A 138,295-nucleotide genomic window follows, 5' to 3' on the forward strand; every position below is an offset into this window, starting at 1 on the left:
GTAGCTGCTCTGAAGCACAATGTTATGCTCAGCTCCAGCATCAGGCTGTGGAACTGACTCAGTTTCCAATCTTGGAAATTGCAAGGAGTTTTAAAGGTGACAGAGGCATAGAAGGTAGGTCACTTGAACATATAGCCATTTCTCAAGATAGCCTCCCTGCTAGCCCGGGTTGCTCCTTGAGCCCGAGGGCCACGGAGGGAGGAAGAGGGAACCGTGAGGTAACCACTGAGGCAACTGCTGAGGCGGCAGCACCGCGACTGGTGATAATGTTTTTGATACCTTTACAGAGTTTTGTGTAAGTATGAGGTATAGAAATGTTGGCTGGTTGTTGTTAGATACACTGGCTACATTAAGGAGTGAAAGGGATGGGCTTAAGGCTTCAAACAAGAAGCTTAAACACCTTCTGACAGATGTAGAAGTTTCTATGAGTACACTGAAGGAAAATTTTATTTCCTGTAGCCATAGACTTGAGATCTCTGAAAATCAGACTCAGAATCTTTTTGTTAGAGTGGCAACTTTACAACATAAACTGAAATATCAATGTTGCATGGTGTCTGCCATTAAAGTGAGGGCACTGATTGGAAAGGTGTGGGACCCTGAAAAATGTGATGGTGACATATGGATTGATAATGATGCCAGGGGTGAAGTTGAAACTCTAGGTCATGCTGAGTCTTCTTTAGATAACCCTGTTATAGTCTCTAGTGCTGACTTTAGCATCTCTTGAAGAGCTGGTCTCTTGGTCACAAATTCTTTCGGTATTTTTTTTGTTTGAAAATGTTTTAATTCTTCTCTCATTTTTGAAGGACAATTTTACTGGATATAGAATTCTTCGTTGGCAGGTTTTCTCTTTTAGTAATTTAAATATATCATCCCACTGTCTTCTAACCTCCATGGTTTCTGCTGAGAAATCTAAAACATAGTCTTATTGGGCTTCCCTTGTAGGTGATGGATTGATTTTCTCTTGCTGCTTTCAAGATTCTCTTTCTCTTTGACCTCTGACATTCTGATTAGTGTCTTGGAATGAGTCTATTTGGATCTATTCTCTTTGGGGTACGCTGCACATCTTGGATCTATAATCTTAAGTCTTTCATAAGAGTTGGGAAATTTTCAGTGATAATTTCCTCCATTAGTTTTTCTTCTCCTTTTCACTTCTCTTCTCCTTCTGGGTCACCCACAACATGTATATTCATGCGCTTCATATTGTCATTCAATTCCCTGAGTCCCTGCTCATATTTTTCCTTTTTCCCCTATATTTTCTCTTGCTTTTCAGATTTCAGATGTTTCATCCTCCAGTTCATGAATCCTATCTTCTGCCTCTCAAAATCTACCATTGTAGGTTTCCATTGTTTTTTTCATCTCTTCTACTGTGCCTTTTGTTCCCATAAGTTCTGTGTTTTGTTTTTTCAGACTTTCAATTTCTTCTTTTTGTTCATTCCTTGCCTTCTTTATTTCCTCCCTCAATTTGCTGATTTGGTTTTTATGAGGTTTTCCATGCCTGCTCTTCTATTCTGAATTAATTGTTTCAACTCCTGTATCTCATTTGAATTGTTGGTTTTTTCCTTTGACTGGGCCATATCTTCAATTTTCCTAGTGTGATTTGTTATTTTTTTGCTGGCATCTAGGCATTTAATATCCTTAATTAGTTTATTCTGGAGATTGCTTTCACTTCTTTTACCTAGGGTTTTCTTGCTGGGTGAATTTGTTGTCTGTCTGTTCTTTGACATTCAGTTCAGCTTTTTCTGGACCTCTAGCTTAGGTTTTGTTTAACAGAGGAGAACTTTTCAGTTCTTGTTTGCTTGTTTCTTTCTCTGCCTCTGTGGTGCCTTCCCCCCCCCCGCCCACCTTTAGGAGGTATTATAGACCCAAGCTGGATTTTCCCAGACAAAACTGGCCTCCTATCAGGAGGAAAGAGTCACTTGCATTGGTTTTCCCTGAGGATGAGAGCCAGCAGGTTGAAAGACTTTACTGTGAAGTCCCTGGACTCTGTTTTTCTTATCCTTCCCAGTATGTGGTGCTTTTCTGCCTGCAGGTCCCTCCAGTATAAGATGATATGGTACCTTTAACTTTGGAAGACTCTCCCTGCTGGGGATGTGGTAGAGACAGAGGAGAGGTTGTAGGCTGGTTTTAATGGATTCAGATTACCAAGATCCAATTCAAATTTGGCTGGATACAGAATTCTTGTCTGGAAGTCTTTCTCTTTCAAGATCTTAAATTTCACATACCACTTATGTGACTTCCCTTGTATGTTGTGCATTGGTTTTCTCTTGGCACTTTCAGGATTTTCTGCTTCTCTTTATTTTTTGAAAGACTGATTAGTATGTATTTGGGAAAGGTCTATTTGTATTTATTCTATTTGGAGTTCATTGGGCTTCTTTGATTTGCATATCCATGTCCTTTATAATGCTTAGTAAGTTTTCCCCCATTGTACTCTCAACTGATCTTCCCAGCCCTCTACTCTTCTCTTTTCCTTCTGGGACACCAATGGTTCATATATTTCTGGGCTTTGTTTTGTCCATCATTTCCTTGAGATCTAATTCAAATTTTTCTTCTTTTTTGTCATTTACTGTTTTGAGAGTTCAAAATCAGTTTTATTGTCCTCTAGTTCATTTATTTTTTCTTCTGCCTCTTCAAATCTACTGTTTTTTGTCTACAGTGTATTTTTTACTTGGTTTACAGTATCCTTAATCTCTGTGATATCTGCTATTTTTCTATTTATTCTTTCAAATTCCTCTTTATACTCTTCTAGTGTCTTCCTGATCTCCTTTATATCATTATCCATCCCACTGATGTTACTTAGTAGAAGTGCCAGATGTGGGAAGAGGGTGCTTGTGCCAAGGGTTTGGGACAAATTTGCACATTTGTGATGCAGGGGGTTGGGGTACAGGAGTCAAGAAGTCTGTGTAGAAATGTGTGGGCATCCAGTGGCAGGAAGGATGTGATTGTGTGGGTGTGCACGTCTTTGGCACATGGCCTTGGCTTGTGTTGGTGTATGGGGAGGGTTCCTCATGTGCACATGTGTAGAGTTCAGGTCAGTGGCCGGTTTTTCACGTAAGTGGGCTTGGGGCAGTTATGGTCGTGCTGCACAAGTCAGCACTTGTCAAGAGCCGGAGGCATGGCTGTGGGCCATGCACATCATGTGCATTTGGGAGGGCTGTAAATTGAGTACACATGAGAAAAGCTCAGGAGGTCAAGGTGAGGTTGTGTAACTGTGTGGGCTAGGGGTGGGTGTAGCCTCGGTAAGCACTCACAGCCTTTACATGCTGGTGACAACCTCCAGGGGTCAGGGAGGGAGAAGTGGGTCTTGGGAGGGGTGGGGTGGTATTGTTCTTACAGAGGAGAGATGGGTTGGGCTTAGCCACGTGTGCATGCACTTGGGATAGTGTGGAATGCATATGCATAGGAGTGGGTGGTAGAACAGGATTTTGGAACTTGTGGAGTCAGATGATGGGGTTCAAGTGCATGGGTATGGGGTAAGTCCTGGGTCATGGGGCTGTGCCAGTGAAGATAGCTTGTTCAAGGAATACAGATTGACTCTCTTCCTATTCCACGTCTCCCTGTCTTTGCAATTCTCAGGACTTTGGGCTTCTGTTGGAATGGGACATCTTAGCCTGTCCCAGCCAGGGTGGTCTCTATTTCTCTGCATCTCAGTTTTTCAGCTTTTGCAACCATGGTTTCCCTTTGTGGTATAGAAGACACTCTCATAACGCTTACATCCTAGAATCACCATCTTAGTCACTTTCTTGTCCCTTCTCTAGCTGTTGCTTGAAGCAATTGTGAACTTAACCTATTCCATTCCATCATCTTCCCAAAATTCTCCATCACCATACTTTTAAGTTCAACCTCATTAAGTGATGGTTTAACCATCTCTAGCTTCTGTATATGCTCTTCTAGGTTCTCTATATTCTGAGATTACATTTATTGGCTTATATTAGCAAAATCATACAGAATCTATCTTTTTGTGTCTAGCTTATTTCACTCAGCATTATGTCCCCAAGTTTTATCCATATTGGCATATGCTTCAGGACCTTATTTCATCTTACTGCTCCCTAATATTCTATTGTGTCTATATATAAAATTTCATTCATCCATTCTTCTGTTGATGGGCACTTGGACTGTTTCCGTCTTTTGGTAATTGTAAATAGTACCACTATGAACATTAGTGTGCAAATGTCTGTTCATGTCACTGCTTTCTGTTCTTCTCAGTATACACCAAGTTGTGGTCTTACCGGTTCTCAGGGCAAATTGATATTTAGTTTTTTGAGGAATTGCCAAACTGTCTTTCACAGTTGCTATGCCATTATATATCCAAGTGAAGTATTCCAAATTCTCCATATCCTCCCCCAAATTTATAGTTTCCTGTTTGTTTAATAGCAGTCATTTTTATAGGTTTGAGATGATATCACAAGTGTAGCTTGATTTGCTTTTCCCTTACGTTAATAAAGATGAACAACTCTTTTTGTGGTTTTTTGGCCATTGGTATTTGCTCTTCAGGATATTTTCTATGAATATTTTTTGCCTATTTTATAATTGAGTTGCTTGCTCTTTTGTTGTTGAATTTTATGATTTTTAAAATATATACTGGACTTCAAACCTGATTTGATATGTTGTCTCTAAATATTTTCTCCCATTGGTTTGGCTGCCTCTTCACTTTTGTGATAAATCCTTTGAGGTACAGAACATTTGACTTTAAAGAACTCACATTTATCTTTTCTTTCTTTCATTGCTTGTGCATTTGGTTTAAAATTTAAGAAACTACCTCCTATAATTAAGTCTTGAAGATGTTTCTTTATATTTCCTTCTAGGATTTTTATGGCACTGCTCTTATACTTAGGTGTCTGATCCACTTTGAACTAATTTTTGTATAGGGAGTAAGGTGGATGTCCTCTTTCATTCTTTTTGCTTTTGATATTCAGTTCCTTCACACCCATTTATTGAAAAGACTATTCTGTCCAAGTACAGTGGACGAAGGTCTTGGAATATCAATTGAGCATAGATTTGGTGGTCTATATCTGCACTCTTAATTCAAGTCCATTCATCATATATCTATCTTTGTGCCAGTATCATGTTGTTTTGAGTACTATGGCTTTATAGTAAACTTTAAAGTCATGAAGTGTTAGTCCATCCATTTCATTCTTCTTTAGGACATTTTTGGCTCTTCAAAGTCACTTTACCTTCCAAATATATTTGATCACTAGCATTTCTGAGTCTTCAAACTAGGTTCTTGGAATTCTGTTTCCTACTGCATTGAATCCATAGATCAATTTGGGTAGAATTGACATCCTGATGACATTCAACCTTGCTATCTGTACTGATTCAACAGGCTTATATATCATAGAAAAGCCATGTTATAATCTTGATTCCATCTCATGGAGGCCACTGTTTCTTTTAATCCTTACTCAGTACTGTATGTTGGAAAATTTATTAGGTTTTCCCCAGAGATGTGGCTCACACAATTGTGGGTATTCATTTTTAATAAGAAGGTGATGTGACTCTACCTATTCCAGGTGGGTCTTGATTAGTTTACTGGAATCTTTTAAAAGAAGAAGCATTTTGGAGAAAGCTTCAGAACAATGACAAATAACATGAGAACCAGCAGAATTCATGTAGCCATAGACCTTTGGAGATGAAGAAGGAGCATGCCCCTTGGGGATGCTAATGAAAGAAGCCTTGAGAGAAAGCTAGCAGATGTCACCATGTTCACCATGTGCATCCCAGTTGAGAGAGAAAACCTGAACTTCATCAGCCTTTCCTGAGTGAGGGTAACCTCTTGGTGCCTTAATTTGGATATTTTTATAAACTTGCTTTAATTGGGACATTTTCATGTCCTTAAAACTGTAAACTAGCAAATTAATAAATTCCTCTCTTTCCAAAGCCATTCCAGTTCTGGCATTTAGTAGCTGTGCTAGAGGACAAACTAAATCATGCTCCTCACTATGATGCCATCTTGCTGTGCATCTCTAGTATATTTTTAAGCTCTAGTATTGTGACTTTCATCTCTATAATTTATGTTTCTCTTTATACCTTCATATTTTACTTTTTTGCACATGCGTTATATTCTTAATATCCTTTATCTCTTTATGCATATTTTCCATAGATGTCTTGCCAGCCTATTATTTTGGTGTAAATCTTAAAGTCAGTTTCTCTCTCTTCTCTAGTTTCTGCTCTTGATAGGCTTTATGCTTTGGCTCTATTTTGATGCTTCATCCAGCTTATTCTGGAGCTATAGAATATCATGTGTTATATTGTTCAGATTTTCTAAACTCCTCTAAATTTGATTCTTGCCCTGGATTCTTGGTAAAATTTTTAAGGTTGTACTCTATGCACAGTTATCTATGTCCAAGAGAAAGCTTGTTTTCCTCTGTTACTTCTCCAGGAATAATGATTTATTCCATTTGTTACCTGCAGAATTTTCTTTCCAGCTATTATTATTTGTTTAAATTCTCTCACTCACTCAGCGCTCTTTTTTCCTTACACTTTTCAGTTCTGTGCACCATCCTGCCTTATGTTTTTTTTTTTTGTTTGTTTGAGGCTTTTCTCCTTCTGGATTATTCCCATTAGAGTTTCCCACCCCAGAGACCCAGATGGTGTCCCTCCACATAGTTGGGTCACTGCAGAAGTGTCAGTTGTGTATTTCTATGGTCCAGCTTCCAGAGGCTGACTTGCATATATACACCTCTTGCCAACAGTTCCACTGCAGTCTCTCTTTTTCTGTACTCATTGGTCCTTTTGTAGGCAGCATTACTCAGTGGTTTACATTCCACCCTACATCTCTGAGGACTTGTGTGACTGTGCCTGTATGTAGTGGGGTTCTAACTCGACACTATAAGAAGCTCTATATTGTGTATCTGCAGCAGGAAGGACCCGGGTCATGCTACATCTATGCATCTCCCAAGCTGTGTTTGGACTGAGAGGTCAGATATAGAAATATCCTACCTCATCTTAGAGATTTTTTTAAATTCAGTATTTATGGAGACTTTATCCAGTCTCTGTTGTCCTGCAAAGTTCTAAGAATTGGGAATTTTTCCTCTCATTGATTCTGACAGGTGAAATTATAGAAGATGTCTCATGTTACCATGTTGAAGATGTCACTCTACACTACTATATAATTTTATCATTATAAAATTATACCTACATAGGTTTGCATCCTTGGCCAGTTTGTCAACAATATCCTGTAAGTATGATGTGTCCTGAATGCAACATATCAGAAGGCACAGGATTGCAATTTTTCCCATCAGGGGTGACATTAGCTTGATATCATGTGCTTTCTGATATGTTGCACTCATAAGGATGCATCATTACTTTGTTCACTTGGTTAAATACTCTTTACCAGATATCATATCTATAAAGTTAATATATTATTCTCATAATTAACAAGTATCTTGTGAGGATTTATTGAGAGATGTACATAGTCATCGCATTTAATATGAAAATTCTTTTGCTTCCTTTGACTATCTGCACTTGTATTTTGCTTTAGGAAATGAAAACTGTCACTTTCGCTTACTGGAAATAATGATTTTTGCAAGTGGAGGTTCTGAGATAGTTAATTTCAGAACCTCCACCATTACTATAACTATCAATTGAATAGTTAATATTTAATTACAGTACTAAGAATCACCATCTCCTATTTTAGGTTACATTTCCATGCATGCTTATCTGTTTATTGTCTTTAAAAAAGCAAAATAGTGATCTAAAATTTTTACAAAATTGGAAATATGCTTCAAACAACTTCAATATTAATGAAAATTTTCTGCTCAGTCAGAAAATTTAGTTCGCATATTTTGAATGTTTTTATGCATAAAATCACAATGTTATTCTACCAATACAAAAATGTTGTTGCCTTTAAGTGATTTACATTAATCTTCTAGTATGCAAAAACTGCCAAGAATATCCTTTAAGGATTACATCTGTGTATTGTCCTGTGTGTTCTCTTTAAATAAATTCTCAGTCAGATAAACTGGGGTAGAACACAGGTTTTATTTCTGTTGGGCATTTGACAAACTATGCTCATAGAATAGGAGGAATGTCGCTATTGATCTCATAGATTATTTTGTGATTCTGTGCACTATTATAAAACACAAATCACATGATATCTAGAATATTACAAATGTATTTAAATTATTGTTTTTTCTGGTCTTTTTATATTTGAACCTACCATTTCTGTCAAAATTCATCAGAACAAAGTAATCGTACACTTGTTTTCTCTGTGTTCTAGATCTTTGCTTTTCAAAAGGGTGGCCTGCCATGACTGGGAAGATTGTCAGAATGCAGAAACTCAGGCACCAATCAAGAAATTCTGAACCTGAATCCACATTTTAACAAGTTCTTCAGTTCATTTTTGTATACACTAAAATTTTAGAAGTACACTTTAATTCAACATGACCTCTCCCATCTGAGAAATAATAATGTGTGAGTTTGAAGGGATTCAGGTACCCTAGAAAAGCCATGTTTTTATCCTAATAAATCTTGAGGAAGAAACCATTTCTTTTAATTCTTATCCAATAATGTAGGTTGGAAACTTGATTAGGTTATCTTCACAGAGATGTGACTTACCCAACTGTAGGTATTAATTTTTGAATAGAGGGAGATGTGTCTCCGCCCATTCTTTGTGGGTATTGGTTAGTTTACTGGAAGCTTATTAAAGAGGAAAGATTTGCAAAGAGTTCCTTTTGAGAATGAGGAGAGAGGTGAAAAACCTCAGCCAATCCATGAGACTAAAAGTCCACCAGCCAAAGCCCTTTGGAGATGAAGAAGGAATACTTACCCTGGGAGATCTTCATGAAACAAGAAGCCAGGAGAGAAAGCTAACAGATGCCACCAAGTTCACCATATGCCTTCTCAGTTGGGAGAGAAACCTGGAATTTCATTGGTCTTTCTTGAGTGAAGATAACTTCTTGTTGGTGCTTTAATTTGGATATTTTTATAGACTTACTTTAATTGGGACATTTTTCACAGCCTTAGAACTGTAAACTAGCAACTTATTAAGTTCCCCTTTTTAAAAATGATTCTATCTCTGGTATATTGCATTCTGGAAGCTAGAAAACTAGAACAAATGCCAACTAGCTTTTATGATATAAATATAGCATTATATGTATATATATATGTATATATATACATATGTGTGTAAGGTCTTAGTTATATATTTTATCTTCCACAAAAGTATAGTATCTATGATTGATTTGTTGATCATATGTCATCCTCTTTCTTTAGAGACAGAGGGACACATTAAGAATATCACTCTCTCAAAAATTACCTTATTGGATAAACCACTTCCCTCACCTTACTCAGAACCAGTTCTTTTAGCTGTCTCCTTTTATCTTGGGTCAAATTACAAACTATTCGGATGCCTCTTGGTGAAATGTGTTTAATTTCAAGGACTGTTGATATTTAGAGACAGGGCCATAGACTTCTCCAGGATGAGTGTGAATGCTTGGATCCTAGTCAGAGGAATTTTTACAGGGATGTGATAGTGGAGAACTATAGGAGCCTTGTCTCCCTAGGGATGCATCACATCTCTCCTGAATTCTTAATCTGACCTCGGGGACATATTTCTTTCCTCTGTTGTAAATCACTGCAGAGCTCCAGTTTTCCTTGACTGTGTCTCAGACCCTGAGTTCAAGGAAAAGATAAGGTTATTATTGATGTAGAATTAAGCATTTTCTTGTTTCATCTGGACTGTAACCTTTCCCTTTCTTCAGATGATTTTCATCTTCCTTTCTAGATTCTTATAATCCTGGAAATTTGTTTCATAAAACCTTGTGACCTACAAGTTAAAACTCCAATTTTGAAGATCTTGGACATTTTTTTCAGTAATTCTTGAAAGTGAAGCTCAGGAGCTGTGAATTTAAAGTGCTTCCTAATTAGTTTAAAGGCATTGTCAGGGAACAGGCTTAGAAACAATGCCCTAGAAACAATGGACATATTCTGTCTTTGTGGAGCACAATTTGGGTTGGAAAGTGGAAAATCCCCAGCTGAATCATGTTTGTTTTTCTAGTAAGCATATCTTTCTATCTCTAAGCTGGTTGTGGTCACATTTCTCAAGCAGAGAAAGAGCCCTGATGACTTTGCTCCTCCAATGCTTTGGGACATCTGGGAAATTTTGTGCATGTTTCTAAGGATTTTTCTGTCAGTTAGGCCATTTCTACAATTTTGCTTTAGTCTCATGGCAGAACTATGCAAGGGTGGTGTTCTAGTTTACTAGCTGCTGGAATGAAAGATATTAGAAATAGAACGGTTTTTAAGAAGGGAAATTTTTTAAGTTACTAGTCTACAGTTCTAAGCCTGTGAGAAATGTCCCAGTAAAAACAATGAGATAGAAATATCCAATCTAAGGCATCAGGGGAAGATACATTGATTCAAGAAGGCCAATGAAGTTCAGGGTTTCTCTCTCCACTGGAAAGTCACATGGCAAAAATGGGAACATTTTCTAGTTTTCTCCAAAGGCTCCTTTTTTTCATGAAACTCCTTGGGAGCATTATCCTTCTTCATTTACAAAAATCTCTGGCAGTGTGGGCTCTTTAAGTTTCCAGCCTACAGTGACTGATGATAGAGATAATAGAATTATATACCATGGTTGCAGAACTACATCAAAAATCTAAATTTTGAATGCTGCAAAGAGCAAAGGTGAAGGTCTAATCAACAGAGTGTTGGCCAAGAACTCATACTGAAGCAAAAACAAGGACAAAATACTCTTGTTGACCCTTCCCATCCCCCCAGTTATTATAAAATTAATAATGTTAGGGTGGGCAAGCCAATGTCAGGGTTTTCTGTACACCAATTAAAAAAGATAAATTTACAGATTGAATGCATCATGAGTCTAATGATTTTAATACTGGACTGATTTAAAAGAGATAATTAACATTCTACAGTTATACTTATGAATACAGTATTTCTGATGATGATTTTGTATGTGTTTAGTATTTCATTGTCAATATAAGTTCCAGGAATTGGGGATTTTATCTCTTTTATTCACCATTGTGTCCAAATACTATGAATCTTGCTGGCATGGAACAGTTGTTCAGTAAATATTTGTTCAATGAATGAATACCATATACGACATACTCAATGAATGCTATTCTCAACAATTTTCCAAGTGTTAAATGCCACCATCTGAAAAATATAAACATGCATTGATAGATTGTATTATTTTCAAAATATTGGCAGCACTTCCTGTTCTGGATGTATCTCTGAAGGGAGATCAGACTCTTCACCTTACTGACCTCAGGCTGAGCCATGTGACTGACTAGAAGGAACATGTTCAACCTATGAACAGAAGCTCTAGGAATCATCATGTGTATCCCATTTCTTTTCTCCCCTTTGCTGTGAGACCAGCATTTCCAACATTTCTTCCTTCTGTCTTAATTCCAAAGTGAAGATGGTATAAAAAGAGCCACAGGCTACCTACCAAGGAAAGAAATGTAAGTGAGAATTAAAACTTTGTTAATGTAAGTCGCTAAGATTTGGGAGCTTTTATTCCTCCAGTATAATCTGGCAAAGGCCCAGCGATACAGCACATAGTACATAAAAATATAGAATATCACACACAAAATAAGAATGTAAAAAATGAATTCAATAAGCATTGACTAAATACAGCTGTACACTTTTCATCCCTTAACAGAAAGAAAGAAATTCTAGTTCAAGATCTGCCTCAAATATCACTTGACTTGAGCAAGATTCTCTGACCACCCCTGTAGTAGTCAGGACTTTCTTGATTGCACAAAGCAGAAACACAACTCTAACTAGTTTTCCACCACACCTCAACCTACCCCTCTTCAGTTTTCCTTGTCTAAGTACATGGTAACTCCATCTTTCTAGTTGATCAGGTCAAAAATGTTTGAGACATCTTTGTTTGTTCTCTCTTTTATGCCATATCCATTCTGAAAACAAATTGGGTCATCTGAAAATATTTCCAAAATTTGATCATTTCTCAATACTTGCAGGTCCTTCAGTGGTTCAAGCAGTTTGTCATTTCTCAATAGCTTTCTGATAGTCTCCCCATTTCTACCCTTTCCACCTAGAGTCAATTCACTGCAAAGCAGCCAGTTGATGCTTTCAAACATAAAACATGAGTCAGTTCATGTCACTCCTCTGCTATCCTTCTCACTCAGAGTAAAAGATAAAGTCTTAAAAATGGTCAATAAGGCCTTAATGTGATCTGGTCACATTTTCTTACTGATTTCATATCCCAGCTCTTTATAAATTTCTCACTCTGTTTTAACCACATCACTAGTCTCCTTGAAATGTACAAGGAACATTCCTGACTAAAAGCCTTTTACTTGCTGTTCTTGCTGCCTGGAATGCTCTTTTCCTGATATCCATGGCTTGCTCCCTCACTACCTTTTTGTGCAATCTCCTTATCATATGTAAAATTGTAATAACCCCTCTCCATTCTCTTTTTTCCCTTTCTCAACTTCAGTTTTCTCCATACACTCAAGTCATCTCTATACTATATTTTTGTCTGCACTATAATTAGTTTATTCTCTCTTTTCTCCCACTAAAATTTAAGCTCCATTGGGGCAAGGGTTTATATCTATTTTTGTCACTGGCATATTGTATTAAATTATTGTCATGGTTAGGGACAGGTGTCAACTTGGCCAAGTTGTGGTACCTGTTCATCTGATTGGGCAAGTGCTGGCCTGTCTGTTGCAATGAGGACATTTCATAGGATTAGGTCATGATCACGTTAGCTACATCCACAGCTGATTCCATTTGTAATCAGCCAAAGGGGAGTGTCTTCTGCAATTAGTGACGCTAAATCCAATCATGGGAAGCCTTTTAAGGAGGACTCAGAGGAGACAGGTTGCATTCCTGCTTTGGCTGGTGAGCCTCTCCTGTGGAGTTCATCCAGGCCATCCATTGGAGTCATCGGCTTCGCAGCCTGCCCTGTGGATTTTGGACTCTGCGTTCCTACGGTCACGTGAGACACTTTCATAAATTATATATTTGCAAGTGTTCCCTGTTGATTCTGTTTCTCTAGAGAACCCTAACTAATACAATTATCTACTATTGCTATTATCTATTGCTATTGTGGCAAAAAATCACCATGAAATTTAATCTTAAAATGACAATAAGGTCATACTATCTTTAATAATTTCTGCATGACAAGAATCTAAGAGCAACTTGATGACTGGTTCTGGCTTGGGGATTCTCGTGTGAGGGCCTGACCAGAAGTGAAGGATTTGCTTCCAAGAGGGCTGTTTCACATAAAAGTCAAGTTGGTATTGGTTGTTGATGGAGGGCCTTATATTTTTTCTTCATAAGGCTGTTCACATGTGGTTCTGGCTTCTCCTAAAATGTCCAGTCTAAGAGAACAAGACAAAAGCTGCAATGTCATAAAGACTTAGCCTTAGAGGTTATACCCTGTCACTTTTGTTATATCTTATGGCACACAAGCCAGCTCTTATTCGGTGTGGGGGGACTATTCAAGGACATGAACACTGAGTGGCAAAGATCATTGGGAATCAATTTGGAGGATGGCTAACATACCTATTTGTCCACAGAGCCCAGAACAATCCCTGGTATAATGTCTATTCAAAAAATATTTGATGAGTGAATGAGTCACTTGATGGTAATTGATGAAATAATAGAAATAAAGAAAGATTAGAAGAACAAAGTCTTAGAATAGGCAGGATTTACCGGAAATGGAAATTCTAATAAACTCAGAATGCTCTCCATCTCTTCTCTGTCTCTTAGGATATTGCCAGGATCTCTGCATTTATATACTTAGAGCTGTATAATAAGAGAGGAAAAGATCTATACTTTTCCAGTTCTAATTTGAAAAACCCCAGAGTAAGACTCTGGCAGGTCTACCCCCTATAACCAATTGGTATGGCCAGGAGGTTAAGGCAATGTGATTAGATTAGCTGTAGTAAACACCTATACCTGTTAATAGAAGAAGAATATGGAAGGGCATATAGACAAACAAAAATAATCCAACTTGTTCAGTCAAGTTAAATACTGTCTTTTTTGTATATTCCCTAATATAATAGAACATATCATGTGCTTATTTGTTCATATGTCTGTTTTCTATACCATACCTTAAGTTCCTACAATGAAATCTGAATGCAAGACCATGCTTTTATACACTAAACAACATGAGATTTGTAGTCAAAAGTCATTGATGCTTGCATTTTTGCTTTTTCTTTTATTATCTCTGTGGCTCTGGACCAAACTTAACTTCTTTATTTTTTAAATGGTCCTAATAATGGCCTGTTATTGCCGACACAATATACAAGCTAAAAATATTAGTTAATGTCCTTCCTCTTAGGCAAGTCCTGGACATAATTGTATGCCTTAAAAATGTTTGTGAATGAAAAAAAGAAAGAAAAGACTGCCTCTACAAGATGGATCATGATTAACACATAGCTTTCCTAAGATACATAACCCTTTCAAACTAACATATTACACCTTCTGGACCATAAAAAAGTCATGTTTTCTTTCCGTATAGAAAATATTTTCACTCAATCACAATATCAGAGATCCTTAAACCATTTAAGTAACAAAACAAATAGAACACAAAGTTAAGAGCAGTACAAAGTCTCATCAAAGTCTATTACAGGCATGGTATGTTCTAAGGCAAAATTTTCCTTTGGCTCTGGCCCTGTAAAAATCAGAACAAGTTATTTGCTACCAACACACAAAGGAGGGAAAATCATAGGAGAAATATTCCCATTTCCATGTGGAGAAATCAGAAGGAACACATGGATCGCTGGACTGAAGCAGTTTTGAAAATCTACAAGGCAAACTCTTTCAGATTTCAAGGTCTGAGAGTTATTTACCCTCAGGGCTTTAGAAAGCAGCAGTCCCAACCTTTCCAAGTGCCTATGTAACAGCCTGCCTCTCTCTGAGTGCAACCTTGGGGGGACATTCCGGAGACCACATTTTTCTCAGCCACAGTCTTTTCAAGCATTGAGCACCTGGGCTGTCTGTCATATGTGGGACACACCCTCAACCCCTCCATGTGGTGGCAGCCAGGATTTCCCCAATCTTTGAGAAATGTGGCCTACCCTCTCCAAGGTCTAAGGTGGCACAATTTTCCCACTGTAATGAGGTGGAAGGCGCACGATGTGCTCTCAGGGAAACTCACCCTCTCCAAATGATTGGGTGGGTCCACTCTCCTGGGCTGAGTTCTCTTGACTGTAGATTTTGGTTCCATAGTTCTGCTTCTCAAAAGCTCCATTTCCAATCCTGCTTTTTTTTTCTGAAATGACTGAATGCTTCTACATTTGGCCACATATTCACATAAGGTACTATTCTCTGGGATGTCCTTTCCTGGAAGCCTAGAATTTTCCAAAACATCAATTTCTGGTTTCTTTGTACCCAAAAGTTCAATTCTTAGCTTATCTCTTTCCTGTCACATTTTGCTAGAAGTTGAAAGGATAAACCAGACTACACTTTTCTCATTTAATTTGAAAATCTCTTCTGGTGAATATCTGCATTCATGACTTTTAAAATCTGCCTTCCAGCCAAAGCCACTAGTCAACTTTACCAGATTATCTGCTATTTTAAAACATGAATTATCTTCCTTCCAATTTGCAATAACATGTGCCTCATTTCTGTCTAAGCCTTATCAGAAGTATCTTTAAAGTCCCCATTTCAACCTACAGTCTTTTCAAAGAATTCTAGGCCTTCTCTATCAGGTTCCACACAACTCCTCTGAAATCTTTCCCTGATCCATTTAAAAACCTTTTCCAACATGTTCAATATTTGCAAACTGAAGCACCCCACTTCTCTTGTACCAAAATCTGTTCTTGTTTTCTAGCTGCCAGAATGTGATATACCAGAGGCAGAATTGTTTTTAAGAAGGGGAAATTATTAAGTTGTAAGTTTACAACTCTAAGGACAGAAACTGTCCAAATTAATGCAAGTATATTGAAAAGCCCAATCTAAGGCATCCAGGGAAAGGTGCCTTAGTTCAAGAAGGTTGATGATGTTCAGAGGTTCTCCCTCAACTAGAAAGGCATATGGCAAACATGGTGATGTCTGCTACCTTTCTCTCCAGGCTTCTCGCTTCATGAAACTCCCCCAGAGGTGCTCTCCTTTATTTCCAAAAGTCACTGGCTAGTGGACTCTCTTCGTTCTCATGGTTCTCATGGTACTATTGCTCCTTTCAAAAGGATTTTAAAGGATTCTGGTAAACTAATCAAGACCTTTTTTGGAATTGGCAGAGTCACATCTGCCTCAAATCAAAGGATAATACCTACATTGGGTGTGTGGTATCTCTGTGCAGATAATTTAATCAAGTTTTCAATCTACAGTGCTGAATAGGGGTTGTAAGAAATGATGCCTCCACAAGATGAATGAGGATTAAAACATGGCTTTTCTGGGGTACATAATCCTTTCAATCCAGCATAGGTGATGAAGAGTTAGGAATTTTCTTCAACAATCCCAAGGAAACCATGCATATATGTCCTCAGCTTTATAGTTTCCTATCTTATGTAGGTTTCAGATATGGTCCCTCAGAAATTCAGACTCAGTAATTTCATCAGAGCATAAAACACCTTCTTATACACTGAAAAAATATAATCTTCAAATTTTACTTTTTCTTACTGCTAACTAAGACTATAAATATCAACTCTGTATGTCCCATTTTCTCAACTGTAAAATAGTTTGGTGTGTTGATTAACCTCATAAAATTCTTACATATTCCAATGCCTCTGGGGATTTTAGAACATTGTTCAGCACATCACAAGCTCACACATGATATCTATTTCTGAATAAATATAATTTTATCTTTTTCATGTTTAGTATAAAGCTTACTGAAAATCTCTCTTGTGTGTTTTCATTTGTTCTTAGTGGTAAATTGAAAATTTCTGAAATAGCATGTCCAAATTTACAATGCTTTGTAATGCAGTAAGTTAAGTGATTAATACACCCTCTATATTTATTAAACTGTTTTGTTTTTGGTTAAGTTACTACAGGCAAATATATTCATTGGGATTGCCACACATTTCCCTCAAACCATATCTCAAAGATTGTGTAATTGAATCCTAACTGTTTATTACATATATCACTGAGTCTTACCAAATTTTCACCTTTCATGTTTTTCACCCTCCTTTGATTCTTAAGATAGATTACAGCATTTACATTTTGTATAGTAATAACATATTAAGTAACTAATACAAAGACTCCTAAATGTCATTTAAATGTTTATTCATTAAAAAGTTCTCATTATCACTTGTTTCTGACTGTTATGAATTTCCTGTAAAATTTTACTGTCATATGCCACACTTCAATGGTTCAAAATTTAAGTGATTATGGTAGCAAAATAATAGTTGAAAATGTCATTATCTAGAACATTCATTTTTTGAAAGTACATCTTTATTGTGTTCAAGATTTTATGGTATGCAGTTTCTTTCATTCTTGCCTTGCAATCCATATTACTGAGTTTCTCTCATTAGATAGGCTCTCTGTTTAGGATTGAATAATATCCCCTACAAATGTTTTGCCCAGGTTTCAACACCTCATTCTGTGGTATTTAAATGATTTATAAATAGGATTCTGAAGGTGTGCCAAAGCTGAGTGAGACTCGGCCTTTTCCCTATATGACTGAAGTTGTTATAAACAAAGGAATTGGACAGAGAAGGAGAGACCACAGACAGTCAATAGAATCTATAACAGAAAGCAGAAGCTGTCTCCATGCACATTACCATATTCTGTAAAAGCCCCAAGGAACCCTATAGATTGCAAGTCTTCCAGAAGATAGTGAACCTAAGATAACACAGGATTTCTAGACCATAAGTCAGATTTCTGTTATTAAGCTAACCCATTTTTTAGTACTTATTTTAACACTCCCCAACATCAATTCTCTATATTATATTTTGCATGACAATATTCACTTCAGTGAATTTTAAGATACTGTGGGTTTTAAGTCATATATGATCAACCATACAATTATTGTCAATAAATATATGCATGTGCTTATTTATCTCTACTATTATCAAGTCTTACCTTGTGTATTAAATTTGCTGTGTTCACAAATCAGTAGTAGTTTTATCTTGTCTAGGTGTGTAGCTATTTAGAAAGGTTTTTTTTTTGTTTTTTATTGTTTTGCATGGGAAATGAACCCAGGTCTCTGGCATGTCAGGTGAGAGCTGTGCTTGCTGAGCTACCATGGCCTTCCCAAGAAAGTTTTAATTTCACTATCTATTTGTTGAAGAATATTTATTTTCTTTGAAAGAGAAAAACATTTTGGATTTGAGGGATATTTTTGTAGTGTTTGAAACATTTTTTCTCTATCAGTTAATTTTTAATGTTTTTATATTTTGTTGCACTTCAGCTATATCTTCTTAGGACATCCAAGACTTGCTTCCTTGCAATGAATCTACTTGCAGAATGGTAGATTCATTCCAAAAAGTTATATTGGGAAAATTTTCCAGCTGTAGTAGCCTTGAGTATTTACACTTCATTTAAGATTCTGGAAGTAAGGGTAGTTGTAAAGGGAATAAATCATATTATGAGGATGCAAACAAACTGTGACAACTGCTAGTAACTAAAACCTCAGTATGAAAAGATATCAAGGACATAAAATGTCTCAGTTCAATCTTATTTTAAATGAGTTACTTTTTTTACAATAAGCAGACAGAAAATTTATTGAGAAAGCATGTAAGAGAATATGCAGGCACTCTCACAAAGACAGTGGTGAAAGAAGTGAGAGGCAATAGACAATGTGGAGACATTAGATTTTATATATTAGCTTTACTTACTTCTTTTACCCTTTCCTTGTTCAGAGCTCTTTCTTCTACCCTCCTTGCTCTTCAGGGCAGTGCTGTAGTAGATAGTGCATTTGGCCCCACTCCTATCTATAGAGGACTAACTCAGAAATGGGTCATTTGGCTCCAGATGGGTTGGTTGCCACAGGATGTTTCCCCTAAGTCAACAGCTCCCAGACATGTTGCCTTTCCAGGACACAGGCTTTCCTGACCTTGATTAACAATCCTTGCTTAAGGGTCCCTTCACACTTTTTTTCCCTTCCACTCTCTCTTATTCTAGTCTTCCTCAATGTCCCTCTCAGAGAGTTCTTGCCCCTTAATCTTAAGGGGTGATGGGAGACTGGCATTTGTCTTCTCCTTGTCAGAGGTGCAAATCCTGCCTGATGGGGTACAGAGCCTTCTGGTTATCTGTTTTAAGTTGAGAAGGGAAGGGGTCAAAGAGAAATTGGAAAAACTGAAAATCCTTACATCAGCATTGGTTTAGTGTAAAAGATTTCTAGTCTGGAAGAAATAAATTTGATGAGGAACCTAAAAATGCAAAGACAAATTAATAGCAAGAGGAGGATAGAAGTGAGCAGACTTAGGAGATGCATCAGTCAAGTGAGATTGGGAAACAGGGAAGGAAATTATCATCTTTCAGGTCAAAGAGAAAACCTTGTGCCTTCTCTCTAAGCCATCTCAGCGGGTAAACTTACAACCTTCCCTCCTACATGGGAAATGACTCCCAGATGTGTAAATATTTCTGACAACATTGGACAGTACTCCTGAGGATGAGCCTGGAACTAACATCAGAGTATTGAGAAAGCTTCTTGACAAAAAGGGGGAAGAGAAATATGAGACAAAATAAAGTTTCCATTGCTGAGAGATTTCAAACAGAGTTAAGAGGTTATCCTGGAGGTTGTTATGCATTATGTAAATATCTCTTTTTGGTTTATGGTGTATTGGAGTAGCCAGAGGGAGGTACCTGAAACTATTTAACTGTGTCCCAATAACCTTCATTCTTGAAGATGATTGCATAAATATATAGTTTTTACAATGTAACCATGTTATTGTGAAAATCTTCTGCCTGATACTTCTTTTATAAGGGTATGAACAGATGACTAAAAAGATAAGGATTAAAAAATAAATAAATAATAGGGGGTTAAGGGGTAAAAAACTTGAGTACATTGAAATACCAGTGGTCAATGAGAGGAAGTGGTATAAGGTATGGGATGTATGAGTCTTTTTCTATTATAATTATTTTTCTGGAGTGATACAAATGTTCTAAAAATAATCATGGTGAAGAATAGTCAACTATATGATGATATTAAGAGACATTGACTGTATACTATTGATCAACAGTATGTGGGTGATTTCCCAATAAAAATATATATTTTTAAAAACTGAAATATAAACTGCATTAAAGATAGCTATTTGGGACTTATAGATGCCAGCATTATTGTATTATATTGTTTTGTATGTAACTGAACTTTTTACTTTCCACAGGTGGTGAAATGCAAATGCATAAAATGTAATGAGAAAGCTACATTTTGGACATATAATGGACAAAGATATAACTGGTGGGGGAACATAAAGTTATAGGAAAACTATATATGCAGGCTATTGAAATTAATTTATCAACCATATATAATTGTTATGTATTTAGAAGGTTAAATTTTAACCCTATGGGAACCACAAGGGAAACTATTGGAAAATATATCCAGATAGAATTGAAAAGGCATGCAAAATGATACAACACAAGAAAGCAAATAAACTAAAAAGTAGGCTTTAAAGGAAGAGAAAGATAAAAAGTTATAACTTCCAAGGGCTAAATAGCAAAATGTCAAGATAAAAACCTACATTATCAGCAGTGACTTTAAATTTAAATGGAGTAATCGCTCCAATAAAAAAGCAGAGATTTGTAGAATCAATTAAGAAAGACTGGCCCAACTCTATGCTTTTATGAGACTCACTTTAAAGTCAAAGTTACATGGTAGAAAGAATGTAAAACCTATAGCAAGTTATTGGAAACAAAAGGCATTGGGGGCAACAATACTAGTACTGGATAAAATAGATATTAAGTTAAAAACAGTTTCAAGGAACACAGATAGTCATTACATACTGACAAACAGGAAGATGTAACAATTATAAACATATATGCACCTAACAGGAATACCCTAAAATATATGAGGCAAATGCTGACAGATTTGAAGGGAGAAATTGATTGTATACAAATAGTAGTATTTTTTTAACACAATATATTCAATAATGATAGCACATCTAGTCATAAGATCAATAATGAAATACAAGATTTGAATGATGCACATATAGAACATTGCACCCAATAAAAACAGAATGCACATCTTTCTTGAATGCACATGGATCACTCTCCAGGAAGACCATACAGTCTTGTTTAGACCAAACAAGTATAAATAAATTTTAAAATTTTGAAAGCATACAATATATGTTCTCTGACCAAAATGGAATGAAGCTAGAGGGAGAAAAAGAAAATTCCCCAATACAGGGACATTAAACAATATACTCTTACACAACCAATGGGTTAAAGAAGAAATCAGAAGCAAAATTAGGAAATGTTCTGAGGTGAATGAAAATGAAAATACAACATACCAAAAATCATGGATGTGGATGCAAGGGTAGGGTAGTGGTAGAATTCTTGTCTGCCATGTGGGAAACCCAAGTTCAATTCCCAGCCCAGGCACTTCCTCAAAACAAACAGACACAAATTCAACAAATGGTGCTGCCATAATGGGATACTCACATGGAAAAATAATGAAATGTGACCCCACAACACAGCATACAAAAAAGCTTATGGAAAGCAGTTAAGGCAGAACTAAGAGAGAAATTTACAGCTTAAGTCCTCCATTAAGAAAGAAAAAAAGACTTCCACTCATATATCTAATCTCAAAACTGGAAGAACTAGAAAAAAAAGAGCAAACTAGACACAAAGAAAGCAGAAAGATGGAAATAACAAAGATTAGAGGGATGATAAATGAAATATAAACACAACAATCAAACAAAAACAATACAGAATCAACAAAACCAAAAGTTCATTATTTGAAAAGATCTACAATATTGACAAACCTTTAGCTAGTCTGACAAGGATAAAAAGAGAAAGGATACAAGTAAATAAAATTAAAATTGAAAAGTACGGAATTATTACAACCTTCGAAAATAAAAGGGATTATAAGTGGATAGTATAAAAAAATGGTATGTCCACAAATGAGCCTACTTTGAAGAAATGGATAAATTCTTTGAAACACACAAATTACCTATATTTACTCAAGATGAAATAGAACAGATCAACAAAAAAACTACTAGAATAGCTCAACAAACAATAATCAAAAACTTCCCACAAATAAATCCAAGGATCAGGTGGTTTCATGGGGGAATCCTACCAAACATAACAACAACAACAAAATAACTCCAATCTGTTCAAACACTTCCAAAAAATTGAAAAGGAAGAAGCACCCACTTATTCATTCTATTAGGCTCAAATCTCTCTCATACCAAGTCCAGTTAAAGATGGTTCAAGAAATAAAAACTACAGACCAAAATTTCTTATGAATATAGATGCAATATTCCTCCACCAAATACTGTGGCTGCTCAAAAGTGAGTCCCTGCAAATGTGCACCAGAGTCAATTAAATGACACCCACATTTTGAGGAATGCAAAAGTTCATTTAGCAAATGCTAGCCTCATGAGGACAGTAGAATGTTTCCTCAAATCTGTCTCTCTGAGCTGGAGAAACATTCAGTGTTTTATAGCATTCAAACAAAATCAGATAGATTTAGATTATGAGGTTGGAGATAGTCTAATCTCTGAGTATGCACAGGTTGATTACTGGCTTTGCTCACTTGAAGTTTAAGGTTTCAACTATTGAATATATCAGTTGCAGGCCAACTCTGATTAGCACTGACTTGGTCAGTTCTGGGCTGACTCATGTTACTTTGTTAATAAACACTGAGAGTATCAAATTTGAGGGTTACAAAAACAAGATAAGGAGACACATACTTGACCATTCATGAGTTAACACGTTATTGTCCAGTTACAGAGTAAAGATGATTACAATTATATTGTAAAACATAGCATCATCATCAAAGAAACAAGTCATCTGGATTACAGTTTAGTGAGTTATAAACAGTGTCAGATAATTGCTGCTGGGTACATCAGAGTATATCAGAAAGTAAGAGAGCATTTAGATAACGATTCTGTAACTATAACTATATTTGCTAGCACATGTCACAATACTAGCAAACCAAAAACAACAGCATTTTATATGATATATAAACAGAATTATATACCATGATTATTCTAATTTGCTAAAGCTGCTAAATGCAAATACCATAAAAGAGTTGGCTTTTACAATGGGAACTTACTGGTTTACAAGTTTACAGTTCTGAGGCTGTGAAAATGCCCAAATCAAGGCAATGCATTCTTCCTGAAGGCCAGTTGCTGGCTATCCTGGACTCCTTTATTAAATGGCAAGGTGCATGGTGATGTGGCCAGTCTCTCCCCTGTGCTCTGTGTTCTGCTGCTCTCAGTTTCCTGCTTGCATGTCTTTTTTTAAATCATTTTTGTCTTAATTTCCTTCTATTATAAATAATTTCTGTGAAAAGATTAAGATCCACCCTGAATGAGTTGTGCCACATATAAATTTATGATCCTACCCACCAATACATCTTATTTATAATAGGCCCAAATCTATGGTTGGACTCCCTTTAAGTTTGGAAAGAAACCTTATGCATCTAGACAAATGTTTCTGAGAAATTTTCTGGAAACAATGTCTCTTCAACAAATGGTTCTGGGGAAATTGGGAAGCCACTTGGAAAAGAGTGTAAATGGACCCCTACTTAACACCATATACCTAAAGTAACTGTGCATGCATTAAATCTTGCCCATAAGAACCTAAACCATGAAAACCTTAGGTGAAAATATATTGATAAAATGTATAACCTTGGATTTGGTAGTGATTTCTAAGATATGACAACAAAGCATGATTAAAAAGGAAAAAAGTGGTAAGTGGACCATATCAAAATTTACAACTTTTTTACATCATATGACACTTTCAAGACAGTGAAAGACAAATTAAAGAATGAGAGAAAATAAATGCTATGTATATGATAAGGTTTTAACATCCATATTATAAAGAACGAAAGAAAAAGACATAACTCAATTTAATGATTGAGTAAAGGATTCAAATAGACATTATTCCAAGAATATATACAATGGACCAATAAGTACAGGAAGAAGATGCTCATCATTATTGGTTATCATGAAGATGAAATAAAAACCACAATGAGATAACCACTTCACACCCACTATAATGCCTATTTCTTTCAAAGGGAGTAAATATTTCTGTGAGGATTCAGAGAAATTGTAACTTTGCACATTGGTGGTGGTATTGTAAAATGTTGTAGTTGATGTGGAAACTTCCTTGGTAGTTCCTCTGAATTTTGAAAATTAGAATGCTATACCATATAATCTGGCAATCTTATGCTTGGTACATACCAAAAATAATTGAGAAAAGGGATTGGAACTACATTTATATACCATGTTTAGTACCTGTGCTTGTTTGAAAGAATGTATGTACCCTAGAAAGCCACGTTTTAATCCTAATCCCATTTTGTAAAGGCAGTAATTTCTTCTAATCCCTATTCAGTACTGTAAATTCAAAACCATAATTAAATCATCTCCCTGGAGATGTGATTCAATCAAGAGTGGTTGTTAAACTGGATTAGGTGGAGATGTGTCTCCACCCATTTGGGTGGGTCTTGATTAGTTTATTGGAATCCTATAAAAAGGGAAACATTTTGAAGAAAGCTGAGAGATTCAGAGAGGGCAGAGAAGAATGACATAGTCATGAGAAGCAGAGAGTACACCAGCCAATGACCTTTGGAGATGAAGAAGTTAAACACTTTCCAGGGAGCTGGAAAAAAGCTAGCAGATGATGCCATGTTTGCCATGTGTCCTTCCAGGTGAGAGAGGAACCCTGACTGTGTTTGCCATGTACCTTCTTACTTGTGAGAGAAACCCTGAATTTCATCAGCCTTCTTAAACCAAGGTATCTTTCCCTGGATGCCTTTGATTGGACAATACTATAGACGTGTTTTAGTTGGGACATTTTCTCAGCTTTAGAACTATAAGCTAGCAATTTATTAAATTCCCCTCTTAAAAGGCCATTCTGTTCCTGGTGTATTGCATTCCAGAAGCTAGCAAACTAACTTTAATGTTCATCAACAGATGATGGGTAGGGAAGATGTTGTATATAAATTCAATATTCTGTAGCTGCTCATTGAAGTGTGCTTTCAAAATTATTGATTTTTCTTTCTTTATTTCATTTATATATGTTATATTTTACAACAAAAATGGTTAAAAATCTATAAGCAGTAATATCAGGTAAAATAAATTCTTGAAATAAAAAATTTGAAAATACTTAGTAACATAGGTCACTACTATAGAAAAGTTGATATTTATAATAACTTTTTACTTGGTATTTTGAGAATGCACACAGTTTTGATACTTAATCAAACATATTAAGATAGTTTAATAATTATAATTTAAGAAACTCTGGTGTCTGTATCTACAGATTTTTTCCCTCCTTCCTTGCTTCAATTTTAAATTTGTTTATGGAACATTGTACAAACAGGCTTTACAATGATTACTTGGATTTTTTTAAATATGCCTAAAGATAAGCAAATAAAGATATACATTTTAGGTGGTTAAGATTTCCATATGTTAACTATGAAAATATTTGTATCTTCATATTTTCTTGAAGTTAAGAAAATGTTTAGTAACACAGGTCATTACTACAGCACTGCAGTTATTTGTAAGAACTTTCTACTTGATATTTTAAGAACACTCACAGTTTTGACAGCTAATCAAATGATATCTAAGTTTTTGTTTAATACTTAGAATTTAAGAACATTGCTATCTGAATTTGTAGGTATTTTGCTTGTTGCCTTAATTTTAAAAGGTTTATGAATCTTACAATGCAAACACAGGTGCTGCAATTATTATATGGACACTTTACTTAAATGTGCCTATGGTTAAGCCAACTAAGATATCCATTTTTGGTGTTTCTAGGTGTATTGTTTCTTTTTTCTTAAAAAACTGGAAATGAAAATGAACGACTCAAAATTTATAGATACAGGACAGAGTTAATCTATCTAATTATTAATTCATCTGATTATTGCTGACTATCAGTACTTAAAATTGTTCAGCAAAGTTCTTTTCATAAATCTGAGAAGTAAGTGTGAGAGAATTTCAGATGTAGATGTGAATTAATGAACAATATAAGACTTTCAGTGTTATAAGAGACCTTGAATGCACCTTAGTCAACCACTAAACTGATGAGTATAAATTGGTGAACAGGAAATGGATGAGAGAACAAATCAAAACAGAGAACATCCAGTCCAAAGGATGAGAAGAGTTCAAATAAAGTCTGCTAAGCACCCATTTTCTATGTGCCCAACAAATATTATTTACAAAATCTTCGCTGTGGGTATGTGTGTGTTATAAAATCTATTTTTTTTAAGATGAGGAAACTGGGGATTAATGTAAAACTTCTAAAGGGCAAAGCTAGGACTGTATGGCCCCATACTTACATTCTTAACCAGTTGTACAATGTAGTAGTAGCTTCTCTATGAGGCATCTTAGCTGGCATGCAAAACAAACTAATGGGATAAGAATAAAATATTCAAACTCCTATTTGGTTTATTTTTTTTCTTTTTTTTTTTTTTTAGTTCAGATGCAGCTTCATTCAGTATTTTAACATGATTACTTTACAATTAGGTATTATTGTGCTGTCCATTTTTGAGTTTTTGTATCTAGTCCTGTTGCACAGTCTGTATCCCTTCAGCTTCAATTACCCATTGTCTTACCCTGTTTCTAACTCCTGCTGAACTCTGTTACCAATGACATATTTTAAGTTTATTCTCGAATGTCCGTTCACATCAGTGGGACCATACAGTATTTGTCCTTTAGTTTTTGGCTGGATTCACTCAGCATAATATTCTCTAGGTCCATCCATGTTATTACATGGTTCATAAGTTTATCTTGTCTTAAAGCTGCATAATATTCCATCGTATGTATATACCACAGTTTGTTTAGCCACTCTTCTGTTGATGGAGATTTTGGCTGTTTCCATCTCTTTGCAATTGTAAATAACGCTGCTATAAACATTGGTGTGCAAATGTCCATTTGTGTCTTTGCCCTTAAGTCCTTTGAGTAGATACCTAGCAATGGTATTGCTGGGTCGTATGGCAATTCTATATTCAGCTTTTTGAGGAACCGCCAAACTGCCTTCCACAGTGGTTGCACCCTTTGACATTCCCACCAACAGTGGATAAGTGTGCCTCTTTCTCCGCATCCTCTCCAGCACTTGTCATTTTCTGTTTTGTTGATAATGGCCATTCTGGTGGGTGTGAGATGATATCTCATTGTGGTTTTGATTTGCATTTCTCTAATGGCCAGGGACATTGAGCATCTCTTCATGTGCCTCTTGGCCATCCGTATTTCTTCTTCTGGTAGGTGTCTGTTTAAGTCTTTTTCCCATTTTGTAATTGGGTTGGCTGTCTTTTTGTTGTTGAGTTGAATAATCTCTTTATAAATTCTGGATACTAGACCTTTATCTGATATGTCGTTTCCAAATATTGTCTCCCATTGTGTAGGCTGTCTTTCTACTTTCTTGATGAAGTTCTCTGATGCACAAAAGTGTTTAATTTTGAGGAGCTCCCATTTATTTATTTCCTTCTTCAGTGTTCTTGCTTTAGGTTTAAGGTCCATAAAACCACCTCCAGTTGTAAGATCCATAAGATATCTCCCAACATTTTCCTCTATCTGTTTTATGGTCTTAGACCTAATGTTTAGATCTTTGATCCATTTTGAGTTAACTTTTGTATAGGGTGTGAGAGATGGGTCTTTTTTCATTCTTTTGCATATGGATATCCAGTTCTCTAGGCACCATTTATTGAAGAGACTGCTCTGTCCCAGGTGAGTTGGCTTGACTGCCTTATCAAAGATCAAATGTCCATAGATGAGAGGGTCTATATCTGAGCACTCTATTCGATTCCATTGGTCGATATATCTATCTTTATGCCAATACCATGCTGTTTTGACCACTGTGGCTTCATAGTATGCCTTAAAGTCAGGCAGCGCGAGACCTCCAGCTTCGTTTTTTTTCCTCAAGATGTTTTTAGCAATTCGGGGCACCCTGCCCTTCCAGATAAATTTGCTTATTGGTTTTTCTATTTCTGAAAAATAAGTTGTTGGGATTTTGATTGGTATTGCGTTGAATCTGTAAATCAATTTAGGTAGGATTGACATCTTAACTATATTTAGTCTTCCAATCCATGAACATGGTATGCCCTTCCATCTATTTAGGTCTTCTGTGATTTCTTTTAACAGTTTTTTGTAGTTTTCTTTATATAGGTTTTTTGTCTCTTTGGTTAAATTTATTCCTAGGTATTTTATTCTTTTAGTTGCGATTGTAAATGGGATTCGTTTCTTGATTTCCGCCTCAGCTTGTTCATTACTAGTGTATAGAAAAGCTACAGATTTTTGAATGTTGATCTTGTAGCCTGCTACTTTGCTGTACTCATTTATTAGTTCTATTAATTTTGTTGTGGATTTTTCTGGGTTTTCTACATATAGTATCATATCGTCTGCAAACAGTGATAGTTTTACTTCTTCCTTTCCTATTTTGATGCCTTGTATTTCTTTTTCTTGCCTAATTGCTCTGGCTAGAACTTCCAACACAATGTTGAATAATAGTGGTGATAGTGGACATCCTTGTCTTGTTCCTGATCTTAGGGGGAAAGTTTTCAATTTTTCCCCATTGAGGATGATATTAGCTGTGGGTTTTTCATATATTCCCTCTATCATTTTAAGGAAGTTCCCTTGTATTCCTATCTTTTGAAGTGTTTTCAGCAGGAAAGGATGTTGAATCTTGTCAAATGCCTTCTCTGCATCAATTGAGATGATCATGTGATTTTTCTGCTTTGATTTGTTGATATGGTGTATTACATTAATTGATTTTCTTATGTTGAACCATCCTTGCATACCTGGGATGAATCCTACTTGGTCATGATGTATAATTCTTTTAATGTGTTGTTGGATACGATTTGCTAGAATTTTATTGAGGATTTTTGCATCTGTATTCATTAGAGAGATTGGTCTGTAGTTTTCTTTTTTTGTAATATCTTTGCCTGGTTTTGGTATGAGGGTGATGTTGGCTTCATAGAATGAATTAGGTAGTTTTCCCTCCACTTCGATTATGTTGAAGAGTTTGAGGAGAGTAGGTACTAATTCTTTCTGGAATGTTTGATAGAATTCACATGTGAGGCCGTCTGGTCCTGGACTTTTCTTTTTAGGGAGCTTTTGAATAACTAATTCAATCTCTTTACTTGTGATTGGTTTGTTGAGGTCGTCTATTTCTTCTTGAGTCAAAGTTGGTTGTTCATGTCTTTCCAGGAACCTGTCCATTTCTTCTAAATTGTTGTATTTATTAGCGTAAAGTTGTTCATAGTATCCTGTTATTACCTCCTTTATTTCTGTGAGGTCAGTAGTTATGTCTCCTCTTTCATTTCTAATCTTATTTATTTGCATCCTCTCTCTTCTTCTTTTTGTCAATCTTGCTAAGGGCCCATCAATCTTGTTGATTTTCTCATAGAACTAACTTCTGGTCTTATTGATTTTCTCTATTGTTTTCATGTTTTCAATTTCATTTATTTCTGCTCTAACCTTTGTTATTTCTTTCCTTTTGCTTGCTTTGGGATTAGTTTGCTGTTCTTTCTCCAGTTCTTCCAAGTGGACAGTTAATTCCTGCATTTTTGCCTTTTCTTCTTTTCTGATAAAGGCATTTAGGGCAATAAATTTCCCTCTTAGCACTGCCTTTGCTGCGTCCCATAAGTTTTGATATGTTGTATCTTCATTTTAATTTGCCTCTAGGTATTTACTAATTTCTCTTGCAATATCTTCTTTGACCCACTTGTTGTTTAAGAGTGTGTTGTTGAGCCTCCATGTATTTATGAATTTTCTGGCCCTCCGCCTATTATTGATTTCCAACTTCATTCCTTTATGATCCGAGAAAGTGTTGTGTATGATTTCAATATTTTTAAATTTGTTAAGACTTGCTTTGTGACCCAGCATATGGTCTATCTTTGAGAATGATCCATGAGCACTTGAAAAAAAGGTGTATCCTGCTGTTGTGGGATGTAATGTCCTATAAATGTCTGTTAAGTCAAGTTCATTTATAGTAATATTCAGGTTCTCTATTTCTTTATTGATCCTCTGTGTAGATGTTATGTCCATTGATGAGAGTGGTGAATTGAAGTCTCCAACTATTATGGTATATGTGTCTATTTCCCTCTTCAGTGTTTGCAGTGTATTCCTCACGTATTTTGGGGCATTCTGGTTCGGTGCGTAAATATTTATGATTGTTATGTCTTCTTGCTTAATTGTTCCTTTTAATAGTATATAGTGTCCTTCTTTGTCTCTTTTAACTGTTTTACATTTGAAGTCTAATTTGTTGGATATTAGTATAGCCACTCCTGCTCTTTTCTGGTTGTTGTTTGCATGAAATATCTTTTCCCAACCTTTCACTTTCAACCTATATTTATCTTTGGGTCTAAGATGTGTTTCCTGTAGACAGCATATAGAAGGATCCTGTTTTTTAATCCATTCTGCCAGTCTATGTCTTTTAATTGGGGAATTCAGTCCATTGACATTTAGAGTTATTACTGTTTGGATAATATTTTCCTCTACCATTTTGCCTTTTGTATTATATATATCATATCTGACTTTCCTTCTTTCTTCACTTTTCTCCATGTCTCTCTCTTCTGTCTTTTTGTATCTGACTCTAGTGCTTCCTTTAGTATTTCTTGCAGAGCTGGTCTCTTGGTCACAAATTCTCTTAGTGACTTTTTGTCTGAGAATGTTTTAATTTCTCCCTCATTTTTGAAGGACAATTTTGCTGGATATAGGAGTCTTGGCTGGCAGTTTTTCTCTTTTAGTAACTTAAATATATCATCCCACTGTCTTCTAGCTTCCATGGTTTCTGCTGAGAAATCTACACATAGTCTTATTGGGTTTCCCTTGTATGTGACGGATTGTTTTTCTCTCGCTGCCTTCAAGATCCTCTCTTTCTCTTTGACCTCTGACATTCTAACTAGTAAGTGTCTTGGGGAACGCCTATTTGTGTCTAATCTCTTTGGGGTGCGCTGCACTTCTTGGATCTGTAATTTTAGGTCTTTCATAAGAGTTGGGAAATTTTCAGTGATAATTTCTTCCATTAGTTTTTCTCCTCCTTTTCCCTTCTCTTCTCCTTCTGGGATACCCACTACACGTATATTTGTACGGTTCACATTGTCCTTGAGTTCCCTGATACCTTGTTCAAATTTTTCCATTCTTTTCTGGATATTTTCTGTTTCTTTTTGGAATTCAGATGTTTCATCCTCCAAATCACTAATTCTATCTTCTGTTTCTTTAAATCTGTCATTGTAGGTATCCATTGTTTTTTCCATCTTTTCTACTTTATCTTTCACTTCCATAAGTTCTGTGATTTGTTTTTTCAGTTTTTCTATTTCTTCTTTATGTTCAGCCCATGTCTTCTTCATGTCCTCCCTCAATTTATCGATTTCGTTTTTGAAGAGGTTTTCCATTTCTGTTCGTATATTCAGCATTAGTTGTTTCAGCTCCTGTATCTCATTTGAACTATTGGTTTCTTCGTTTGACTGGGCCATATGTTCAATTTTCTGAGCGTGATCCGTTATCTTCTGCTGGCGTCTGGGCATTTAGTCAGATTTCCCCGGGTGTTCGACCCCACAGCTTGAAAGATTTTTCTGCGCAATCTCTGGGTTCTGTTCTTCCTATCCTGCCCAGTAGGTGGCGCTCGTGGCACACGCCTGTCTGTGGGTTCCACCAGCGAAAGTTGCTGTGGATCCCTCAACTCTGGAAAACTCTCGCCGTAGGGGAGGTTCGGCAACCTAAGCGTCTTGGAAGAATGCCAGCCGGCCCGGGGTTCCAAACGTGGGGAGGGTCGCCAGCCGTCGCAGCACAGGAGAGCGTCCGGCCAAATTAGCCAGTCGGCGCGGGGCACCAAGCGTGGCGGGAGGGCGCCAGCTGTCGCAGCCCGGGAGAGTACACTGTTCCCAGTCGACGGGGGAGTCACGTGTTTGGAAGGGATCCCCCGGTCACTGTTCTCCGCAGTCTGGGGGTTTCCGACCCAACTATCTCAGTTGTTCCGGGGGGCCTCGTGTGGTGGGGGCACCAGCCGCCGCGGCCTAAGGGGACCGCCTGTCCAATTCTATCAGCTGGCCCAGGAAGGTGGAAGGGAGGGACTCCGGTCGCTTGTCGTCCCACCCAGGAAAGCCCGTGCCCCTTGGTGATCTCACCGGAGCTGGTTCTCCCAGATAGTCAGCCGTTCCAGGATGGGGTCCGCTGTTCCTTTGATCTCCGTCGTGGCTCCGGGAGCTGCTCTGTATTATCTCCACTCCCCCAGTAGCTGTTCTGGAGGAGGAAAGGTGAGGGCGGCAAGGCTGTCGAGGCTGGTGGCGGAGGAGCACGGTGAAGGCGGGGGAAGAGGGCACCGTGGTGGTTGGAGAGCAGCCAGAGCAGGAGGGGGAAGAGAGGGGACGGGGCTTGGGCGCCGCGCGGCGGGCCGGCGGAGAAAGAGAGGGGAGAAGGGGGTCGGGCGGCTCGGCTGCTGCGGGGCTTGGGCGCCGCGCGGCGGGCTGGCGGAGAAAGAGAGGGGAGAAGGGGGTCGGGCGGCTCGGCTGCTGCGGGGCTTGGGCGCCGCGCGGCGGGCCGGCGGAGAAAGAGAGGGGAGATGGGGTCGGGCGGCTCGGCTGCTGCGGGCCGGCGGAGAAAGAGAGGGGAGAAGGGGGTGGGGCGGCTCGGCTGCTGCGGGGCTTGGGCGCCGCGCGGCGGGCCGGCGGAGAAAGAGAGGGGAGAAGGGGGTCGGGCGGCTCGGCTGCTGCGGGGCTTGGGCGCCGCGCGGCTGGCCGGCGGAGAAAGAGAGGGGAGAAGGGGGTCGGGCGGCTCGGCTGCTGCGGGGCTTGGGCGCCGCGCGGCGGGCCGGCGGAGAAAGAGAGGGGAGAAGGGGGTCGGGCGGCTCGGCTGCTGCGGGGCTTGGGCGCCGCGCGGCGGGCCGGCGGAGAAAGAGAGCTATTTGGTTTATTTATTATCTAAAAATAAGAAATATACTAAGCTTTTATAGCATTTAATACACTGATGACAGTGAGGTGTACATTCAGTCCTTTTGTCACATGTATGATGTACCCTGGAGGAAAGATAAGAGACCATAAAAGCAAAGGCACTGCCAGGCATGCACTCAACATTAAGTTTTGCAGCTTGTGTGTTCTTAATTAAATAAAGAACTCTTTGAAATACTTTTGGATGAGCTGTGCAGTGAACTTGAAAATATTTTTTCACCATGGTAAAGTACCCAAAAGAATTATGAGTCCTAAAAATAACTTAAGTACAAATTTGCTGACCATTTTTTCTAATAGCAAGCAGCTGTCAATAGTATGCTATCAAGAATGTATTTTTAAAAATTTATTACTCAAACATCTGTCTCAGGCAAAGGCAGTGTTCAACAATGAGTAAGGAAAGTACTGTTACTCTAAAGAAATTATTGGTTTAGAGTAAATATTTAGAAAATTTAACATTTGGAATTATTCCTATCAGTATATAATTTTATTGCCAAAAGAAAGTGCCTAGGCGGGCCGCGGTGGCTCAGCGGGCAAGAGTGCTTGCCTGCTATGCCGGAGGACCTCGGTTCGATTCCCGGCCCCAGCCCATGTAAAAAACAAACAAACAAAATATAATAAAACAAGAAAATGTTTAAAGATGTTTCCCTTTCTTCCTCCTTTCCTTCCTTCTATCCTTCCTTCCTTCTCTGTCTTTCTTTAAAAAAAAAAAAAAAAAAAAAAAAAAAAAGAAAGTGCCTATAATAATTTTCAGTTTTCTAAATGGATTAAAAATCTTCCACATATGAAAAAAGGGAATGATGTTCTGCTACATGCATAAGCCTTGGAGATATCTGTTTTTTAACAATCCAGACTCAAAAAGGCAAATAGTATATGATATCTCTTTTATTAAATACCTAGAGTGAGCAGATTTCATAGAGACAAATAAAGATTGCAGGACAGCATAACCTGGGAGAAGAGAAAGCAAAGGGGGCATTATTGCTTAATGACTTCGGAGTTCTTTTTTGAAATATCTTGAAAATATTTTGGAACTGGACATTGGTGATTGTAACATGTTATGTTTATAACATTTTCTCAAAGGACTAACTTTTGGTTTTATTTTTTTTCTGTTGTTCTCCCATTAATTTAACTCTGGTTTAAGCTTCGTTATTTCTCTTCTATTTGCTTTGGGGTTTTGTTGTTCTTTCTCGCGTTCCTACAGGTGAGCAATTAAGTCCTCAAATTTTGCTCATTCTTGTTTTTTTAATGTAGGTGCTTAGCACAATAAATTTCCCACTCAACACAGTCTTTACCAATCACATAAGTTCTGATATGTTGTTTCTTCATTTTATTTTATCTCCAGATGGTTACTGATTTCTCTAGCAGTTTCTTCTTTGACCAATTGATTAAAACTGCGCTATTTATATTTGTGAACATTTTCATTTGTTGGTGGTTAATATCCAGCTTCATTCCATTGTGATCAGAGAAAGTGCTTTGAATAATTTCATTGTTTTTAAGTTTATAAAGATCTGTTTTGTGCCCTCACATATAGTCTAACCAGAGAATGCTCCATGAGCACTACAGAAGAATGTATATCCTGGTGTTTTGGAGTATAATGGCCTGTATATGTCTTTTAGGCCTAATTTATTTGTTAAGTTATTTAACTTCTCTATTTCCTTATTGATCATCTGTCACATTATTTTGTCTATAGAAGAAAGTGGTTTATTGAAATCTCACGCAACCTCTACTCAATGTCATGCCACCTGATGAAACCAAGGTTCAAACCCTGAATACTGCACTCTCCCCACCATAGCTCAGCTCCTTCTCTTCTTGGCAAATGATCCCACATTCCAAGATCATCCATAATAACACACTGTCATTAAGCAGCTTCTCCTTGGCCCTCCCACCTTCTCCTCTAGCCATCCCCCTTTTGCAGTCCTCATTCTCTCCAATCCAGCTCCTCTTACCTTAACGGTCTTAGATGTCTGCACCATTTCTCCCTAAGCATATATGGCTGTAGCCCTCCTACCCAACTCATATATGTATGAAAACATGAATCTAAATTGGAAACCTAGAGCCTCAGATCATTTCCCATTGGACAATGGAGGCACTAGCCTTAAAGAGGTAGTTATCACACCTCTCTTCCAGAAGTGTCATGAGGGGTAAAAGTGGTAACTCATAGACAGAGCTGAGCACAGTGGTGGGCACAGAGAAAGCACTTGATGCATATGAATTTGAAACAGTTGTTCTCAATCAGTAATTATGCAACAGGGGTAATTTTGCCACCTATGTATGGTTGCAAGAGTTAGTAAAAAAAAAGTAAGCAACAAATAATAAATAAATAAAGTCTATTTTGTCTAATATTAGTATAGCTATTCCTGCTTTCTTTTGGTTACAGCTTGCATGGAACATCCTTTTCCATCCTTTCACTTTCAGTCTCTTTGTATCCTTGTTTCTTGTAAGTAGTAAATATCTGGGTTATATTTCTTAATCCATTCTGCCAATCTGTATCTTTTATCTGGTTAGTTGAGTCCATTAACATTAAAAGTTATTACTGAAAAAGCATTTCTTGAACCCATGATCTTATCCTTTGGATTTTGTTTGTCAGATCTATATATTCTTTTCCCTCTATCTTTTTGTCCTTTAAGTTACTCTTAATAGTACTCTTCAATTCTGTGCCCTTCACCAGACCTCCCTCTCCTTTTTTTCCAACTGGCAGAACTCCTTTTAATGTTTCTTGTAGGGCTGTTCTCTTGACAAATTCTTTCAAGATTCACTTGTCTGTGAAAATCTTAATCTCTCCCTCAGCTTTGAAGGAAAATTTGGCTGGGTAAAGAATTATTGGCTGGAAGCCTTTCTCTTTCAGGTTATTAAATATATCATACTGCTGAGTTGTTGCCTCCATAGTGCCAGTAGAGTAGTCCGAATTCAGTCTTATTTGATTTCCCTTGTATGTATTAGATTGTTTTTCTCTTGCTGCTTTCAGGATTTTCTGCTTCTCTTCAATGTTTGACAGATTGTTTAGTATGGATCTTGGGGAAGGCCTATTTGAATGTATTCTATTTGGAGTTTATTGGCCTTCTTTGATTTGCATGCTTATGTCCTTTATTATGATTGGGAAGTTTTCCTGTTATATCCTCAACTAATGTTCCTAGCCTTTTACTCTTCTCTTCTCCTTCAGAGATGTCAGTGATTCTTATATTTGTGTGCTTTGTTTTGTCTGTCATTTCCCTGACATCCAATACAAATTCTTCCATCTTTTTTGCCATTTGCTGTTTTGAATGTTCAAAATCAGTTGTACAGTCATCTAGTTCACTTACTCTTTCTTCTCCCTCTTTAAGTCTGCTGCTTTCTTCTCCCTCTACAAGTCAAGCCCCATTTGGAATGGGGCTGCTATCTCTTTAAGGCCAGTACCTTCCCTCTCCAATGGGAAATGATCTGAGAAACTAGGTTCCTATTTAGATTCACATTTTCATACATATATGAGTTGGGTGAGGGTTACAGCCATATATGCTCAGGGAGAAATGGTGCAGACATCTAAGACCATTAAGGTAAGAAGAGCTGGATTGGAGAGAATGAGGACTGCAAAAGGGGGATGGCTAGAGGAGAAGGTGAGGGGGCCTAGGAGAAGCTGTTTAATGACAGTGTGTTATTATGGATGATCTTGGAATGTGGGATCATTTGCCAAGAAGAGAAGGAGCTGAGCTATGGTGGGGAGAGTCCAGTATTCAATATACAAAAGTATATTTGTGTTTCTAATACACTTTTTTTTGCATGGGCAGGCACTGGGAATTGAACACAGGTCTCTGGAATAGTAGGCAAGAACTCTGCCTGCTGAACCACCATGGCCTGCCTTTAATATACTTTTGATTTGGTCTACAGTATCTTTAATCTCTGTGATATCTGCTATTTTTCTATTTACTCTTTCAAATTCTTCTTTATGCTCTTCTAGTCTCTTCTTGATATCCTTTAGTCATTAGTCATCCTACTGATTTTATTTAGTAGTATTTTATGAATATCTTTGATTAGTTATCCCAAAGTCTGTGTCTCTTCTGATATTTAAATTTTGTCATTAGGCCAGACTATATCTGCCTGCATCATGATATGCTTAGTGATCTTCTGTTGTCTTCACAGCATGCAAATATCTGGATTGGTCTACTTTGTAATTTGATTTCTTCCAGTAGTCTAAAGCTTTGTATTTGCAGGATGGATGTAGAGCAAGATGTAGTGGACTGGGTAGGGCACAACAGTGGTGATATTTTGAGGTCACGAAGTCAGTTCACAAGTGCATGGGCACATGGCAGTGAGGAGAATGTGGCTCTTTGGGTGTATGGTTTTCAGAGCAGGACACTGGTGTGTGCTGGTCTAAGGGGGTCCTTTTAGATTTCAAGGGCAGAAGACCAGGGTTGCATCTGTGTGGTCTCAGGGCAGGTGTGAATTGACAGAGCAGGTCAGCACTTGCCCAGAGCTGGGGAGTGTGACTGAGGACCAAGCACTTGTATGGTTTTGAGAACTATAAATTGATGTACACATGTGCAGAGCTCAGGGGTTTGGGTTGGGTTTGTATGACTGTATGGGTTATTGGTGGGTGTAGCCTGGGTATGAAGGTGAGTGCCTGTGGCCTTTATGAGCTGTAACCACCTGCAGGGTGCAGTGAGGAACATGTGGGCCTTTGGAGGGGCATGGTGAGACTATGCTCATGCAGGAGAGATGGGTTGGGCTGGAAGCCATATATGCACTTGGGGTGAGGGTGGGGGATGGGTACAGGTGGGAGGGCACTTGGAGTGGGGGGAGAGGCTTATAGCATTTAGGTGTGTGGGGTGCTGGTAAGTTATGAGTCATGGGGCTACATCAGTAAATGTAGTGCATTGGAGGAATTTTGCTTGGCTTACTTCTTAGTCTTATCTTCCCATCTGTGCACTCCTGAGGAGTTTCAGAATTCCATTTGGAATGGGGCACATTATGCTGTTTGCACTAGCTGGATGATCTCTGGTTCTCTTTGCCTTAATTCTTCAGCTTTTGCAATGATAGCCTTCATATGTGGTGTAGAAGACCCTCCCTGGCCACTTACACACTGGTATCACCATCTCAGTCGCCTTCCCATTCTTTCACTAGCTGTTCCTTTGAGCAGGAGCAAACTCAATATTTCCTATTCTGCCTTCTTCACAGAATCTGTCCCTGTGGTTTTATTTAATACCACAGAATTATACACTTGGAAGCAGTTAAAACTGGATATATTGAAAGTTTCATATATAAGTACTATTAATATATAGCAAATGTAATGAGTAAAGGGTCTGAATAGTTATTTTCACAGGAAGATAAACAAATGAACATTTTATATATGAAAAATGTCTTAACAGTATTACTCATATTACACATTAAGGAAATGCAAACAAAAACTGCAATGAGATACCTCTTCACAGCCACTAGAATTGCTGGAATAAAAAAGTTATACAATGGCAATTGTCACCATGGATTTTGAGAAATGAGACCCCTTACACATTTCAGTATAGAAAGTAAAATGGTGTGGCTGCTTTGGAAAACACTGGCCATTCCTCAAATAGTAAAACAGAGGTATAATATGACCCTACAATTCCATACCATGATATATACACAAGAGAAGTTAAAACACGTTTCCATGCAAAATCTTGAACATAAATGTGAAAAATGTAGAAGCATAATTTATAATTGTTACCACTCATCATCTGGTGAGTGGATAAACAAAATGTGATATAGGTATACATTGAAATATTTATCAACCATAAAAATGAGCAAAGTATTGATAATTTTGCAACATGAAGAGCCTTGAATACATTATACCATGTGATAGAAACCAGTTACACAAGATCACATATTATAGTTTTCCATTCATAAGAATATAGACAGGGAATCCGGAGAGATGGAAATTATATTAGTGGTTGTTTTGGGTCACACAAGAATGGAGTGGAAAGTGGAAGAGATTGAGGTTTCAATTATATAATTAATAGATTTTATTTTTAGAACAGTTTTAGGTTTACAGAAAAAATAGCATGAAGTGCTGATGATTTGCATATACCTCTTCTTCTCTCACACAATTTCCCTATAATTCTCATCTTGCATTACTTTGGTACATTTGTATAAGGGGTGGACTGATATTAATACATTATTATTAATTAAAGTCCATAGATTACATTGTTTCACTCTTGGTGTTGTAGAGTTTTATGGTTTTTGATAATTGTTTAATGGCATAAATCCACTACTAAATTATCTTCAGAAAAGCTTCATTGCCATAATTTGCAATCCATCTATACATAATTCACTGCCCCAGAGTCCTGGCAACCACTCATCTTTTGTTCTCTTTGTATATTTGCCTTTCACAAAATTTCATATACTTGGAATCATACAGTATGTAGCTTATTTGTACTAGATTTTTTCACTCCACAATATGTATTTAAGATTCCTCCATAACTTTATGTGGCTCAAAAGGTCATTTATTTTCATTGATCAATAATACTGCACTACCATTGTATGGATGTATCAGAGTCTCTGTAAACACTCACCCATTGAAAGACATAATTGTTGCTTCCAATTTCTAAAAATTGGTGATTCAGTTATAAAAATCCATTGTTTAGGCTTCTATATGGTCATAAGTTTTCAGCTTTGGAATATCCCAGGAACAAGATTCCTGAATTGCATGTTGTTGAGTTTTTTTTTTTTTTTTAAAGAGAGAGGGAGGAAGGGAAGGAAAGACAGAGAGAAGGAAGGAAGGATGGAAGGAAGGAAGAAAGGGAAACATCTTTAAACATTTTCTTGTTTTATTGTATTTTGTTTGTTTGTTTGTTTTTTACATGGGCTGGGGCCGGGAATCGAACCGAGGTCCTCCGGCATGGCAGGCAAGCACTTTGCCCGCTGAGCCACCGCGGCCCGCCAGCATGTTGTTGAGTTTTGTAAGAAACTGCCAAACTCTTCCAAAGTTCCTGGAACATAGATTTTCCCACTGGCAATAAATGAGCATTCCTGTTTCTTCAGTTTATTCCCCATAGTTAGTGCTGTCAGTGTCGGGGTTTTAGCCATGCACAGAGATATGTACTTGCATCTGGGTTTTGTTATGAGGAGACAGAATGTTTCAAAATAGACTATGGTGATGATTTCAACTATCGGACAGTATTCCAAAGTCATTGAATAGTTCCTTTTTAAAGTGTGGATCCATCATATCTGAATTATAACTCAATAAATCTCTATAATAAAATAATACAATTTTAAGATAATGTGATGCAGAGCAAAATTTTTATAAGAGGAAAATCATTGTTAGGGATTATGTGGAGAAATTGGAGCCCTCATATTTGCTGATTGGAATGTAAAATGATAAAACCACTTTAGATAACCTTGGTGGTAGCTTTTACTTAGCTTTATAATTACTATGTTACTCAGAAATTTTAATCTTGTGTATATACTCCCAAATTATTGAAAACTGATATTCAATAATTTCTTATATATTTGTATTCATGGAAGAATTATTCATAATAGCAAAAAAGCATAAACAACCTTAATATCCATTAATGGATGAACAGATAAATGTTTATAACCATGCAATGGAATATTATTCAAACAGCTAAAACCAAAGAAGTAAGATGAGGGTAAGAAGGCACCTTAGTGAAGTATGGAATTAGTTCATCTTCCAGTTCACCCTCCAGAGCATACAGTAAATAGCCAGGTGCAGTACAGAACAACTCATGGGGCTACATCAGGCCAGACACACAGTGTACACCAATCTGGACAAGCTGGAGAGCCTGAGACCCCACAAAGAACTGTAAGTCCCCAAGCTGTGGAGGCCAGCAACCCCACCACCACTAGCTTGGCACCCTGGTGCTCTGAAGGTAAAGGAAACAGACTTTACTAGCAAAAAGGGCTTAGCTCAACTAAGCTCCACTTGCAGAAATAATTAACGAATTCTGCCTATGAAAATATAGACCCCCAGCCCAGAGAAAACTGTAATAAGTGTTTAAGGTTCTAGGAGATTTTGTCCTGGAAGAGAAGTGGTTAGTTTGATGGGTAAAATAAACAAAGCTTTTTGAGTTGGATAGCACAAAGTTCTGCCAAAGGGCTAGACCCAGGTTTCTAGGAAGATGGTGGAAGAGAGGGTTCTGTGAAGAAGGTGGGCTATGATAGATCAAGTTCACCCCTGCTCCAAGGAACAGCTGGAGAAGGGATGGGAAGGCAACTGAGACAGTGATCCCATGGTGTACATGACCCAAGAGGTTCTTCTACACAACATACAAAGGCCCTGGTTTAAAAAATTGAAGAATTGAGAAGCAGAGAACTGGAGATCATTGAGCTGATGCAAAGAGCCCCAAAGCTCTCAGGAGCATGGATGGGAGATTGGGATTAGATAAGCTCTACTTCTGCGTTCCACATGCTTCACCCTGCTCCTACACTCCAAGATCTGCCTGAGCAGCACCACATGCACACATCCCCTGCACTGCACATTTACAACTCCACAACATGCACCCCATACTCAAAAGCACCAATATAGTATCATCAAACTGTGTCTATGCATGCACTGCAACACATCACCAAACAGATATGCACCACCCAGCATCCCACATTCTGCTCCACATACAACCCACAAATATAAAGTTTTAGACTACTGAAGGAAATCAACTTACAAAGCAAACCAATCAAGATATTTACATGACAGTAAACAAAAGAAGATCACTAAGCATATCATGATGCAGAGAGATATAGCTGAGCATAATGATGAAATTAAAACAAAGGAGGAGACACAGGCTTTGGAATAACTAATCAAAGATGATCATATAATTCTACTAAATAATATCAATGGGCTGGCTAATGACATAAAGGAGATCAAGAAGACCCCAGAAGAGCATAAAGGAAAATGTGAAAGAATAAATAGAAAAATAGCATTTATCACAGAGATTAAAGATACTGAAGACCAAGAAAAAAGTATATTCCAGATGCACAACAGAAGATTTGAAGAAGCAGAAGGAATAAGTGAACTAGATGACAGGACAACTGATTTCAAACACTCAAAACAGCAAGTAACAAAAAGGATGGAAAATTTTGAACTAGATTTCAAGGAAATGATGAACAAAACAAAGTGCACAAATATAAGAATCATTGGTATCTCAGAAGGAGAAAAGAAGTGTAAAGGGCCAGGAAGATTAACTGAGGACCCAACAGGGGGAAACATCTCAACCCTTATAAAGGACAAAATTGTATAAATCAAAGGAACCCAATGAACTCCAAGTATAATAAATCCAGATAAGAATGCTGTTATTAAACAAACAGGAAAGTACAAATGTTGGGAAGGATGTGAAGAAATTGGGACACCTATCCACTGCTGGTGGGAGTGTATAATGATACAGCCACTATGGAATTCAGTTTTGTGGTTCTGTAGGAAACTAAATACCAAATTTCCCTATGACCCAGCAATAGCATTACTGAGTATATACCTAGAAGAGCTGAAAGCAGTGACACAAAGAGACATTTGCATGTGATGTTCATAGCCACATCATTCACAGTCACCCAAAGACAGAAACAATCCAAGTACCCATCAACAGATGAATCGACAAATAAAATGTGGCATATATATGATGGAATATTATGAAGCAGTAAGAAGAAATGATATCCTGAAGCATATGTGAAGATGGATGAGCCTTGGGGACATAATGTTAGTGACATAAGTCAGACACAAAAGTATAGATACTGTATGACTCCACTTTTATGACCACAGTAAAGATAAAATCAGAGGCTTATAGTATAAATTATAGGTGATTTAGATATACATAGAAGCTAGAAATGGGTGAACAGTTAGCTAATGAGGCAGAACTCGAATGTAAGGGAATAAATAGAAGTGAATGTGGTTCACTAATATGTCTACAAGTAATAGTATCATATTGAAGGCAAACATGATTGAAAAAGAATGTATAGACTTATGGGTCCCATTGATTATCACTACAAATATAAAGAAGTTCTTATGTGAACTACTTCAAAGGTATGATTCTCGCATAAAGAGTGTTTATGTTCAGAGTATATGGGGAAAACTGTTATTGCATGCTATGGGTTATGTTTAATAGGGAGACACCAGTAGTACCAACAGCAACACCAGCTGTAAATAATGGTGGGAGGGACAAGAGCTAAGGGGAGGTTTAGATTTCTTATTTGGTGAGGGTGTGTTTGTTGGTTATCCTTCTCTTGGGAAAATGAAATTATCTCAAATTAAGAATGGTGATGGACTGTGGACTTTGGACATTACCCATGAGGCCTAATAAATGCAGGTGGTTGAATGGTGCACTGACTGAGAAGTAGATTGGTGAGTGATGATGTATACACATAATTGAATATTGTGCCACCAAAAAAGTGAGGCATGCAGCCTTGTAAGAGAATCTGTGGGACAGATGGTGATGCAAAATAATCCAGAAACAAAAGAGCAATCATTGCCCTTAGAAAATGTTTATAAGAAAATAAGCACCTGGATTGTAAGCTTTTGTAGTAGTCATATTTAGTCCAGAATGGTAACTATAATTTCTTGATTTTGAGAGGCTGTTTTATACATTTATAACCTGGTTTTCAGAGATAAGAACAAAGGTGATCATGTCAGCATTAAAGTAATTCTGAACACAGGGGTATGGAAGACATTGTCTATATTTTAGAAACTCACCTACTCTTTGAGACCAAAGGAAGAAACTTTTATTTTGTTGAGAACCTAAATTTTCTGTGGAACATAATCTAAGTCAACCTGTCTAGATAGCTGACTTAAACAATTGAAACATATAGAGTGCAGAATAAAAATGAGGGCCTTTAATCCTGTATAGCTTAATATAGTTTCTGTATATATCCCAGAATATATTAAACAGATAATCAAAAAGTATTGGCAAAGTTCCTTGAGGGATGAGAGAAAATATATAGAACTATTGAACTTTACCACCAGAGAAACCACTGATACTGTGTCAAATATTAGGGACACCCAAATCAATAGGCCAAGTTCTTGATCTTGAGTCTTGCTCTTGTAAATCTTATATATGTAGCAGAAGAGCTTAGCTTACCTATATGTGTGCCTAAGAGTCACCTTCAGAGAACCTCTTTTGCTGCTCAGATGTCACCTTCTCTGAGCCCAAATTTACAAGTGAAATCATTGCCATCCTCCCTGTGTGGGACATGACATCCAGGGTGAAAGTCTCCCTGGCAGCATGGGAGATGACTTCCAGGGATGAGTCTGGCCCTGGTACCATGGGACCATTAATGTTACACTGCCCAAAAGTGGAAAAAGAAGAGTAAGAAATAAGGTATCAGTGGCTGAGAGAGTTTAAATATAGTTGAGAGGCTTCTCTGGAAGTTGCTCTAATGCAATCTTCAAATAGATACTGTTACCTATCATAACTTGCCAAACCAAAACCAAAACCATTCCAATCAATCCTGAAGAACATCTAGGGCAAAATACAAAATTCTACAAAGGTTCTGTGCACTTTACAGAAACTTACAGTCTCCAGATGGGTCCCTGGACCAGATAAGTCCTGAAATGCAGAGGTCAAAGCCTCTCCAGAATATCAACTAGTTCCATCCCCATATTCCATATTATTGACAGCCCCTTCCAACATGAAAAACTTAGAATTGCCATAGCTCAAATACCCTTGGAGTGGGAGAAAGTTCAAAGGTGATGGTGGAGTTATACAGAGAATGTAGGGTTTAACAAGTGAATACCATTGCTGAAACTCTATATGGATATTTCTTTCAGTTTCCAGTATCTTAGCACAGCTAGGAGTAAAAACCTAAAATTGTGGAACTGTAAACCATACCAAACTCTGAAATCTGTTCTATAACTAATTATTGTGCTGTGCTTTGAAATTTATTGATTTTTTTTGGATATATGTTATTTTTCACAATAAAGAAAATGAATGATGATAAAAATATATATTCCTTCTATCCTCTAATATTCTGAAGCAGCTAGAAGGAATTATGTGAGATGATGACATGGTAGCCCACAACAAACTCTGGGACTTTTCCTATAACTACTTGTGGTAGAGTGCTTTGAATACTATTCCTTTTATCTTTCTTCGCTTTGCATATATGTTAATCATACACTGAAAATGTTTAAAAAAACAGTGAAGTACTGATTCATGTTAAACAGATTAACTTTAAAAAATGATAAATGAAAGGACACTGACTGAAAAGATCACATATTGTGTGGCTCCATTTTTATCAAATATGTCTGAGATAAATATATAAATATTTGTATAAACAATAAATATGTATATTGAAATATAAATAAATTATGAATAAATCCACAACATAGAAAGCAGATGAGTAGCTGGAATGAGAATTAGGGAATGGCTGCTTAATTGGTACATGGTTACCTTTGACACAATGAAAATATTTTGGAAATATATACAGGTGATAAATTGTGACTATACTAAATGCCACTGAATTGCATGATATATAAAATTATACTGTAATATAGTTTAACATATATTGTGTGTGTCAGTTTACTAGCTACCAGAATGAGATATAAAAGAACAGGAATGGCTTTTTAAAAGGAGAATTTTAAAAGTTACAAATTACAGTTCTAAGGAAATGAAAGTGTCCAAATAGAGGCAGCAAGAAGAGGTTACTTACCTTAATTCAAGGGAAGTCCACAAGTTAGGAACATTTTTGTCAGCTGTGTAGTCACATGGCTGGCATCTGCCTCTACAAGTTCTGGCTTGCTTAAAATCTCATGACAACATCTGCTGAGTTCCAAGCCTCCACAACTGTCTGTGACTCTGTACTCCATTTGTTGTCATCTGTGTCAGCTCTTCTGTGATGATTCTATTGGCTGTGAGGCTTCTGTCAGTTCTGTCATTTCTGTAGGCTCTGTCTTCTGTGAGATTTCTCCAAAACTTTGTGCTCTTCTAAAGGATTTCAGTAAGCTAATCAAGACCCATCTGAAATGGCTGGAGTCACATCTCCAGATAATCAAAGTTAATACCCAAAATTGGGTGTGTCACATCTCTCTGGAGAAAATCTTATCAAAAGATTCCAACCTACAGTACTGAATAGGGATTAAAAGAAATGATTGCTTCCACAAGATTGGATCAGGATTAAAATATTTTTAAAGCCAATTTTTCATAACAGTATATTTTCTTCAACAACTATGTAAAAGTGACCTAAAGCAGAGAACTGTGAAATAACATATATTTAAAAATTATTTTGAGGGCTACCTCATGTTTTCTTATTTTATAAATCACCATTTGTAACACCTAGAATTCGTTATGGTACAGTTCTGCAGTCCATAATTCCAAATTGGATTGGTCTGAGACCAATGTGTCTGCATGTTCCCTCTGGAGACTCTAAGGAAGAATCCATATCCTTACTTTTTCTGGCCTCTAAAGCTTCATTTCTTCCCTTTTTAAGTTCTGGTAGCTGCTAGCATTCCTTGTCTATTGGTCTCTTTCATCATCAAATCCTACAGCATGACATGCTGAAATGTCTCCATCAGCCTTTGTTGCCATATCATGTTCTCTCTTCTGTGTTGTAAGAAAATTTGTATTTTACTGGTATCATCCAGAATAACATCATGTTCTCCACACCTTTATCTTAATCACATGCGAAGAGACACCTTTCTTATTTTAGATAACATTCAAGGCTGCAAGGATTAAGACTTGGATATCTTTGGGGGTTATAGGACCATTATTCAGTCTATTACATTACAAGTATCATTTTAACCCTGAAAACTGTAACTCAGTTTTCTAAGATAAGTTGATAAAATGAAAACAACCTGGCTTTAGGCCTGTAACCTTATTTACTTTTAATATTTAAATTAATATATAAATAATTAATATTGATAATTCCTATTTAAATTAATTTAAATTCCATTTAACTCATAGCAATAATGACATTTTAAATGGAAATGTATACACCATCACACTTTATCAAGTTATCTATTTATTTATCTGTTCCATTAGTCACATCTATACATATACATTTCAACCATATGTAATAGATATAGCACATCATTTTGTACTGTCCACATTTCAGTTTCATTCAATGTTACTTTCTGATACACCCCAGTAATTATAACTTCAATCAGTGTTGAAGAAAATATAAGAACTGGACCATTTAATAGAAATTTCAGAAGCAACATTTACTTCCCATAATTTTGCAGGTACTAATCTATTTGGGGAAAAATTTAATTTTCTGTCCTACTAGTTGTTATAAAATTCTGCATTCAACATTGCCATATATCTTTTCTTCAAAATCATACTTATGCCATATTCTGGGTTCATGATTGGATTATGTGGTGGAGGATTCTTGTTATAGATCTATTCCCCATCTGGTGATTCTGATGTGAACACTAACTGAATAATTTTCAATTGATTTTGCATTGGAATTTTTTTCTGCATGAAAGCCTTCATGCTGATGGGGGAATTTTAAATCACTAAGTACTTCCTTCATTCATTAAACTGAGGTTTAATAATTTTTCATGTTCATTTCATTAAAAATTTCTCCAGATATCTTCTCCAACATTAATTATTTGTTGTTCCTCTAGTGTCTTTTCCTCCTGTTAAGTACTTTTCTGTTATATTTTCAGTTTTAGGAATTATTATTACTCTATATTTTTCTTATCTGCACCTAGGCTGATGTTCAGCTGACATGACCTCCAGGTCATTACAGACAGAGTTCTTCCAACTGCAGTTCACTCATGTTTTTAAAGGATAAATGACAAATGAAGGCATTATCACATTGATTACATTGGCACAGAATTATATTCCTGTGTAGGTTCTCTCATTTATTTGAACATTAGAGCTGTGGCTGAAGCTCCTCTGTATTCATTACATTCATAGGTGAGTTCTCTCATGTTGTCTAAATTTGGAATATTAACTGACGGCTTTCCCACATATTTGTCACCCATATTTGTTTGTTTCTAAAGAGTGACCTTTCATGTCTTCTAAAGTTAGAACCTTTCCTGAATGGTTTCCACATAAATGACATTCTTATGGCTTCTCTCCAGTGTGAGTTTTTCATGTTGTCTAAAAGGAAGAATTTTGACTGAAGGCTTTCCCACATATTTAACACCCATACTGTTCATTTCTAATGGGAGTTCTCTCACATATTCTAAAGTTAAAACTTTTTCTGAATGCTTTCCCACATAAATGACAGTTATACTGCTACTCTATAGTGTGAATTTTCTCATGTCATCTATAGTTATATATTCAACTTAAGACTTTTCCACATAGATAAAATTCATATGGTTTTTCTCCAGTGTGGCATTTTTCATGTTGTCTAAGGGCATAATTAAATTGAAGGCATTTCCACACAGATAACACTCAAATGGTTTCTCTCTAATGTGAATTTTTTCATGTCATTTGAGGGTACATATTAGACTTAAGGCTTTTCCACATAGATGACAATCATAAGATTTCTCTCCAGTGTGAATTTTTTCATGTTTTCTGAGGCTGGAAGATATACTTAAGGGTTTCCCACATAAATGGCATTTGCTGGTTTCTCTTCAGTGTGAATTTTCTCATGTCTAAGGGTAGATATTTGACTCAAGGTTTTCCCACATAGATGACATTCATATGGTTTCTTTCCAATGTGAGATTTCTCATGTTGTCTAAGGGTAAATATTTGATTGAAGGTTTTCCCACATAGATGTCTGTACATTGTGAGTTTCTGTACATTGTGAGTTCTTTCTTGTCATCTGAGGTTGGAAGATTTACTGAAGGATTTCCCACATATTTGGCACCCATACTTTTTTCTTACAGTGTATGTTTTCTCATATTGCCTATGATCAGAACTTTTTATGAAGGTTTTCCCACATATATGACTGTTATGTGATTTACTTCTAGTGTTAATTTACTTACATTGATTGAGGGATGCCTGCTCACCAAGAACTTCTTGAAGTATTTTGATGATATAGGATTTCACTCCACCTTGAGTTGACACATATTGAGTCAATATAGAGTTGTGAATGAATTCTTCCAAATTATTTCATTCAAAGTTATCCCCTTGAATGTGAGGCCTCTGCTGCTGTGAAAGAGAGGAGAGATGTTTAAAAGTTTGCTCACACATATTCATTAATTCAATCATCTATGTATCAATTCTATGCTAATTATTTTGGGAGCCACTTAAAATTTTTCACATTAGTTACATTACATAGTTTGCTGAAACAGATTTTATCCCCTATAGCATCCTAATTTAAGGGCTATCTAATAAATTTTGAAGACTCCACTGTTTCAAAAATTACATATACACATGGTATTTCAGCAATTGTACTTGTATAATACCTCATGTTATTGTTTTGAGTTCATGTTAACTGTCCCCAACTTTTACTGGTACAGTGCTTAACTGCACCTTAAATTGAAGTCAGGGAATTCTGTTGAATTCACGATTTATTCCATTCTAAGGTCTCTATTTGAATGACCAGTGTTCATACCCAAGAAATGTAGCTTTGAGAAAATGGTAGTAGATGTGTCATTCCTGAGGATATGTTGCATAGATATCTTTTCTTGTATTTAAGGTCACATTCTCTGCCTGAAATAATTGCAAACAAATATGTTAGAGTGTCAATAGCAGATTGAAAAAATTTAAAACTGCCAAAACTCATGTGATATATCTCAAATATAGTCTCTTAGAAGGGGGAAGGAATGCAAAATTAAGGAACAACCTAATAAGTAAAAACATTTTTTCAAAAAATTGACAATTAAAAATATGTTAAAAATTAAAATAAGAGGAAAATAAAATGAAGATTGGATTTTCGGAAGTAAAGGGAGGGGAATCCTCAAAGAGGATGGTGGTGACAAAGGCCATTATGTTAAAGGTTAACTGCATTAAGTATATTAATAAAATTCAAAGACAATGGGAGATGGATACTTGAATAGAGATTGGTACGTGAGAAGAATAATGATTCATTTGAGATTTTCTTGCCATTATTCTTGCCTACATTTAAGAGAATATCACTCACTTAAAGAAAATTTCAGTTAATATTTCCAAGAATCTACTAATTCATTGATGAAGTATCTCTTGCATTGAAGGACATGTTCTTGGAGTTCAACCTAAACCCTGGCCTGTGTGTGGAAAATCCTAACACTTCTTTCCACAGTTCCTCTCCTTGGTCCAATTTGAAAACCAGATCCAATTCACATAGCTGATACCTGTTTATGGGAAAGAAATACAAGGGTTTTTGATATATCTGTTGATTACTGGGCATTAGTATTGAGGTCATGGCAGGCTATGAGAAAAGTTAACATTGAAGATCACATAGGGAAGCACAACTTGAACACAGGATATTGACAATCCTTCAACGACAAAGGGATGTTAGACATTGTACCAAACGACATTAGGGATCTGTGGTTTTTGATACCAGTGTCTGAATTCAAAGACTGTAGTCACTATACTTTCCATAAAAGGAGAAATTATGTTTCCACAGTGGTTAAACAGTAATTTTTAAAAGAATCCAGTAAACATAAGATCCACCAGAAAGAAGATGTTATATATGGAAAAATGTATGCTTTTTTCTGCAGTTTTGCATAGCATAATAATTATTTAGATGATATTCAATCAATTTATATATCAATTAAATAAAATTTATTGCCTTCTCAGTATAGCTCTGAATACTGGAGATTAAGTATTAAAAAAACAAATTAAACTTTAGTCATGGAATTTAGATTCCAGTGATGTGAAAAATGAGAATTAAGTAAAAATTGAAGAACAAAATTTCTTGCAAGTAGTTTTAAGTTTTATGAAAGAATGGCAGAGGTTGTCGTGGCATATGGGGAAGCTCTTCCAGATACTTGTTAAATAGGTAAAAGATAGATTAAATTGATTAGAGAGACAGACAGACAGGTAAATACACCAAGAAAAATAAACTTCTGAAATATCTGTGGACATGAACATTGCATCTATGAACCCCTTTCTCTGGAGTGTGTCCATCAGGTCCCACTCTTCTTGGGTGAAGTCTATCTTTGAAGGTCACTGGTTCCTAAAGCATCACACATACAGATTCCAACAGCACCATCCACACTAATTTTATAGTAAGATGACTTAGATCACAGTATTGATGAATGGAGAGCCTGCCTATATAGAAATTCAAGTTCTGTTTGGGATTCCAGTCAGATCATTCTCAGTGTTGGCTTGGCATCTTGTACATAAGATACACTTACAAAGATTTTCACACAGTGAAAAGTTTCATTATAAATTAATATCACAGGAGTTGTGATGTAGTATAAACTGGATATTGACTAAAAACCTGGTATTAATGATTTCCAGGTAGTGATCATACATTTTGCACTTGGAAAAGTATACATGAAACACTCTTCTCTACCAATTTCAAATAAATCTTCAGACTTACAACAATAGAAGCAATGTCCTTGATCTATCACATTTCAACAATGACCAGAGTTTGATTATTCTACCTACCCCTTAAATGACCTTGGTTTTCTCATCTATGAAACAGTTTAACAAAGTTTTATCAATTAAGAAAGATTTTATGCCTTATGTGTAAAGTACTTCCTACCAACAAATACTTATCAGTCTCTCCAGTTCTCTTAAAAAATTAACCATAATTACAACAGTCCTTCTTGCATATGAACAGGCAAAATCAATATTCCCTATTAATTAATATTCCCTATTAATTGCTCCCTCTTTTCAAATTTACATAAAGTTTACTTATAAAGAAGGAAAATCATTGACTAGGTATAAGGTGGTAATGAGAATTTCAAACATCTGTACAAAATCTGAAGATATATTCTATCTATATGCACTTTAAGATGCTTACTATTGCAGAAAAATAATTTCTCATAGTATTTTTTTTTGCCTAATCTCTCTTGTGCTTTCCTGAAGACCACAAACCCCTCATCTCAACACCTTTAACACTAGAATGACTGAAATAATCAGTTTTTATTCAAACACTAGCCTCTCCATTAAACTTTTAAGTGGTGTTCTCACTCATCTGTATCACATATTGTCACCACAGTCCTAAGCCCATCACTTTTACTAACAGGGCTAATGAGGGAATCAGTTACCTATCAAGGCCATGAGTTACATCTCTTCTCTGAATAGGCAGCCTTAATTGAGGCTGGAACAAATTATTGTAAATGTTGGAAAGGAGATTATTTCTTAGTCCCTGACCTGCTGTGATTATCCCAGAGACCTTGGGTCACTTAAGTAGATCTCAGATCCTTGAATATCTTCTGAATGCACTTAGAAAATTAAGGCGTATTGGATAATTCTGCCCATATTTTGTCAAATGGGATTTGGTTTCAGTACAGATGGCAATGCCCTACTCACCAAATGTTGCATTGTCAATAGTTTGACTTTTCTTTCTTTTTGTGTGGTTTTTCACCATCAGACAGGATAATCACAATCAGGCAATGCTGAAAACGGATGAAGAATCCATGAGACTCAAGATATGTGCACAATTTCCAGAGCCACCTCTCATGAATTCCAAAACCTTCACTGGGAATATCCCAGGAGCCAAACAATAGAAACAGGCAGAGTGCCAAAGAAAAACAAGAGTAAGAGTCTCATCTCCCAGTGCTACAAGTAAGACCATGGCTACAGTTTCTATGAAACAAAATATGAACTCAGATTTCTTACAGATATGAACATGAAAACCATTGAGTTTTGTGTGCTAATTAGCCCACAATGTTCAGAACTTTATATTCTCTCCCTGATTCCAAAACATAATGCAGATTTAGATTACCTACAGTCAAACATGGAATTTCTCAGAATCAGGTTTTCTTGGTTTATGAACTAACATTGATTAATCAGTATCTCCCATCCTCTGGATACTGACTCCATTCGTGCTCTACAAAGCTTGTACCCTTTAATATACACCTGACCTAAGTCGTTATTTTTTCCCCACATGGATTTCTAGATATATCACTCCTTCAACTTTGGTTTTCAGATACTTTCCTTGTACATTTGGGTACCTGTCATGAAAATTAAAATCTCCTTCATGATGGCGTTAATAAACTTGAGGTACTATTTCACTTGGGGTGATCAATGCCACCCATCCTAAAATTCTATCCCTTAATATACCCTTCAACAGAAAGTAGCAGGGGTACAGGGGTGTGCTGGTTGGAAACTGTTGTGTACCCCAGGAAAGCCATGTTCTTTAATCTGTTCCAATATTTCTGGGTGAAATCTTTTTAATTAAGATGTTTCCACAGAGATGTAACCTACCCAGTTGTGGGTGGGACCTGTTGATAAGGTGGCTTCCATGTCTATGTGTCCCCACCCATTCAAGATGGGGTCACTTACTGGAGTTCTTTAAGAGGGAATCATTTTGGAAGAAGTTTCAGAAGCCACACAGCCAGAGATTTTTGGAGATGAAGAAAGAAAACACCCCCAGGAAGCCTTATGAAATCAGGAGAGAAAACTAACAGACTTAGTCACATGTCTTCTCAAATAACAGGTTTCCCACATGGCATCAGCCCTTCTTGAGTGAAAGTAATCTCTTCTTGGTGCCTTAATTTGGACATTTTCATGGTCTTAGAACTGCAAACTTGCAATTTAATAAAGTCCCTTTTCAAAAGCTGTTCCATTTCTGGTATATTCCATTCCAGTAACTTTAGCAAACCTAAACAAGGGCTACAATGTTTTTTCTATTTGTCAAAATTTTTCTTAAATAAATAGGCTGTGAAAATATAAGATGGATGTGTCAGAGGATATATGTTTGCTCCATCTGATATTTTAAGAAAATGCTTACTGAAATTATGTCTTATATTTATCATCATTAGCTGGAATATCTTTACATAAAATATATTTGTGTGAAGGCATTAATCATTTATGAACTGTAAATTATCTCCCTAAACTTGGTTAATAATAAATTTTATTTCTTTTACAAATGATGAAGGGTGTCATAAATAGAAGTAAACATCATTTGTAAACAAAGTCAAGAAAAATGTATGAAAAGTGACTTTGAAAGTTTACATAGATTCATTTATTTTGTCATCATCTTAGTCTTCATGATTATAGTTTATTTATCAAGTTAACATAGGACATTTATCAAGTTAACATAGAATTTCAGAAAAGTTTGGTAACATGAATAAATTACATGGCTGGAAAATTATATAGCTACAATTATATATTGCTTGTCCACCAAACTTAAATTTCCATGGTGCTATGCACCACATCAAAATTTTACCCAGAATATCCCATCTCATATCAATCAGAAGCCACAACTTGTGGTCACAATCATGTCTCTTTTGCTTGTCCACATTATTACTCCCCCTGTATTGATCACTGTTCTAGTGTACTAGCTGCTGGAATGCAATAAAGCAGAAACAGAATGGCTTTTAAAAAGGGGAAATTCATTAAGCTGAAATTTTATAGTTCTAAGGCTGTGAAAATGTCCCAATTAAAACAAGTCTGTATAAATGAAGGCAACTAACTCAAATGCTGATGAAGCTCAGGGTTTCTCTCTCTCAACTGGAAAAGCATGTGCTGAACATGGTAAAGTCTGCTAGATGTATCTCCAGGCTTCTTGTTTCATGAAGCTCCCTGTGGGCATTTTCCAAAGGTCCCTGGCTGTGTGGGCTCTCATGGTTCTCATGGATCTAAAAATAGGGCTTTCTCCAAAATGTTTCCTCTTTTAAAGGATTCCAGAAACTAATCAAGACCCACCTGGAATGGGTGGAGTCACAATTCCCTCTAATGAAAGATTAATACCAACAGTTGGCTGTGTCACATCTCTGTGGAGATAATCTAATCAAGTTTCCAAACTATAGTACTGAAAAGGGATTAAAAGATCCTGCTGAGTGGTGTAAGGGTAGTTCAGCGGTAGAATTCTCACCTCTCATGAAGGATACCTGGGTTCAGTTTCAAGCCCATGCACTTCCCAAACAAATAAGCAAAACAAACAGATGAAAAACACAAACAAAAATTCAACAAATGCTGCAGCAATAAGGGGATACTCACATGGAAAAGAGTGAAAGAGTGTGTGCATGTGACCCCTGCCACACAGCATACAAAAAAAGATCCCACTGCTCCCACAAGAATAGATCAGCATTAAAATGGGGCTTTCCCAGGGTACATAATCCTTTCAAATAAACACAATACCTCTTGCCAAACATCAGCCCCTTTCTCATATTTCTCCTCAGTTTTATTGACCACTGTAATCCACATTTACCCATTTCAATAAATACTTACTAAGTTTAACATTTTATTTTTATGTCTCTCTTACTATTTGTTATATCTACTGATAAAGACCCAAATAGGAGGTGACTCCAAATACCTGCATTCCACAATTGCCACTAACACAGTACATGAGTAAAATGTTTTTGGTATAAAAACAGAATCACAACTTCTAGTGTCTATTGAATACATTTTGCAACTTTAGTTTCTTGGCAAATTTTTCTTCCATTCTCCAAAAATACTTAAGTCTTCTCCATACCATTTGATTCTCACTCATTCTCATATTTCCCATCATGTGCAACAGATAAAACCAATTTCTAATTAACAGATGGGTCATGTAGTTTTGAAAATTACCATTACTACTTTAAAATCTCCAAACATTTATTGCATTCATAGGCAATTGCTACTTCTCTCTTACTAATCTGAAAATTTGTATTGCTTCTGGCTGAATCCATTGTCTCCAAATTAACTCTTCCTTTCCTATTTTGTTAGCAACCATATCATTGATTATAAATTCAGCCTCCTTTACCAGAAACCCCTTTCTCCTTACAATCCACATGATCACTTAAGCTCATTTTTCTCTTCCATATTAGAATCTTCACCTCCTATTTACCTATTTATCCCTCAAGATGCTGCTTTCCTGTTTCTCCTTAGCAAAATCTAAAGTGCTATTACTCTTTACTCACACCCCACTCACCCTTTGACTTTCAAAGATCACCAACAATTCCTGAAAGGTAAATCTTGCTAATGGAATAATCAATGATCTCCCCATAAACAAATCCTAACTTGGAACCAAAGAAGAATTCAACCATGTTCTTCATTTGAGAACTTTATTTTTCCTTGATTTATCTGATCTCTTAGTCTCTTAACTGTTTTCAAAATACTCTAATCACTCCTTCCACTTCCCCTCTGCAAAGAACAACTCAAAAAACTATTGGAGGGGTACCTGGGTGGTTCAGTGGTAGAATGCTTACCTTCCATGTGGGATACCCAGGTTCAAATCCTTGATCATGCACATTCCCACACAAAAAGCCATTTCTGGAACATCTGAAAACTAAATCCTTTTCCCTCTTCACTCCTTCTTTTACACAGTATCCTAACATGCTCATATATTTATTTGATTGTTTTTTAATTTCTTCCATCTTCCATCTTTATCTCTGAATTGAAAGTGAAAAAACACTTGTTGGATTTTTTGCTGATTCATCATGGCTATTTGCTTAATTACATGCACCCAAAATGGAATATATTTCAGAACATAGCCTCTCACCCACAAAAGAAACATTTTTAAAAATATTTATAGTTTCTCTTTTAGTCTTCATCTTAATTAATGGCTCCGCCAGGAATCCAGAGATTGCTCCTTTACATGTCCACTCATAATGACTCAAGACAATAAAACAGTGCCATGATGTCTACAGTGAACACATTTTTACCCTGTATTAGCTAGCATTCTCTAGAGAAACAGAATCAGTAGGAGATAAATGTAAATATAAAATTTATAAAAGTGTATCACATAACCATGGGGATGTAGAGTCCAAGGTCTGTACGACAGGCCACCAGCTGGCAGCTCCAGTGAAGGTTCTAAATGAACTCCCAGGAGAGGCTGGCTTGACAACTGTGAATTTGTAAGAATCCAAGATTTGTAGGGCAGGCCAGAAGCAGCAGCTCCAATGAAGCTCCTCAAAGAACTCTCAGGAGAGGCTGGCTAGCTGAAGTAGGAAGAGTGATTGTGTCTTCTGAATCCTCTTTAAAAGCCTTCCAGTGATTAGATTAAGTGTCACTCATGGAAGAACACTCCCTTTAGCTGAAATGCAATCAGCTGGGGATGCAGCCAATGTGGTCATGATTTAAGTCCATGAAATGTCCTCATTGCAACAAACAGGCCACCACTTGCCCAACCAGACAACTGGGGAACCACCACCTGACCAACTTGACACATGAACCTGACCATGACATACCCCAATCCACAAAATCACCTTCCCACCCCATACTCATTTTTTTTGCATTCTTAGTTTAAATATTAATTCCTCAGAAATCCTATCACTAATTCCCACTGATATTGGCCTTTACATTTCCTTCCACTTTGATTTAGTTAAAACTTAAATATTCCTGTTTTTCTGTCTTCATATAAGTAAGTATGGTATGCCTCCCCCTTTGGTTTCCCTTTTTGGTCTAAACACAGAAAAATTAACTCCTGAATACTAAGATGAGAGAAGTTTTCATTAGAACATTATGTGTGCATTTTAATGTGTTTAACCTAACATACCCTCTGAAGACCTAACTAAAATGTCTGTAGTGAAATGAAGCAATTGTATTCTGATTACAGATACATCTAGAAAATAAAAGAAGTCATGGTGAATATTATCTCCAGTACTCAACAGAACCAAAATAGATTGGAAAACCCAGAGAAATCATGTCTTGACGATACTGTCATTACACTCAAGATCTCACAGCTTATTCATCTAGAATAAGGCTGATTTGTTGGTAAACTCTTTTTATGCAGGTGATGTTCTCATGAGTCATATAATCCAAAGAATGCAACCTGATTAATTGGATGCTGATTAAGATAAGTCTAATCAAGAAATATCTCTTATAACAAAATGTTTTTCCTCCAATTAGAAAAACACATTAGATGGAATTATAGAAAACAGATTATGCCCTTTAATTCTGCCATCCTTCTGAACATCTCAAAAGCATCTCTCCTGCTTTTCTGGAGATTCCTCACTCTTTTATGATTTTTTTTTCATTCTGGGATGTACTGTAGAGCAATTTCAAGTGAATCCTTAATGGTCTCTATTTCTAAGAGGACTTATGAGTTACCAACGTTTTCTCAAGGTGCATGTTCAGTGTGATCTATATTTAAATATATTTGTGATGAAATTTTATATTCATATAAAGGAAAAAAGTATGTTCCTTGATTCTTCAAGGTGCATATTTCACTATCACAAAAGGGAAAGGCCATCCAGAGGAGGTCATCTCAAATAAGATTTACATGGTGTTATAAGGATTGTGAGACACTAAAACCATCAAGAGATTAGTGATCACCAAAATAAATTAAGTAATTTCATTATTGATTTTCCTAAAAGTAAGATGGATTTAGCTAGTCTTTAATGAATAGGATTTTTAGTATCAAGACTTGATTTATGTATAAATCTGTAGATGAGAAAGCTCTCCTGGAAAATATATCTCATTTAGCTGTATTTATTTCAGACTTTAAAAATATTGACTTGGAAAAGTCTTTGAAACCTTTTTGGAGATTAGAAATAATTTGTGATTTTCTTTTTGTGCTGAAGAGTATGAAAGTATCCCAGAGATATAAGAGAAACTATAGTGCTTTCAGGAAGTGAGAGCAGATATGATGGCAGTTGAGTGGCCTGAAACAGAGGGGACAGCCAGCTGGATTTCAGGACTTGAATGTGTGGTAAATACAAATGTCCTTCTAATGCTGGCAGAAACCCACTGAAAAATGTTAAGGAGTAAAGAATATCATCATATATATTTGTGAAAGAGTCTTTGTAGAATAAGTGAAATAATTAAGAAGGAGATCTGTTAGACTTTTAAGAATTAAATGATAATTTCCTGTTTTAGTAGTTTGGCAGTGAAAATGGGGAGTTCAGGAAAGAAGTATATAAACAAACTCAATTGCTTATTTATTTTTAAATATAATTATGTTTTAATGATATATCAGGCTTTTTGCCAAAAGCCTGAGCAGGCAATTGCTGTATTTTTTTAAATTTCTGCCCTCAATACATAAAAATCTAATAAAAAATCATGATTACAATGCAACGTTTTAGTACATAAGCCTAATAGAGAAGTTCTTAACAGAGAACTTACTTTATATTTGGTTTTGGACAGTGTAGAGAAGACTTGCATAAGGAAGCATTATTTAAAATTTTTCAGAATGCTAATAACCAGGAAATAGGCTAAAAATCAGCAATAGATAATAAAGAGGTAGAGGGAGAAGAAGTAAGAATATTCCAAATAGAAAGGGGAACATTTATTGATAATTTGATTAGGATGCTGTTTAATTACAGGCAATTGTCCAAGGAAAAAAGAAGACAGAGGCACCAAGAGAATCATTCCAGGTTTTTAGGCCCTGCTGTGGCATTTAAGGCCACTCTTTATGGTTCAGATTTTTACAGAAGAGCAATTTGGGCAAAAGTCCATGAGAGCAGCTGATGACACACATCTCAGATAGCTTGGTGGGGAATTTTGCATTCCAATCTGTGGCTCAGTTGTGTGATACAGAATGCAGCATTGTGTTTCTGAACAGTTGCTATACTAAAAGATTGAAAGAGATTGCTTAGGTAGGGAGGAGAGAGGGAGAAGGAAGAGAATGGTGGGGACTGACTCCTGAGGATTTACACATTTAATGTTTGAGGAAGATTCTTCAAATGTCAAGAAAGCTGACCAGAGAAATGGAAAGAAACCCAAAAGATTGTTACAACCTAGAGATGGATGACTTGTAGATGAAACTGTTGAATTTGTTGAGGGATCATATAGGATGAAGAAATATTCAGTGGATTTAGAGATATTTAGAAACCTTGACTATCAATATTAACAACTATTAAGTGAAAAATGTGTAAACCTAAATGGAGGGCATTGAGGAGCAGTGAGATGTTAAGATAGAAATTTAAATGCACTTCTTTGAATTGTACAAGAGAGATAAAGTAAATGCTGAAATAAAAGTACACACTAATAAAATTTAGAGATTTTAAGTATTTCTGTCATAGAAAAAATCTAAGAACACCTGATTTTAAGGTTTACTTACCAGATCTGAAATTGTAGAAGATAGAGATTCCAACTAGACTCTGAAGCCAGTTTCACAGGAAAGCTTGCCCTTTTCCAAAGATGAACTGTCCAGCATTGTCTTCTCTTGTCAAATGCCTCCTCTATTTTTTCCTCACATTTATATAGGGGAAAAAAACAGTTAATAAACCTATCAGTGCCACATTCCAGGAGACACACCCACACTACACATACACTTAACCTTATCAGGACTCAGATACTCTGAATGGATTTGCCAGATGCAATTTTAAACCCTCATAAAATGCTGAAGAATGAAGAGATATTATTTCACATTCTGAAAGTGCATAATCCTTTATTTATTCAGCAAATATTTTTGAAGGAATTCTTAAAACCAAGAAATACATAGTTCCTCGAGAAGGGAGGGACTCAGGCTTACACATTATGGAAAAAGACCTAGAATTTTCTACAGGAAACCTGGAATTAAAACTAAGGTAAAATTATCAAATATGAAAATTTATATGGATATAAATGATGGGATGAAAGGTGGTCATATTACTAAGAAGGAAAATCAAAATAGAAGTGGTAGAGTAGAAACCACATAGTACTCTCCAAGACAGGTTAATGATCCTAAAAACTCTGAAAGGAAACAGGAAGCCGTTTTTTAATTTATTTTTTCTTGTTTTGTAGGGAGAAAATAAATAAAAATTTAAGGCATCCAAAAATGTACTTGATAATTTTATCATGTCCTCAATCAAAATTAAAAACTTTGAGTGGAAATGAACAATTTTCCTGTTTACAACTCCCCAATTTTAGTTTTATTTTGTCTGAATATTATTGCATAAATTTATTTGAAAAAATAAATGTGAGAGAAACAAACCTTTGAGGGAAAAGAGCAATTGTTTATGTCTTTTTAAGACTTGTATTTCTAGGCCCAGCAAAATGTTGGGTTTCTGATGTCTTTCTCCAGCATTTAAACATAGAAAACAGAAAAAATTGAAGAGTACAGAAAAGAAAAGTAGCTTTATTTTATTAAAATATATGGAAATTTTGTGTTTGTACTACCCCCACATTTGCAAAGGTAGATGTTTCCCACGTTGAATCACAAAATCTAAGGTAGTGGCTATCGCTCCCCTCTGTATTTTGAAATTATCTGGGGGGAGTAAAAATTCTGATTAGAAAATGATTTAATTCTTCTTGGTTTGCTCTTTGCCTTCACTGTTTTAAAATGTCCTCAGGTGATACCAATAGGTATCAGTTTTGGGGAACCCATTCTCTAATCAATATAGTCCTGCCTTAGGACCTTGCTATTCACAGTGAAGGGTCATGGGCCAGGAACATCAATTAATCCTGGGAGCTCAGCAGCAAAGTGCAATCAAAGGCTTCATCAGAGCAATGTGGAATGAGGGTCCTCATTCTAAGAAGATCTCTAGGAAAACATAGGCCCACATAAAGCATGAGAAACACTGGTTCTGAACTGCCTTTTAGATTCAACACCATGAATGAAATCCGTGCCAAAAAATTTCCATACTACTGCTGCCTTACTCAGTTCATAAACAAATACATCTCTACAGAAAAAAGAGAACAGACATTGCCAGCAAAGGTTATCTTTTTTCTACATTTTAAGATTTGAAGTTCCTGACTCCTATGTTCTAAGCAACTCATTTCCCAAAAGTGTTACCTTGCTTTCTTTACTGGCTCAAAAATGAAGTGATCTTAGCTGAAAATACTGAATAATATAGCCAATCTTAGGGTGACAAGCTACAATGTGCTGCCTGTTCACATTTTCACTCCCACTTTTTGAAGGTAACTCTTTCTCATTATTTACTTCTATTGATGTATATCTAGAGATGTTGATTGTGCAATTTCATGCAAAAATTTTCTATTTCCCAATTTTTATTCAACTTCTTGCCAAAGAAGGCACTCCCACAAAATATCTGTCCACTTCTGAACCCCACAATATTCCAAAACTATTATATCACAAATTAAATGAATTGTTTACATATTTATCAAAATAGTATTATTGTTAAGTTTGTCTTTGTAAAATTTCTTTCTTATGTTATTATTTTCTTGGAAATAATAACACACTATATTGACATTTGCTTCATTTATTTGTATTGACTATTTATGATCCTAATCTTCCAAAATGCTCCTAAAATCATTCTTGTTTTAAAATATCATGTAGGTTAACATACCTCCAATCTATTATGACCAAATTCTACCCCTGCATATGTCTTCTGAGACATGAGTCACGGCCAAACCTCAGCTTCACGTGGTTTTTATCACCAAGAAACAGGGGGGTTGATTTTCACCTACATTTCTCTTTTCACTTTTCTCAGTTTTCACTGCCCTCCTCTTGGGATTGAAAGATATATTTTTAATTACCATCAAAACCTAAATATGAGAAACAAATTTGTAAACCTACTTATGCATTCCATACACATAGAAAATGATTTTATGTTTTAAGTCAATTATCTATTTATACAACAAAATCATATTAAAATTTCCATCAGCTGTCCTGAGGAAATTGCCAATCTTGTTCTAAAATTTTTTGAAAGAAAAAATTCCAACCATTTTTTGGTGTATACTCCCAAGTAGAATTTCATGGTCATAAACTAATTCAATATTTAACTTATTGAGGAACTGCTAAACATTTTACATTCTGTTTTTGTTTCCTAAAGTTGATGAAATGTAATATACAGAAATGGATTGGCCTTTACAATGGGGATTTATTAATTTACTTAAGTTTACTGTTCTGAGGTTGTGAAAGAAATCTAAATCAGGGCAGCAACGGGGCTTCTTCCAGAAGGCAGCAGTTTGGAACTCTACTTCACTGAGGAAGGCACATAAAAGTGTCTGATGGTCCTTATCTCCTGGGTTTCATTACCTTCTGCCTCTGTTTTTTCTCTCTCAGTTTCTCTGTGTTTTCTGCCTTTTACCCTGTTATAAAGGACTCCAATAAGAGAATTAAGACTGAATGAATGGGCCACATCTCAACTTAAGGTTCTACTCACCAAAAGATCTTACTTGAAATGGATCCACATAACAGATCCCACAGGATGGGGATCCTAAACCCACAGGAATGAACTAGGTAATCTTTTTGGAGCATGATTGTGTCTGGGGTGTTATACAACTTCAAACCATCACAATTCCCACCAACAGTTTACAAGGGTTCCAGTATCTCTGCAACTCTACCAACATTTATTTTCTTATTATTGTATTATTATTATTATTATTTTAGTAACAGAAATCCTAGTAGGTGTGAAGTAGTTTCTCATTGTGGTTGTGATTAGCATTTCCCTAGTTACTAATGATGCTGAGCAGCTGTGCACAGATTTATTGTTCATGTGTATATCTTCTTTGAATGAATGTCTAATCAAATCCTTTGCTCATTTATAAATTGAGTTTTCTTTATTTTTCAAGTTGTTAGTGTTCTTTATATATTCTGGATATTAAACTTTTATTGGATATGTGGTTTCCAAATATTTTAATCACTTTGTAGATGGTCATTTCAATTTCTTGCTAATGTCTTTTGATATATAAAAGTTTTTTGTTTTGATGAAGTCCAATTTATCCACTTTTCCTTTGTCCCTGTTCTTTTAGTGCTATATCTAAGAATTCATTGCCAAATAATAAGTCTTGAAATTTCCCCTAGGCTTTATTTGAAGAATTTTATTATTTTAACTTTTATATTTAGGTCATTGTCCTTTTTTGAGTTAGTGTTTTTGTATATAGTGTCACAGATAAGGCCAAATTCGTTCTTTTTAACTTGAATATCTAGTTTTCCTAGTACAATTTGTTGAAGAGAATATTTTCCCCATTGAATGGACCTAGCACCCTTTGTCAAAAATCAACTGGCCTTGGGCAAGCAATGCTGGCTCAGTGGCAGTGTTCTCACCTGTCATGCTGGTGACCTGGGTTCAATTCCCAGTGCCTGCCCATGCAAAAAAAAAATCAACTGGCCTTATTTCTGGACTCTCAATTCTATTCAACTGCTGAGAGTTACATCTTTATGCCAATACTTCACTGTTTTATTCGTGTATCATTAAGTTTTGAAATCAGGGAGTATGAGTCCTACAACATTTTTTCAAGTTGATTTTGGCTGTATGGGGCTGCATAATTTCATAGCATCTTAATATCTGAAAAATATCTCTTATAATATTGATATGGATTGAATTTGGGGAGTACTCTCATATTAACAATATTAGGTCTTTCAATCCTAATATAATTCCATTATTTACATCTTCTTTTATTTCTTCAGCAATTTGTTTTTTGGGGTGGTGATTTCCACGCAAAAATCTTTCACCCAACTGCCTAAGGATACTCTAAGATATTTTTCTTCTTATAAATACTATTGTAAATTGAATTGTTTCAAAATGGCCTGTTTAGTTTTTGAATGTTAATTTTATACCCTGAGTGTTTTCTGAATCAGTAGCTTTCTGGTACATTCTTTGGTACTATCTACCTGTAGGATCAAATCATCTGCAATTTGAGTTAATTTTATTTTTTCCTTTCTGTGATGGTCAGGTATTGGTGTCAACTTGACCAGGTGGTGTGCCCAGTTCTGTAGTCAGGTAAGCACTCCCTGACCATTGCTGAAAGGATATTTTATGGCTGGCTGATATATTGGAAAGCTGAATTATTAAATCATCAGTCAGTTGATTGCATCTGCAGCTGATTATATTTGCAATCAACTAAAGTGTGTCTCCCTCAATGAGATAATTCAATCAGTTGAAATCCTTTAAGGAAGAAGAGAAAGTCTTTAACTGCTTCTTCAGCCAGTGATCCTCTCCTATGGAGTTCATCCAGACCCTTCATCAGAGCCACCAGCTTCACAGCCTGCCCTGCAGATTTCGGACTCTTCCATTTCCACGGTTGCATTAGGCATCTTTATAAATCTCATATTTAAAGATCTGTCCTGCTGGTTATTTCTGCAGAGAACCATGACTAATACACTTTCCAATTTGAATGATATATTACTATTTTCTATCCAATTGCTTTGGCTAGTCTTCCATATAATGTTGAACAGTGTTGATCAAAGTACCATCCTTGTCTTGCTCCTGATTTTAGTAGGAGGGACTTCAATCTCTTACAATCAATTAAGATGGTAGTGTATGTTCTTCATAAATGTCCTTCATCCTTTTGAATAAGTGAACTTCTGTACTTTTTTAGTGTGTTCTAATCATGAAAGGTGGTGAACTTTTTCAAGTTACTTTCAATTCAGCTAAGATAATATTTTTTCTCTTCATTCTATTAATGTGGTGTATTATATCTGTTGAATTTCACACATTGAATCACGCTTCCATTCTTCAAATATATAAATCCTGTTCATTTTGTAAACTACTTTTAATATGCTGTTTGATTTATTTTGCTAATATTTTGCTGAGGATTTTTGTAACCATAATCATACAGAACATTAGTTTATAGTTTAGTTGTGATGTAATTATCAGGCTTGGTATCAAGGTAGTGCTGATATATAAGAATCATTTAGGAATTATTCTGTTTATTCAATTTTTTGGAAGAATTTGACAGGAGTTGGTGTTAATTTTCTCTGAATTTTTGTACATTTCATCAGTGAATCTGATTGTTCCTGTACTTTTCTTTGTTGAGCGTTTTTTTTTTTAAGATGGGCAGGCACTGGGAATGAAACCCGGGTCTCCCACATGGCAGGCAAGAACTTTGCCAGTGAGCCACTGTGGCCTGCCTGGTTGGGAGTTTTTGATTGCCTATTCACTGTTCTGTTAAAGATCTGGTGAAATGTTCCATTTTATCTTGAACCAATTTTGATAATTTACATGTTTCCACAAATGAATCCATTCCATCTAGATTTCCAGATATTTAAGTACAACTGTTCACAATATTTAAGTACAACTGTTCACAGTATATTCTTGCAATAATTGTTATTTCTGCAAGGTGCTAATAGTGTTCCCACTTTGATTTCTTATTTGCTTTTGGTATTCCCTCATTGCATAAATTTTGTAAGTCTGGTAAAATTCTATCAATTTTATTGATTTTCTTCACCCTAAAACATGTGAGTTTGTGGTTTATTTGGTTTTATTCTATATTCTATTTATCTCAACTCTATTATTTATGATTTCCTTCTTCCTTCTCTAAATAGGACTACATATTTCATCTATTCTATATAATTAAGGTGAAAATTTATTACTTTTACTGATTTCATAACTTTTTGTTTTAAATGCCAGCATTTACACTTATAAATATGTCTCTTAATAATGCCTTCACCACAACCCATGAGTTTTGACATGTTGTTTTTTATCTTCATCCACTTTCACTAATTTTTAAATTTTTATTGTGATTTATCTTTTTATCTATTGTTGTTTAAGAATGTGTGTTTAATTTATACATGTTTATAAGTTTTATTTGACTTCTGTTATTGATTTCTAGCATCTTTTTACTATTGCTATAAAATGTATTTTGTGCAGTTTCAATCCTTAAAATTTGTTTATACATTTTCATGACTTAACAAATGGTCTCATCTTTAGAAATTTTCCTGTGTTCCTCAGAAAAAGGTGCACTTCTGTTGGACAGAAATTGTTGCTATATATCTGTTAAGTCCTATTGATTGTATTTTTGTTCACATCTTCTATTTCTTTAATGGTCTTCTGTCCAGGGGGTCCACCATCATTGAAATTGCTGTATGGCTGAATAACCTAATTCTTCATTTACTTCTTTCCATATTTGTTTCACATATTTAAGGGCTCTTTTGTTCAGTTCATAAGTATATAGAATTGCTAAATATTCCTGATCAATGTAAACTGTTATCAATAAAAATTTCCTACTTTGTTTTGTATCAGTATTTGGTTTGTCTTTGCGTTTGTTTGCCTGATATTAGTACAGTCACTTCAGCTACCTTTTAATGACTTTATTTTTCATTATGGTAAAATATTTTTAATGTAAAAATGATTTTAATCATTTAAATGGTATCATGGTCAGGTTTATGTATCAATTTGGCCAGGTGATGGTGCCCAGTTCTCTCATCAGAGAAGTGCTGGTCTGTCCATTGCTATGAGGACATTTCATAGACTTAAATCCTGAACATATTGTCTGAATCCACAGCTGATTACAAGTGTATTCTGCAATGAGTGATACTTTATCTAGTTGCCAGAGACTTTTAAGGAGGATTCAGAATATCCAATCACCTTTCCTGTTTCAGCCAGCCAGCCTCTCCTGAGAGTTCATTGAGGCCCTTCATTGGAGCTGCCAGCTTGTGGACTTCCCAACAGATCTTGGACACTTATATTCCACAGTTACCCAATTAGCCTCTCCTAAGCATTTGTTGAGGACCTTCATTGGAGCTGCCAGCTCGCAGCCTGTCCTACTGATCTTGGACTCTTACATCTCCATGGTTCATATGACACTTTTAAATTTTATATTTACATATATCTCCTGCTGGTTCTGTTTCTCTAGAGAACCCTAGCTAATATGAATGGATAATTTTCTGATGCTAAATATATAGAAAATATTGTGTAACCCTCACCACTACTTCCTATTATCTTTACTTAAAACCTAAGCTCATATTCATTTAAAAATAATTCCCCATCCTCCCATCCATTTGTAACCACTATTCTGCCTTCTGCCTTTGTGAGTTTGCTATTCTAAGTATTTCATATAATAGAAATCATACAATATTTGTCCCTTTATGTCTCTCATATTTCATTCACCATGATATAGTCAATGTTCATACATGTTGTAGCTAATATCTGCACTTCATTTTTTAAGGCTTAATAATATTTCATTTAATGGGTATGCTACATTTAATTTATCCACTCATCTGTTTATGAATGCATGGGAGTCCACCATATTTTGGTAAATTAATGAATCCCCTTTGTGAAAGCCAGTCCATTTCTGGTATATTGCTTTCTGGCATATTGTTTTTCTGGCAGATTTAGCAAACTGAAACAAGGGGCTTGACCAAAGATTTTACATTCATTCACCACTAAAAGTCTTGTGTTTTATCATCAATTTCATGGGCTCACTAAAGCTCAAGATTTTATTTGTCCAGCTGGGTTTGTATACTAGGTTTTATAATGTTAGTGGTGGTGAATCATTTAAGGGTTGAGAAATCAGATGAATGGGGATATTATGTTTAAAAGGAAAGTGAGTGCTGTTAGGACATCTCTGAGCCAATGTTCCCATGACTCCAGAAGTCAACCAAAAAAAGATACCTGAACAATCAGAATTGAGAGGTGTGTAAGCTGCTTTGGAGGCTTCTCTAGCTTGGGTTTCTGCTGCCTGCCATTAACTCTTGGCAAATATCTACTTGACTGTCATTTACAAATTCACAACACTGGGCTCTCCACTAATGCTCACACTTCTTTAGGGCTGCTCAATCAATTTTGTAGTCATTTTGTGCCATTTCCAATCAGCTAATGGGCTGACAGCCTGCTCTTGGTGGGAGATGAATTTTTCTGACTCTGAAGTTACCTTTTCTAATATCACTTGTAATTTTAGTGTATTTACCAACACAGGTGATAGCTGTCCCAGTGACAAGCATGCTACCAAGAACCATAGTGTTTGGCCTGGATTGAGGGCTTTTCTATGATCCATTTGGAGCCACCTCTATCCTGGCAATGATCTTCTCATGAGTTTCTGTAATATGGAAAGAGGTCATTTAGCTTATTTTCTGTTGGAAGCTTATTATAAATAACTATCTGGGGAACAGCATAGCTGTATAATAGGAACCAACCCAATTTACAGGTAGTACTTTGTATGCGGTGTATCTGCGTACAAAATAAAATCCTTGAAAAGCTTAATAAGTGTTCTCTTGAAGTAACAGGTTGTTGGTTTCTAGAACTAAATTGAGTGTAAACTTCAAAAGAAGACTCATAACCATCATCTTGGCATTGTTATCTGATATCTTAGTCTCATTTAACCCACAATTTCCTTTGCTTGGCTTTTCAGCCCAGCAGAAGTTTCTGTCTTGGATGAAGTAAACTATGTTGATTAAAGTGCTGACTTTAAAGTGGGTCTGGCCCCTACAGTATGCTGCAGTACACTCCTGTCTCATGGAAACTGGATGTTCACTATGCCCTACGAGGTAGACATTTTTATCTGTCTGGATTTTAGTAAAACACCACATTACAGTCAACATTATAAACCCAATTTTGGAGGCTCTGGAGGGGCAGCCCAGAGTCCTTTGGTAAAGGAGATCACTCTAATTGATTATATCTGATGTCTCCTGTCAGGGCCAAGTCTACACATGTAAATGGGATGGTCATTAGAGGAATACCTCTGTTAGGACTAATTGGGGGATGGGTACAGACCCAGAAGTGACTCTGGTTTTGTTTTCATTTGCTATATGTTAAAGGAAAAATGAATAGTGCTCAAAGCAAGAGTATATCAGGCATAAGGAGGGTAAAGAAATGATAGTATAACAGCCTAGGGAAGGTATGCTACTATTGGGAGAGAAATGGACAGCGTGAGATTTATAAGATGAATGTTCAGAAATACAGTGAAGAGAAACAAGAGACTAAGAGAAGGAAATTCCAGCACATCTTGTTCTGTGATATAAGGCATCATTTACTTATTTCAATATATTGGATAGAAGCTGTCTACACCAGATGCCATCTGATTCTGGAATCCTCTTGACATGCTTTGGCTTGAGATTCAAAATGGTAGTGACCACTAAAAAGGGCTTTGATCACATTTTAGTTATGACATTGGAACCAGAGGTCAAATCCTTGTCTTTCTACTGCTGTATTGGTGATCAATAATCCTTCATAAAGTCCTTTCCAACTAGGTCTTGAACCAGTATTTCATTGATGTCCCTTTGAGGATATCAAGTCTCTGGGTTGAAGGTCATGTAGAGTTCACTATAGAGAAGTCTCAGGAAAAGGCAGCCAGATCTGTGAATGATGGAAATGGGTATATAGAATTGGTCCCTGGCAGTAGTTATCAATTTCACATTGTAATATTCTGGAGTCTAGTAAAGTAGAAGAAATAATGAGCCTTATGTGTCTTTCCATTATGACTTCACAGAAGGTTACCTGGGGGGTTCCCAGTGAGATGGATCTTAGGATTTCTAGATTACAGGAAGAACCCTAGGCTAAGGGTGAGAGAGGGGTTCAAATAATTCAGCCAATTTAAGTTTTAAGACATTTTTTGTTCATCCTAACTTTCCTGACAACTAAGGATGGAAGGGACAGTGAAGCTTTTAGTTGATTGTTGAGAGCTTGCACAGTTCCTTGATTACAGTTGCAAGAAACTGGGATCCTCTTTCACTGGAAAGATTAGCAAGAATTCCCCTGGTGGGGCAAAAAATATGTCTAATAGATTTTAGCTACTGTGAAGGTGGTTGCCTTGTGACAAGGAAAAGACTCTATCCATCCAGAAAAGAGACATAGGGTAACAAGAATATATTTGTGTCCCTTAGAAGTTGGTAGCTGGGTAAAGTCCATTTGAAGATGTCCAAAAATGCCTGGTCAACTGGGGATTTGGCCCTGTCTCACCTTTACAGTTTTCTCAGGATTATATTGACAGGTATAACATAATTTATGTACTTGCATTGCTTCTCATTTAAAGTCCACTCCTGCTTTTTTTTCATCTGAAGATGATGCTCTAGTTGACTGCAAGCACTTTCAGAAATTCCTCTGTATTAGTTAGGGTTCTCTAGAGAAACAGAATCAACAGGGAACACTTGAAACATAAAATTTATGAAAGTGTCTCACGTGACCGTAGGAATGCAGAGTCCAAAATCCACAGGGCAGGCTGCGAAGCCGATGACTCCAATGGATGGCCTGGATGAACTCCACAGGAGAGGCTCACCAGCCAAAGCAGGAATGAAACCTGTCTCCTCTGAGTCCTCCTTAAAAGGCTTCCCATGATTGGATTTAGCATCACTAATTGCAGAAGACACTCCCCTTTGACTGATTACAAATGGAATCAGCTGTGGATGTAGCTGATGTGATCATGACCTAATCCTATGAAATGTCCTCATTGCAACAGACAGGCCAGCGCTTGCCCAATCAGATGAACAGGTACCACAACTTGGCCAAGTTGACACCTGTCCCTAACCATGACAGTCCACCCCTTGTCAACTTGGCACATATATATATATATATATATATCACCTTAGACCATACTTAATTTGCAAATGAAAGCAAATAAGCACACATTTTTTTCTTTTACCTGACAATACTCAACTGTCCTGCATATAACTGGAAACACATTAAATCTCTCCAGAATAGGGTGCAAATCCTTGGGCAACATTCATTCTTAAACTTGATATCTTACAACTTAAATAGTATAACACAAACAAAACAGCATTACAGTCCTCGTTTCTGTAACTGATCACGTGGTCGAAGTTCATATTTATCACTACCTTCTTCCACTACCCATTCCATGTTCCCTTTCCCCTCAGCAAGCACTTCAGCTGGCCGTGGTTCTTTCCCTGGTGGGGTGGCCCAAACCTTCATTCCTGAAGTCTCAGAGCCATTAGTGGTCCTGCCTGGATTGTGTTGTTGCAGTTTTCCATTGATTTTAATCACAGGGCATGGTAGTACTAATAGACGCCCCAGGGGATCTCCTATATTCCAAGAAAACTCTTCTTTACCTCCATTATGTAGTTGCAGTCCTACTTCCTTCTGATAGTCAGGGTCAATTACCCCAGACAATAATGTAATCCCCTTCTTGGTGTGTTGATCCAGAGGCATAAGCAGCCCAAAGTGGCCAGGTGGCAATCTTAACTTCCAGTTCAGTGGTATCACTGTTGTTTCTCCTGGAGAAAGCACACCCCGTTTTGGAACTAAAACCTGTAGACCAGCAGAACTCAGGGTAGCAGGGACAGGAAGCAAAAATTTTCCTAGTGGATCACTAGGAGTAATAGTGAGTGGCACCACACCCATTTCCACCCCTTGGTTCCTGGACCCATGGATCCTGGCTATGGGAGAAACAGCACCATACAGCGGACGCTGATTCAGAGCATACACAGCTTCCTGGAGAACATTACCCCAGCCTTTCAAGTTTTTGCCACCTAGTTGGCACCGTAATTGAGCTTTCAAAAGGCCATTCCACCGTTCTATCAATCCAGCTGCTTCTGGATGATGGGGAACATGGTAAGACCAGAGAATTCCATGAGCATGTGCCCATTCCCGCACTTCATTTGCTGTGAAGTGTGTTCCTTGATCCGAAGCAATGCTATGAGGAATACAATGACGATGGATAAGGCATTCTGTAAGCCCACGGATAGTAGTTTTGGCAGAAGCATTGTGTGCAGGGAAAGCAAACCCATATCCAGAGTATGTGTCTATTCCAGTTAGAACAAATCGCTGCCCCTTCCATGAAGGGAGTGGTCCAATGTAATCAACCTGCCACCATGTAGCTGGCTGGTCACCTCGGGGAATGGTGCCATATCGGGGGCTGAGTGTAGGTCTCTGCTGCTGGCAGATTGGGCACTCATCAGTGGCTGTAGCAAGGTCAGCCTTGGTGAGTGGAAGTCCATGTTGCTGAGCCCATGCATAACCTCCATCCCTACCACCATGACCACTTTGTTCATGAGCCCATTGGGCAATAACAGGAGTTGCTGGGGAAAGAGGCTGACTGGTATCCATAGAACGGGTCATCTTATCCACTTGATTATTAAAATCTTCCTCTGCTGAAGTCACCCTCTGCTGTGCATTTACATGGGACACAAATATCTTCATGTTTTTAGCCCACTCAGAAAGGTCTATCCACATACTTCTTCCCCAGACCTCTTTGTCACCAATTTTCCAATTATGGTCTTTCCAAGTCCCTGACCATCCAGCCAAACCATTAGCAACAGCCCATGAGTCAGTATACAAACGCACCTCTGGCCAGTTTTCCTTCCAAGCAAAATGAACAACCAGGTGCACTGCTCGAAGTTCTGCCCACTGGAAGGATTTCCCCTCACCACTGTCCTTCAAGGACACCCCAGAAAGGGGTTGTAATGCTGCAGCTGTCCACTTTCGGGTGGTACCTGCATATCGTGCTGAACCATCTGTAAACCAGGCCCGAGTTTTCTCTTCCTCAGTCAATTCACTGTAAGGAACACCCCAAGAGGCCATAGCTCTGGTCTGGGAAAGAGAAGGTAATGTGGCAGCAGGAGTGGAAACCATGGGCATTTGTGCCACTTCTTCATGTAACTTACTTGTGCCTTCAGGACCTGCTCTGGCTCTATCTCGTATATACCATTTCCACTTTACAATAGAGTGCTGCTGTGCACGCCCAACTTTATGGCTTGGTGGGTCAGACAACACCCAACTCATGATAGGCAACTCAGGTCTCATGGTAACTTGGTGGCCCACGGTTAAGCGTTCAGTCTCTACTAAGGCCCAGTAGCAGGCCAAAAGCTGTTTCTCAAAAGGAGAGTAGTTATCTGCAGCAGATGGTAAGGCTTTGCTCCAAAATCCTAAGGGTCTGTGTTGTGATTCTCCTATAGAGGCCTGCCAAAGGCTCCAGACAGCATCTCTATTTGCCACTGACACTTCCAGCACCATTGGATCTGCTGGATCATATGGCCCAAGTGGCAGAGCAGCTTGCACAGCAGCCTGGACCTGTCGCAGAGCCTCCTCTTGTTCAGGTCCCCACTCAAAATTAGCAGCTTTTCTGGTCACTCGATAAATGGGCCGGAGTAGCACACCCAAATGAGGAATATGTTGTCGCCAAAATCCAAAAAGACCCACTAGGCGTTGTGCCTCTTTTTTGGATGTGGGAGGGGCCAGATGCAGCAATTTATCCTTCACCTTAGAAGGGACATCTCGACGTGCCCCACACCACTGGACACCTAAAAATTTTACTGAGGTGGAAGGCCCCTGTATTTTTGTTGGATTTATCTCCCATCCTCTGATATGCAAATGCCTTACCAGTAAATCTAGAGTAGTTGCTACTTCTTGCTCACTAGGTCCAATCAACATGATATCATCAATATAATGGACCAGTGTGATGTCTTGTGGGAGGAAGAAACGATCAAGGTCTCTGCGAACAAGATTATGACATAGGGCTGGAGAGTTGATATACCCCTGAGGTAGGACAGTGAAAGTATATTGCTGACCTTGCCAGCTGAATGCAAACTGTTTCTGGTGGTCCTTACTAATAGCTATTGAGAAAAAAGCATTTTCCAGATCAACAGCTGCATACCAGGTACCAGGGGATGTATTGATTTGCTCAAGCAATGATACTACATGTGGAACAGCAGCTGCAATTGGAGTTACCATCTGGTTGAGTTTACGATAATCCACTGTCATTCTCCAAGACCCATCTGTTTTCTGCACAGGCCAAATAGGAGAGTTGAATGGGGATGTGGTGGGAATCACCACCCCTGCATCTTTCAAGTCCTTAAGAGTGGCAGTAATCTCTGCAATCTCTCCAGGAATACGGTATTGCTTTTGATTTACTATTTTGCTTGGTAGGGGCAGTTCTAGTGGCTTCCACTTGGCCTTTCCCACCATAATAGCCCTCACTGCACGAGTTAGAGAACCAATGTGGGGATTCTGCCAGTTGCTCAGTATGTCTATGCCAATTATACATTCCGGAACTGGGGAAATAACTACAGGATGGGTCCGGGGGCCCACTGGACCCACTGTGAGACGGACCTGAGCTAAAACTCCATTGATCACCTGACCTCCATAAGCCCCCACTCTGACTGGTGGTCCAGAGTGACGTTTTGGGTACCCTGGAATTAATGTCACTTCTGAACCAGTGTCTAATAATCCCCGAAATATCTGATCATTTCCTTTTCCCCAATGCACAGTTACCCTGGTAAAAGGCCATCGGTCTCCTTGGGGAAGACTTAGAGGAAGGTTAACAGTATAAATTTGTGGCAGTGTAACAGGTTTCTCCCCCATAGGGACCTGGCCTCCCCTTCATTCAAGGGGCTCAGGGTCTGTAAACTGTTTCAAGTCTGCAAATTGGTTAAGGGGCCGTGACTCTGTGTTTTTGTAATTCAGGTTAGACTTCTGTTCCCTTGACCTAGAACTCTTTTGTTTATACAGCTCCAACAAGAATTTAGTAGACTGCCCTTCTATTGTATTTCTAGGCACCCCATGATTTACTAGCCAATGCCACAAATCTCTGCATGTCATATAATTTTGATGCCTCCTTTGAGTTTGTTGTCTATTATAATACCCACGTCTACCCTGTCTTTGGTGATTAAGTGCTGCCACCTGGCTTCTGCCAACTCGGGATCTTGTCATCCCCATTGTGTTTAAGGATTCCAGCTCAGTGACAGCAGTTCCTACAGTAATATCTGACCTACAGAGAAGTGCAACCACAGAGCTCTTGAGGGATGATGGTGCTAGTCTCACAAATTTATTTCTCACTGTTCTGGTAAAAGGTGCATCCTCTGGACATTCCTGGGGTGTAAGAGCAGGCTTTGCATGATAAATCCACTCTAACATCCCAATCTCTCTAAGCCTCTGGATCCCCTCATCTACATTATACCAGGGCAGTTCTGGCATTTCAACCTCAGGTAATGTTGGCCACCTTTTGATCCATGTTTCAACCAACCACCCAAACAAGCTGTTAACACCTTTTCTAACTGCTCGAGCTATAACATTGAATGCAGAATCTCTGCTTAGTGGGCCCATATCAATAAATTCAGCCTGATCCAGCCTTATATTCCTCCCACCATTATCCCACACTCTTAAAATCCATTGCCACACATATTCCCCTGATTTCTGTCTATATAAATTGGAAAACTCACACAGCTCTTTTGGAGTATAACGTACCTCCTCATGTGTGATACTTTGTACCTCACCTTTAGGGGCCTGTTGGGACTTTAGTCTAGTTATAGGTCTAGAAGAAATGGGGGGTGGTGGGGGTGGTTCATGAAAAGAATTAGAAATATCTTCCAAGCCATTTGCTTCAGGGCTTTCATTTGCAGTTTCATCTGGTGAAACAGGATTAATAACTCTAGGGCTAATCCCTTCAGGAGGAGGTTGGGTGGCCAATTCCTCAAGGCAGGCTGGAGGTGGGGCGGCTATGTCCTCAGGGCAGACTATTACAGGGTTATCTAAAGAAGGCTCAGCATGGTCTAGGGTTTCAACCTCACCCCCAACATCATTATCAATCCATATGTCACCATCCCATTTTTCAGGGTCCCACTCCTTTCCAATCAATGCCCTCACTTTAACGGCAGACACCATGCAAGACTGAGATTTCAGTTTACGTTGTAAAGTTGCTACTCTAACAGTAAGATTCTGAGTTTGATTTTCAGATATCTCAAGTCTACGGCTACAGGAAATAAAATTTTCCTTCAGGATACTCATAGAAACCTCTACATCTTTGAGATGGCACTTAAGCTTCTTGTTTGAAGCCTTAAGGCCATCCCTTTCACCCTTTAATGTAGACAGTGTATCTAACAACAACCAACCAACATCTCTATAACTCTTATTTCTACAAAACTCTGTAAAGGTGTCAAAAACATTATCCCCCAGAGTCTGGCTTCGTACAAGCGAAGCATTAGGAGAATCGAATGATGATATTTTGCCAACTCAGTCCATGGATTGGGAGTGTCATTCTGATTACGGGAATCAGAGTCCGTAGTGTCTCTGAGCCCAGTCAGGGTAGAAAACCATTCATAAAAACCCATTTTTAAGATTCTGTTCCTTAAGAACCACTCCTGGTACCAAGATGTATTAGTTAGGGTTCTCTAGAGAAACAGAATCAACAAGGAACACTTGCAAATATAAAATTTATGAAAGTGTCTCACGTGACCGTAGGAATGCAGAGTCCAAAATCCACAGGGCAGGCTGCGAAGCCGATGACTCCAATGGATGGCCTGGATGAACTCCACAGGAGAGGCTCACCAGCCAAAGCAGGAATGCAACCTGTCTCCTCTGAGTCCTCCTTAAAAGGCTTCCCATGATTGGATTTAGCATCACTAATTGCAGAAGACCCTCCCCTTTGACTGATTACAAATGGAATCAGCTGTGGATGTAGCTGATGTGATCATGACCTAATCCTATGAAATGTCCTCATTGCAACAGACAGGCCAGCGCTTGCCCAATCAGATGAACAGGTACCACAACTTGGCCAAGTTGACACCTGTCCCTAACCATGACAGCCTCAGATTGAAATAATGCAATTTACAAAGAAGTTTGGTTATTTTATGGCAGGTAGCATTTTTTTTAAATCATCTTCAAGCTGACATCATATAAAACACAATTACTCTTAAAATAAAATCTCTCAGAATAACTCATTTGGGTTAGACACAAATTTGTATTTTCATTATTTTAAGCACTTGGTAGTATAATGCTAACTTATTTGATAAGTAAACCTCTATAAATTTAGGAAGAACATAACCAAGTAGAACAAAATTATATGGATTATATGGATATGTTGTACTTGACATTGATAACTCAGAAGACAGTGTTGCTTTATTCAAATAACAATATTAAAATTTTTTTATTTCTTTTTTTAACTTTTTTTATTAATTAAAAAAATTAACAAACAAAACATTTAGAAATCATTCCATTCTACATATATAATCAGTAATTCTTAATATCATCACATAGTTGCATATTCATCATTTCTTTGTACATTTGCATCGATTCAGAAAATCAATCTCAGGAATCTCAGGTAGCACATGAGATTTTGTTGGTTTGTCCAGAGTGATCCCCCAATGAATCCCAGAATGATTTGATCAGTGACTGGAAAAGTATTTGCAAGCCCCCTCAGGGAATGGTGAGAGTGGGGAGAAATTCAACTTCCCCAAGTTGAATTCTTGATATTCTCACAGGCAGAATATTCTTTTTTCTGTTGAAAAAAATATAAAAAGAAATAAAATGATAATAGAGAAAAAAAACAGAAAAAGAAATAAAATGATAATAGAGAAAAAAAACTATACGTACCATACCCCTTACCCCTCGCTTTTATTTACCACTATTTCAAACTGAATTTATTTTAACATTTGTTTGCCATATTATTTATTTTTATTCCACACGTTCTACTCTTCTGTTGATATAGTTGCTAAAAGGAACATCAGACATAAGGTTTTCACATTCACAGAGTCTCATTGTGAAAGCTATATCATTGTGCAATCATCATCAAGAAACATGGCTACTGGAACACAGTACTACATTTTTAGGCAATTCCCTCCAGCCCCTCCACTACATCTTGAACAACAAGGTGATATCTACTTAATGCATAAGAATAACCTCCAGGATAACCTCTTGACTCTGTTTGGAATCTCTCAGCCACTGACACTTTGTCTCGTTTTACTCTTCCCCCTTTTGGTCGAGAAGGTTCTCTTAGTCTCTTGATGTTAATTCTCAGCTCATTCTAGGGTTTTTCTCAGTCCCTTGATGCTGAGTCTCAGCTCATTCCAGGATCTTTGTCCCACGTTGTCAGGAAGGTCCACACCCCTGGGAGTCATGTCCCATGCAGAGAGGGGGAGGGTGGTGAGACTGCTCATCATATTGGCTGGAGACAGAGACTACATCTGAGCAACAAAAGAGGCTCTCTTGGGGGTGACTCTTAGGCCTAAATTTTAAGTAGACTTGATCTATCTTTTGTGGGGTTAAGTTTCATGTGAACAAACCCCAAGACTGGGGGCTCAGCCTATAGCTTTGGTTGTCCACACTGCTTGTGAGAATATCAAGAATTCAACTTGGGGAAGTTGAATTTCTCCCCACTCTCACCATTCCCCGAGGGGGGCTTGCAAATACTTTTCCAGTCACTGATCAAATCATTCTGCGATTCATCGGGGGATCACTCTGGACAAACCAACAAAATCTCATGTGCTACCTGAGATTCCAAGTACTTATGACATTCAATCAAACTATCTACATGAGTTATATTAGGAAATGCTCTAGTCAAAATCTAAATTTTGTAACAAATAAACATTTTTTTGCTTTAGTCTCACACATAATGTGACATTTTAAAGTATTAGTTACCATCTATTTTCAGCACCCTGCAATAATGACAATCCTTTGTTCTTCCTCATGCAAAAACATTTTTAAAATTTGTACATTGTACATTTCAGTATTATTATACACTCTAGGCATTCCTAGATTATACCATCTCAATCTTTAACATCTATCTTTCTTTCTGATTTCATTTATGTCCCCAGCTCTCCTCCCTCTATCATTCTCACATGCAACTTCATTCAGTGTTTTAACATAATTACATTACACTTAGGTAGTATTGTGCTGTCCATTTCTGAGTTTTTGTATCCAGTCCTGTTGCACAGTCCATATCCCTTTAGCTCCAATTACCCACTATCTTACCCTATTTCTTTCTCCTGATGGTCTCTGTTACCAATGACATACAATATTAAATTTTGCCAAAAGTTTACTTACATTATGTGCACTTGAGTTTTTAATGAAACATCTGGGTTTAGCCCAATGAATACTCTCTTTACATGGGAAATATTAGATATTCAGCTTCCTCAATTTCTGTGGCTTTGAGTGTTAATTTAGATATAAGTGCTTAATTTATCTTTAGGTGATTTGAATAGAACTCTTTTAAAGGGTTTTATTTGTACTATTATATGGAGGTAGGAAAATGTACATCAACACACTGACAGACACAAATACAGAGCTAATAGTTTCAATTAAACATTTTCCCAACTATGAGTCAGATATAATAAACAGAAATACAAAACTCATTTGTTTATATAAAAGAGCTGACTCTCTCCTTGCTCCACTATTATAATTTTATCATAATTTTGTTCTTGGCTTATGGGACAAATTGTGGCCACTTATTTAACATAAAGGCTAAAGCTTTCTCCACGTGCTCTGTAGTGAACATTTTTGAGATTTTGTTTACTCTCATGTATAATCTTACAGAAATGTTGCACTATTTCTCAGGCCTATTCGGGTCTCAGATTCACTGTGGAAAGAGAAATTTTATAGCCCCTTTTTTGGGTCAGTCCACCCAGCTTTTGACATCCAGGATTCAGCTTCAGAGAGACTGACCAATATCTTTACAAGCTGATAAAGGTCAAGCAGCCCTGGATCACATGCAGCCCAAAATAATTCTAAATTCTTCTATGAAAAGTTTGTGGTCTTATTTGGAGATACCTTTAATTTTAGCTCTCAATTCAGTTTAATTCTAGGATATACATTCTGCTCTAGTGAAGGCTTAGTCTTTAAAGAATCCTGGACTAGCTCATTTTCCTGAAGGGCATTAAGAGGAACTATTTAGTGAAGCTATGCTAGCAGGGATGAGTACAGAAAGATCTGGGAGCTATAGGTTTGGAATTCATTACCCTTAACAATGTTTTGACATTTTATTTTTATTTTTTTTTAAAGGAAAGACAGAGAGAAGGAAGGAAGGATAGAAGGAAGGAAGAGAGGAAGAAAGGGAAACATCTTTAAACATTTTCTTGTTTTATTGTATTTTGTTTCTCCGTTTTCGTTACATGGGCTGGGGCCGGGAATCGAACCGAGGTCCTCCGGCATAGCAGGCAAGCACTTTGCCCGCTGAGCCACCGCGGCCCGCCCGACATTTTATTTTTTAAGTGAAGCCATTGTTGAAGCAAATTTTCATCTAGCAGTTCGAAGTAGCAAATTTGAATCCCTCCACCTTTCTTAAGTGCAATTTTGTTCCTATAAAGTGTCTCTAAGTGGTCACTTCATCAGATCTACCCATGAACAGAAAGTCACAGGTCCATAGTACAAGTATATATATAAGAAGCAGAAATAGAGGAGATTTAGAGTGAGATAACTCCATGATGCTGCAGTCAGACAAAATAACTTTTGGAAACCAACTATTTACCAGGTCTTTGGCCTCATCTGAGGGTACCACTCTGTCCTTAGCTGGATACCCTAGTGAATGGATAGAAAAGAAGGCTCACTGCACAAGAGGAAGCTGCTGGCCATGTGACCCATTTTGAATTCTCAAACCTCATGTATCTGAGAAAGAAAGAAAATTAGAGAGCTGGAGGAAGAAATGAATGAAACAAATGGGGTATCTGATGACAACTGAAACACAACTCAAACCAAAGCAAAGTTCTCAACATGAATGGTGGAGTTTGGATATAAGATGGGGTTATCTGGAGGTGCTGACACAAAGGAGCCACCATTGGTGCTGTGCTTGCCTGGTGCTGGAGCCTGCAGCCCCAGAGGGCACCTTCTTTAGCTATATATACTGCAACAAGAGCAGTAACTTTGGGGTTCCAGCCCCATTATCCCATCAGCAAAAATTAAAATCATGACTAAAGGGCAATGTTCATGTTATTGTACAAAGTGTTAGTGATATCTTCACCTTTTTAGTACAAAATGAGTAAAAAGAAAAGACACTGAATGAAATTGTATGCATAGGTAAAAAGCAAATACATATTAATAAGGTTGACTGGAAGCAGGAATAGGAAAAGAGAAGGTTCCAAAACATCAGATTTACTGATAAGAAAAGAATGAGAAAACAGCCACCCTGTTACCAACCCAGTTCTTCCTGAAGTTTAGAAATCTAGACTGTAATTCTCAAAATTTTATTTCAGTCATCATTGAAACAGCTGAAACCAATGTCAAACATTCTTTGGGGAGGCAAACAGTAAACAGTGAGTGAGAGGGGGAAGTATATGGGGATCTGTTCGACTTGTACCAAATGATTAGGTACTTTTCTTGACAAAATAATAACATTTATAAATCCAGCACAGATAATAGAATAGTAGAATATTTCAGAACCACACTGGTTCTGAAATATTGAATCAAGTACCCAAAGGAATAATTTATTAGTCTTGTGTCTGTATCTTTATAATTAATTCTTTTAAATACTGAACATGTTACCTCAGCACCTGAAGAAAAATACCACTTGAGAAACAATTTTGGTTTTGTTGGCATTCAGAATGATCCTTAATTTAATGAATATACACAGTTTTCACATATTTGCTATAAAAATATCTATTTAAATTAGTTCTCAAGATGGTAGATTGTTAGGTGTGGAAAATAAATATCTACTTCTAATGGAATGTATTAACATAATAAATGCCTGATTAAAATTGAGAAGTTTACTTAATGAAATCTGACATACAAGAGCAGCAAAATCACATTTCCTGTACTAAGGGTGCCACACAACACATCAGGTTCTTACCTAAAAGAACTCACAGCCAGATGACTGCTGGAAGTGTGCACAGCATTTATTTTATTCTCCAATTTCTAGAGAAGAAAGAGGGACCCAAAGAGATGACATAATTTTCCCAAGTTTTCACAGCTTCAAGTGGTAATGCTTGAGATTTAATTCTCGGCACTCTTCCCCCAGACTTGTCATTTTTCTTAAATACTATGCTGTCATATCTATCCTTTGTGACAAACTTTGTTTTTTTCTAATTGGCATATCTAGTTCATTTATATTAAATGTTGTTGCAGATATACTTACTTTCACATATACTGCATTATTGCTGTTTTCTGTTTCAATTATTTCTTTTTCTCCTTTCTTGACTTCTTTTCATTTGACTGACTTTTTATGAGTCCAAACTTTTCCCTTTATTAACTTTGGAAGATTTACACCCTTTTACTCTTTTTTAAATCAATATCTTATAAAATGTCAACATTTACCCTTTACTTAGTGAAGTTATATATTTGGTGTAGATATTGCCCCATCTCCAGATAATGGCTCTATTTCTATTATTTATTACTTTTCCTGGTTCTTGACACTGTGTCTTTTCTCTTTATATGCCTCATGATTTTTCACTCTATGCCAGATGCTATGTTTGAAAAATTATTTACACAAATAATTCAAGGTTTAGGATGATGCTATCCTCCTAAGGAAAGGGCTTGTATTTGCTTATGCCTGGCATCTGGAGTTATTATATCACTTGGAACCATAATCCAATTTAAACCAGTGAGGTAATTCAAAATTGGATATAGTCCCTGTGAGACCTCGTATATTCCCAGTTGGTAACCCATCAGTTCCTCACCCAGCCTGGAGAGTTTAGAAGTAAACCTCTTGGCTGCCTTGGATTCACACTGGCACCCCCAGCTCCACACACCTGCTCAGGCTTTTGCCCTCCCTACTCTCTCTGGAAAAACCAAACTCCTCCAAAGGAAAGGTATGCTCACAGTTCTGATTCATACCTCTGGTTTCATTGTCTCCCAAATCTTGCCTAATGACTTTATAGGGCCTTGTTAGCTCTCTTTTTCCTACAAGCATATGTATGTAATTTTTAAATTGCTTTTCTAGTTATCCTCACTGGGAAGACGTGTCTGAATTCCCTAGTCCCTGAGTACAGGAAGTCTCCTTTTGCAATTAAAGTATGATTTCATGTTTAAAGAAATACTATTTATTTCAATTTTTTCAGAAACACATCTACTAAATCAATAGATATTTCCATATAGTTATAATTCAGAAACCTTTCATCTGAAATTGTATGCTGCCAATAGCCTTTAAAAAGCACTGAATACTCTTCATACAATACTACTTACAATGGAATCTAGTTTTGAAATATATGTGAACATTTTAAACTATGGCTTCAAGAGTAAGTGGGTTGGGGGAAGTGTTTAAAGAGGTGCATTATATTTATTTTTATCAGAATCGAGCAGTATTGTTGAACTTGAAATGAGAAGAATGGGCAGAATAAGTACTGCAAAGGAGTTTGGACTTCATTCTCATGCAATGTTAAATACTGATGGGTTTCAAGTAGAGGGGAGACAAGATTCAACAAAAAATTTTACTCTGGCTGTTTTGTGGAGGATTCGTGGCAGGAGAGTGGAGACACATCTGCCAGTTAGCAAAAATCATAGAAGTCCTGCTAAGAGTTAACAGCGGTGTAGACTAGGTGAGTGGCAGTCAGTGTGGATGGGGACAGGGATAGTTAAAATATTTTTTATGAGAAGCTGTGGTAGGTCATTTTAATTTTTCATACCTCTCTTTGGAATACTGTTTTCCCTCCCTCCTAGGATGACTGCATCCTCTTCATTCCTCAAGTTCAAGTGAGCAATATTTGTTCTGCCTCTCTCAGAATGCTCAGAGCACTATATTTATTCTTGCATTACGGCACTGTCTATGTGATTTGATTAATCCTGGGTATATTTGTATTCTTTCACTACAGAGGAGCTGCCCAATAACACTACTCACAGCTTCATAATTTCACGTCCACAGTTTTTGCAAAATGTCCAGCACAAAACAGGTGCTCAGTCAATGTTCACTAGATGAAAATATTTTACTACTTTAATTGCAGTCCCCTTGAGAAGTCTGAGTTGATAAGGCTTATCTGTTCATTGTAAGAATGATGCATTTTAAACAAAGAATTGCAAATTCATATTTCTAAAACCTGCTTTTAGAGGCATATGAGGAATGAAGTCAGGCATATTGTTAAGTCAAAAGTGAGCATTAAAAGTCTCCCAATGATGAAGCTGGACCAATTCAGTTTGGTTTTAGAATGTGAGTCCTGTTCAAAACAGAGTTCTTTTATGATATAACTGATGAGAGAGCTGTAAGCAACCATGAAAAAACACAGTATTTTCTCCAAAATCAAGATAAACATTTCATGCCCAGTGTATATTTTCGTATTAGCCTAACAAGAATGACTGTGGGTCTGGGCAGCAAAGTCAATTAAGATTATTTAGCTCAGATTTCATTTTATTTTTTACAAGATTATAGAAAAGGTTTTTGTCTTCATGAACACAGAAAGAGCTTTTCAATAAAATGTACTCATTTCATTATTATTATTATACCATATTTATATATTTTTCTTTTTCACTCTTATTTGCTTCCTTTTTCTTTCTCTTTCCCTCAACTGGCTCTTACTATCTGAAATTTTGAACACGACATTCAGAAATATGCTATTTTTTCTAGGAAAGATTGTAGCTTCTTTTTTATCAAAACTTATCCAAATGCTGTCTAATCAGAATTGATGATGGATATATAGGTACTTGAACTATAAACACAGTCCCACTCCTTATTTCTGAAACCCACTTCTGAAAATTGAATTGCTTTGCATAGGGCTTTACTAGCAGAAATATCATAGTCAGAAAGTCTCCACTTGTTCATCTGAATTGCCTATGTGTACTTCTGCCTATTCATTTCCTACTTATATCATTTCTGGAGGTCCTCTTAAGATTCCCCCAGGTTTACCCTGGAACTGACCAAATGCATACTTCAAGAAATGCATCCTCTGGGCACCTGTGCCTGAGCTCACTTTTCATGGCCTCTGATGTGATTCTTGATAGATACAGGTATAGTTTTTACTCTCACTAATTCTATTTCTGATTAATTCATCTTCATGTACATATGGGTTAGTCTTGCCTTAAGCACTATTAAGCCTGCTCCATGAGTGGCTGATATTTGTACTTCTCTTTATTCTCTGTTATATGGCTACAGAATTTCAAGAAACCCCAGTGACTGGCTCTCACTTCCTTGTAACTGGCTCAAGGGATGATTTTTGCCTTGTCTTGTGCATTTGAGAAAGCCTTCAGACAAGGATGTGTTAACTTTTTCTGCCTTTGTGTGGTTTTTGTCAATGTTTGTAAAACCTTTTCAAGAAAAAAAATCTGAAGTCCTTCTCAAGAGCTCACACTCATTGTAATTAATGTTACTTTCTGATGTTTTAAATTTAAAGTATAATTACTCTAGTTAACATTGCTATCATGACGGTAATCATTTTCTTTTCTTTAGGTTTTGGCCAGTCTCCTCTGATAACTCTTACTGATATTGACTTTCCCAAATTCAGAGTAGAGTTTACCACTCAAATTCAGGACATAGGTCTCCAGAGTCAACTGGCAGCACTGACCCTTGACAGACTGAATCAGGAGATTGGGTTGGCATATCCAGGAGACAATCAGTCTAGAACAGATGGCTCCATGAAAGCAGAATGCTCAGCCAAATCCTAGCTATAAATAAGTAAGTATGTATGATTGAATGTAAGAGATATAAGGGAAATTTAGCTGTTATATATTTTCATGGCCATAAGTTACTTTTTCCTTTCCAACCCTCTATTTAACAGGCACTACTTTGCAAATTTAAATGAAACTAATTTTGAATGGTATCTTGCATCAATTGACCACTCAGAATTCAGGGGAAATATCCTATAGGGAATTTTAATATAGTTGATATTGTAACCTAACAATTATCAGAAATTAAAGATTTTCTTCTGTAGAAAATGGTTACATGTATTAATTAGTTTTCTCCTCAAAATGAGCAGATAATATAAAAACTACTTTTCATGGCAATGAGTTATTTGCATAGTTTCAAAACCATCTATTCTTATTTCCACCAGAAATTAATGGGATAAACCAAAATTTTTAAGTAGGACCATTCAAAAATTGCCACATTTAAAAGTAAATTTCATTAAATTGTATCAAATAAGTATTTTGTAAGGAAAAAGATTGCTTTTCACTTTTGGAAATAGTACTCAAAGTCCTTGCAGGTAATGGTTCAGCTATAGGATTCCTTGAGCTCCAGCCTTATGGGTTGTTAAAGTGTGTTCTCATTTGAATGCAATATATAAGAAATGGAATGGCTTTTAAAAGGGAGAATTTAATAAGTTGCAAGTTTATAGTTCTAGGGCCATAAAATATCCCAATTAAAGCAAGTCTATAAAGATGTTTGAACTAAGGCACCAATAAATAGTTAGCTTAACTCAAGAAAGGCTGATGAAGTTCAGGATTGTTTCTCAAGTGGAAAGGCAAATGGCAAACATGGTGACATCTTCTAGCTTTCTCTCCAGGCTTCTTGTTTCATGAAGTTCCCCAGAGGGCATTTTCTGTCCTCATCTCCAAAGGTCTCTGGCTGCATGGGCTCTGGTAGTTCTTGTGGCTGCCTCATCATTCTCAAGCTTTCTCCAAAATATTTCCTCTTTTAAAGGATTCCAGCATACTAATCAAGACCTACCTGCAATGGGTGGAGTTACATCTCCCTCTAATGAAAGGTTAATACTCTCAAGTGGGTGAGTCACACCTCCGTGGAGATAACTTAATGAAGTTTCCAGCCTATTGAATAGGGATTAAAAGAAATGGTTGCTCCACAAGATTGATTAAGATTAAACATGGGTTTTCTAGGGAAAATAAATCCTTTCAAACTACCATAAAGTTATTACTTCCTCTGCAGAGCAGGAGCAGTGATGAACCTGGAGCCCTAAGAATTAAGACACAAAACTGCTTAGAAAAGCTGCCTGGAGGGGAGTGCCAAGATGGTGGCTTAGTGAGGTGTGGGAATAGTTAGTCCTCCAGAACAGCTACTAGATAGCCAGGAATAGGACAGAACAACTTCTGGAGCCACGTCAGTGACCAGAAACACAGAATAACCTAGTCTGGATCAGCTGAACTGGCTGCGAGCCCCCCCCCCCAGAACCATGAGCTCCCCAAGCTGTGGTGGCTGGTGCCCCTCCCTGACAGGCTGCTTCCCAGAGGGGAAAGGAGGAAGACTACCAGCAGCAGGGGCTGAGCACAACTGAATTCACAAATTCTTACTGCTACAAATAGGCCCCCACCTCAGCTGAACCTGGTCAAAGCAGAGGTTGCCCATTTTTGCCCCAGTGCCAAGGTGGCAGGGCTGACAGAAAAAGAAAAAAGAAAAACAGAAACAGGATTTTTAGATTGGATAGCACATAATACTTGAAAGGGTCTGGGCCTTAAAGGAAAGGAGGGGCCAAAGGGATCTGAAGGTACACAAAGAGACAGACCAACTTATGCTCTTGATTAGCAAATCTGAGGAATGGGGGTCCTGCTGTGAGAAGGATTTTTTTCTTTCTTTTTGTGGCTGTGTATCTACAATGGCCTGAATGCCCTTGGATATAGTGCCAGGGCTTCTCAGGCTGCAAATGCCCCAGGCAAAGGCAGAAACAAGCTCGTTTGAGGGCTTGTCTCAAACCTGTGTCTTCCTCAGGAGAGGGGTGGGGCCCAGCTCAGGTGGATTCCCTCCCTCAAGGAATTCAGACCCCAGGGATTTGAAAACTGAAGCTATTGAAGCCAGCCTACAACTTCTCCTATGTTTCCACCACACCCCCATTGGGAGAATCGGCCAAAGTTAAAGGTACCACATCACCTTATGCTGGTGGGACCCACAGGCAGACAAGCACCACATACTGGGCAGGATAAGAAAAAGTCCAGAGACTTCACAGGAATGTCTTTCAAATTGCTGGGTCTCACCCTCAGGGAAAACTGATGCAGGTGACTCTTTCCTCCTGACAGGAGGTCAACTTGGCCTGAGAAAATCTGGCTGGGGTCTATATTACCTAAGTAGACACTCCTAAGAGTTGGGGGTAAAGGCCCATACAGGCAGGCCAAGAAACAAGAAAATAAGAACTGAAAAATTCCAGTCTGTTAAACAAAACTTAAGCTAGTGGTCCAGAATAAGCTGAATTGAATGTTAAAGAACAGATAGGCAACAAAGTCATCAGCATGAAAATCCTGGCTAAAAGAAGTGAAGACAATCTCCAGAATAATCTAATTAAGGTAATTAAATGCCTAGAAGCCAGCAAAATATAATGAATCACACTAGGAAAATTGAAGATATGGCCCAGTCAAAGGAACAAACCAACCATTCAAATGAGACACAGGAGTTGAAACAATTAATTCAGAATGTTTGAACAGTCATGGAAAATGTCATCAAAAATCAAATCAGTGAATTGAGGGAGGATATAAAGAAGGCAAGAGATGAACAAAAAGAAGAAGTCAAAAGTGTAAAAACAAATCAAAGAAATTATGGGAATGAAAGGCACAGTAGAAGAGATGAAAAAACAATGGAAACCTACAATGTCATATTTCAAAAGGCAGAAGATATGATTAGTGAACTGGAGGACAGAACATCTGAAATCTGACGAGCAAAAGAAAATATAGGAAAAAGAATGGAAAAATATGAGCAGGGACTCAGGGAATTGAATGACAACCTGAAGCACATGAATATACATGTTGTGGGTGTCCCACAAGTAGAAGAGAAGGGGAAAGGAGGAGAAAAACCAATGGATGAAATTAAAACTGAAAATTTCCCAACTCTTATGAGAGACTTAAAATTACAGTCCCAAGATGTGCAGTGTACCCCAAACAGAACAGATCCAAATAGATGTACTCCAAACACTTACTAATCAGAATGTCAGATGTCAAAGAAAAAGAGAGAATCTTGAAAGCAGCAAGAGAAAAGCAACCTATCACATACAAGGGAAGCCCAATAAGACTATGTGTAGATTTCTCAGCAGAAACCATGGAGGTGAGAAGACAGTGGGATGATATATTTAAATTAGATTAGCCAGAAACAAAAGGACAAATACTATATGGCCTCACTGATATGAACTGACATTAATGAATAAACTTGGAGAATTTCATGTGTAACAGAGACCATCAAGAGATAGAAATTGGATAAGATATTGGGTAATTGGAGGTGAAGAGATACTGATTGTAAAAACTCAGAAATGAATAGCACAATAGCATAACTAATTACAGTTAGGACACCTAACTAACTGTAATACAATTATGATAAAACACTGAATGAAGGTGATGTGAGAATGATAGAGGGAGGAGGGCTGGGGGCACAAATGAAATCAGAAAGAAAGATAGATGACAAAGAATGAGATGGTATAATCTAGGAATATTGTAACTAATGATAGTGACTGTACAAATTTTAAAAATGTTTTTCCATGAGGAGGAACAAAGGAATATCATTACACATGAAGTTGAAAATAGATGGTAATTAATATTTTAAAATTTTTACTTATATGTGAGACTAAAGCAAAAAAATGTTTATTTGGTATAAAATTTATATTTTGACTAGTGCATTTCCTAATATGACTTATGTAGACAGCTTAATTGAACACCATAAGTGCATGGAACCTTGAGTAGGGCATGAGATTTTGTTGGTCTGTCCAGAGTGATGCCCTGAGAAATCCCAGAGTGATGTGAACAATGAATAAAAAAGTATTCGCAAAGTCCCCTTCAGGGAATGGTGAGAAAGGGGAAAATTCAACTTCCCTAAGTCGAATTCTTCATATTCTCACAAGCAGTGTGTACAACCAAAGCAATAGGCTGAGCCCCCAATGTTGGGGCTTGTTCATATGAAACTTAACCCCATGAAGGATAGGTCAAGCCTACTTAAAATTAGACCTAAGAGTAACTCCCAAGAGGACCTCTTTTGTTGCTCAGATGTGGCCTCTCTCTCCAGCCAACACAAGTAAACTCACTGCCCTCCTTCTATGTGGGACATGACTCCCAGGGGTGTGGGCCTTCCTGGCAACATGGGACAGAAATTTGAGAATGAGCTGAGACTCAGCATCAAGAATTGAGAAAACCTTGTTGACCAAAATGGGGAAGAGTGAAAAGAGACAAAATAAAGTATCAATGGCTGAGACACTCCAAATATAGTCAAGAGATTGTCTTGGAGGTTATTCTTACACACTTAATAGATATCACCTTGTTAGTCAAGATGTAATGAGGAGCCTGGAAGGAACTGTCTGAAAATGTAGAGCTGTGTTCCAGTAGCCATGTTTCCTGATGATGACTGTATAATGATAAAGCTTTCACAATGTGATGGGTGATTGTGAAAACCTTGTGTCTGATGCTCCTTTTATCCACCTTAACAACAGACAAGTAAAACATAAGGAATAAAAATAAATAATAGGGGGAGAAAATGTTAAAATAAATTTAGATTGAAATGCTAGTGATCAATCAAAGGGAGAGGTAAGGGGTATGGTATGTATGAATTTTTTCCCAATGTCTTTTTATTTCTTTTTCTGAACTGATGCAAATGTTCTAAGAAATGACCATGATGATGAATATGCAACTATGTGATGATACTGTGAATTATTGATTATATATGTAGAATGGAATGATCATAAGTTAAGATGTTAGTGTTTGTTTGTTGCTATATTTAAAAAAAATTTTAATTAAAAAATAAGAGCTGCCTGGTAGAGGCAGTTAGCTATTAACACATTCAACCCTATAGATTTAGGAAGGCTCTGGACAGAAGCTAATTCCAGATTTAATATCTTATCACTCAGTTTTGTTAAGTATGCAGTAAAATATATTAATCACCACTCTTGTTGCACCTCCACAGAATAAAACAAGCTGAATAGATGGAAAATTAATTAATTATACTGAGTCATAAAAGTGTGAAACACACTGGCTCAGCTAATTCCAACCTGTGGGAGGTGACCATAAGGAGACTTTGAACAGGTGAAAGTGATGTTTCCCCATTAGCTACTTGATCTTGGAGCATCTCTCAGGTCATGGAAAATATGTATATTTCTACAAATCTTGCATTCCAAAAGATAATCCATGAACTATGGGGCAATTCTAAAAGTTTGACATTCTGTGATGACAAGTTACAATTAGTTCCTTATCAAAGGCAAGAACTTCTGTCCTTTATCAAAACAGACACATACTTTATTCAAGCCACATTTTGTTCCCTGTCACATGTTTTCAGCTATAAATAAAGCCTTTCCTTATTATTTAGTCATTGTTTTAAAAGATAGAACCTCTTGTATAGTGCTTATTTCAAGCAAAGCATAACAAAACAAAAACAACTCACAGTGGTCAAAACAGTTTATGAGGTTTTTTTTTTTTCACTCTAGGAAAGCACATCCTTCAAATTTGTAGGAACCTGATTAATGTCATACCTGACAAGGTATAAAATCTTACAAATGACTCTCTTTAGGTTTCCATAAGAATTGAACAAATGTAACTTTATTCCAAATGTTTTTACAGCCAGCATCATGCCTTCATCTCTGTCCCAAATGAGAGTTAAAATCATAGAATATCCCTCAGTGGCCTGTTTTATATGAGATAAGGTTTTGGCTTCAATTTTATTCATGACTTTGATCTTGCATTCTTCCTCTTAAAAATAATTCAGCTAATTTGGAATCTGAAGATCTCAAAGATACAAATAACTTTTCTTTGGTTTTAATTTCAGATTTCATTTTATTTCTATTTGTTTGACATAAATTACAGGTTTTAAACTTAATGCAGTTTTTATTTCTTTTTACAATCAAAGAAACCAAGCTTGTTTTTTTTTCTGGTGGAAATGGGTCATTATTTTCTGATAAGAATGACTCAGCATTTTCTGATAGGAACAAGTCAACATTTTTGGTGAATTTACTTTTACACACATATGACTTAAAATTTGTAGAATAGTGCTCAGAATAGAAAAGTTTTGAACTGGTACAATTTCTACCAAACAATTTTAATTACCTCATTGAATAATACTGAATTTGATTTTTAAAGTTGAAATGCAGACTACAATATGATTTAGATAACCTGACATTTAGCAGATTAAAAGCATCTGGAACTGGGAAGGCCACAGTGGCTCAACAGGCAGAATTCTCACCTGCTGTGCAGGAGACCCAGGTTTGAGTCCCATAAAAAGACATATGGAACTGAAAATATGCCATATAATAAGAATAAATTATCATTTTCTAATTCTTTATATTGTTACGTATTATATTATATATTATACTATTATGAAGTATTGTTTCATAATTTCCTGATGACAATACTGTTCCTTGGCAATTTCATTTTGAGTGGAATTTAGCAATTTATTTTTGAATGACTTCAAACTGATTTGGTCTGCTGGAAGCTGGCACAGGGCTTAATGTGACTCACTGGGTCTCACCTGTCATCTCTGTCTCCAGAGACCTGAATGATTTCCCAGTTTAATTCTTCTTAGTTGTATCCTTTGTTTGCTGTTTGGACCCAAAGAAGCTTAACAGAAGCATATGAACCTGGTTACTTTCCCCACAGATCAAAATTCTAATGAGATGGCTCAATAGAGTAGTGAGTAAAGTTCAAAATTGTGATTAACTTCTGACATTTTTCCTCCTTCCAACTTCCCCCAACCCATTGGAAATTCAATTAACTGACACTCCATGAATGGCTGCTGCAGTATTTTTTTCTAATCCAAACAAATGTTTTTCTCCAAGTAGTTGATTTGTGGTTATGTATTTGGAACCTGGATCCCAGTCAGGTCCACCTTGCAGTGAAGTGTTCCTGCACAAAACTGTCAGCATTCATGGTTGACTCCACAATAAGCTTCAGTTAGGGCCTGACACTCTCTCATCACTGGTGGTGTTTCTGCCTCTGAGCTGATCTCATCTGTTCTTCTAGTATTATATGTGTGAAGAAAATACAAAATCCATCCCTCTGCCTACAGATCAGCCCTTCTGACAGATGTATCTGACAAAGTTCCTCAGGGAAACAAAACAGCAGGCATCTACCTATCTATATCTACAACTATATCTGCAACTGTATCTATATCTATATCTGTATCTGTGTCTGTATCTGTACCTGTATCTGTATCTGTATCTGTATCTGTATCTGTCCTTGAGGGAGCTTCATGAAACAAGAAGCCTGGAGAGAAAGCTAGCAGACCTTGCCATGTTTGCCACATGCTTTTCTGGTTGAGAGAGAAACCCTGAACATTATCAGCCCTTCTTGAATGAAGGCAACCTCTTGTTGGTGCCTTAATTTGGACATTTCTATTGACTTTCTTTAATTGGGATATTTTCGCTTTGGAATTGTAAATTTGTACCTATTAAATTTCCCTTTTTAAAAGCCATTCCATTTCTGGTATATTGTATTCCAGCAGCTAGCAAACTAGAACAGTATCTGTATCTGTATCTGCATTGATATCTATATCTATCAACCTATCTATAATCCTTATCTATTTAAAGTAGAAATAAATATAGACTCAGATATTTATCACAAGGAATTGACTTCTGTGATTGTAGTGACTGGCTAGGCCAGTCTGAAATCCTTAGAGCAGGCTGTCAGGAAAGGCAGATGGGAAACTCTCTGGGATGGAAGGTAGCTGCTGTCCACAGGAAAAATTCCTTTTCTTCCAGGAAGCCTTAGCTCTGCTCTGTTCTTAAGGTCTTTTGACTGATTGACTCAGACTCACCCATAGTATCTAAAATAATCTCCCTGACTTAGTCAATGGATTACGAATTTTGTCACTACCTATAATACCTTCACAACAACAACAAGATTAGGGTTGATTAGCGAACTATGTTATGGTTACTGAATATCACAGCCAAGTTGACCCATAAAATTGACCATCACAACAACCTCAGGCCATACGTGGTGACAAACAAACTGAAGCCATAATACAAATTGTTCTAGTTTGTTAGCTGCCAGAATGCAAAACACTAGAGATGGACTGGTTTTCAATAAAAGGGGATTTATTTAGTTAACATATAATTCTTCAGAGAAAAGGCAGCTAACTTTCAACTGAGGTTCTTTCTTATGTGGGAAGGTACAGCGTGATCTCTTCTGGCCTTCTCTCCAGGCCTCTGGGTTCCAACATCTTTCCCTGGGATGATTCCTTTCTCCATCTCCAAAGGCTTGGACTGAGCTGTGAGTGCTGAGATGAGGAATGCTGATCTGCTTATGCTGTGCTGCATTGAGCTCTCTCATTTAAGAATCCAGCCAATTAATCAAACATCATTCATTGCAGCAGGCATGCCTCCTAGCTAATTGCAGATGTAAACAGCAACAGATGAAGTTCACATTTCATTAGCTCATGTCCACAGCAACAGAACAGACAACTTCACCTGGTCAAGTTGAATCTGAATCTAACTACTACACAAATTGCCTGCTCTGCTCAGACCCCTGGGGGTGTTGGTTTCAACCAGTAGAACATGACTCAAAGCAAAACCTTGACCTTATTTCAAGGCTTATTTATTTGTCTTTTTAACAAAACTTATATAGTTCTTTGTATGGACCAAGAATTTTTCTAGGCACTTTCTAAATTATGCACTCAAGTAATATTTTGATGTAGGTCTATTATTTTTCCCATTTTACAGATGAGGAGACTGAGGCACAGAGAGGTTAAGCAATTTGCTCAAGTAGCAAAAATAAGACTTGAATCCAGCGACCCTGTTCAGAGCATCTGTACTCACTAATTTACTATGCTATCTTTTGTGGTGCCAAATGGTTTCCAATTTCTTAAGAAACTGTCTCTGAAGATTAGGAAAAATACTTATTTCCAATCATTGATTTTATAAAAATGCAAAAATAACCCTCAATTATTAAACTCACATAGTGTAGCATAGTTTTGATTCTCTGGGTTTAGGTTCAGTGATGCCCAGGGCATTCGCCTCATGTTAACATTGACTTGAGTATCACACTCACTGTATCTGTTTCGGTCTCAGTGGTATCTGATGAACCATTGTATCTTGGTCTTAATAAATACTTGTCACTTGATACCATAATTCCATGGTCAAACATCACAGGGAAACTGTTTTTAGCCTCAAGTCTAAATGAGCTAGCTTAATTTAGCTAAGTTGGAGGCTCAGCTAGTTGCTGACCTCCTAGGTAATAAGTCTCCACTTCCCCTCACATAAAATTTATGTTCTAGGAAATGCATTTTTTTCTGCTTAAACAGCTAAGAAATTTCAAAATGAAAACTGTAATTTCATTTTGTACCAGCATTTCTTACAGAATGTTACTAGTAGGAGAAATATTTGTATGACAAGCACATACTTTCCAATTACAAAGCTTTTCCTATCACACATAGACATGGGAAGCCTTTTCTGTCTACTTAATACCAACTTCTTCCCAGGAGCCTCCCCAGGTCCTCATAGAAACAGACTCCTGAAGGTTTGATCTTATGTGGTGCCGGGCACTGGGAATTTTGGCTGAAAAACTTTAAGAGATGTTTCTTTTCTATGCACTGTGGTCCAGAGATGATCTGAGAAATTGTCAGTATATGCGACCTGGCAGGCCAGAGCAGAGAATGGGTTCCATGAGGAGAGTGGAAGCGAGAATCCAGAACAAAATTTTTATGAGTTATTTTCAACCTTGGGAAGCAAATATAATGAAACAAAACAAGACCAGAATTCAAACTAAAAAGACAATAGACAGGGATAAAACATGAAATATAGGAAGAGCTAATAGAAAGACATAACATACTTCTGATTTAAAAACATTGTTTCCATAATAGAACGAAGAGGGGTGATAAGAAAATGTATATCATTTCTGTGAGTAAGTGGACAAAGGCAGACCCATCAGTGGAAGTTTATGTGCTATCATTGTTTGTTGTTACAGATTTGGGTGGAAATATAGAATGGTGAAAGGAGAAATTATCCATATTTTACTACTTCAAATAAGTTTCCACATTCTTTAACTTTTATTGCATAGTTCTCTTTATGCATTTTAAAAAAATATTTTTCCTTGTGCAGGATGCCACTAATTAGAAGCTACAAGACCAACTTAATAATTTATTTCAGATACAAAACATAACAGAAACCACTCCAAATGTATACAAATGAAAAAATGAATTAGATGTAGGTATGTGGTAGTTGTGATGATAATTTACATGTAAATTTGAATCTTATCTTTTTCAATGAGCATTTATAGAATAATAATTTTCATGATAATAGAAACTGATGATAGGCCTCTTTTAACAGCTACACAAAATTCCCCCTTGGAGACTTACTGTTATTTGTTTAACCTCTCCTCCATAGTTGTTAAGTAGTTGGATTCCATTTTAAACACTCTGCAGTGAATAAAGTTGTGCATGAATAAGTTTTGTATTTCAGATTAACCTTCAAGATGGAATTATGGAAAAGAATAATTAGGGTGAAAAGAAAAACAGTACTTATGGTATTTGATGTCCATTGCCAAGTGACTTTCCAAAAGAATTTGTAACATTTCATGACAATGTCTAATGGAAGATATATATATATATTTTCATTTCAATTTTTTTCTCAAGTTGTGTAGGGATCTAGCTACCATGACATGATGTGGTAAGGACACTAAGTCTCCCTTATGTATTTGGAAAGGGCATATATAATTAGAAGAGCTAAATTTAATCTTAGTTTTGTCACACTTCTGTGAACTAACAATTTAACATCTTTCCTAATTTTTCACCAGTTACATAAAAAAATTTTCCTTTTCTATCCTGATTTATCATACTACACTAATCAAATATTTGAAAGCATTTGGAAAATTTAAAGTACTGTAATTATTTTTAACTCATTTAGAATAAACTTGCAGAAAAAATATATAGTAGTACCAACTCTGGGAAGTGGGGAGTGTGATATTCGATTTAGATTATCAGAGAGATTTGATTTTGGTACTTGTATGTCAGGAGGAAATGAATCTCTGCTGCTTGAGGAGTTTGGACAGATTCCATTTTCTTGTCACTGCAGAATTTGTTATTTTTATATCTAATTTTGCATTATTTGAACAGTTCCTGTATATGGCTGACTGACATAAAGTTTGTGCTGGAGAATCCAATTGTTAAGTAATTGTGGAAACAGGGAAGTGTGGTTATCCATTTACTAGAAGAATTTTATTCTCTGTAAAGAGAGATGAACATTCTGTATATGTAAAAGCCAATGATAAAGTGTACATACATAGAGACAAACAAGTTTTTAAAAATGATTTAACATAAGGTAATAAAATATGTTTTACATGTAAGAAAGCAATGTTTGCACCTTCCATTTAAAGCAAGTATTATGTTTGTGATGAAGAACAATTTCTTTCAGCAAGTAACTGAAAACCAAATGGTGTTAGAATGACAGAAGTTCAGTTGGGTGGATTTCCATGTTCCAGGCCCAAACAAAAAAGGAATGATGAATCAGCAACCCTTGCTCAATAGAGGTTAGTGAAAGTGAATCCTTCATCTGCCAAAACTGAAAAGACAGTGAGGAGGAGCTGCAGGCAGGAAGGTGGTGGGAAAAGTAAGGGTGAAAACAAGCACCTGTGGTAACAGGGGAGAAGCAGCCCATGTGCAGCAAAAGGAAGAGTTCTTGCTGAAAGAAGGAGACAGGATGTTAAGTTCTGAAGATGTAGGATCAGCCAAAGTGGAAGAAAGGGGTTGTGGCAGTGGGGGATTGGGAGATATAAATAGAGGAGACAGTCAAATAGAATAGGAATAATCATTGTAGTGGTGACAGGACCTAAGCACAGAGGATGAAACAGTGGAAGAGAAGAGGTATAGATGCTGAATTAGGAACAAAATAAAGTCACATGATTTGAAGTTGTAAATTTAATCATTATATTCAAAGAGAAAAAACAAATGGTTTTAATGCAAGAAAAGTTAGGCAAGTAATTGGCTGAATACAAAGAAGAAAATCAATTTTCTGTGAAGAGATACAATCATGGGTTTTTGTATTTATTGCTAGGAAAATAGCTTTCTAGAAGCTAGCCAGAGTTTTCATTAAATGTTTTATGAATATTCAAATAGTATGCTCCATCTAAATTGCAAGGTGGTGGTGGACTCAGGAGGAGGTGAGCAGATTTATGAGTGCATATATAACCCCGAGGAAAGTTAAAGTGACATATTTCAGAAAGAAGAGGAACCAATGAAGAGAACTATCTCTGTGTTTAATTATGACTTACCAGGATGATTTGGTCAAAGGAAGCCAAAGGAACATGAGGACATGGTGATCACATAAACTGGAAATCATAATTCTGACCAGGAACCATCAATAGATTTTGGGAATTAGAAAAAAACAGCTTAAGAAGTTAACAAGTGGTGGGATATATATAAAGATGGAAAAGAAGAACATTTAAACTAGGACAAAAATAAAAGCCAAAATTGAAGCTTTGCAGTAGGGTTTGTGCCAGTTATTAAGCTTGTGTTTCTCAGCTCCAAATCTGCCTTCTTGGGATTCATTTTGTGATACCAGTTGGAGTTCTACAGACCCCATGCTGCTATGTCGATGCACCCATTTGACTCAGCCAAAGAGGTACCCCAGCTGTGAGGCTGGGGGAAGAGAGATGCTCCTTTTCCAGTGAATGTCTATTACAGCTCCTGTGAGTATCAGCCAGCAGTACTGACTCACCTCAGCAGAGTGGGACCTTCAGGGAGCAGCATCTGAATACAGTTTGCAGCTATCCCTCACCTGCAAAAGTGGGCTCATTGCACCCAGCAGCTGTCCTCTCCTAAGAAGTCTGAGCACCAGGTTTGCAGGCCCTTACTTCCCCCAACTTCAAGGCCAAAACAACTCCAACCTGTGTCCATTTCCCCCATGCCCAGCAAAGCTGCTGCTTCCTGTAGTTGTTTTGTGGGTCCTTGTGTTCCCTTTTGATCCTTTCCTAGTTAACAGCTTTAGACCTAGTTCACACTTCTTAAGCACCTAGTGAGTTAATTTTGGTAATTAATTATTAATGGTCCTTGGTCATAATTAGAACAGTAAATGTATAAAGGACTGTGTCAGTCCTACTGCTTATGATAGATGCTGCAGAATTTACATGACAGAGAAAGAGAACCTGACAATGAGTCATTTTACTTTGTGCTTTGTCTTTTAGCTTTAAATGTAATGAATTAATAAACATATTAATAAGGGAATTGAAGAAAAAGTGGATAAGGGCATAAAAGGAACTCAAGACGCTTTAAGTAAAAATAATATTCCATATTGGGATGGCAAAAATTGTTGATTTTTAAAGGGAGAATTTGATCAACCAAAAACAAGGAAGATATCATATTGGTAGGGAGCTTGTAGTTTCTGACATGGTTTTACTAAAAACTAGCAAGCAAGTAAAAACTACTAAAAACATGAAACTACAATCATGTTTCCCCCACCTCCTAATGGTAAAATATGTAATATACAAACCAAACAATTCAACAATGAAAAAAATCAGGACAATATTAAAGATATCATATAATTGAACATAACAGGTTAATTTGAGAAAGTTCCTGCTGACATCTTTGTGAAGAAAATAGAAAGATGTGGAATATACAATCAGGTGGATTTATGTGGTTGAGCCACCACGATGATGTTACTGCCTTCAGGACCAATGGCGAGAAGGAGTGGGGGCTCTAAGTCCCTTTCTCAGGATTTGTCCTTGCCTTTGTCCCAGGACATGTTTTGTTTTAAATCAGTGATGCCCACCCCTTCCACCAAAGGGATGTACCATTTGTTGCAGTGAGGGGGGAATGCTCACCAGGGGAAAATCTGCTATATGACTTGGGTTTTGGCTGAGAAAAGTTGCAGAAGGTTTAAGGAAGTGGAGTGCTGCTCTGGATTGTCAGGAATGGGGCAATTGCATGATTCGGTCCCTCAATAAACCTTATCTGTAGGAAAGACAGATCAGAATAAGGATAAAAATGTGATTGGCAAAGAAAGAGTGGTCACTCATTAGCAAGGGGAGGGTGTGTTTGATATTTTGTGGGTGCACAATGACCTTGCTTTGTATCACTTTATCAGAGTGATATTGTCTAATATGGATGTTCTGTGAGATTTTTTTATGTTCATCAGGAGAATAACATAACCTAACTGTAAGCACCAGTCCAGGATGCCAACTTTTCTCTTTCTCAGTGTTTTATTTCAATAAGTACTTAAAAAGCAAAATCAAATTTGCAGATTATACCAAGTTGTAAAAAGAGAGTCAATCATAATTAAAGTGAAAAGAAAGAAAAAGAGACTCTGGACTCTAGAGCTAAGGTATATCAGGGATCATGAAATACAAATTTACCTGTTATAGATGAAGAGACAAAGGTGTAGACCAATTAATTATGTGTTCAAGGTCACAGGACAGTGGCATAAATAAAATAAAGACACCAGGTTCCAAATTCAATAATCATTTCAGTAAATTACCAGGATACTAAATAAAGACAGCTTTTTAGATATTTATCATCACCCTTTTGAAATTTTATGTAGAAGAAGACAGGGTGAAACTAGAAACAAGGGTGAGGGTAAGTATAAAACACTCATCTTTGGTTCCAAGGAGGTGGTGACTTTCTTAGTTTGTAAATGCATTTCAATGTGTCAAGCAGAAAAGAGAAAAATAGATTCTAAGTTTCAGGAGAAAAGAATAAGATCATTGTCTTATTCCCATTTGAGAAGCTGTGAGTGGAAAGGTCCCAGAAGGCAGACTGAGTTTAGGTGCATGCCACCTCAATTCATTATCCCCTCAGCACTTTTCATCCTGAGGTGGCTTCTAAATTCCAGGATGTTCATATAAAACTCTATGGCATGGCCACATGGGTTGGTGGGGGCACTGCTGCCTGGGGCACTGATGTTTGCCCAGATGTAGGCCATCTGGGTGGATCTCGGGTACAGTGACTCATCATCCTGGCCTCTGCAGGGACATCCCTATTCTCAGCTGCTCTCCAGTCAGAGGATCCCTGCTAACCTCCTGAGAGCCCAACTTTCTCACCACAACAGGCAAAACCCTATGGCTTTTGGCTCTTTCTCTGTCCACTATTCTTGAGACTTTCTTGGGAATATTGAAATGTTTGCATCTTGCATCTCAATTGTATAAAAAAAATAGGGAAGAATGCAATGGGCAATATTAAACAACAGCATTCCATCCCAAATTTCTTCATCAGCTTTGAGTGATTCACAACTATTCTGAGAAAAAAAATGAATAGAAGATAATATATATTTTCAGATGACAAGGTGCTGCCTGAATAAGTGTAATGAAAACACTTGCTATAAAATGCTGTTAATCCAATGTCCAGTGCTGAAATCTACTGGGAACCACCAGGCCAGGTTTCATCAAGGGTGATAGAGGTGCATAGACATGATTAATGTGAATGAAGAATAAAGAATTATAGCAAGTCAAGTAATTATATTTTGATAATTGTTTTATAATCTTTACAATATATCAGTTGTGTTTTTTCAAGAAAAAACACAATTTACTAGCCTACTTAAAGACAGATGATCATCACAAAGTGACAAAATCTGTCCCTTCAGAATATGTCCCTTGAATTCTGCAATGGGTGTGAAAGTTCACTTAGTCTATACATCACTGAGTTTTCATGATTGTTTTCTATGTCAGTTGAGACACCAAAGAAGAGAATTTACAAAATTAGAGGGATGCCTTTAATAATTGATAGAAACATTCCTTGTGTTTGGAAAATTTGGAGGCAAAATTTCTCCTAGGCCTGCTGAATATTATAAAACACTAAAGAAATCCATGTGCCCTTTAAAATAAAGGAGTTTGCATGAGTTCAGACTACAAACCTTAAAATGGGTTTATTTTGGAAAATATGAATGGAATCTTCAGAAAATATAGCAATGTAATTACATTACCAGACCAAATAAGGGTGGAATTTGTTTCTCCTGTGGCATAACTAACTGATATGTTATCCCAATGACAAAAAAATTGCCATGAGATAAAATGAGAAATGAAAATTAGTAATTTAGAACTTTGTGGGTCAGGTGGGAAAAAAAGTTATGAAAGCTCTACTCCCAGTCTCTGAGGCAGTGGGGTTGTGGATGGTGGGAAAGGAAGATAATGAGTGCCTCCAGGGCATCATGAATTTAAATACCTGTGGAATGTCCACATAAATATCTACAGGTCTGGGGTTCTTGCAAGAAATTTTAGCCAGAGAAAATGTTTCAAGGATCACTGTTGTAGAGGTGATATAAAACTAATTAAATATTATTTTAGGCAGGAATTATGAGTCTGAAATATAAACATTTAGAGGCTTCTAGGTAAAAATGAGACATTATCAAAATAAACTACTGGAAAATAGGCCCTGCCTTTCCAAAGCAAGTTTTGGTACATATAGAACAAAGAATTGAAAGTTAAAATATGGGAATAGTTTGAAACTGATATGTGAGCATCTTCAGCAATATCATCACTCTTCAGGGCATGGAAGGCAAAGTTGGGATTGTATAAATCTGTCCATGTGCACCCCTTGGCACTTCAGCTCCAGCCTTGTGACTGAACCCTTCCAGCATGAAGTGTCCCTCAGGTGCCCTGAGCCTTCTGTCTGGACATGCCATCCCCACTGGCATGCCTCCTCATCTCAGTCAGCCCCACATCTGCAGAGTTCTCCTGGACTGACTTCTACCCCAGCTGGCCTCCACAAAAATTTCATTATCTTGTCTTTGGTTTTTCTTCCCCCTTTGGCCCAAAGCATCAGCTAATTCATGCAATGCATGGTGTGCACAAAACTAATGGGCACAAATGCAATTGTATTGGCATCTTCTTTTTTCTCCCTAGTGACACATGCACATTCTAATTCTAAAGGCACAATTACTGTTTCAGGTTTATAAAGGAGGAACAAATTGGCTTTGGCAAAAAAAGAATTCTTGGACTCAAGCTGTACAAAAACACACTATTTACTGTAGGAGAATCAAAACACTTATTTTGTCTGATAACAAATATTGTATCATTTAGGAAATTTCAGTAATGACATAAAAATAAGGAAGAAAACCAAATAAATTTCATTTAAAATGCTAGTGATCAATGAAAGGGAGGGGTAAGGGTTATGGTATGTATGAATTTTTTTCTGTTTTCTTTTTATTTCTTTTTCTGAATAGATGAAAATGTTCCAAGAAATGATCATGATGATGAATATGCAACTATATGATGATATTGTGAATTACTGATTATATCTGTAGAATGGAATGATCAAAATTAAGAATGTTTGCATTTGTTTGGTGTTTTTTGGTATTGAAAAAAATGTTTAAATTAATAATTTAAAAAAACCCAAATAGGCCCCTGGATAAAACTGTTCACATTTCTATTCCCCTTCCATGCACATATTTATTTTCAAAATCGCCACCACGCTCCTCATTCTCTGAACATTTTTCTCACATCATCAAAGTTGCTGAGATTGAGTTCCCTCCATGTGCAAACACTGGAAGGGGGGAAAAAGTCTAAAATAAATTGTGTATTTGGAAATAATAGTGGTGAATGACAGGGAGGGATTCATCAAAAAACAGATGTCATCAGAAGATAGAAATAGGGTAGATATTGGGTAATTGGAGCTGAAGGGATACAGATCGTGCAGCAGGACTACTAGTAAATATTCAGAAATGGATAGCACAATACTACTTGATTGTAGCACAATAATGTTAGAACACTGAATGAAGCTAAATGTGAGGATAATAGAGGGAGGAAGCATGGGGGGCACAAATGAAATCAGAAGGAAAAATATACGATAAAGACTGAGATGGTATAATCTAGGCATGCCTAGAGTGTATAATGGTAGTGACTAAATGCATGAATCTAAACATGTTTTTGCATGAGGAAGAACAAAAGAATGTCAATACGACACGGTGTTGAGAATAGATGGTAATTAATATTTTAAAATGTTAACTTATGTGTGAGACGAAAGCAGAAAATGTTTCTTTGGCACAAAAGTTATATTTTGACTAGTGCATTTCCTAGAATAACTTATGTGGACAGCTTAATTGAGAAAGCCTGACACCTGCTTGGCCATCCAACCACAGGAACATTCTCTGCCTCTAGCTTGTCGCCAGGCAGACGTCCCCTCACAGCACTTACCTCCGCTCCCAGCTGGCCCCTTGTATTTGTCCAGCGAGCCGAACAGCTCCTCTGCTCCTTGCGGCCATGGCGCTCCTGCCGCTGGGCCCCCTGGGCTGGGTGCAGCTCCTGTCTGTTGCCAGGCTCCCGCCTGGGACCTGGGAAACTGCTCAGCTGGAAGCCACATCCTCCAGCCGGAATGTCTCACCTGGCGCAGCGCTGCGCTCTCACACCACACACGCTCTCTGTGGCGGGCATGTCGGGTTCACTGAGCAGTCGGGGCCACCTCGCGGCTCCGATGCCCTCCGCTCTGTCGGCAAAGACCAACCAGGGTCCGAGATCGAGGCTAGTGGGTTGTGCTTTCGGTGGGGGAGGGCAGGCTGCTGGCATCATCTCTTGGCGTAGGAGTTAGATGCCTTGATGCCGGGTAAAAGCGCTAGGTCTCGGTCTGTCAGAACTGCGGGGCCGGTTTGGAAACTTGGCCCCGGAGCCTCTGCGTGATTCCCAAATCCGGGGCCATAAGCACCGCCGCAGCCGCCAGGTCTTGGGCTGGCTAAAGGGTGGCGCCTCCCGCACAGCTCCCCCAAAGCGCCCCGCCCCCTGATTTGTGACGCAGAGGCTGGTGCCCCTGTGATTGATTCCGTGTCACAGGCGCATGTTTTCCCACCCTGCAAGCACCTCACAAGCCCAGGCCTGTCCGCACCCCACCCCAGGCCTGCGCGACTCGGATCGCCTTTTCCGCGCTGGGTGTCTTGGATTCGCGAGAGTCATGGACCGCCCCGGACCCAGCCAGCTGCCTTGCTGTGCTGTGCTTGTCGGGGGCTGAGGGGCTGGAGCCCTGGAGGCGATGGTGCCCACGCCGGACTCCATGTGTGGGGGAGCATAGGGCCCTGAGGCGTTGGCAGTGGGGCACCATGCACCCAGCGGCGGGGAACAAAAGAAGGGGAAAGGTAGGTGCCAAGACACAAAGCACCTGGCAAAAGACTTTGGTATATATTCAGGGTAGTGCTCTTCCAAATTCGACTTTTAGGGACAGTTTAGTTGCACACCATGAGCCGATGGGATTTTCAATCGGGTTTGAGATCTTGTTAATTGGTGCAGGATACTGTGATTTTCTGCTAAAGCACAGTGTCATTTGGGCACCGAAGAAAGAACTGTTGGCAAGGTCTCCTTGGGCCCTGGGGAGAATGGAGGAAATATTCGACTTCCCCATTTGAAGAATTTGTGATATTCTGACAAGCACAGGACGACAGAATCAAAGGGCCCTACATCTTGCAGTTTGTCCTTATGAAACCTATTCCTGCTGAGAATAGGGTAAACCTAGGTAAAATGAGGCCTAAGAGACACACCCAGAGATGCCCTCTCCTTGCGCAGGTGGGGTCTCACCTCTCTAAGCCAATTCAGCTGGTGAAGTCTCTGTGTCCATCCACCCCCTAATGTGGACATGATTCCCAGTGCTGCAAATCTCCCTGGAAACATGGGAGAGAAGTCCAGGAATGAGCCGAGTCCCAGCATCAAGGAATTCAGAAAGCCTGCTTGACCTGAAGGGAAAGAAGAAAAGGAGACAAAATAATGATTCAGTGGTTGGCAGATGTTAGAGTCCACATTTTATTCTTTTGGTTATAGCTAGCCATTGTATGGAAACACACTGTCATTTATGGTGTAGTGGGCTGCCTGCAGGGGATTGTTGAGCTATGTTCCAGGAGCCTTGAGGCTTGAAGATGATCATATACAGATACACCATTGACAATGTGCCTGTGGGATTGGGAAATCCTTGTTTCTGCTGCTCCTTTCATCCAGGGTGTGGACAGGTGAGTAAAAAAAAATGTGGATGCAGAATAAATAAACACAAGGGCGGACAAAGGGTAAATTTGTGTGTTTGGAAGTACTAGTGGTGAATGAGAGGGAGGGATAAGGGATGTGGCTTGTATGAGTTAGATTTTTCTTTTTATTTCTTTTCCTGGAATAAGGCAAATATTGTCCCAAATGATCATGGTCATTAATACACACCTATGTGATAATATTGTGAGCCATTGATTGTCCACCATAAATGAAATGCATTGGTGTTAAGACCTATCAAAAAATATTCAAAAAAAAAACAGAAAAAGAAGGAAAGAAAAAGTTAAAGGCAGGAATGTGCATATATAGAGTTTTATTCCAAAGTTCCCACTTTTCCCATACTGTGAAACTGAGCAGAGGTGTGCAAGTTTGCAATCATTTGATTCCCCATGTAGGCAGTCATGGTAAATGAAAGTTCTGGATGAACAGGCTCACTGACTGAAGAAGGAGTGAAAGAGTCTCTCTTCTTCCTAAAAAGCCTTCAACTGATTGACTTAAGATTAAGATAAGGCTTTCCTAGGTACATAACTCTTTTCAAACCAGCACACATGTGCATATAGAAAATTACCCAAGCCTGTACCCCTACATCCATTATGCACATCAGGAAATAGGTTATTTCCCACACCCAAAAGCTCTGTTCAGGCCTCATCCCAATCTCTTCACCTTCTACTCTCAAAAGCACAACCTTAATGTATTAAAAATGTGTAAAGGTTTACTTTTTTCTTAACTATTTAATCAAGTTAAATATTCTATGTTATTTATTTAGTGGCTGACTTTCTCACACAACATTATATTTATGCGGTTCATCTGTTACATGTAGAGTAGTTAGTGCCTTTTATTTGATGTCATATTCTATTGTATAAATATACTACCATTTATCTGTTCTACTAACCATTGCAGAGGTTAGCCTTATTTCCAGTTCAGGTCTGTTATAAATAATGTTGATGTGAACATTTTTGTACATGTTTTGGTGCACATATATGTTCATATTTCTGATGGTTATAAAACTTGGAATAGAAGACTGGGTCATAGGGTATGAGTATGTTCAAAGTTACTTGATAATGCAAAGTAGCTTTCTAAAGTGTTAGTACCAACCTAAACTCTCTCCTGTTGTGTATGAGCATTTCAGTCATGCAATTTGCTCATCAATAGTTTTTAAATTTTAACATTGTAAATTTAAATGTAGGGGTTTTGGCAATCATACCCAGGTTTCTGTAACCCAACAAGGGATTGAAATGACTAAATCAATCATGCCTTTTACTGCTGGTCTGTTTCTACTTCATATTTATTCCTAATGACCCTATTTTAAATCTTGGGGTGCTTACCAGGACCCATCCACATTGGGGTGCCCTGAACTCTAGGTTCTGTTCCCTTAGGTTCACTCAGTCTCCCAGCCTTCATTTAAGAGTGAGTCCTTGCTTTGAAGGGAAATATCTGCTCCTAGGCCCTCCTATTCCATGGACCTTGTCCCCATATGGTGACATGAAAGAATAGCTGTTGTGTGCATAAATGTGCTTGTGTATGTGTGTTTCCTATGTTTTTTCATGCTGGAATCCTGATCTGCGGTTTCATCTTGTGGATCATGTGAAAATCCATTTCCATGTTGGCAGGGTCCTCAGAGTAAGTCTAATTAGATCAACACCCATCCACTTATGTGCATAGTTTGATATATCCACCAGTTTAGAAGCTTATATGAAAAAAACAGACCATCATACATTATGAATTCAGTGGTGACAGAAAATCTACTTTGCCAGATACTTTTATTATTTTCCCCCAAAGGGTTGAGATGCATAAAGCTTGGGTTTTTATCCTGTTTACCTGAGGTCCAAGTTGAGGATGCTGGGGAATGGGAACTTTTCCAGCGTTCCAAGATGACAACAGCTGGAATCAAACCCAGGCACAGGTGACCTAGTCCCAAGGTCCATACTCTTCCAACAGTCCTGTGCAGTCCCAGAGTGGAGCCTGTCAATGTAGGTGGATGGATGAGGTGGAGAGAAAAATCAGTGGTGCCCTCAAATGTGGCAGTAAGCAAGGCCCCCCAAAATTGCTATAATTTTCTAAGCTAAAGAATATTTTCTCTTCGACAGGAACAAAGAAACAGCTTGGCACCAGCACTGATTTCCTGACCAAGAGCTTGGACTCATAACCTCTGAATTGCCCAGGAATAGAAGAATAATTGTCAGACTAGTCTGTGTGGCTGCAGTTTATGAGCTGAGCTCCCCTTGGCACTTAACTCAGCTACAGGGGATCTGTTGACCCTAATTAGCAACTGCCCTTAATTTCTTCTCACTGGAGAGGACCCACATTGCCCAACTCTCTTGAAGAAAACTCTCAGCCCAGACCTTCATTCACAGCACAATGTCCTTTGCAACATACCTGGCAGAACTCCAAGTAGAAGCTAGCTGCTCCATCTGCCTGGATTTCCTGACAGACTCTGTCACTACCAAATGTGGGCACAACTTCTGCCACTCCTGCATCCAACAGTCCTGGGAGAATCTATAGGACAGGCTCCCTTTGCCCTATCTGTGGGCACCAATGCTGAGAGTAACACTTCAGGAGCAATGTCCAGTTGGGAAAGATGAATGAAATTTCCAAGCTCCTCCACATCACCAGAAGCAAGAAGAAGAGGCAGAAAGAGACACAGTTATGCAAGTAGCACAGTCAGATCCTGACCCTTTTGTGTGAGGAGGATCAAGAGGTGCCGTGTCTCTTGTGTGCTCAGTCCCCTGACCACCAGGGTCACCATATGAAGCCAATAAAGGAAGCTGCCTCTTATCTCAGGAAAAGACTTCACAGTTGCATTATGTTCCTGAAGAGACAAGTGACATACCTAGAAAAACTAACAGCCACCCATGACAGAAAACTATTAGAACTGAGAGAGAAGGTGGAAATCCACAGGCAGAAATTATTCTCTGAATTTGAACACCTGAATCAGATTTTAGAATGTGAGCAAGAGGTAGTTCTGTTAAGGTTCACTGATGAAGAGAAGGAAATTAAACAGAAACTTGAAAACATTGCATCATTTTCAGATTATATCTCCACACTCAAAAGTTTGCTAAAAGAGGTTGCAGAGAAGAGTGTTGATGTCAGAGGTGAAATTGCTGGCACATATCAAGAGGCATGAAAGTCTTAAATCTCCAGCCCCCTATTCTTTCCAGTTAAGTAAAGAAGGACTGAGTCTTCCTCTGCAATAATCAGCTCTGCAGAAAATTAAATAGAGATTTACAGAAGACATTAGACTTGCCCCCAAAACAGCACATATGAATCTGCTTTTCTCTGAGGATAGAAAATCTGGGACATTTGTGAAGAAAAAGCAAAGGTTTCATCCTAATCCAAAGAGACTTATGATTGATCTGGTAGTACTGGGTTCTGAAGGATTTGATTTTACAGACATTATTGGGAGGTCCAAGTGGGTGAAAAGCTGAATGGACTGTGAGGGTTTGTAAAGGCTCACTTTCCAGGAAGGGGAAGCAACTCCTGTCAGGACAGAACAGATGCTGGACAATCCAGCTGTTGGATGGAGTCTATGTTGCAGAAGACACTGCTCCAGTCACTCTTCCATTAATACAAAAGCCAGAGAAATCAGTGTTTATCTGGACTATGACTTGGGTAAGATTTAAATTTATATGGTTTGAATGATAGTTCTTATATCCATACCTTCACTAACAGATTTTCTGAAATACTCAAGCTTAAATTCTGTATTGGACAAAATTATAAATTTCTAAATATCTGTATAGTAACAGATGATGAGTGAGAAACTCACTGCTGCATTGTCGTCCTGTAATTTTTGGAGAGTAGGGAGAATGGTGCACAACTGTCCATAAATTAAGCACTAAGATTTTTTTAAATGCTTCTATGAGTGAAACACACAAAGTTGTATCAGCTCATAATTGTTTCAATGGATGCTGTTGGAACTAACAGATATTGTGGGTAGAGCTTTGTAAATTGTTTGTGGAATTGCAATTTAGAGTGTACAAAACTGTAGCTTTTCACCTCTAACAAATACATTGTGGATATGTATACATGTGTTCTGAACTTACACACTTATCTGTTTTACAAGTACCTTTAAAATTGTGGACCCAATTTGAACAGACAATTTCCTATGAATCTCTCAGGATTTTGTACATTTTGTGAACAGAAGGGTTGACTGATCTGCCCTATCTTTTCAAGGGTGATTGCACTGGGAGCAGTCTTGTAAGGTAGATAAAGTATTTCCATCTGGAGCAAAGGGCAAGTTTGTTTACTGTACTGTAAAATAAAAATTATCTTCTCTCTCCAAAGCATATGTCAGCTGGTTTACTGCTCATTATAAAAGATTTGGGTTTTGCTAATTACCAGTGTTGTGTCCTAAGTCAAAGTCTCACAGAAAACATGGAATTAATGCCTATTTTTCCAAATATAAGAACATCATATGAGACAAGATCCATGAACAGATGGGAGCCACACTGGGGAAGTACAGGTATTGCCCTGGCTTAAAGCTTCATGCACCACAGGACCTCTTGTCTCTGGCAACAACTACAGGGCATAGCTTTCATCATCCATTCCAAGGACTTGTCCAAATACAATAAGCCACAAAGGTCAAAGTTGTAGTGACTCCATCTAGTCTGTACAGTGTCTATTAATTCTTCCAAGCCCAGGTGAAATTTGCCAGTTGGGTCATTTTTGCCATATGCAATTTTGCCATTTAGGGAGTTAAGTAAAATTAATTCAAGATAAGAAACAGATGCACAATAAGAAAATATTTTGCTACTGTTCTAGTTTGCTAGCTGCTGGAATGCAACACACCAGAGATGGATTGGCTTTCAATAAAAGGGGTTTATTTTGTTAGTTCTTCAGAGGAAAGGCAGCTAACTTTCCACTGAGGTTCTTTCTTACTGTGGGAAGGCACAGGATGATCTCTGCTGGCCTTCTCTCCAGGACTCTGGGTTCCAACAACTTTCCCCAGGGTGATTTCTTTCTGCATCCCCAAAGGCCTGGGCTGAGCTGTGAGTGCTGAGATGAGGTATGCTGAGCTGTTTGGGCTGTGCTATATTGTGCTCTCCCATTTAAGCACCAGCTGATTAAGTCAAACATCATTCATTGCAACAGGCATGCCTCCTAGCTGACTGCAGATGTAATAAACAACAGATGAGGTTCACGTACCATTGGCTCATGTCCACCACAACAGAACTAGGTGTCTTCACCTGGCCAAGTTGACAACTGAATCTATTACCACAATTACCCGTTTTAAAAACAGCATTTTGATGAACAATTGCATATAAAAAACTGAATTTTTAAGTTAAAAATTTGGTAAGTTCTGACAAATGATATATTCATGAAACCATCACCACAATCAAGATAAGAAAAATTTCTCTCACCTTCTAAGGTGTGTTTGTGCCTCTTTGTAGGCAGTTCCTTCCTCCACCCCTCCTCAACACCCTAATCCCCAGGAAACCACAAAGGACCTGTCTGCTATTATATATTAGTTTACATTTTCTAGAATTCTAGATCAGTGACATAATACACTTTATAATGTTTGATAGCAATTCATAAACTGTTCCAGGACAACCTACATTTTCAGAGGCTGGGCAAGATCTAAATCTAGGTGAAGGCACTCTAACCACCAAGCAGATTCCTTTGCCCATGTGTTTTTCTTAGTTCTACCTTTTAACTCTGGCTCATACATCTTTTACATTTCCAAGTTTCCATTTTAAAGTACATGATTTATTTGTGATGCAATCTCAAATGTAACTGCCAAGTCTGATAACACAATGACAGTTCTCTAAGTAGTTTGAGGGTGACATGAATGGATGGAGAAAATGATATGGGAAGATGGAAATGTGACAGAAAAACCTTGTGGAGTTGAAAAGTTACTCATTGTAATACTTCCTTTCCACTTCTGCATTTCTGTATTACCTCACAAGTCTGCTGTATAGATTCAACTGGATGTTTAGGTGAAGCACTTGAAACAGTATATTAAAGTGTCAACTCAGTAAGTGATGGTTACACGTGGGAAACAAACTAGACAGCCAAATACATTGTGAGAAACAATCCAGAGAAGTGCATACTCACAGGTATTCAGAAAACACCCACTGTATTTATATTTCCCAGTCAGGCTTTTCCTTGGCAACACAAGTGCCAGCATAAGAGAAAATAATAGAAAAAAGTACTTGTAGCATATATAAATTGCTCTCATTTTGATATATGTGATGGGGAATGTTCTATACATATACACATATAAATGTTTGCTTTTATACAGAAACTATTTGGGAAATTCAAGAAATCATTAATCATTAACTAATAGAGGATAGTGATAGAAGCTGTTGTGCACCCATTCTACAGAGTGAAATTTTTCTATAACATTTTGTATATAATTATACTCTTAAAACCTTTTACATCAGATCTGTCTTGAAAGCAGTAATGTATGTAAATTAAATGAAAATTGTGTTCTCTTCTGAGTAGATGGCATTCACATGATGATGAGGAAAAGTCCACATTCAGTTGCTCTCCTCTCCCTCTGCATTGTAGCACCTTGGTTGGGGAAGCTGTTATCCTTGCTTCCAGACTCTGGTCAACATGCATGCACCCTGAGCACTCAACAAATTTGTTGAAATAATAAATGAATGAAATAATAAGTCAATGGATGTGATGTCAATTAGATATTGTATAACTTAATAAAAAGTCACTAAGAAAGATCAGGTCTGTAGATACAGATTCAAATGTTATCACAACTTTGGTAGCAGCTTAAATCATATACCACAGAGAATTTATTTAAACTACATGTTCAGGTCCTCCAAAAGTACAATTCTGGTACATTATGCCTAAGGATATTTGCTCCCAACCCTGACTTGACACAGCCCACCAGAGAACTGCCTTCCCCTTATCCAATACTCCTATAGAGCCTCCAACATCCACAATTAACATAGAGGAAGGAGAGACATTGCTAAAAGGAGTTTGTCTCTAAATGTATATCTATAGAAGTTGAGGATTCTATGAATGAGTTTGGGATTCCAGAAGGGACAGCCAAGTGTAGATTCTGGAAATGTGTGCCTTTTTAGGAAGAGAGAAAATTAAGATAGCCTAAGAACTAGGCTTGTGAGAGGTTGACCTTAGAAGGATTTAGTCATCATTGAATGGAATAATCAAATTTTGAGCCAAGTGCTCAGAGTAATCAGCAAATCTAAAATCAAACACTAAAATAAGGAAGCAAGATGCTGATATTTTGAAAAGTTTATTGAATCTTGTGCTATGCTAAATTCTTATTATTTAAAAATAAAATGTTGAAAGAGATGTATCTCTTGTTTTGTTTATTCTCAAACAAAACTAAAATGGAAGTTAAGGAAAGGTATCACCTTTCCAGTCTCCCTGAAATAGTGGAGAAGTATGGAACCAGACCCAGATATCACAGGTTGTATGAGAGCAGGCCTCTATATAAGTGAGCAGAGCCCTACCGTCTGCCTTGATATTTCCTCAGTATCAATTTACATCTCTGTCAGTTATTTTTGTGGAGTTAAGGGAGAATAAAGGGTTCTGAAATCTTTGAGATGAAAGTATGAGAGACGAGCCTCAAAGAAGGGAGTCAGAGAGAACCTACCTTGGCTGGAATGAAGAAGCAATACACAAGCCAATTTCAAAAAATTAGAATTTGAAAAAATATTCTCTATTTACAGAATATTTTAATTATACTAAATAGTAGAAAGAATATTTTAATGAAATCCATATATGAAGAAACCAACTTAAATGATGATAAATTCATTGCTGATTTTTATTTATTTCTACCACCACCAGCTCTCTTTCCACCACATTACTTTGAAGCAAATCCATAGGCATTTTTTGATAATACAAGTGAACATTCTTAATACATTTGTTATAAAATACACTTTAAAATTAAAAGAAAACTGTGCTCACTTCAGCAGCACATATACTAAAATTGGAACTCTACAGAGAAGATTAGCATGGCCCCTGCGCAAGGATGACATGCAAATTCGTGAAGCGTTCCATATTAAAAAAAAAATTAAAAGAAAACTAATACTAATATTGAAACAAAATATTAGCAATATTTTTATTATGATCAGATATCCACCTTCCCAGTTAAATTATACTATTTAAGGACACATTGTTTGAAACTGGAACTACATTGTAATTGGATTAAAGAGCTTTTAAGTCTAATAGCTCTGTTCCCTAGGGAGGGAAAGTAAAGGATTTGAGAGCTTGGTGTGCAGGGAAAAAGTGAGAGTATTTACTCAAATAAAGAAGTAAAAGAGAGGGTGGCTACTGCACTGCCTTATCTAGATTTCTGTTGTTAAACGGTATAAAATAAACTTGCGCTGGCTTCTCATGGTCATTGTGTTCAGTCAGGCAATGAAGCACCTAGCCCCCACTTTCTCTTAAAAAAAAAAAGAGGGTGGCTTTGCCAGAGGGAGGAAGACACTGTAAACAATGGTTACATTTATAGAAAAATGTTTTTATTGTAGAATATGTAAAACATATAGAATAGTAGGGAAAATTATATAATAAATCCCATATAAACATCCACCAATTCATGCACCACTAATCACCTACTTCTCATTGTTCTGAAGTAAATCCTAGAATCATAGGTTTTTATATATCCATAGTATATCATGTATCTCTTGAGTATAGAGTGTCCTTTCAAAAAATAATCATACTATATTACAAGGTTTATAACAATGATCTCTTTTGTTATTATTACATATCCACTGTCTGAATTATTTTTTATTTTCAAAATGAAAAGTCCAGAATCAGAAAAATGCAGGTAATATTTTGTCCAGTACATGTTTTCGATCTCTTTAATTGTTCTAGTTTGCTAGATGCTGGAATACAAAATACCAGAAACAGAATGGCTTTTAAAGAGGAGAATTTAATAAGTTGTTAGTTTACAGTTCTGAGACTGAGAAAATGTCCCAATTAAAGCAAGTCTTTGGAATAATGTCCAATCAAAGGCATCCAGGGAAAGATACCTTGGTTCAAGAAGGCTGATGAAGTTAGGGTTTCTCTCTCAAGTGAGAAGGCACAGAGTAAACACAGAGATTCTCTCTCATCTGGAAGAGCACATGGTGAAGACGATCAGGGTTCCTCTCTCATCTAGAAGGGCACATGGCAAACACAGTGTCATCTGCTAGCTTCTTCTCCTGGCTTCCTGTTTCATGAAGCAGCCTGGGAGTCATTTTCCTTCTTCATCTCAAAAGGTAGCTAGCTGGTGGACTCTACTTCTTGCAGCTATGTCATTTTGCTCTGCTCTCTCTGAGTTTCTCTCTCTCTCCAAAAAAATCCCTCTTTTATAAGACTTCAGAAACTTATCAAGATCCACCCATTTGGGATGAAGGCATGTCATCACCTAATCCAGTTTAACAACCAGTATTGACTAAATCACATCATCCAGGGAGATGATCTGATTACAGTTTCAAACATACAGTATTGAATAAGGATTATTCTACCTTTATGAAATGGGATTTTGATTAAAACATGACTTTTCTAGGGGACATGCATCCTTTCATACCAGCACATTAATATATTTTGTACTGTTTTATGTTTGCTATTTTTTGGTTAAGAAACCTGGCAGTTATCTCACAGACATGTTCACAGCCTGGATTTTGTTAATTATGTCTCTATATTATCAGGATTTCCATTGCTTCATGGAGCTGTGGCCCTTTCCTGACTTAGAGGACAACTGTTGCAATTGCTAACCATTATTTATAGTTGGAGATATTGGCATCTGCAGTGGTTAACTGAGGCTTATAGAGGTGAATGGAAGGGGGACCCTGGAAAATCTGCAGCCTGCATACCAGGAAAGGAGAGAACACTGAGGAGAATTCAGATCCTCACATTCTCTAGTTCCTGGAAGTACAAACCTCATTGAAGGGAGAATTCATCATGGTACAATGGCCTTTATAGCCTCCATGGCTGACCTCAAAGCAGAGGCCAAGTGCCCCATCTTCTTGGAGCACCTGGGAGACCCAGTGACTATTGACTATAGACAGAACTTCTGTGTCTCCTGCATCCACCAGTGCTGGGATGATCTACCACACAGCTGCAGTAACCAAGAGAGTGCAGAAGGGCATGAGGACAGATACATAGATGAGTTGTATAGAAATAATAACTAATAAATAATAGCTTTTATTCAATTGGTTTTCAACCAAAATCAAAGAAAATTTTGTGGGAAATAGTGTTTTCCACAAATTGTGTAGGGATAATGGATATACACATGCCACAAAAAATGTTGGACCCATACTTCACACTATACACAAGACTGAGCTCAAAACAGATCACAGATCAAAATAAAATAGATAAAACTGAAAACTCTTCAAAAAATATAGGCATAACTGTTCATTATCTTGGATTAGGCAATTATTTCTTAGATATGATACTTAAAGCATGTGATAAAAGACTATTAATTAATTAAATGCACTTGATCAAAATGCAAAAGTTTTGTTCTTCAAAAGACACCTTTAAGAAAGTGAAAAAACAAACCACAGACTGGAAGAACATATTTGCATGTCATGCATATTTCATAAGAGACTTGTACACAGAATACCCAAAGAATACTTACAAATGAATATAAAAAAGAGAAATGATCCCATTTTAAAATGTGAAAAATAAAGGAATATACATTTCTCCCAGAAAATAAAATAATAGCCAGTAGAAATTTTTGAAAATTCGAACAACTTCTCAGTGAACTTTTGGCAACCACTCTCTTCATTGCATCGTGTAGCACTCTTCAGTGTTCACAACTCTGAATTTGGTGGTATCTCCTCTGACTTCTAATGGTGATTCCCTTGCCCTCAAATCCACCAATTATCCAACAGTTGTTTCAGCCTTGAATTCTAATCTTTTACAGCCAACATATTTAGAATGGAAATAGTATATACTAAATTGTGTCCACCCAATTTCTGAAAACTTAACTGCACAATGCCTCAGAATACTACTCTTGCTTTATTGCATTATCTTCTTCAGCAGCACACAGTAATGCCTTTTGTGCATAGTTTCCTGTAATCATTTGACTAAGGATGAAACAATTCAGTTCTGTTCACATGATAAACTGGTACTACCTGAGAGTGGATGGCTTGAGCAGTGTGGGATTACTCAGAGTGGGCAGTATCTTCCCAGAGTAGGTAGAAAATTGATTAATACTTCCTACTGTCATTTTGCCCTTAAGCAAAGAGGGCCACATTTATAAATCTGCACTATTTCATAGGAAGTAACTATTGGTTAAGTGTCATTGTTAAAGAATTATAAGGAATGAAATTGGAAATTGATGAAAAAGGATATCTGGAAAGTTGTCTATGGACATGTATCTAGGAAGGAGCACAAAGTGTGAGCATATTTGTATCCTATAGAAATGTTCACTAGTGGAAGACACAAACTGAGGAAAATGACAATAGATAGGTGGTAAGAGGCCATTCTGTGGATGTTAATCTATGTCTTTGCTCAACACACACATAAATAAAAAGAATATGCTGCCAGTAATGGCGGTTATTCACATGGACTTTATAACATTGTGTCATGGCCAGGTTCATCTGTCAACCTGGCCAGGTGGTGGTGCCCATTTGTCTGGTTGGACAAGTGCTGCCTGCCTGTTGTTATGAGGACATTTCATAGAATTAAGTCATGATCATGTTGGCTGCATCCAAAGCTGATTGCATTTGTAATCAGCCAAGAGGTGTATCTTCTGTAATGAGTAATATTTAATCTAATCACTGGGAGCCTTTTAAGGAGGATTCAGAAGAGACAGTCTCTCTTCCTGCTTCTGCCAATGAGCCTCTCCTGTGGAGTGGGTACCGATAATTCATTGGAATTGTCAGCTTCACAGCCTGCCTTATGGATTTTGGACCTTATGTTCCCATGGTTATGTGAGACACTTTTATAAATTTTATATTTATGGATATTTCCTGTTGATTCTATTGCTCTAGAGATTCCTAGCTAATACAGCTTGGTACTGGGAGTGGTTCTTAAGAAACAGAATCATAAAAATGGGTTTTTATGATTGGGTTTCTACTCTGATGGGACTCAAAGACACTATAGGACTCTGATTCCCATAATCAGAATGATACTGCCAATCCATGGGGTGAGCTGGCAAAAGAGATAGTCAAATATCACCTTTGGATTCTTCTAATGCTTTGCTTATATGAAGCCAGGCTCTGGGAGGATAATTTATATATATATATTTAAATTTTTTATTAATTAAAAAATTACAAGAAAGAAACACAAAAATTACCAACACATGCTCATTCCATTCTACACATACACTCAGCAATTCACAATATCATCACATAATTGCATATTCATCATCATGATCATTTCCCAGAACATTTGCATCAATTCAGAAAAAGAAATAAAAAGACAACAGAAAAATAAAATGAAAACAGAAAAAAAAATTTACATACCATACTCCTTACCCCTCCCTTTCATTGATCACTAGCAATTCAAACTAAATTTATTTTAACATTTGTTCCCCTTATTATTTATTTTTATTCCATATGTTCTACTCATCTGTTGACAAGGTAGATAAAAGGAGCATCAGACACAAGGTTTTCACAATCACACAGTCACATTGTGAAAGATATATCATTGTTCAATCATCATCAAGAAACATGGCTACTGGAACACAGCTCTACATTTTCAGGCAGTTCCCTCCAGCCTCTCCATTACATCTGGAGAAACAAGGTGATATCTACTTAATGCATAAGAACAACCTCCAGGATAACCTCTCAACTCTGTTTGGAATCTCTCAGCCATTGAGACATTGTCTCATTTCACTCTTCCCCTTTTTGGTTGAGAAAGTTTTCTCAATCCCTTGATGCTGAATCTCAGCTCATTCTGGGATTTCTGTCCCATGTTGCCAGGAAGATCCACACCCCTGGGAGTCATGTCCCACATAGACAGGGGGAAGGTGGTGAGTTTGCTTGCTGTGTTGGCTGGAGAGAGAGGCCACATCTGAGCAACAAAAGAGGTTCTCTTGGGGGTGACTTTTAGGCCTGATTTTGAGTAGGCTTTACCTATCTCTTGTGGGGTCAAGTTTCATATGAAAAAACCCCAAGCCTGGGGGCTCGGCCTACAGCTTTGGTTGTCCACACTGGTTGTGAGACTATCAATAATTCAACTTCAGGAATTTGAGTTTTCCCCCATTCTCACCATTCCCCTAAGGGGACTCTGCAAATACTTTTCCACTCACAGATAAAATCACTCTGGGATTCATCAGGGCATCACCTGGACAAACCAACAAAATCTCATGTCCTACACAAAGTTCCATGCACTTAAGGTGTTCAACCAACTATCTACATAAGTTATATTAGGAAATGCACTAGTCAAAATATAAATTTGTACCAAATAAACATTTTTTGCTTCAGTCTCAGACACAAGTTGAAATTTTAAAATATTAATTACCATCTATTTTCAACACACTGCAGTAATGACATTCTTTTGTTCTTCCTCATGCAAAAACATTTTTAAAATTTGTACATTTAGTCACCATCATTATACACTCTAGGCATTCCCAGATTACGCCATCTCAATCCTTATCGTCTATCTTGCTTTGTGATTTCATTTATGCCCCAGCCCTCCTCCTTCTATCATTCTCACATGCAACTTCCCTCAGTGTTTTAACATAATTGTATTACAGTTAGGTAATATTGTGCTGTCCATTTCTGAGTTTTTATATTCAGTCCTGTTGCACAATCTGTATCCCTTCAGCTCCAATTATCCAATATCTTACCCTATTTCTATCTCCTGATAGTCTCCGTTACCAGGGAAATATTCCGAGTTTATTCACTAATGTCAGTTCATATCAGTGAGACCATACAGTATTTGTCCTTTTGTTTCTGACTAATCACACTCAGCATAATGTCCTTAAGGTCCACTCATGTTGTTACATAATTCATAACTTTATTCTGTTTTGCAGCTGCATAATATTCCATCTTATGTAGATGCCACAGTTTGTTTAGCCAACCGTCTGTTGATGGACATTTTGGCTGTTTCCATCTCTTGGTAATTGTAAATAATGCTGCTATAAACATTGGTGTGCAAATGTCCATTTGTGTCCTTGCCCTCGTGTCCTTTGAGTAGAGACAGCATATAGATGGGTCCTGTTTTTTAATCCATTCTGCCAGACTATGTCTTTTGATTGGGGAGTTTAATCCATTAACATTCAGTGTTATTACTGCATGGGTGGTAATTTCTTCCACTATTTTGCCTTCTGGATTTTATATGTCATATCTAATTTTCCTTCTTTTTATCTTTACTCATAGTCTTCCTTTCTACACTCTTCTCCACACCTCTCTCTTCTGTCTTCGTATCTGTCTCTAGTGCTCCCTTTAGTATTTCTTGCAGAGTTGGTCTCTTGGTTACAAATTCTCTCAGTGATTTTTTGTTTGAAAATGTTTTAATTTCTCCCTCATTTTTGAAGGACAATTTTGCTGGATATAGAATTCTTGGTTGGCAGTTTTTCGCTTTTAATAATTTAAATATATCATCCCACTGTCTTCTTGCCTTCACGGTTTCTGCTGAGAGATCTATGCATAGTCTTATTGGGTTTCCCTTGTACATGATGGATTGCTTTTCTCTTGCTGCTTCCAAGATTCCCTCTTTCTCTTTGACCTCTGACATGCTGATTAGTAAATGTCTTGGAGTATGTCTATTTAGATCTATTCTCTTTGGGGTATGCTGCACTTCTTGAATCTGTAATTTTAAGTCTTTCATAAGAGTTGGGAAATTTTCAGTGATAATTTCCTCCATTAGTTTTTCTCCTGATTTTCTCTTCTCTTATTCTTCTGGGATATCCACAACACATATATTCATGCACTTCATATTGTCTTTCAGTTCCCTGAGTCCCTGCTCATATTTTTCCATTTTTCCCCTATATATTTTTTCTTGCCAGATTTCAGATGTTCTGTCCTCCAGTTCACTAATCCTATGTTGTCTCTCAAAATCTACCATTGTAGGTTTCCACTGTTCTTTTTTCATCTCTTCTACCTTGCCTTTCATTCTCATAAGTTCTGTGATTTGTTTTTTCAGACTTCCAATTTCTTGTTTTTGTTCATATCTTGCCTTCTTTATATCCTCCCTCTATTCATTGATTTGGTTTTTGATGAGGATTTCCATGTATGTTCTTATATTCTGAATTAATTGTTTCAGCTCCTGTATCTCATTTGAATTTTTGGTTTGTTCCTTTGACTAGGTCATATTTTCAATTTTCCTAGTGTGATTTGTTATTTTTTGCTGGCATCTAGGCATTTAATTACCTTAATTACTTTATTCTAGAGATTTCTTTCACCTCTTTTACCTAGGGTTTTCTTGCTGGATAAATTTGTTGTCTATCTGTTCTTTGCCATTCAGTTCAGCTTTAGCTGGACTTCTAGCTTAAGTTTTAACAGAGGAGAAATTTTCAGCTCTTGTTTTCTTGTTTCTTGCCCTGCTTGTATGGCGCCTTTTCTCCCCCACCCTTAGGAGGGTCTACTTAGGTATTATAGACCCCAGCCAGCTTTTCCCAGACCAAACTGCCCTCCTGTCAGGAAGAAAGATTCACCTGCATTGGTTTTCCCTGAGGGTGAGACCCAGCAGGTTGAAAGAGTTTCCTGTGAAGTCTCTGTACTCTGTTTTTATTATCCTGCCCAGTATGTGGTGCTTGTCTGCCTGCAGGTCCCACCAGCATAAGATGATGTGGTACCTTTAACTTTGGCAGACTCTCCCTGCTGGGGGCATGGTGGAGACAGAAGAGAGGTTGTAGACTGGTTTTAATGGCTTCAAATTTCCAAACCCTGGAGTTCTGAATTCCTTGAGGAAGGGATTCTACCTGAGTTGGGCCTCACCCATCCCCTGGGGAAGGTACAGGATTCAGACAAGCCCACAAACAAATTCGCTTCCACCTATGCCTGGAGCAGTTGCAGCCTGAGAAGTCCTGCCACTATATCCAAAGGCAGTCAAGCCTTTGTAGAAAGACAGGCACAAAATCCTCTGTTTCTTTCTTTTTCTTTTTCTGTCAGATCTACCCCCTTGGTGCTGGAGCAAAAATGAGCAACCTCCACTTTGACCAGGTTCACCTGAGCTGGGGGCTTATTTTTAGTAATCAGAATTTGTTAATTAATTCCAAAATTGACATTTGGTTGAGCTCAGCCTCTGCTTCTGGTAAAGTCTCTTTCCTTTCCTCTCTGGGAAGCAGCCTGTGGGGGAGGGGTGCCAGCCACTGCAGCTTTGGTAACTCATGGTTCTGGGGGGGCGGCTCACAGCCAGTCCAGCTGGTCCAGACTAAGGTATGCTGTGTGTCTGGTCACTGATGTGGCCCCAGGAGCTGTTCTGTACTGTTTCTGGTTATTTAGTAGTTGTTCTGGAGGACAAACTAAAATGCGCACATTGTTAAGCTGCCATCTTGACCTGGTAGAGAAATAATGCTTTTGACACCTTTACAGAGTTTTGTGGAAATGGAAGGTATAGAGATGTTGGCTTGTTGTTGTTAGATACACTGTATACATTAGTGAGTGAAAAGGATGGGCTTAAGGCTTCAAATGAGAGGCTTACACACCGTCTGACAGATGTAAACATTTCTATGAGTATCCTGAAGGAAAATCTTATTTCCTGTAGCTGTAGACTTGAGATCTCTGAGAATCAGACTCAGAATCTTATTGTTAGAGTAGTAACTATTCAACATAAACTGAAATATCAATCATATAGTGTAAGCTATTAAAGTGAGGGCATTGATTGGAAAGGAGTGGGACCCTGAAAAATGGGATGGTGACATACGGATTGACAATGATGTCAGTGAAAGATTGAAACTGTAGGTCATGCTGAGTCCTCTCTAGATAACCCTGTAATATTCTACCCTGAGGACAGGGTTGTTCCACCTTCAGCCTGCTCTGACTGAGGAGTTGGCCATCCCACCTCCACTTGAAGTAATTAGCTCTAGAGTGATTAATCATGTTTCAGCAGATGAAACTGCAAATAGTTGGAAGATAATTCTAATTCTTTTCATGACCCACCTCCACCACCCCTCATTTCTTCCAGGCCTATAACTAAACTAAAGCCCCAACAGATCCAAAAAAGTGAGGCACAAAGTATCACCCATAAGGAGGTACATTATACTCCAAAAGAACTGTGTGAGTTTTCTTTTCCAATTTATATGGACAGAAATCAGGGAAATATATGTGGCAATGAATTTTAAGGGTGTGGGATAATGGTGGGAGGAATATAAGGCTGGATCAGGTTGAATTTATTGATATGGGCCCATTAATAGTTTGTTTGGATGGTTGGCTGAAATATGGATCAAAAGGAGGCTGACATTACCTGAAGTTGAAATGCTAGAATTGCCCTGGTATAATGTAGATGAGGATGGATCCACAGGCTTAGAGAGATTGGAATATCAAAGTGGATTTATCATGGAAAGCCTCCTCATATACCCCAGTGATGTCCTGAGGAAGCACCTTTTACCAGAACTGTGAGAAATAAATTTGTGAGAGTAGTGCCATCATCCCTGAGGAGCTCTACATTTGTGCTTCTCTGTAGGTCACATATTACTGTGGGTATTGCTGTCACTGAGTTGGAATCCTTAAACACAATGGGGATGACTGGATCCCAAGTTAGCAGAAGTCAGGTGGCAGCACTAAATCGCCAAAAACAAGGTGGATGTGGTTATTATAATAGACAGCAGAATCAAAGCAAGAGTGAAAATAATCTGACTCTCAGAAACTTGTGGTGTTGGCTAGTAGATCATGGGTAAGCTAGAAGTACAACAGATGGACAGTCTGCTAAATTCTTCTTTGAGCTGTATAAACAAAAGTGTTCTAGGGCAAGTGAACAAAAGTCTAACTTGAATTACAAAAACAGAGAGTCATGTGCTCTTAATCAATTTCCAGACTTAAAGATTACAGACCCAGAGCTCCTTGAATGGGGGGAGGGCATGTCCTTTTGGGGGAGGACTCTGTTACACTGTCACAAATTTATACTCTTAATCTTCCTCCAAGACTCCCCCAAGGAGACCTATGGCCTTTTACCAGGGTAGCTGTGCACTGGGGAAAAGAAAATCATCAAATATTTTGGGGATTATTAGACACAGTTTCAGAAGTTGCATTAATTCCAGGAGACCCAAAATGTCACTATGGTCCACCAATCAGAGCAGCGGCTTATGGAGGTCAGGTGAGCAATGGAGTTTCAGCTCAGATCCATTTCACAATGGGAGCAGTGGGCCCCCAGACCCATTCTGTAGTTATTACCTTAGTTCCAGAATGCATAATTGGAATAGACATACTGACCAACTGGCAGAATCCACACATTGACTCTCTAACTCTTTCAGTGAGGGCTATTATCATGGGAAAGGCCAGTGGAAGCCACTAGAACTGTCCCTACCTAGCAAAATAGTAAATCAGAAGCATTACTGGTCTCCTGGAGGGATTGCAGAGATTCCTGCCACTCTTAAGGACTTGAAGGATGCAGGGGTGGTGATTCCCACCACATCCCCATTCAACTCTCTTATTTGGCCTGTGCAGAAAACAGATGGGTTTTGGAGGATGACAGTCAATTATTGTAAGCTCAACCAGATGGTAACTCCAATTGCAGCTGATGTTCCAGATGTGATATCATTACTTGAGCAAATCAATTCATCCCCTGGTTTCTGGTATGCAGATATTGGTCTGGCAAATGCTTTTTTCTCAATAGCTGTTGGTAAGGACCACCAGAAAGTTTTTTTCAGCTGGTAAGGTCAGCAATATACTTTCACTGTTCTACCTCATGAGTATATAAACTCTCCAGCTCTATGTCCTAATCTTGTCTGCAGGGACCTTGATTATTTCTCCCTCCCACGAGACATCACACTGGTCCATTATATTGATTATATCGTGTGGATTGGCCCTAGTGAGCAAGAAGTAACAACTACTCTAGACTTATTGGTAAAGCATTTGCATGTCAGAAGATGGGAGATAAACCCAACAAAAATACAGGGGGCTTCCACCGCAGTGAAATTTCTAGGTGTCCACTAGTGTGGGGCATGTTGAGATATCCTTTCTAAGATGAAGGGTAAGTTGCTGCATCTGGCCCCCCATGACCAAAAAAATGCACAATGCCTTGTTGGCTTCTTTGATTTTGGCAACAACATATTCCTCATTTGGGTGTGCTACTCTGGCCCATATATCAAGTAACCAGAAAAGCTGCTAATTTTGAGTGGGGACCTGAACAAGAGGAGGCTCTGTGACAGGTCCAAGTTACTATACAAGCTGCTCTACCACTTGGACCACATGATCCAGCAGACCCAATGATGGTGGAAATGTCAGTGGCAATAGAGATGCTGTCTGGAGCTTTTGGCGGGCCCCTATAGGAGAATCAAAACATAGATGCTTTGGAGCAAAGACTTCTTTCTGCTGCAGATAACTACTCTCTTTTTGAGGAACAGCTTTTGGCCTGCTACTGGGCCTTAGTAGAGACTGAACTCTTAATCATGTGCCACCAAGTTACTATGAGACCCGAGTTGCTGTCGTGAGCTGGATGTTGTCTGACCACCAAGCCATAAAGTTGGGAATGCACAGGAGCACTCCATCATAAAATAGAAATGGTGTATATGAGATAGAGTCAGAGCAGGTCCTGAAGGCACAAGTAAGTTACATAAGGAAGTGGCCCAAATGCTCATGGTGTACACTCCTGCCACATTACCTTCTCTTTCCCAGATCAGAGCTATGGCCTCTTGGGGAGTTCCTTACAGTGAGTTGACCAAGAGAGAGAAAGCTCAGTTCTGATTTACAGATGGGTCTGCACAATAAGCAGGTACCACTTGAAAGTGGGCAGCTGCAGCACTACATCTCCTTTCTGGGATGTCCCTGAAGGACGATGGTGAGGGGAAATCCACCCAATGGGCAGAACTTTGAGCAGTGCACCTGGTTGTTCATTTTTCCTGGAAAGAGAACTGGCCAGAGGTGCATTTGTATACTGACTCATGGACTGTTGCTAATGGTTTGGTTGAATGGTCAGGGATTTGGAAAGACTTTAATTGGAAAATTGGTGACAAAGTGGTCTGGGGAAGAGGTATATGGATAGATCTTTCTGAGTGGGCTAAAAACATGAAGATATTTGTGTCCCATGTAAATGTGCACCAGAGGGTGAATTCAGCAGAGGAAGGTTTTAATAATCAAGTGGATAAGATGACCCATTCTGTGGATACTGGTCAAACTCTTTCCCCCCAACTTCTGTCATTGTCCAATGGGCTCATGAACAAGTAGTCACGGTGGTAGGGATGGAGGTTATCCATGGGGTAGCAACATGGACTTTCCTTCACCAAGGCTGACCTGGCTACAACCACTGCCTCATGCCCAATCTGCCAGCAGCAGAGAAACATAATCAGCCCCCAATATAACACCATTCCCTGAGGTAACCAGCCAGTTACTTGGTGACAGGTTGGTTACATTGAACCACTCCCTTCATGGAAGGGGCAATGATTTGTTCTAACTGGAATAGACACATACTCTAGATATGGTTTGCTTTTCGTGTACGTAATGCTTCTGCCAAAACTACCATCCATGGACTTACAGAGTGCCTTATCCATCATCATGGTATTCCACACAGTATTGATTCTGATAAAGAAACCCACTTCACAGCAACTGAAGTTTGGGAACGGGCACATAATCATGGAATTATCTGGTATTATCATGTTTTCCATCATCCAAAACCAGCAGGATTGATAGAAAGGTGGAATGGCCTTTTGAAAACTCAATTATGGTGCCAACCAGGTGACAGTACTTTGCAGGGCAAGGGTAATGTTCTCCAGGAAGCTATGTATTCTCTGAATCAGCATCCATGAATGATGCAGTTTCTCCCATAGCTGGGATCCATGGGTCCAGGAACCAAAGGGTGGAAATGGGAGTGACACCACTCACTATCACCCCTAGTGATGCACTAGGAAAATATTTGCTTCCTGTCTCTGTGACCTTAAGCTCTGCTGGTCTACAGGATTTGGTTCCAGAAGGGGGAGTGCTTCCACCAGGAGAACCAACAATGATTCAATTGAACTGGAATCTAAGGCTGCCACCTGGTCACTTTGGGCTACTCATGCCCTTGGATCAACAAGCCAAGAAAGGGATTACTTTACTGGCTGGGACGATTGACCCTGACTATCAAGGGGAAATAGAAAGCAACTACACAATGGATTTAAAGAAGAGTTTTCCTGGAATATAGGAGATCCCCTAGGGTGTCTTTTAGTACTACCATGCCCTGATTAAAATCAATGAAAAACTGAAACAACCCAATCCAGGCAGGATTACCAACGGCTCTGAAACTTCAGGAATGAAGGTTTGGGTCACCCCACCCAGCAAAGAACCATGGCCAGCTGAAGTGCTTGCTGAGGGTAAAGGGAACATGGAATGGGTAGTGAAAGAAGTTAGTGATAAATATGAATTATGACCCCCTGATCAGTTACAGAAATGAGGACCATAATGCTGTTGGGTTCATGTTATAGTATTTAAGTTGTAAGATATCAAGTTTAAGGATGAATATTACCCAAGGATTTGCACGTTATTTTGGGGAGATTTAATGCATTTCTGGTTGTATGTGGGACAGTTGAGTACTGTTTAGTGAGGAGAAATGTGTGTCTTATTGTTTTCTACTTTGAGATTAAATATGGTTTAAGGTGATGTGCATAGCTGCCAAGTTGGCAAGGGTTGGACAGTCATGGTCAGGTTCATGTGTCAACTAGGCCAGGTGGTGGTGCCCATTTCTCTTCTTGGGCAAGTGCTGGCCTCCCTGCTGCTATGAGGACATTTCAGAGAATTAAATCATGATCACATCAGCTGCATCCAGAGATGATTGCATTTGTATACCCATTTCCGAAGTTGTGCCCTTGGTGGATGTTCTAGTTTGCCAACTACCAGAATGCAGTATAGCAGAAATTGGATGGCTTTTAAAAAGGAGAACTTAATAAGTTGCTACCCTACAGTTTCAAGGCTGAAAAAAATGTCCCAATTAAAACGAATCTACAGAAATGTCCAATCCAAGACATCTGGGGCAAAACACCTTGGTTCAAGAAGGATGATGAAGTTCAGAATTTCTCTCTCAAGTGGAAAAGCATATGTCAAATATGGTCATGGTTTCATTTTCATCTGGAACAGCACATGGCAAACAGGCACCCTCTGTTAGCTTCCTCTCCAGCTCCTTGGGAGGCATTTTCCTTCTTTATCTCCAAAAGTTGCCAGGCTGATGGACTCTCTGCTTTGTGGTTCTGTGGCATTGTCATCCTTCTTTGCTCTCTCCAAACTTCATGACTTTCTCTCTTGTTGTTCTCTAACTTTTTCCAAAGTGCTTCTTCTTTTAAAGGATTCCAGTAAAACCAATCAAGACCCACCTGGAATGGGTAGAAACACATCTCCATCTACCAAGTTTAATACCCACACTGATTGAGTCATATCTCCATGGAGGTAAGCTAATTAAAGTTTCCAATATACAGTACTGAATAGGGATTAGAAGAAACCATTGCCCCTACAAGGTTGACTAGGAATAACACATGGCTTTTCTAGGGTATATAAACCTTTTAAAACTGATTCAGTGGACAAGTTCAAAGGAAAGGACAATATAGAGTGCTTGTACTGTTGAGCTGCATTCTTCTCTAACAGGGATGACAACTTTCCTCTGATGCCAACACCAGTAGGACATACCTAGAAACCTGTGTTGGGGATTCTGACTCCTCATAATCTGAATTTAGCAGAAAAGGAAGCCATGTTCACCTGGAACTCTCTGCTGTGTACATTGGAGGGGGAAGTGAATGTCTGTGAATGTGTCCTACTTGCATTGTTTTTTTTTTTGAAGGGAACAGCTTGCTTCCTTTATTATTTTTCTAGGGTCATTACTTGCAAAGCTGAAGCACTTCTTAGGGTGAAGTTATCTTCTGTAGACAGTCATGAGTATACATGTAGTCCAGTATGAATTGAGATATGCTGCCTATTCAGCACCTGGATGTATTTTTAAATATTCTGCTTTCCAGAGTAATCAAGCAAATAATAATGAGTCAGAGTCACTGTTGCCAGGGCAGTACTGAATCCCCACCACCAAAGTGCCTTTACACTAACCACAAGGAGTCTTGGTACTCCTGATTCTCTTGGTACCTGCATTTTATCAGTTGGTTCTTTCCATAGACTCATCTTGCCTCTTGACAATGAGTGATGTTCTTCCCCTGCAGCATACTACCTTGGGCCACTTGAAAACTGTGGCTGGATTTCTCATGTTCATCACACACAATATGTAAAGAGGGCCAGTTACTGCTGTGGCTACAACTGAGCATTTGGTCACTGGATTCACCCAAGTTTTATTGGGTGGGAAAAGTTAAGATCATTGTAAGATGTTTGTCCACTGTGTCCTTGGCATAAGTGGTCCTCTTACCCATAGTCATTGTTTCTCCACCAAGGAATGCCACTATGTGATGGATTTCTGAGGATATGACATTTCATTCTAGTGCTCTCATCCAAGTCTCTCAGCCTCATTGCCTACTTGATGCATGCCGATGATCTAATTGTGACCTACATGGTCATAATCCATGACAGCTATGGACAAGTGGGTTTGATCAATGTTCTTGGAAAGGACATCAAAGACAATGGCTTCATTGTAAACAGGGTTCAGCATGTTTTTCTCTCGTGGATGTTTTCCTCTTCTTCAGAAATCTACTGTCACACATCAGTGAGACATTCACACAGGAATTTGATGCCCTGTTATGTTCATAACCTTTAAATTCCATGCTTTTACATTGGTAATGGTCAGTTTGCTGGAAGGTGGAAGACAGAAGAGGTAAAACATCAGCTCTCCAAGATCCTGATATGATTGCTGACAAATTCAATATCCTTACAAAGGATGTTCTCTCTGGGGAAGTCAGCCAGTTTTAATAAAAACTATAGTGAAAACACTCTGTACTTTAATAGCTCTTATAAAATAACTGAGTTGTTTAGTCTGGGAACCAGTCAGGACAAGTTTATAATTTAATCAAATCAAAACCAAAAAAACCTTTTCACTTTTCTTTTTTGCAATCTGCTCTGTCAAACAAAGCTAACCTTTAACAGCTCTGGTACTCATTACTCTCCTCTATACATAAATGTAATATATGGAAGAACTCAAGTATTCAACTTTTTTACCCATCCAAATTTATACTTTATCCATTCTGGATCTTTAACAGCTCTGATGCTCACATTTTTCATTTTTATTCCTCATGTACTTAATAACATCCTTGGGTATGGGCTGGAAGCTGTACTATAGTATCCATCATTCTAATGCCATTATCTTAAAACCCCAGGAAATGGCCTATTCTGGTCAAATACCCAATCTAAGTTTCTTTCTCAAAACCTCACACCAACCTCAAAAAATGGAGAAAATAATAGTTCTTAGAAGATCCAGAATTTTGATTTCCTTCTCATGATAATACTATTCTAGAAAAACCTGGCATTGGATACACAATCTACCACAGTCTGTTTGGGTTTGTTGAAACTCCACTATATGAATGATCAATTAAAAAATTTTTTTAACATAACAACATACAAACATGAACATTCTTACCATATGATCATTCCATTCTTCGTATATAAACAATAACTCACAACATGATCAAATAGTTGTATATTCATCACCATGATCACCTCTCAGAACATTTGCATCAATCCAGAAAAAAAAAGAAAAAAATTTCATACATATCATTTCACTTACCCCTCTCTTTCATTGATCATTAGTATTTCAATCTACTAAACTTATTTGAACACTTGTTTCCCCTATTATTTATTTATTTTTAATCCATATGTTTTACTCATCTATCAATAAGGTAGATAAAAAAAGCATCGGACACAAGGTTTTCACAATAACATAGTCACACTGTGAAAGCTATATCATTGTAGAATTATCTTCAAGAAGCATGGCTACTGGAACATAGCTCTACATTTTCAGGCAGTTCCTTCCAGTCTCTCCATTACACCTTAACTAAAAAGGTTATATCTATATAATGCATAACATAACCACCAGGATAACCTCTCAATTCTCATTGAAATCTCTCAACCATTGACACTTTATTTTGTCTCATTTCACTCTTCCCCTTTTTGGTCACAAAGATTTTCTCAATCCCTTGATGCTGAGTCCCAGCTCATTCTAGGATTTCTGTCCCATATTGCCAGGAAGGTCCACACCCCTGGAAGTCACTTTCCATGTAGAGAGGGGAAGGGCAGTGAGTTTGCTTGTCATGTTGGCTGAGAGAAAGAGGCCACATCTGAGCAACAAAAGAGAGAACAATCAATTTTAAGTATTTTTCTCTCATTACAACTATCCAGGAATGCAACCACATAAGCTATTAATAATCAAGTAATAAACATCCTAGCTTCAGTTATACAAAACAGGAAAGCATAAGATATTCTCACCACTGTTACAAGAGGATCCTGTACAATCATAAATGAAAACTTCAGTTTTTACAATAACAAAACTGGACAAGTAGAGGAAAACCTAAAATTTTGAAAGAAAACAGAAATTATTTAAAAATCCTGTGATGCTAGTTATGGTAGCCAATCATGGCTATCTTTATTTTCCTCCTATTTCACTTCACTGCTAAAATCATTTCTTCTGTCCCTTATAAAACGATTACTGTAGTATTATTGGTTCTTCTCTTTGGCCCTTGTCTCTTACAGCTCCTCTCCTAGTTCACATACTAACTCATCCAGTAAATAATTCAAGAATACATGAATGATGACTCCCAACATGAGAAGGAGCAGAAACAACTTTTTCTCCTGTCCCATGACATCTCTGGACACCCGCCAGATTTCCTCTTAGGACAACTATACCCTATTTCAGCTGGAATCAGTTACAGAAATCATTTACCAAAACGTCCAGAATGTGTCTCCATCCCTCCAGGATGTAATCTACCCTTAGCAAATATTTCAGAAAGTCTCTCTTACCCAAACCCATGTGTGTCTGTTTGAAAGGATGATGGTACCTTAGAAAAGCCACGTTTTAATCCTAATCCCATTTTGTAAAGGCAGACATTTCTTCTAATCCCTATTCAGTAATGTTTGTTTGAAGCTTTAATTAGATTATCTTCCTGGAGATGTGACTCACTCAAGAGTGCTTGTTAAGATAGATTAGGTGGAGACATGTTCCCACCCATTCTAGGTGGGTCTTGATTACTTTACTGGAATAAAAAAAAGGAAAAATTTTGGAGAAAGCAGGAGATTCTGAGAGAGCAAAATGGTGTAGCAATGAGAATCAGAGAGTCCACCGGCCAGAAACCTTTGGAAATAAGAAAGAAAATGCCTCTCAGGGAGCTTCATGGAACAAGCAGCTAGGAGAGAAAGCTAGCAGATGATTCTGTGTTTGCCACATGCCTTTCCAGATGAGAGAGAAACACTGACCATGTCCATCATGTGCCTTCTGACTTGAAGAGAAACACTGAACTTCATCAGCCTTCTGGAACCGAGGTATCTTTCACTGGATGCCTTAGATTGGACATTTCTATAGACGTATTTTAATTGGGACATTTTCTCAGCCTTAGAACTATAAACTAGCACCTTATTAAAATCCCCTTTTAAAAGCCTTTTCATTTCTGGTATATTGCATTCTGGCAGCTAGCAAACTAGAACACCATGCCAGCCCAGTGTCTCCTTCATACTCCATCAGCTGGCCTCTTGCAATAACCTCCCATTACACAGCCTCCACTCTCCAGCAGATACAATTCTTGTGGTAAACTCCCTTACTCACTATCTGCCCTTTGGTATTTACAACCATGCACGCTTAAGGCAGTTCTTAAATTTTAAACTTTACCAGTGGAAAGCTGCCAACTCTTAACTTAGCTCCCTCTTTCTGAAAACTAGCCTATTACCTGTCTAACTCTTGTCCTCAAACTCCCCAACCTTAAGCCATAAGACCCCTATTCCCTGCCGCCTCAGGGAATCTACTTCTCTCTCTCTTTTGAAATACTGCCTGGTTGGCTGTTTCTTCCTGAAATAAAGCCTTAGCCTGAATTATTTTGTTCCAACCTCATTTCTGGTGGGTTTCCTGAGTTTGCCTTTCAATTGATATATTCCTTTAGTGAGTTTCTGATTACAAACACCATTAGAGTGGTGTGTTGACTGAACTTATAGAAGGAGTTCTGGTTGTAAGATTAGTTGTAAGTATACAGGGCAGCACTGTGCATCTTAATGTTGATACATATTTTGATAAATTAGAAAAAATTCCCAGTGAGAAAACTACACATGGAGTGTGTGGTTCAGTGATTACTAGTGGGTAAGAATCCCAATGTTATTAAAAGTCATTTAGGATTGATAGCTGGATAATTGGAAGGATGCTCAATGTCATGTTCAGGGACATGTGTCAACTTGGCCAAGTTGTGGTACCTGTTTGCCTGGTTGGGCAAGTGCTGGCCTGTCTGTTGCAATTGGGGCATTTCATAGAATTAGTTCATGATCACATCAGCTGCATTCAAGGCTGATTCCATTTGTAATTATCCAAAGGAGAGTGTCTTCTGCAATGAGTTATGCTTAATCTAATCACAGGAAGCCTTTTAAGGAGCATTCAGAAGAGACAGGTTCCATTCCTGCTTTGGCTGGTGAGCCTCTCCTGTGGAGTTTGTCCAGACCCTCCATCAGAGTCATTGGCTTCACAGCCTGCCCTGTGTATTTTGGACTCTGCATTCCCACAGTCATATGAGGCACTTTTATGAATTTTATATTTGCAAGTGTTCCCTGTTCATTCTGTTTCTCTACAGAACCCTAACTAATACAGCCATTTTGGTTCTGATATATCACATTTGGTAGCCAGCAAACTAACACAGATTTTTGTACCTGGATTGGGGTGCTGCTGCTGCAGTTTGCAAATACCAAACATGTTGGAATGGCTTTTTAAATGGATAAGGGGAAGATTCTGGAACAGTTGTGAGAAGTTTGATAGAGAAGGCCTAGAATGCTTTGAAGAGACTGTTGGTAGAAATGTGGACTGTAAAGACACTTATTATAAAGTCTTAGACAGAAATGAAACATGTGTCATTACAGACTGAAAGGAAGGCAATCCTTGTTTTAAAATGGCAGATAATCTGGCAAAATTGATTAGTGCCTTTGGCTGGAAGGCATATTTTAAAAGCCATGAACTTGGATATTTAACAGAGGAGATCTCCAAATTAAATGTCAAAAGTGGAGCCTGGTTTCTCCTTGCAGCTCATAGTAAAATGCAACAGGAAAGAGATGAGCTGAAAACTGAACTCTTGGGTACAAAGAAACCAGAAATTGATGTCCTTGAAAATTCTGGGCTTCCAGGAAGGGAGACCCCAAAGAATAGTGCTCTGTGTGAGGATTTAACCAAATGTGAAATTAGTCAGCCATTTCAGAAAAAGTCAGGATCAGACATGGAGTCATCCAGGAAGGATTTGTGGAAACTCCTTATGTCTGATGGGCATGATCTAAGGTTACTGCATAAAAAGCCAACAAGAGTGCTGTGGTCTCTGTATAAACAGAGCTACTTCCAGTCTGGACTGGGACATTCAGAGAAGGGACACATTGGATGAAAAATAACTTCAGAGGCAAAACCATGGAGGCTGAGTTCTGAAGTCAAGAAGCCTCAGGCCAGGAGAGTGGACCCATCCAAACCCATGGAGAGGGTGAGTTTGCCCCAAAGGCAGAGGATGGGCCTTCCATTTCATTGCAGTGGAAGAGTCATGCCGCCTCAGGCCTTGGAGAGGGTGAATCACATTCCTTGGGGTTTGGGGAGAGCCTGGCTGCCACCACATGGGGGGCTGAGTGTGTGCCCCAGGGATTGCAGAGAGTCTGGGTGCAGCCCTGATTCTTGGAGAGGGTGGAGCTTAGAAAAAGGTGGTCTCCCCAAAATCCCCCAAGATTGCATTTGGAGAGAAGCAGGCTTCTGTGTAGGCCCTTGGAAAGGGTAGGACTGCCATTTTCTAAAGCCCTGAGCATAAATGATTCTCAGACTTTGAAATATAATGGACTTTGCCCTGTGGGCTTTCAAAACTGCTTGGGTCCAGTGACCCCTGTGTTTTTTCCTCCTTATGGAAATGTGTATATGTACCCCATGACTGTTCCTCCTTTGTATGTTGGTAGCAAATAACTTGTTATAAGTTTTCAAAGGTCCAGAGCAAACATAGATAATTTTGCCTTAGAATAGACCATGCCTTAACTAACTTTGATAGGAGTTTTTACTGTTTCTTACTTTGTGTTACTGATATGGTTTAAGGATTTCTGATATTGTTATGGAATGAATGTATTTTGTATATGGGAAAACATGTCTTTTTTAGGGGCCAGAGGGTGGAATGTGCTGGTTTTAAAGGAAGTATGCCCCCTAGAAAATCCATGTTTTAACCAAAATCCCATTTCATAAAAGTAGAATAATCCCTGTCCAAAACTGTATGTTTGAAACTGATTGGATCATTTCCCTGGATGATGTAATTTAGTCAAGAGTGGTTGTTAAACTGGATTAGGTGACAACATGTCTCCACCCATTTGGGTGGGTCTTGACTGGTTTATTGGAATCCTATAAAAGAGGAAACATTTTGGAGAATGAGATTCAGAGTGAGCAGAGAATGCTGCAGCACCATGTAGCAGAGAGTCCAACAGCCAGCAACCTTTGGGGATGAAGAAGGAAAATGCCTCCCAGGGAGCTTCATGAAACAGGAAGCCAGGGGAAGAAGCTAATAGATGATGCTGTGTTTGCCATCTGCCCTTCCAACTGAGAGAGGAACCCTGACTGTGTTCACCATGTACCTTCTCACTTGAGAGAGAAACCCTGAACTTAATTGGCCTACTTGAACCAAGGTATCTTTACCTGGATGTCTTAGATTGGACATTTCTATAGATTTGTTTTAATTGGGACATTTTCTCAGCCTTAGAATGGTAAACTAGCAATTTATTAAATTCTCTTTTAAAAAAGCCATTCTGTTTCTGGTGTATTGCATTCCTAGAAAGAATGAGGAAATATCCTAAATCAGGGTGGAACAACACCAGAAACACCATATGGACTAATAAATCAGCACCTTCCTGACTTGAAGGGCAAAAGAGCTGAGATGCCATATTCAGCAAGATAGAACCACCTATAACAGTATATGTTGATGAAATGTGAATGAAGCAGGTGACCTTTACTCAATTTTAATGAATCCTATTTAATGACTATTTTCTTTTTCTTCCTTATTTTCTGTTTTCCTCTGGACCATTGCCATTTACTTGTCTCCTTAAACTCTAAAGCCAAATCTCCCTTTTTTCCCCTTTGAACTGGTCTTGGAAAAAATTTCCTCCAGATCCTTACATACACACTTGTAATAAAACTCACCAACTCATTGAAGAGACTCACTTCTCTGTTTAACACTAAATACAGCAGTCACAACAATTGAAAGTCATGTTTTATGGTATCAGGATAAACAGCAGATAGAACTAAGTTGTTCTTATTACGCAGCTTTAAGACAGGATAAAGTTATGAAATCTATAACAACATGGATGAACCTTGAGGACATTATACTGAGTGGGATTAGCCAAAAACAAAAGGACAAATACTGTATGGTCTCACTGATATGAACTGACATCAGTGAATTAACTTGGAAAATTTCACTGGTAACAGAGACCACCAGGAGATAGAAATAGGGTAAGATATTGGGTAATTGGAGCTGAAGAGATACAGATTGTGCAACAGGACTGAATATAAAAACTCATAAATGGACAGCTCATTACTACCTAACTATAATACAATTATGTTAAAACACTGAGAGAAGCTGCATGTGAGAATGATAGAGGGAGGAGGGCTGGGGACATAAATTAAATCAGAAAGAAAGATAGATGTTAAATACTGAGATGGTATAATCTAGGAATGCCTAGAGTATATGATAATAGTGACTATATGTACAAATTTTTAAAATGTTTTTGCATGAGGAAGAACAAAGGAATGTCATTATTGCAGGGTGCTGAAAACGGATGGTAAGTAATATTTTAAAATCTCACCTTATGTGTGAGACTAAAGCAAAAAATGTTTATTTGGTTCAAAATTTATATTTGACTAGTGCATTTCCTAATATAACTTATGTAGATAGTTTGATTGAACACCATAAGTACTTGGAATCTCAGGTAGGACATGAGACTTTGTTGGTTTGTCCAGAGTGATGCCCCAATGAATCCCAGAGTGAGTCAATCAGTGAGTGGAAAAGTATTCACAAAGCCCCCTATGGGGAATGGTGAGAATGGGGAGAAATGCAAGTTCCCCAAGTTGAATTCTTGATCTTATCACAAGAAGTGTGGGCAACCAAAGCTATAGGCTGAGCCCCCAGTCTTGGGGTTCATTCATATGAAACTTAACCCCACAAATGATAGGTCAAGTCTACTTAAAATTTAGACCTAAGAGTCACCCCCAAGAGAGCCTCTTTTGTTACTCAGATGTGGCCTCTCTCTCCAGCCAACACAACAAGCAATCTCACCACCCTCCCCCTGTCTACATGGGACATGACTCCCAGGGGTGTGGACCTTACTGGCAACATGGGACAGAAATCCTAGAATGAGCTGAGATTCAGCATCAAGGGTTTGACAAAAACCCTAGAATGAGTTGAGACTCAGCATCAAGGGATAGAGAAAACCTTCCCAACTAAAATGGGGAATGAGACAAAGTGTCAATGGCTGAGAGATTCAAAACAGAGTTGAGAGGTTATCCTGGGGGTTATTCTTATGCATTAAGTAGAGATCACCTTGTATTCAAGATGTAATGGAGAGACTGGAGGGAAAAGCCTGAAAATGTAGAGCTGTGTTCTAGTAGCCATGTTTCTTGATGATGATTGTATAATGATATAGCTTTCACAATGTGACTGTGAAAACCTTGTGTCTGATGCTCCTTTTATCTACCTTGTCAACAGTAGAACATATGCAATAAAAATAAATAGTAGGGGGAACAAATGTTAAAATAAATTTAGTTTGAAATGCTAATGAAAGTGAGGGGTAAGGGGTATGGTATATATAATCTTTTTTCAGTTTTCATTTTATGTCTTTTTCTATTTTCTTTTTGTTTCTTTTTCTGAGTTGATGCAAATGTTCTAAGAAATGATGAGTATGCAACTAAGTGATGATATTGTGAATTACTCATTATATATGTTAATGTTTTAGTTCATTTGTCAATTTTTTTAATTAATAAATTTAAAAACTTGGTTATTCTTTACAAAAGTTATAAAAATTCTCTGTATGTTTATATTGAAACAGATTCTGGCTAAAAATATGTCAGCAGCTTTCTTTTGGGTATGAATTGGAAAATAAACAATTTATATGGAGAATAACTTTTTAAGTTCTGGTAAGATGAAGCTGTTTGCCTAAGATATAACAAAGTAACTCTCAATTTGGAAGAATCTCCTTTAGCCACTAAGTTTATATTCTCCTAATCTATAAACCTATTGTATAAACTGTTTTTGGGTATATATTTATTTTCACAAAATGCTTCCAACTTTGCATATGTTTTTTTAAATTACATAGATTGTGTTATATTATTTTCTCTCATTCTAAGTAGAATCTGTTTTATATAGGTTGTGTGTGTATCAGATTTCTTCAAGTAAGAAGATTCTTTTTTAAAAGAAAGAAAAGTGGAGGACTCTAATAATATTCTGAATGCAATAGCAAAAAAGGGGAATCATCATTACAGCACTTACCAACTTGAAAGAGTGTCAAGGTTCCCAGATGAAGCTGTTCTGCTTTCGAAAGGAAAGCAACTACACTGCAATACAAAAATATGCATCATTTTCCTAGTGTACAAATCTTCAAGG

The 138,295-nt window shown here is 37.7% G+C and overlaps 2 long non-coding RNA genes and 1 other non-coding gene across 3 annotated transcripts; 2 read left to right on the forward strand and 1 right to left on the reverse strand.

The window, feature by feature from the left end:
• Positions 1-15,088: 15,088 nt before the first annotated feature.
• LOC143679212 (uncharacterized) lies at positions 15,089-104,341 on the reverse strand. The gene is made up of 7 exons (XR_013173588.1): positions 103,786-104,341; positions 59,775-59,895; positions 55,981-56,163; positions 52,157-52,242; positions 49,305-49,402; positions 48,733-48,898; positions 15,089-15,275 (listed from the first exon to the last, which is right to left on the reverse strand). It is a non-coding gene; the product is annotated as an uncharacterized LOC143679212 (long non-coding RNA).
• Positions 104,342-104,444: 103 nt separating this feature from the next.
• LOC143679213 (uncharacterized) lies at positions 104,445-112,169 on the forward strand. The gene is made up of 3 exons (XR_013173589.1): positions 104,445-105,575; positions 107,691-109,212; positions 112,045-112,169. It is a non-coding gene; the product is annotated as an uncharacterized LOC143679213 (long non-coding RNA).
• Positions 112,170-113,482: 1,313 nt separating this feature from the next.
• Positions 113,483-113,589, forward strand: LOC143681794 (U6 spliceosomal RNA). The gene has a single exon (XR_013174853.1). It is a non-coding gene; the product is annotated as a U6 spliceosomal RNA (small nuclear RNA).
• Positions 113,590-138,295: the final 24,706 nt, after the last annotated feature.

Source organism: Tamandua tetradactyla, chromosome 4, assembly GCF_023851605.1.
Source record: "Tamandua tetradactyla isolate mTamTet1 chromosome 4, mTamTet1.pri, whole genome shotgun sequence".
NCBI lineage: Eukaryota > Metazoa > Chordata > Mammalia > Pilosa > Myrmecophagidae > Tamandua > Tamandua tetradactyla.